Below are 144,179 nucleotides of genomic sequence, written 5' to 3'. Positions count from 1 at the left end.
ACCCCTCATCTCCTAGGCTGATGACTCTTCCTGAATCTTTCAGGCTCAGTTTAGTAATTAAAAAAGTAAGAAATACTTTTTGCTAAATTACAAGTCTCCCTAATAATATCATAAATTCCAAGAATATTAGGACCCATATCTGAATCGTATACCTGAAGGTTAGCATGGATCCTGGTATAAATAGGTGCTCAATTGTTTATTGAATGAATCAAATTTTAGGGCAAAATAAAACATAAATTAGAGTGTCACCATCTTTTCTATCTTAATTAGCTGATTTCTCGTCAGTATGTTTTTCTGTTCTTTCACACCTTAATATTTATAATGATAAAATGACAACCCTGATGCCTCAGTTTCTTTATCTGTGAAATGAAAATAATAATGTACCTATCCCATGGTGTTGTTATAAAGATTAAATGAATTAATATATGAAAAGCATTTGGGACAGTGCTTAGCACATAATAAATGTTATGTATCATCATCATCATTATCACTAGCTGTAGCAGCCTTATTTACGACTGGGTCTTTTTCTAGTGAGAATTTCAGACTCTGGAGTTCTATGGTCCTCATAGGTACTCTTCTGGTTAGAAGTCTGGTCTCTGGCAGGATGGACTCCTCTTTGGTGTTTTAGAAGAAACATCACCCCGTGTGGAAGAACCTGGCCCAAAAAGTTTCCTTGAAAAGCATTGTCTCCCCTCTATGTTTGACTGTTCATCCTCCCTTACCAACCTGCTTCTTTAGAGTCCTCTCCTGAATGTTGATTACCATAGTTTAACTGTGCTGCCTGGTCCCCCCATTTTTCCTTTCATCCTAAAAGCCTATTGTAAGGTCACTGTCTCAGCTGCTTTTAATCAGACTACATCAACTGAAAATAGAGAATGATTGTATAAACTGTCTTTTACACTCCAGACCTGTTTGACACAGAATAGCATGTTTTATACTATGTTGACTATTTAACAGTTATATTAGAACTCCCTATTGTCTATTGCTTGAATAGACCCAAATTAACAGATCCAGATTAATGTTTACTATATGTTATGGTTTGAAATATCTAGTATATTAAACTAGTTAATGTTCTTCCTGTATATACAATGTCTCTCAAGTTCTCTTGGACCAGTGTTGTATTAATAAGTGTAATTAACATAAAACTTTTCTTAGCAACATTAACCTACAGTTGTTTTATGAAGTTGCTAAAATCGCCTTCCCCCCTTTGTCAAAATTGCCCTCCTCACCTCGCATAATGGTTAAAGATGTAAGACTTTTCTATTGGGCTTTCTTACTACAGAAACACAACTTCCTGATGAGATCATATTCCAAATTTGCCAGAAACTGATGTCTGATTCTCTCCTTGCTAGCTCCTGGAATCCAGGGATGGTGACACACCCTCAATTGGCCAACTTCACTTAATTCACTTACCCTTTAATTTGTTTCACATAGAATTATCCTTGCAATGACTATTCGAAGATATGTAAATAAATACTTTAATAAATTATTTTTCAATGCTAATAAAATTTTCATTTTTACCAAAATATGTAACTGCATCTCTTACCTCAGTGGCTCTCAACCTTGACTGGGCAGCATTTTCTGAATCCTTCCTAGGAAGTGAATGGAAATTTTATATTTTTTACATAAGTTTTATAAGACATTCTGATGTTCAGCCATGGGATTCTTCCCATTTCATATTAATTGAAAAATAATTCAACAAACTAGTAATATTATTGGCTTATTATACACTGAAAATAATAATTAAGATAATAAGAGTAAAGAATAGAGCCGAAATCTAAATGATAAAAAGAAATATACCAGCTATATTCCTTTATATCCTAGCACATTATCTTACAATTGGGAACACCTTGTTCTTGGAAAGTCTTGGTCTCTGGTGAGAAATGGTAGAACGGTAATGGAAAACTGCCTGTGGTACTCTTCAAAATAGCTGCTACATGAATAACGTTAGAGTTCTTTGCTCTTCAAATGCCTTTTCCTTTCTCTATTTTTTTTATTTTTATTTTTATTTTTTTGGTGTAAGTATCCTACTTGATGTTGATGAAAGGGGAAACCAATGTATAGTCACATTATGTAAATGAGATTCTTTGAGTTAATTATTAGTAATAATTTGCAATGTGATGAAAGGATGTATAAATTTGAATTTTAATACATTTTTATTTATATACTTTCAAAATAATTTGCAGCTTAAAGGAAAATAGAATATATAACTGCATTTTAGAATCTTTTTTCTTAATCCCAAACATATTGTATACATTTTAAATAATGCTAGACAGAACATATCATATCATGATGCTTCAATTATCCATTTTAATCTTAATAAAAATTCAGAGAATTTGCAAATCAATATTCAGCATGATTAAACAGATTATATTCCCAAGTTGTTTTAGAGCCAAACTTTCAGAAATATCTTAGTAGGGGAAAATATTCTTTCTTGGACAGTTTGTACTCCCAGTTTAAGTAACTGTGACTTGGTCTCTGAGTCATATAATGTACATTAATAATATCTATGTACAATAATGAGAACTTAAAGTGGAATGTGGTCTGCTGATTCCTAATATCTATTCAAATATAAGTTATTAACTCAATTATTCAGGGGCCTATTTCCAGTTTATGAATTATTTATTTTCTTTGTTTTGAAAAAGTTATTATAGCTGTTAGGGCCAAGACAATATTAAACCTCCAGAACTTGATGATAATGCTGATGAGATACTTAAGCATGCAAGGGAGGCACTTATTACAAAGGCAAATAACCTGTAATTGAATGAAGAGCCTAAACAAAATGCTTCAGAATTTCAAAGACTCATTCTATATGGATTACTGAACAATAGCATAAAATGAACTCTTCAAGAATCTCCATGTGGTTTTCGTTTGAAGTGAAATATAACAGATATGATTTTTATAAACATTAGATCTAGCATGGTTTGATATCAAGAACTGTAGCCATAACTTTTATTTGATGCCATTAGCAAACCAAACCAAAGTTCTGGCCATTGTATGGGCTTGGCTGCCCTGCACCCATTAAATTCTAGGATGATTTAAGTTTTTCTAGGAATATTGTTTGTCCCTTCCCATGGATTAACATATGGATTTAACCCACTATACGATAGATGATTTTGAACTTGGCACCAAAATATAAAAATTTGAGAAATTCGGGAGACTCCAAAATGGTGGAGGAGTAGGAGACCTTAGTTTCATCTGGTCCCAGGAATTCAGCTAGATTGCTATCAAATCATTCTGAACACCTGCGAACTCAAGCAGAGATCTAAGAATTGCTGAAACTTTACAAATAGAAAAGCGACCATTTTCTGCAAGGCAGGAGATGCAGAGAAGTGAATCTGAGGCGATATGTCGGAAGATGAACCGTGGGGGGAGGGAGTCTCTGTAAGCTGGCTACCAGCAAGTAATATAGCAGTGGAATACAAAATCATAACTTTAAAAGTCTGCTCCAGTGAGGGACATCCCTGCCTAAAAGGCACTCAGGTGGCGAAGTGGGAGCAGAATCCTAAGTGGGACAGCGTGGTCCATAGATTCTCAGGGTCACAGGAAGACCGGGGGTGCCTGAGTGTGGCAGAGTTCCCAGGCATCAGAACAGGGAAGCCAGCTGCAATCAGGTAGCCCAGGAGTGGGCTCTCAGCTCAGGGTTGCCATATACCATGAACCCTAACATGGTTCAGCAATGGCTCTCTGAGCAAGGGCCCAATAAGAGGCAGAACCGGGGCAAGAACCTCCCTTCCTCCCCTGGTAGGAATGGCTCAGGTGAGCACCACAGGAGTCTGCAGGGTTTGGAGACTCCAAACAGGGTCGCATACCTGAGACAGAAATGCTCAGGTCACAGGCTGGGTGAGCAGAGTGCTGCCGGAGACCAGGGAGATAGGAGTGATTGACTGCTTTACCGTGAGGGCACACTGAGGAGTGGGGCTCTGAGCTTTCAGCTCCAGGGCTGGAGATTCGGAGGCTGCCATTTTCATTCTTATCCTCTAGAGCAGTAGGGAAAGCCTTCAGGGAACAAAATCCACACAGAGCAATCCAGAGCAGATTACTTAGCCCGGCTCCCTGGCAAGGGCAGTGCAATTCTGCCTAGGGCAAAGATACCGGAGAATCAGTGCAACAGGCTCCTCCCCAAGAGGATCAGTAAGGACATCTGGCCAAGACCAAGTTTACTGAGAACACAGAACTGCAAAACTCCAGTGCTAGGGAAAAATAGTATATAGAATCCATGGTTTTTTCCCCATGACTCTTTAGTCTTTCAATTTTAATTTTTTCTCTCTCTCCTTTTTCAACCAATTTCTTGTTTTATCAACTCTTTTTTAAAAATATTTTTCAATTTTCATCTTTACAGTTACATTCTATCCTTTCAATGCATTTAATTTTATTTTTGCACATATATAAGTTTTTCTTCCTTTACAATTTTGGGATCTAGTTTTCTAACAAACAGACCAAAATACATACAGGATCCAGTGTATTGCTCAGTTCTGTTCACTTGTCTGATTATTCTCGATCTCTCTCTCTCTTTTTTTTTTTTTTGGTTTTGGATCTCTTCTGATTTGTTTAGTGTATATTTCTCTGGGGTTGTTGTTGCCATTTTAGTATTTTGTTCTCTCATTCATCTATTCTTCTCTGGACAAAATGACAAGATGGAAAAAACCACCTCAAAAAAGAAAACAAGAGGCAGTACTGACTTCCAGGGACCTAATCAGTATGGATATAAGTAAGATGTTGGACCTACAGTTCAAAATAACAATTATAAAGATACTAGCTGGGCTTGAAAAAAGCATAGAAGACACTAGAGAATCGCTTTCTGGAGAAATAAAAGAACTAAAAATCTAATCAAGTCGAAATAAAAAAGGCTATTAATGAGATGCAATAAAAAATGGAGGCTCTAACTGCTAGGATAAATGAGGCAGAAGAGAGAATTAGTGATATAGAAGACAAAATGATGGAGAATAAAGATGCTTATAAAAAGATAAACTACTGGATCATGATGGGAGAATTGAAGAGATAAGTGATACCATAAAGTGAAATAATATTAGAATGATTGGGATCCCAGAAGAAGAGGAAAAGAGGGTGGGGGCAGAAGGTATATTGGAGCAAATTATAGAGGAGAATTTCCCTAATCTTGGGAAGGAAACAGGCATTCAAGTCCAGGAGACACAGAGAACCCCCTCAAAATCAATAAAAATAGGTCAACACCTCAACATAAAATAGTGGAACTTGCAAATCTCAGAGACAAAGAGAAAATCCTAAAAGCAGCTAGGGAAAAGAGATCTGTAACTTACAAGGGTAGAAACATTAGACTGGCAGCAGACCTATCCACAGAGACCGGGCAGGCCAGAAAGGATTGGCATGATATATTCAGGGTGCTAAATGAGAAAAATATGGAGCCAAGAATATTTTATCCAGCAAGGATGTCATTCAAAATAGAAGAGAAAAAAAGCTTCCAGGACAAACAGAAACTAAAAGAATTTGTGATTCTAAACCAGCCATGCAAGAAATATTATGGGGGATCCTTTAAGTGAAGAGAGAGCCCAAAAGTAACACAGAGCAGAAAGGAATAGAGACAATATAAAGAAACAGTGACTTTACAAGTAATGCAATGGCACTAAGTTCATATCTTTCAATAGTTATTCTGAATGTAAATAAGCTAAATGCCCCAATCAAAAGACACAGTGTATCAGATTGGTTAAAAAAAAAAAAAAAGCAAGACCCATCAATATGCTGTCTGCAAGAGACTCATTTTAGAGCCAAAGACAGTTCCAGATTGAAAGTGAGGGGGTGGAAAACCATTTCTCATGCTAGTGGACATCAAAAGAAAGCTGGGTGGCAATCCTTCTATCAGACGAATTAGATTTTAAACCAAAGGCAGTAATAAGAGATGAGGAAGAACACTATATCATAATTAAAGGATCTATCCAAAACAAGATCTAACAATTGTAAATATTTATGCCCCTAACATGGGAGTTGCCAATTATATAAACCAATTAATAACAAAATTAAAGAAATACATTGATTATAATGCAATATTAGTAGGGGACTTTAATACCCCATGCACTGCAATGGACAGCTCATCTAAGCAGAAGATCAACAAGGAAATGAGGCCTTTGAATGACACACTGGACCAGATGGACTTCACAGATACATTCAGAGCATCCCATCCTAAAGCAACAGAATACACATTCTTTTTGAATGCACATGGAACATGCTCCAGAGTAGATCATATACTGGGTCACAAATCAGGTCTCAACCAGTACCAAAAGATTGGGATCATTCCCTGCATATTTTCAGACCACAACACTTTGAAACTTGAACTCAATCACAAGAGGAAATTTGGAAAGAACTCAAATACACGGAGGCTAAAGAGCATCCTACTAAAGAAAGAATGGGTCAACCAGGAAATTAAAGAAGAATTTAAAAATTCATGGAAACAAATGAAAATGAAAACCCAACTGTTCAAAACCTTTGGGATGCAGCAAAGGCAGTCCTAAGAGGGAAGTATATAGCAATATAAGTCCTTCTCAAGAAATAAGAAAGATCTCAAATACACAACCTAAACTCACACTTAAAGGAGCTGGAGAAAGAAGAGCAAATAAAGCCTTAACCCAGCAGAAGAAGAGAATTAATAAAGATTAGGGTCAATGAAATAGAAACCAAAAGAATAGTAGAACAAATCAATGAAACCAGGAGCTGGTTCTTTGAAAGAATTAATAAGATTGATAAACCCCTGGCCAGACTTATCAAAAAGAAAAGAGAAAGGACCCAAATAAAATTATGAATGAAGGAGGACAGATCACAACCAACACTGAAGAAATACAATTATAAGAACATATTATGAGCAACTATATGTCAACAAATAAGGCAATCTGAAAGGAATGAATGCATTCCTAGAGATGTATAAACTACCAAAACTGATCCAAGAAGAAATAGAAAACCCGAAAAGACCTTTAACCAGCAAGGAAATTGAAGCAGTAACCAACAATCTCCCAACAAACAAGAGTCCAGGCTGGATGTCTTCCCAGGGGAATTCTACCAAACATTTAAAGAGGAGTTAATACCTATTCTTCTGAAGCTGTTTCAAAAAATAGAAATTGAAGGAAAACTTTCAGACTCTCTCTATGAGGTCAGCATTACCTTGATCCCAAAACCAGACTAAGATCCCACCAAAAAGGAGAATTACAGACCAATATCCATGAAGAACATGGATGCAAAAATTCTCATCAAAATACTAGCCAATAGGATCCAACAGTACATTAAAAGGATTATTCACCACGACCAAGTGGAATTTATTCCTGGGCTGCAAGGGTGGTTCAACATCCGCAGATCAATCAATGTGATACAATACATTAATAAAAGAAAGAACAAGAACCATACGATCCTCTCAGTTGTTGCAGAAAAAGCATTTGACAAAGTATAGCATCCTTTCTTGATTAAAACTCTTCACAATGTAGGGATAGAGGGAACATACCTCAATATCATAAAAGCCATATATGAAAAGCCCACAATGAATATCATTCTCAATGGGGAAAAACTGAGAGCTTTCCCCCTAAGGTCAGGAACACAGCAGGGATGTCCACTATCACCACTGTTGTTCAACATAGTACTAGAAGTCCTAGCCTCAGCAATCAGACAACAAAAAGAAATAAAAGGCATACGAATCAGCAAAGAAGAAGTCAAACTCTCACTCTTTGCAGATGACATGATACTCTATGTGGACATTAGAGTTACTGCATGAGTGAAAACAAAACAAAAGTATACATGCCCAGGTTCCTATTCCAGAATTTGGGTCAGTTGGTCTGGGATGGGGCTCAGAATACAGTATCTTTTAATAAGTTCCCTAGATGATACTAATGTCCACCAAAGTTGAGAACCTCTAATATAAGTAACAGATTTTAGATCTAATAAATGGATTTTATTGTATTACATGAAAAATATTTGTTTTTGCTGAAATGTTAATTCCTATAGGTCAGGAAGAAGCTGAAATTTGTAATTTACAAATTTACAATAAAGTCAATTCACTGTTTTTCAAGTGCTAGTGAAAAGGCTCCCCTACACCATCTTCACACATTAATTTTTTAGACAGCTGAGGTTAGAAATACAGACAGCTGTCTCAGACATAACTTTTGTAAGCTATGTGTATTAGTCAATGTTCTCCAGGGAAACAGAATAAATAGGATGTATGTGTGTATAAATTTGTATTTGTAAAATATATATATTATACATAATATTTTTATGTATTTCGGGGCTTTTTAAATGACTAATTACCGATTTAAAACTATGAAATGTGCATTTCTTGGTAAGTTACACAAGTGATTTTCTACTCATTCACATTTCCAATAAAAGCTTAAGGAAACAGACAAAAATACAAAGGACAAAAAAAAAATATGGCAATATCCTCGAAACAAAAAGATTTAGTAACAGGAAAAAGTCTTCACAGTCAGTGTCCATCAACAATTAAAATTATCCAAATAGTACAAATGCTCAATTCAAATTGATGCTATGCACTAAACTATTAATGCTTGTCCCTTGAAGCTGCAAACTAGAAAAGTCACTCACCTATGGAGAAGGAAGAAGGGAGAAGGAAGAAGAGAGACAGAGAAGAAAAGATTTTAAGGAATTGGTTTACAAGATTGTAGAGACTGGCAAGTCCAAAATCTGCAAGGTAGACTAGCAGGCTGGAGACACAGGGAAAAGTTGTGGCTCTAGTTTGAAGACAGACTGGAAACAGAGTTTCCTCTTCATTAGGGACCTCTGCCTTATTTTTCTTAAGCCTTCAACTGGTTGGATGAAGCCTACCCACATTATGGAGGGTAATCAGCTTTACTCAAAGTCTACTCATTTAAATGTTAATCTCATCTAAAAAAAAATATTTTCACAGCAACATTTAGAATAGTATTTGACCTGGCTACCATGACTAGGTAGGTTGACATATAAAATTAACCATTACACTTTACTAACTACAACACAAAAGAAGGATGGAACTACTTGCTTTTTATAAAACAGAATTGCATTCTCTTACTCACAAATTCCCTTCTTGGTTACCTATGTGTTCTAACCAGCCAAAGTAAAGAACTGAAAAAAGAAACCACAGTTTCCTTTATTTCTAGACCTATGCCCCTTTCTTGATATTTTGCTTCCTTTAGGAGATGTTGTATTGAGAGAATCCTCTCAATCCAAGGTCTCTGGCATTAAAGAACTTACTTTTTTTCTTTTCCTCTTCATTTTTCCATTTACTGAATTAACATTCACCTGAAAATGATGGACTTACTTTTTTAAAGGGGCTCAGAAGTTACAAAGAGCTTAAAGAACTACAGTGCTAGAAGGTATAAGATTTGGAAGTTTGTTTATACTAATATGGCAGTTTTAAAAAATGGTTACATTTTTTTTTTTTTTGAAACTCCTCCTATCCAAAGGCAAAATCTATGTCCTCTTTCCTTGAATCTGGGAAGCCTTGTGTCTTGCTTGAGCAAATAGAATGACACTATGTAACTTCAGACAAGGTCATAAAAGGCCTTGCAACTTCTGCCAGGTTTTCTTGGGATGATCACTCTGGGAGAGGCCAGCCTTCATATAAGAAATCTATTGTGCTTGTCTGAAATTGCCACAGTGGAGAGGCCGCACAAAGACATTAATGCAGACAGTCCCCACCGAGGCCAGCAGTCCTAGCTATCACTGCCACAGTGCCAGGCAAATGAATGAAGTCATCTTAGACTCTACAGACCAGCGTACTAGCTGAACATTATGAAGTGACTAAGGAGCAGAAGAGCTGAGTTCTGCCTGAATTCCTCACTCACAGAATCCACATGATGTAATAAAACAGCAATTATTTTAAGTTTCTCAGTTTTGTGACAGTTGGTTACACAGAAATATATTGGGAACAACTAGTAATCAAGATAAAGGACTATAATTAAGAGCTGAGACATTTATCTTTTCTCTTGAGTTAAATATAAGAGCAAACTTAAATGGAGCTGTTTAATACACACTATCAGCTTTCATAAAGCTATATATTCTCTGGATAAGCCAGCACAGGGGTGATGATAACATCATTGTGTTCTGTTGGCTACTTATATCTGCTTTATTAAAGAGAGACACTTTTGGGGCGCCTGGGTGGCTCAGTTGGTTAAGCGACTGCCTTCGGCTCAGGTCATGATCCTGGAGTCCCGGGATCGAGTCCCGCATCGGGCTCCCTGCTCAGCAGGGAGTCTGCTTCTCCCTCTGATCCTTCCCCCTCTCATGTGCTCTCTATCTCTGTCTCATTCTCTCTCAAATAAATAAATAAAATCTTTAAAGAGAGACACTTCAGAGAATACATGTTAAAGGCCATTTGATTTTCTGTCCTACACCTGACCCATCCCCAATTATCCCATATCCACCCAGTTGCACAAGAAATTCAGAGTAACCCTAGACCTCCCCCTTCCCTTCTATCAGCACAGTAAAAAACCTGTTGTGTCTACCTCTAAAATATTCTTCTAACCCATCCTCTTCTCTACATCTCTGCCATCACCACCCCAGGCCACCATCATTTTTTGTTTGGTTTATGGCTATAGCCTCCTAACTGGTTATGTCACTTCCTCTCAGATCTTTTTCACTACTATGTTTAAAACTCTCACTTTATTTTCATTATCTGTAGAATAAAACTCAATATCCTAAACTTACAATGAGTAAATAAGCCATAGATACCTAATGTACAGCGTAATTAATATAGACAATATTATATTCATTATAATCATCAAACTAGCTAAGAAACTAGAACTTAATTATTCCCTAAACTAAAAAGGATAATTATGTAATGTCATAGAGGCACTAATTATCATTTCAGTGGCAAACATACTACAATATAGAAATATATCAAATTAACACGTTGTATAACTTGAATTTACACAATGCTGTATGTCAAATATATTCAATAACACACACACAACAAAAATAAAAAAACTCAATATCCTCACCATGACCCATAAAATGTTTGATCTGGCCCCTATCAACACTGGCAATCTTATATCAAGCAACACTGCTGTTTATATACCATGTTCTAGCCACATGAGCTTTTTCTAAGCTCCTTGAATTTCCCAAACTTTTTCCTGCCACGATGTTTTTATGCTTGTTCTTCCCTTTGACTAACAACACTCTTCTCATGTCTGACTTCTCACTTTCACATTCCCTGATTTTCTCTATTAAAGGGCCCTTTCTATTTCCCTCATAATTCTAATTTCAACATTTATGATCTCACTTATTAATTTTTATGCTATTTTCCCTACTGGCAGATAAGCCCCCCAGGCAGAGCTGGAGTTCTCATTTGTGTTATCACCCATGCCTAGCATTGTCCAGAGGCAGAAGAGATGCTCAGTAAATATTTCTGAATACCTGATTGAATGAGTACTTCAAGTACTTGACACTTTATCTGTAAGTAATAGTAATCTGAATGCCTAGAATTAGCTAAGAGCATAGATTCTATTGCAGAGTGCTGATCTACTTAACTAGAGCACTTTCAATAAATATTTTCAGTTATCAACACAGCTGTCAGACATGTCTTGAGTCACACATCTGTTGAATGTCTGCTTTGCGCCTGATTACAGGACAGCATAATACAATGTATATATGCCTTACCAACCTATGGCACATCTTAGATCACATTAATATTAGTACTCAAATATTGTTATTTCCAACTTCCCATATGCTTATTCAGGAACTCAAATCCCTTGACCCTCTCCCCCACTTCAGCAACAAGGGTCTTCTATGCACTCCAGCATCAGCTAAACCGTAGCTCCCCACTCTGCTACTCCAAGCTCTACCTTTAACAATCACTGCTGGTCTGGTTACCTCATACAAGCTTCTGAACCCATTAAGGAGCTTTTTCTTACCTTTCATCAGCAACATTAATGCTTTCAGCCCTAACAGTTCTGCAATATGTCGTTAGCCTTTGCAATGTTCCAGCCCACTACATTAGAAGAGGATAGGGTTCCATAGCTGGATGGGTTGGGCATCTGTACCAGTAAGAGTAGACACACAATTATACCAAGTAGATTCAAAACTGTAAAAGGCTCAAAACAATAAAAGTGCGTTTCTTGATCATGTGACAGTACTAGGTGGGAGAACAGGTTGGTGGGGCAGCCATCTCCCATATAGTCATTCGGGGACCTAGATATATGAAAGTTCTGCCATCTTCTGCAAGTGGCTTCCAAAGTTCCCTGGGAGAGGTCTGCATTTTAGGTAGCAGGAAGGAAAAGGGAGCATGGAGGAGCACCATGTGGGATTTTATAAACCAGTCTGGGAAGTAACACTACCACTTTCTATCACTCCATGGGATAGAACTCAATCATGGTAATAATACATAATGACAAGAATAGCTGAGAAATGTGGAACCAACATGGGAAATCACTTTCCAATAACAATTCATAAACTTTTGAAGGACAATAGGCTATGCCTGCCACAGCCCAGTGTTTCAGAATATAGTCAACAGCTTTTTAGTCCACACAGAGAGCACTTTATGTCCCTAGGATCTGCACATGCTTCTAGGATAGTTTGGAACTGGTTTCAGGATTGGGAACCACACCATACTCAGACCTAGGATTCACTAATATCTTTAGTCCATGTGGCTAAACCTAAGAACTTCTGCAAGGGTTTAAGGTCCTCCTTGTACCTTGGCTTTTGGAGCTTTCTACTGAACCATAAGTTACATCCATGGGTTTAATATTTTGGACAAAATATAGTTTTCCACTTCCAAGAAACTCATCAACCCTCAAAAGAAAATCACTGGGAGCAAATATAATGTTCTGACAATCATGTTGTTTAAAACTACCCACCAGTCATATCTCATACCTCAAATCTAATCCTTCTGGGATCTTTGTTAGGAATTTGAGATGAGCCTCAACATTGGCAGGAATTTATGTAGGAATAGGGACTAAAGAAAGAATTCTAGATGAGATGTAAAATCTGAGCAAAGACCGATAAGAATTTATTCATTCACTCACTCATTCATTCAGGGATGTAGACATATGAAGAAGGTTCTGGTACCTTTTGCAAGTGGCTTCCAAAGGTCCAGTTTATAAACCAGAAATAATATTCTTTACACAGACTATAAACTACCTTATGGTAGGTGTTATTTGTTATTCTCTTCGTAATTTTCATAGAATTTACTACAAAACCTATTTCACTAAAAATTTAAAAGTCTAGGGACGCCTGGGTGGTTCAGTCAGTTAAGCTTCTGCTATCGTCTCAAGTCATGATCCCAGGGTTCTGGGATCAAGTCCTGCATCTGGCTCCTAGCTCAGTGGGGAGCCTGCTTCTCCCTCTGCCTGCCACTCCCCCTGCTTGTGCTCTCTCTCTGATAATTAAATAAAAATAAAATCTTTAAAAAAAATTTTTAAAGTCTAGCTTACAGTTCAAAAATAATACCTGGAGGCTTTACACTATGATTTCACTGATGATCTTCTCTTAAGATCAGAAAACTAGGACAAATGCAAACAGACGATAGGCATTTTCAAGATAAACTTAGGAAATAACCAAAACTAAGGCTGAAAATAAGGATAATATATTTCAGAATTGTAACCATAGGCAAGAATCCACGGTCATGAAACTCAGTCTTCAGAAAACTGGTTAAGCAATGACATTTGGGAAAATCAGTAAGAGGCAACTCTCCAATCCTCCTCTCTGAGGGAAGCCTGGACAGGCCTGGCCCAGCGGGCTGGAATTTGAGAGGCCTCCTCAGAAGGTAGCAAGGCTCTTGCCTATATCTGTGGTACATGGCGCCAGAATCCAAATACCACTTGTGTTCCAAGAAGAGATGCCAAGGGTCAATTTGCAGAAATGTGTCCAAATGTGCTGTCAAACCAAAGAAGCCTGAGAGTCAAAGCGAAGGCAGCCAAGAATCCAGGCAAGACTACACCAAGAAACAATGGGTCAGAAATGGGAACTGGGAGGTAATGACCAGGATCTAATGATTTGGGCCATCCTTCTTTTAGGTGGGGTATAAAGTGGAACACACCAGTATATTTAAATAGGACAGAGCAGACAGTGAGAAAACTGACTTTAAAAAATTACGATAAAAATTAATTCTGCCAGAAAAGTCTTCTAGGAATGTGAAATAAATGGTAACAAATGTAACTTGATTTGAAAAAAGCCCATAGATCTTGGCTTTTCCTAAGCATGTTCTTTATTGACTCAATTTTCAAAAAGACTTTTGAAATGTAACCACTAAAGTCACTGGTGAAAAATAATCAATTACTAAGAGTAGACTTACATAAAATCTGGGAACCCTAGCAAAACACTAAGTCACGTATCCTCTTTTGAAACAGTTTAATTAGTTGTCACCTAACAAAGCAGAGGCCTAAAGAGTAAAGGTTTGATTATGACAGGGAGAGAATTGAATAGCAGTATTTTTTGAGTGTAACTTTCTTAGATTGGGTTTCCCTGAAATAGACCCAGTTACAAGAATTCATGTGCAAGTGATTTATGAAGCAAGTGCTCCCAGGAAAAGCCAGTAAGGAGTGGGAGAAAGAGGACACAGGGAGGGGAAAAGCCAAACAAGAATGCAATTTCAGCAAAATCCCCGGCCCCTACAGCATAGTAGCAAACTGATTCCACCAAGGATCTCTGGAGTGTAGGCTGTACCTCAAGAGTTATCCTGCCCCAGAGGAGGATCGCTGCCTTTCACACCCCTGTGTTGTACCAGACCAGCATTAGCTAGGAGTCACCCTGAGCAGACGTCAACAGCAGGTACTTCTAGCTCTCTTCACAGGCAAGCAAAAGTAGTCTTCTTTTGAACAGTCACAGGTATAGGCTGTTGGAAACCAAAGTGCAACACACCTGGGTTTGGGACTCCGTGAGGAATAAAAGTCATTTGGGAGGAATCTGGGCACAAGACTGATAATTGTGGTGTTGTTACAGACGATTTCAGTTTATGTATGTGAACTTGATTCCATGAATAATATTTTTACATGACATGATTAAAATATTCTTTTAGAAGGAAAAGCAGTATTTCTTTTCCATATCTGAAGCAACACAAGGATATAAAAAGGGGAGAAAAATTGTATTCCCTCAAGTCACCAATGTTAAAATCGTTAGTTGTTTATTTTAACATCTTTACCCATATTTATGTAAACATATGGCCATGTAAGGTTTTTATTAAAAATGGTAACTGCATATACAATACTTTTTCCTTGCCCACTTAAAAATATTACACAGCCATCCTTTCAGATAAATACACACATATATATATATATATACAATTCATTTTCAAAGAAGAAAAAATATTCAGTATGGATAACAAAAGATGTATTAAATTATTTTCCTCTAAATGATGAACATGAAAGATGATTCTTTTCTATGTCACTGTAAATAATGCTAAATTAAAAACTTGTATACCTATGTCCTTATATGCCAGTGTTTTATTTCTATAGGATAGATACTAAAAAGTGGGATTTCTGGGTCAAAGAGTATGTAGGTTTCTAATTTTAAAAGGTAAAGAGAAATTCAGTTGATAATTTCACTGAGAAAATAGAAGCAATCAGAGATGAGTCTTCACAGACTGCCTCAAATACATTTCCCACTGGCCAGGATCTGCATCATATACCATGTCCTCCCTCCTGTCACAAATGACCCATCCATTCTCCTCTCTAAATCCAATGTCTCTCTCCATATACTATCTCATTCCCTCCTTGCCTACTCAAGGACACTGTTACTCTAGCAATGCTCCCCTCTTTTTCTCTCCCACAATAACTCAATTTTTCCATTTACTTTTCATGTATGTTAGGATAAAACCAATTCTCACTATCTTTACTGTCATAACCTTTGATCTAAGCTATGATTCTTTCCTGGATCATGGCCCTACCTGCCAAAATGGTCTGTTTCTACCTTTGTTCCCTTACAATCTATTCTCAACACAGGAGTCAGAATCATTCTTAAGACATATCAGTGAAGATTCTCTAACAACCCTATTTGAAATTTTTAATCACCTCCAATGTCCCAATCCCTATATTGTCCCCTGCTTTCTTCTATAGCATTTATCACATTTAAATAAAATCTATAATTTACATATCCTAGATTACTTTGGATACTTTGTAAGTTAATGCAAATCACGTTCAATTCTCATCATTGCATTTTCGTCTTTATATTTTCCAAGATGATGAAAAATGTTTAAAAAGTAGAAGGGATTTTTGCAACAGACATCTAATATGCATCACCTACATTTGACCAGTAACATTTTACTGTATTCGTGGTATCATGTTTCCTTCTCTTTCCTCATTCCATCCAGCCATCCAGCCATCTTATTTTTTATACATTTCACAGTAAATTGCAGAAATCAGGTTTAATTTTTATCTCACTGATGTCTGATGATATTGAATGCTTTTTCATTTGCTTATTGTCCTTTCATATATCTTGTTTTATAAAATGTCTATTCAAATATTTTGCCCACTTTTAATTGGGTTGTTATTTGCTTATTGAGTTATAGGGTTTCCTTCTATATCCTAGATACCACTTCTTTGTCAGATGTATACTTTGTGTATATTTTCTCCCCATCTGTGGTTTGCCTGTTCATTTCCTTAATTTTGTATTTTGACAAGCATAAGTTTTAACTTTTGATAAAGTATAATTTATCAATTTTTATAGTTACTGCTTTCTGTAACCTTAGAAATTTTGCTTATACACACGTGGTAAGGAAATTTTCCTATGTTTTATTTTTCCCATGAAAGTTTGATGATTTAAGCTTTTGCATTTTGGTTAATAACACATCTTGAATTAATTTTTGTGTATAGTGAGGTAGGAGTTAAGCTACTTCTTTTTTATTAATTAATACATTTTATTTTTAGAGCAATGTGAAGTTCACAGCAAAACTGAGCAGAAAGTATAGAGAGCTCCTGTCAGTCAGAGTACTGTACATTAGCAGTTACCAATCTCAGGGCAGGACTACAAATATTTCTGTCCACTGGATCTTAGTATCAGAGTCACCAAGGAAAACACAAACAGTCAAGAACTAAATGAAATAATACTTTACTTACATAGAGAAGAGACCGAGCAAAATCAGCTTCAATATTTGGTGTGACCCATGGCCAACAGGTCTCCCCCTGCAGTCAGGGGAGAGGACAATTTGCTCACTTATATCCTTCTCTAGCCATGGTAAAAGGACTCCCTTGTGGAGTCTGCAATACTTGAAGCTGGGGGAATACCTGAGGGCCAGTGACATCCATGCTGAAGCAGAACAAAGGAACACTCATTGCTCCTGAAACAGGAAAAGGCATTTTCAGACAAGGTGGTAAATCCTGCACAGGCTGTGCAATTCTTTATCTGTGGGTAAGTTAGTGTTGCAGGCCCAAGGCTCATTGTTTTATAGCAGAGTAGGGATCAAAAGACTGAATGCATGAGACTGCATTCCTCCATAATTCCCATATAGAGCCTGCCTGTCCCCATGCATGCATAACCTACCTCCACTATCAACATCCTGCACCAGACTGGTATATTTGTTATAACTGACACATTGTCATCAGCCAGAGTTCATAGTTTACATTAGGATTCACTCGTGGTTTGACAAATGTATAATGACATGTTTCCACTATTATGGTTTTGCACATTAGTTTCACTGTCACAAAAATCCTCTGTGCTCTGCCTATTCATTTCTCCCTCCCACTCAAGACTGGTGACCACTAATTATTTTTACTGTCTCCATAGTATTGCCTTTTCTAGAATGTCATATATTTGGAATCATACACGACATATGAATCCATTTTGGATTGGCTTCATTCACTTAGTAATATGCATTTAAGTTTCCTCCATATCTTTCATGGCTTGATATAGCTCATTTAGTTTTAGTGCTGAATAATATTCCACTCTCTGGATGTATTACAGTTTATTCACTCATTCACTAATGAAGTATGTCTTGATTGCTCCACAGTTTTGGCAGTTATGAATAAAGCTGCTATAAGCATCTGTGTGCAGGTTTTTGTGTGAATGTAAGTTTTTAAATTCATTTGAGTAAATACCAAGAGATATGACTGCTGGATCACATGGTAAGCATATGTTCAGTTTTTTTAAGAAACTGCATGTCTTCTAAAGTGGCTATACCATTTTGCACTCCCACCAGCAATGAATAAGAGTTCCTGTTGTTCCACATCCTAGCCAGTATTTAGTGCTTCAGTATCCTGGATTTTGGCCATTCTAATAGGTGTGTAGTAGTATCTTTTTTGTTCTAATTTGGAACTTTCTAGTAACATGATGTTGATCAACTTTTCATATACTCATTTGCCCTCTGTATATCTTCCTTAGTGAAGTGTCAAAGTCACTTGCCCATTTTTAAATTTGATTGTTCATTTTCTTATTGTTGAGTTTTAAAAGTTTTTTGTATATTTTGGATAATGGTCCTTAATCAGATGTGGCTTTTGAAAATGTTTTCTCGGGGCGCCTGGGTGGCTCAGTCATTAAGCGTCTGCCTTCGGCTCAGGTCATGATCCCAGGGCCCTGGGATTGAGCCCCACATCGGGCTCCCTGCTCAGCGGGAAGCCTGTTTCTCCCTCTCCCACTCCCCCTGCTTGTGTTCCTGCTCTCGCTATCTCTCTCTCTGTCAAATAAATAAATAAAATATTAAAAAGAAATATTTTCTCACAGTTTGTACTTGTCTACTTTTGCTCTTGAGACTGTCTTTTGCAGAGCTTAAGTATGTAATTTTCAAGAAGCCCAGCTTATCAATTCTTTTTTTTAATTTTATTTTATTATGTTATGTTAGTTACCATACATTACATCATTAGTTTTTTTTATTATGTTATGTTAATCACCATACATTACATCATTAGTTTTTGATGTAGTGTTCCATGATTCATTGTTTGCATATAACACCCAGTGCTCCATTCAGTACGTGCCCTCTTTAATACCCATCACCAGGCTAACCCATCCCCCCATCCCCCATCAATTCTTTCTTTCATGGATCATGCCTTTGGTGTTGTTTCTAAAAAGTCATTGCCATACCCAAGGTCATCATGGATCATGCCTTTGGTGTTGTTTCTAAAAAGTCATTGCCATACCCAAGGTCATCACGGATCATGCCTTTGGTGTTGTTTCTAAAAAGTCATTGCCATACCCAAGGTCATCTAAGTTTTCTCCAATGTTGTCTTCTAGGAGTTTTATAGTTTTGTGTTTTACATTTAGGTCTATGATCCATTTGCACCTTTGTGAAGGTGCAAAGTCTGTGTCTGGATTAATTTTTTTGCATGTAGATGTCCAGTTGCTCCAGCACCTTTTGTTGAAAAGACTATCTTTGCTCCATGTATTGTCTCTGCTCCTTTGTCAAAGATGAGTTGACAGTATTTATGTGGGTCTACCTTTGGGCTCTCTTCTGTCCCATTGATCTATTTGTGTATCCTCTCCCCAGTACCAGACTGTCTTGATTACTGGTAGCTTTATTGTAAGTCTTGAAGTCAGATAGTGTTAGCCCTCCAATTGTTCTTCTCTTTCATTATTGTGTTGGCTATCTGGGTCTTTTGCCTCTCTAAATAAACTTTAGAACCAGCTTAATATCCACAAAATAACCTGCTGAGATTTTAATTGGGATTGTATGGAATCTACAGACCAGGTCTGGGAAAACTGACATGATAACAATATTTAGCCTTCTTATCCATGAACATGGAATATTTCTCCATTTATTAAGTTCTTTGATTTAATTCATCAGAGATTTCCACATATAGAGCTTGCGCATATTTTATTCATTTTATTCATTTTATAGCTAATATTTCATTTGGAGGATGCTAATATAAAGGTATTTTTCTTTTTTTAAGATTTTATTTCCTTATTTGAGAGAGAGAGCATGATCAGGGAGGAGGAGCAGAGGGAGAAGGAGAAGCAGACTCCCTGATGAGCAGGGAGCCTGACACAGGCTGGATCCCAGGACCCTGAGATCATGACCTGAGCCAAAGGTAGATGAGTAACCGACTGAGCCACCCAGGCACCCCTGTAAATGTGTTGATTTCAGATTCCACTTCTTTATTACTGGTATACAGAAAAGTTAATGACTTTTGTATATTAATCTTGTATCCTGCAATCTTACTACAAATGCTTAAGCTCTATGAGGTGTTTTTTGTTGTTTTTTTAAATTTTTCTACATGGGGAACCTGGGTGGCTCAGTCGGTTAAGCATCTGCCTTCAGTTCAGGTCAGGTTCCCAGGGTCCTGGGATCGAGTCCCGCATTGGACTCCCTGCTCAGTGGGAAGTCTGCTGTTCCCTCTCCCCACCCTCCCTCTGTGCTCGTGTTCTCTCTTTCTATCTCTCTCTCTCTCTCAAATAAATAAAATCTTTAAAATTTTTCTTTTTTCTACATAGACAATTATGTCGTCTGCTAAGAGGATTATTTCTTTCCTCTTATTCTATATACATCTTCTTTTCTTAGGTTATTGTGTTAGCTAGGACTGATAGTACAACGTTGAAAAGCGGTAGGTAAAAGACTTCTTTGCCTTGTTCCTGGCCCTAATGGGAAAGCTTTGAGTTTCTCACCACTAAGTATGATGCTAGCTGAAGGTGTTTTGTAGATGTTACCAAGTTTTAGAAGTTTCCCTTCTATTCCTAGTTTGATGAGAGTTTTTACCATGAATAGATGTTAGATTTTGTCAAGTGCTTTTTCTGCATCTACCTATATGACCATATGATTTTTCTTGTATAGTCTGTTAATGTGATGGATTATATGAATTGATTTTTGAATGTTCAACTAGCCTTGCATACCTGGGATAAATCTCACTTGCTCATGGAATATAATTATTTTTATACATTGTTGGATTTGATTTGCTAATATTTTGTTAAATACATTTGAATCAATGTTCATGGCAAATATTCTTTTCTTGTAATATCTTTGTCTAGTTTGGTATTAGTGTTTGCTGGCCTCATAAAATGAGTTAGGGAGTATTCCCTCTGTTATTGCTTTAATGTTTGGTAGAATTTGCCAGTGAATCCATTTGGGCCTGCTGCTTTCTGTTTTGGGAAGTTATTAATTATTGACTCAGCTTATTTAATAGATATAGGTGTATTCAGATTGTCTGATTACTCCTCTGTGGGTTCTGGCAGATTATGTCTTTCAAGAGATTGATCCATTTCATCTAGGTTACCAGATTTGGGGGGCAGAGAGTTATTCATAGTATTCCTTTATTATCCTTTTATTATCCATCAGATCTGTAGTGAGGACTCCTATTTCTGATATCAATAATTTGTGTTTGTTCTCAGTTTTTAGTTAGTGTGACTAGAGGCATATCAATTTCATTGATCTTTTCAAAGAACTAGCTCTGATTTTATTCATTTTCTCTATTGATTTCCCATTTTCAATTTCATTGATTTTTGCAGTATATTTATTTTTCTTCTTTAAATTTAATCTGCTCTTTTTTTTTTAGCTTCCTAAAGTAAAGCTTAGATCTTAGATTAATTTTAGATCTTTCTTCTTTTGTAATATATGCATTCATGCTATAAATTTTCCTCTAAGCACTGCTTTCACTACATCCCAATTTGGTAAGTTGTATTTTCAATTAATTCAAAATATTTTTAAATTTCTCTTGATATTTCTTTTTTGAACCATGTTTTATTTAGAAGTGTGTTGTTTAATCTCCAAGTATTTGGGGAATTTTTTTTTAAGATTTTATTTATTCATTTGACAGAGAGAGAGAGAGCACAAGCAGAGGGAGCAGCAGACAGAGGGAGAGGGAGAAGCAGACTCCCCGCTGAGCAGGGGCCCCATGCAGGGCTCGATCCCAGGACTCTGAGATCATGACCTGAGCCGAAGGCAGATGCTTAACGATTGAGCCACCCAGGCATCCCATATTTGGGGATTTTTACAGATATTTTTTACAGCTATTTTTTTTTGTTACTGACTTCTACTTTAATTTCACCTTAGCCTGAAAGCAGATGTTGCATGATTTCTACTCTTTTAAATTTGTTAAGGTGTGTTTCATCACCCAGAATGTGATTTATTTTGGTGAATGTTCCATGTGAACTTGAGAAGAGTATTTACTTCACTGTTGTTGGAATGAAATAGTTTTTGATATCAATTATATCTAGTTGAATGATGGTGCTGTTGAGTTCAACTATGTCCTTACTGATCTTCTGTCTGGACCTGCCATTTCTGATAGAGTGTTTTTAAAATCTTCCAAATATAATAGTGTATTCATCTATTTCTCCTTGTAGTTCTATCAGTTTTTGCCTCAAGTAGTTTGATGTTCTATTGTTAGGTACACACACATTCAGAATTATTGTATCTTTCTGGAGTACTGACCCTTTTATCATTATATAATGTCCAACTTTATTCCTGATAACTTTCCTTGCTCTGAAGTCTGCTCCATCAAAAATTAATATAGCTACTCCAGCTTTCTTTTGATTAGTGTTACCATGGTAGAACTTCCTCCATTAATTTACTTTTAATCTATATGAATTTTAATATTTAAAGTGGGTGTCTTATAGACAACATATTGTTGGGTATTGTTTTTTGACCCACTCTGACCATCTGTATTTCAGTTGGTACATTCAAACCATTGACATGTAAGATCTTATTGATATAATAGGATTAATATGTATGATATATATTACTGTTTTTGTTTGTTGCTCTGTTTTTTGTTCCTATTTTTATCTTCCATCCTTTTTTCAGATATTTTGTGGCTTTGAGTATTTTATATGATTCCATTTTCTCTTGTTAGCATATTAATCACATTTATTTATTTTTTTTAGTGTTGTCCTATAGTTCACAATATACGTTACAACTAACCTAAGTCCACTTTCAAATAACATTATACCATTTCCCAGGTAGTGCAAATATCTTCTAATAACAAAATATTCCTAATTCCTCCCTCCTATACTTTGTATCATTGTTGTCATTCATTTCTCCTATAAATAGCACATTAGCATACATACAATCAAATACAACTGGGCTATTATTTCAAACTGTTATCTGTTATATCAATTAAGAATAAGAAAAATAAAAAATTTACCTTCATTTATTCATTCTCTGATGTTATTCCTTTTTTTTTTTTTAACATAGTTCAGAGTTTTTTACCTACATCAGTTACCTTTTCTCTGAAGAGTTTCTTTTAACATTTCTTACAAGGCAGACCTACTGACAGCCAATTTTCTCAGTTTTTCTGTGAAAATGTCTCTTTCTTCTTCACTTTTGAAGGGCAGTTTTTCAGGGTATATAATTTTATGTTGGCAAGTTTTTTTCTCTCAACATTTTAAAATATTTCACTCCATTCTCTTCTTGCTTATATGGTTTCTGAAATATCAGATGTAATTTTTATTTTGTTCCTCTATGGGTATTTTTTCCTCCGGCTTCTTCCAAAATGAATTTTCTTAATCTTTGATTTTCTAAAGTTTAAATATAATATGCCTTAGTATACTTTGAGGCTCCTGAATCTGTGATTTGGCTTCTGACATGAACTGGGGGGAATTAATTATTGCTTCTGTTCCTTTTTCTCTTTTTCCCCTCCTGGTATTCCCTATGTGCATACATTATACCTTGTATAGCTATCCCACTGTACTTAGATATTTTTTTCTGTTTTTTCATTCTTTTTTTCTCTTTGCTTTTTAGTTTTAGAGTTTCTATGGGCACAAGCTCTGTGATTCTTTTCTCAGCCATGTCCAGTCTACTAATGAGTCCATCAAAAGTATTCTTCATTTCTATTATAGTTTTCTTGTTGTTGTTCTCTAGCATTTATTTTTTATTTTGTTAGAATTTCCATCTCTCTACTTATATTACCTGTCCTTGCATATTATCTATCATGTCATAAAATTTCTTAGCATATTAATACAGTTTTTTAAAATTCTGTCTCTGATAAACACAGATTTTGCCTTATCTGACTCTGGTTTTGATGCTTGTTCAGTCTCTTCAAACAATGTTTTTTACCTTTTAACATGCCTTGTAATTTTGTGTTGAAAGGTAGACATGATGTACTTGGTAAAAAGGACTGTGGTAAATAGGCCTTTAATAATTCAATGGTAAGCTTTGGGGAAGAGAAGCATTTTGTAGTCCTATGATTATGTCTGCCTTTTGGTGAATCTACACCCCTGGACTATGAACTTCACCATTACCTCTCAGTATACCGTCCTGCACTTAGGTGGAACAGTATGGCTAGATGGGGGCTAGATTTGGTATTTCCCTTCCTCTATATAGAAAGCTAGGGCCTGCTGAAGTTGGATATTTCCTTTCCCTTAGTTAAATTAGGTTCTGATAAAACCCAGAAGGTTACACTCCTGTAAAATAATTTTTCCTGAGAAAAGACCTTATGAAGAAGAACGGAATGCTCTGGCATATTTAAAGATGGTTCCTATTCCTTCCCCTTGTGAAAGATGGAGAAGATCTTTCTCCAATATTCACTGTGAGGACCTGGTAGAGTTCCTAGAAGCAAAATCCACAGAAGTTTGGGAACCCACCTATGACTGGGTCCCCATAGTTTTTAACTCTCAGAGTTGTCCACACTGAGCTTCCAGCAATTTGTCAATTATAGCTCATATTTCCCTGTCCCAGCACTGGCTCCTATGGAGAGATCTGCTCATGGATTTCTGCTCTAACAAGTTCTGTTTCCTTGTATCTGCCTGTCTGTCTCTCCAATATTTGGGTCAGTGGTTTGATCTATGATCTCATTTCTCTAAAAGATCTAAGAGGGGTGCCTGGATGGCTCAGCTGGTTAAGTGTCCAACCCTTGATTTCAGCTCAGGTCATGATCTCAGGGTCATGAGGGGCTCTGTGCTCAGTGGGGAATCTGCTTCTCTCCCTATGACCCTCCCCCCACTTGCACACTCTCTCTCTAAAAATAAAAAATAAATCTTTAAAAAAAAAAAAAGATCTAAGAAGAGTTGCTGATTTTTCAGTTTTTCCAGCTTTTTGTTGTTAGGACAGTTGTTATAATTTCTAAGCTGCTTAAATGCTGGCCTGGAAATCCTCATTCTCAAGTTTTTTTTTTTTAATTTTTAATCTGGATACCCAGTTATTACATCATTTGTTGAAAATATTTTCCTTTACCACTGTATTGCTTAAGTAACTTTGTTGAAAATCAAATCACCATACAAGTATGGATCTGCTTCTGAGATTTCTCTTCTATTCCGTTGTAACTTTTTTTTTTTTTTGGTTTGTCCCATGCTGTCTTGATGATGCAGAATTACAGTAAGTCTTTAAATCTTCTATTCTTCTTGAAGAGTGCTTTAAATATTTTAGATTTTTAGATTGGTATATACATTTTAGAATCATTTAGATTTTTACAAATTAAATCTGCTAAGACTATGATTAGGATTTCATTGAATCTACAGATTAATTTTGAGAGAATTAACATCTTAAAAATACTGAGTCTTTCAATTTATGAACAAGGTATATCTCTCTATTTATGTAGGTCTTCTTTTTTTTTTCCCAATTGTTCTGTTTTTATTCTTTATTTATTTATTTATGTATTTATTTATTTTTATTGTTATGTTAATCACCATACATTACATCATTAGTTTTTGATGTAGTGTTCCATGATTCATTATTTGCATATAACACCCAGTGCTCCATGCAGAACGTGCCCTCTTATACCCATCACCAGGCTAACCCATCCCCCCACCCCCTCCCCTCTAGAACCCTCGGTTTGTTTTTCAGAGTCCATCATCTCTCATGGTTCATCTCCCCCTCTGATTCCCCCCATTCATTCTTCTCCTCCTGCTATCTTCTTCTTTTTTTTTTTACATATAATGTATTATTTGTTTCAGAGGCACAGATCTGTGATTCAACAGTCTTGCACAATTCACAATGCTCACCATAGCACATACCCTCCCCAATGTCTATCACCCAGCTGCCCCATCCCTCCCACCCCCCACCACTCCAGCAGCCCTCAGTTTATTTCCTGAGATTAAGAATTCCTCATATCAGTGAGGTCATATGATACATGTCTTTCTCTGATTGACTTATTTCGCTCAGCATAACACTCTCCAGTTCTATCCACGTCTTTGCAAATGGCAAGATTTCATTCCTTTTGATGGCTGCATAATATTCCATTGTGTGTGTGTGTGTGTGTGTGTGTGTGTGTGTGTGTGTGTGTGTGTGTATATATATATATATATATATATATATATACCACATCTTCTTTATCCATTCATCTGTTGATGGACATCTTGGCTCTTTCCACAGTTTGGCTATTGTGGACATTGCTGCTATAAACATCGGGGTGCACATACTCCTTCAGATCCCTACATTTGTATCTTTGGGGTAAATACCCAGTAGTGCAATTGCTGGGTCATACGGTAGCTCTATTTTCAACTTTTTGAGGAACCTCCATACTGTTTTCCAGAGTGGCTGCACCAGCTTGCATTCCCACCCACAGTGTAGGAGGGTTCCCCTTTCTCTGCATCCCCGCCAACATCTGTCATTTCCTGACTTGTTAATTTTAGCCATTCTGACTGGTGTGAGGTGGTATCTCATTGAGGTTTTGATTTGGATTTCCCTGATGCCGAGCGATGTTGAGCACTTTTTCATGTGTCTGTTGGCCATTTGGATGTCTTCTTTGCAAAAATGTCTGTTCATGTCTTCTGCCCATTTCTTGATTGGATTAGTTGTTCTTTGGGTGTTGAGTTTGATAAGTTCTTTATAGATTTTGGATACTAGCCCTTTATCTGAGATGTCATTTGCAAATATCCTTCGATTCTGTTGGTTGTCTTTTGGTTTTGTTGACTGTTTCCTTTGCTGTGCAAAAGCTTTTTATGTTGATGAGGCCCCAATAGTTTATTTTTGCCCTTGCTTCCCTTGCCTTTGGCAATGTTTCTAGGAAGAAGTTGCTGCAGCTGAGGTCAAAGAGGTTGCTGCCTGTGTTCTCCTTTAGGATTTTGATGGACTCCTGTCTCACATTTAGGTCTTTCAACCATTTTGAGCCTATTTTTGTGTGTGGTGTAAGGAAATGGTCCAGTTTCATTCTTCTGCATGTGGCTGTCCAATTTTCCCAACACCATTTGTTGAAGAGACTGTCTTTTTGTCATTGGACATTCTTTCCTGCTTTGTCAAAGATTAGTTGACCATAAAGTTGAGGGTCCATTTCTGGGCTCTCTATTCTGTTCCATTGATCTATGTGTCTGTTTTTGTGCGAGGACCATAATGTCTTGATGATTACAGCTCTGTAATAGAGCATGAAGTCCGGAATTGTGATGCCAACAGCTTTGTTTTTCTTTTTCAACATTCCTCTGGCTATCTGGGGTCTTTTCTGGTTCCATAGAAATTTTAGGATTATTTGTTCCATTTCTTTGAAAAAAAGTGGATGGTATTTTGATGGGGATTGCATTGAATGTGTAGATTGCTCTAGGTAGCATTGACATCTTCACAATATTTGTTCTTCCAATCCATGAGCATGGAATGTTTTTCCATTTCTTTGTGTCTTCCTCAATTTCTTGCATGAGTATTTTATAGTTTTCTGAGTACAGATCCTTTGCCTCTTTGGTTAGATTTATTCCTAGGTATCTTATGGTTTTGGGTGCAATTGTAAATGGGATCGACTCCTTAATTTCTCTTTCTTCTGTCTTGTTGTTGGTGTATAGGGATGCCACTGATTTCTGTGCATTGATTTTATATCCTGCCACTTTACTGAATTCCTGTATGAGTTCTAGCAGTTTTGGGGTGGAGTCTTAGGTTTTCCACATGAAGTATCATATCATCTGCAAAGAGTGAGAGTTTGACTTCTTCTTTGCCGATTTGGATGCCTTTTATTTCTTTTTGTTGTCTGATTGCTGTGGCTAGGACTTCTAATACTATGTTGAATAGCAGTGGTGATAGTGGACATCCCTGCTGTGTTCCTGACCTTAGGGGGAAAGCTCTCAGTTTTTCCGCCTGAGAATGATATTCGCTGTGGGTTTTTCATCGATGGCTTTTATGATATTGAGGTATGTACCCTCTATGCCTATACTCTGAAGGGTTTTGATCAAGAAAGGATGCTGTACTTTGTCAAATGCTTTTTCTGCATCTATTGAGAGGATCCTATGGTTCTTGTTCTTTCTTTTATTAATGTATTGTATCACATTGATTGATTTGTGGATGTTGAACCGACCTTTCAGCCCAGGGATAAATTACACTTGGTCATGGTGAATAATCCTTTTAATGTACTGTTGGATCCTGTTGGCTAGTATTTTGGTGAGAATTTTTGCATCCATGTTCATCAAGGATATTGGTCTGTAATTCTCCTTTTTGATGAGGTCTTTGTCTATTTAGGTCTTCTTAGTTCTTCTCAAGAATGTTTTGTTGTTTTCAGTATGGAGATCTCATATATCCACTGTTCAGTTTACCCTTAAGTACTATATGCATTGTGACATGATTGCCAATGAAATTTTTTATACTTTATTTTTCAATTGTTTACTACAAATTTGTAAAGGTACATAGGTACCTTTGTAAAGGTACAAAGGTACATACTTTTTGTAGCTTTTTAGGATTTTCTATATAAATAATCATATTACCTGTGAATTACAGGGGATTTTCTTTCTTTCTGATCTTTATATTTTAAAATGTTTATTTCTTGGGCGCCTGGGTGGCTCAGTTGGTTAAGCGACTGCCTTCGGCTCAGGTCATGATCCTGGAGTCCTGGGATCGAGTTCCGCATCGGGCTCCCTGCTCAGCAGGGAGTCTGCTTCTCCCTCTGACCCTCCTCCCTCTCATGCTCTCTGTCTCTCATTCTCTCTCTCTCAAATAAATAAATAAAATCTTTAAAAAAAAAAAAAATGTTTATTTCTTGTCCTATTCCAAGTACTACTAGGGCTTCCAACCAATGATAAATAAAAGTGGTGACAATAGGTATTTTTGCCTTGTTTCCAATATCTAGGGGAAAATATTCAATATTCTACCAATGTATATGATATTAGCTATCTATTTTTACATATGTCATTTATCAGATTAAGGGAATCTCCTTTTATTCTTTGTTGGGAATTTTTATCATAAATGGGTGAATTTTCTCAAATTTTTTCTCTGCATTTATTGAAATATTTTTCTCCTTTATTCTGTTAATACAGTGACTTACATATTTATTTTAAATGTTTAAAAAGGGCATTGTTAAAGTAAACCCTGCTTAGTCAAGATTTAATATGTTCGATTTACATATTTATTTTATTTTATTTATTTATCCGAGAGAGAGAGAGGGAGATAGCGAGAGAAATAGTGAGAGAGAGCATGAGCTGGGAGGAGAGGGAGAAGCAGGTTTCCCACTGAGCAGTGAGCCTGACATGGGGCTCGATCCCAGGACCCTGGGATCATGACCTGAGCCGAAGGCAGACGCTTAATCAACTGAGCCACCCAGGCACCCCTACATATTTATTTTAAATGTTTTAAAAAAAGGTTGTTTTTTTTTTTAGGGGCACTTGGGTGGCTCAGTCGGTTAAGCTTCTGCCTTCAGCTCAGGTCATGATCCCAGGACCTGGGGTCGAGCCCTGAGTCTGGCTCCCTCTCCCTATGCCTCTCCCCTCTACTCATGCTCTCTCCCTCTCTCTCAAATAAATAAATAAAATCTTTTTGTAAAAAGGCATTTTAAACCCTGTGTAGTCAAGATTTATTGTTTTTTGTGCTAATATTTTGTTATGCTAATATTTTGTTAGTTATTTGTCTATATTCCCAAGAAATATTGGTCTTTAGTTTCCTTTTTTTTTTTTTTTCCAATGTCTTAGACTATTAGTCTCATAAAATAATTTGGGAGCAATTTGTCCTCTTTTTCATGAAATGTTTAGTGTAATATTGGGGTTATTTCTTCATTAGTGTTGCTTAGAATTCATTTGTGAAATCATCTGCGTCTGTAGTTTACTTTGTGGTAAAATTTTCTATAATAATTTGATTTACTTAAGAGACATACAGCTATTGTTGATTGAGTTTGGGAGTCACTGAGCTTCTGTAAGCCTATAAATTTGTGTCTCAGAATTCTAGCCACTATTTCTTCTCTTTTTCCCCTTCCTCCTCCTCCTTTTTTGTCATATTTTCTCCTTTCTCTCCTTTGGGATACCAATTACATATATATCAGAACTTACAATGTGATGCTGTAAGTCCCAGAATCTCTTTTTACATTTTTAAAATCTTTTTCTCTATATACGTCAGATCATTAGCATTAACCTAGTTAAGTTTCACTGATTCTTTCCTTTGGAATTTCCATTTTATTATCAAGTGACTTTTTTGGTAAGGTTGTTGTGGTTTTCAGCTTCAGAATTTCTATTTGTTTCTTCTTTCGAACGCTTTTTTTTATCTCTCTGCTTTGATTTCCCACCTTTTTAATCATTGTGAGTATATTTTCCTTTATCTTAATTTACCTCATTGAGTACAACTCTTTAGAGTCTTCCTATGCTAATTTCAACATTTGGGTCACCCTAGCATTGGGATCTGATGATTGTCCTTTCTCCTGAGAAAGGGTCACATTTTCCTGATTCTTCTGGTAATAATGAAAGCAATTTTCTCTGTTCAAAGAAGTATACTAGAGGAGACATGACCAAAATAGTTAGGGATGAAGTCTAGTTGGTTCAAGAGTAAGACTGATATTAAAAATTAAGTCATTATCCACATGGATGAAAGGGAAGGCCAAGGATTATTTCCTTGGGATAAATTCCTAGAAATCACCTGAGTTAATTTGGGTTATATACTGGATATTATGAATGATATGCTGAGGATTCTGTTATATTCCTGACTCATTACTTTAATTGGATTCAAGTTGGATGCAAATTCTTTAGCAGCTCAAATCCCAGCTCAGTTATTTTCTCTTTAGCTAGGGTCTATTCCACATATGTGAGTTATAGGGCTTAGCCAGATCATTATTTTGAGCTTATACAGAGAATTTGGAGCTCCCATTCTCTGGCCCTCCCCTTTCCAGAATTGCCCCTCACTTTCCATTGGTCAAGATCATCATTTTGTATTTTAGTGTTTCAGACCAAAAAGCTTGTGGTTTTCCATCAGAGTTTCAGTCATCCCACATGGTGCTCACTGTTGTCTGCTCTTCCCTTCATGGATACGAACTCTGCTGCAGTTCCAGAGACCGCATCTACCTATGACAATGGCTGGCTGAAGAAAAGAGGCATCTCCTTATTTATCAGTAAGATTGCCAGAAGCCTTCCCCTATGCCAGAACTATGTCATATGCCTGTCCTAAATCCGATCACCAACAAAGATAATGGTATGTCATGTTTGGTTCAATGAGTTATGTGGCCTTGAAGAGGAAGGTGCATTCACCAAATAAATTAGAGACGGTCATAAAGCAAAAAGCTGGTAATAGTTCTTGGATAGACAGCCAATAGAGTCTGCTACATAAACCTCTCCATTGCAAAATACCAGGAGACAATTTTTCACATAGACTAACACAGGAATGATAGGCCCCAGAATTGTACAATGTGGTGCTGCTAAAATTAATTACTAGGTAATTTTATGAAAATAGTATTGGAAAATTTATAAAGTAAAAATTGATTTATTTTCATCTAACTGCATAGCCACTTAAATGAGAGTGAGATCAGTGTTGGTTAAGAATTCAAGGTATGAACACTCTAAGCATGGATATACAAGGAAAAAGGAGAACATTATAGCTGGGGAAGTATATGGAGTGATATATAATCATATTGAGAAAATATATGGTTAAAGGGATATCCTTAGATAAAAATTTTCTAAAAATGAGCCTCTGGTAAGTTTTCTCAAAAAAAAAAAAAAAAGAAAGTATATTAAAAACAACTAATGCCTGGTAATAATGAAAGCAATCTTCTCTGTTTAAAGCAGTACCCTAGTGAAGACATGACCAAAATAGTTAGGGATGAAGTCTACTTAGTTCAAGAGTAAGACTGATATTAAAAATTAAGTCATCTTTCCACACAGATGAAAGGGAAGGCCAAGGATTATTTCCTTGGGATAAATTCCTAGAAACCACCTGATGAAAGATTATATCATTGTTCTGCTCATTCATGCAATTTTTTGACAATTTCTTTTCAAAATTTCCTACTGACCCAGAACTTCAAATGCTGAACATTCCAGTGTCTTTGGGGACTCTAAAATATTAAAAATATAAATAATCAAACACAGCGGACTCATCAGGGATGCCTATGGTTACTCTTGATTTCTTATCTTGAATCAAGTATCAGGGACTTGACTTCTAACCCCTTCCCATCCTAAAGTACCTTTACTTTTATCAGTCTTCTTACAGTTAAGTTACATAACATTTTTTAAAAATCTATTTAGTCAGAGTTCCTCTTAATTTACATTTGCATTTGCTCACTATATTCCTCACTCTATTACTAACTTTCTAAAGAAAAAAAAAAAACCATTTTATATTGTTTTTGCTGCCAAAGACGGATATAGCGAGAATAATAATGGGAAGTTGGGGTGCACAGCTTCTAAAGGTTCTGTCACTAATTAGCTGGATAATGTTGGGCAAGTAACTTTTCCTTCATGGACCATAGTTGCCTCATGTGCAGCTATAGGAAAAAATGAAAAGAGAGCTTGGTATTAGATAGTCATTTCTGTTCCATTATTCCATGATTCTGGAAAATAACTTGAGTGACAAGATCCCACTTTCAATGTTAAGTATCATCCATTTTTCTATTGCCATGGTGTGGTACTGATAAAATAGCAACCTTTGTTCTGGGTCTCACATGTTAGAGAATTTTTTTTAAAAGATTTTATTTATTTATTTGTGAGAGAGAGAGAGCACAGGGCGTAGTGAGAGGGAGAAGCAGACTCCCTGTTGAGCTGGGAGCCCAATGTGGGACTCAATTCCAGGACTCTGAAGTCATGACCTGAGCCGAAGGCAGACGCTTAACTGACTGAGCCACCCAGGTGCCCTATGTTAGACAATTTTAAAGCCAAAAGCTATTTATGCCTTTTCCTAAATATTAGTCCTAGGCCTCACAACTGTTTGTGTCAGAATCAGAAATATAATCTAGATATCCTAACTTTCAGGTCTCATGCACTTCCCTCTTTTTTCACCTGAAAATGTAATAATTACACACTATGTGAGCCTGACAAATATTCTGAATTGTTCTTTCCTCCCCATGTGAACACTGCAGATGATACTATTAGTGGAGATAATTAAAACACAGGTTATCAAGCATTTGTCATTCCACATCTTATTTGTATCTGGACAACAGTATGAAAGTCGTGAAAGTAAAGGCTGAGAAATTATATATTTTCCTATAAGAAACAGCTCCAGGAAATACATCTTTGTCAGAAAATAAACCCAGAATAACATTCAACAGCACGCAGCATACATCTGCTAAGGCAAAAACTGATTTGAGCTTCAAAATATTGCTCAATTTTAAACACATTACCCTCTCTTTCTATAAATTTTAAGGCCTTTTTAAATGGAAAATCATTAAAAATCTACTGGTTAAAAATTACCTCCCTCCCAAACAAAAGCATGTTACTTTTTATTAGCTTTAATAGTATCCACAGAGTAGTGCTGAAAATAAAACATTATCAGAAAATAGTGATGATTTATGTAAGGGATCTTAAAATGGTGTCTCTTGCAAACTGTGTAGCAGGGGCGGCAACCACTCCCATCTGTCCCATTCTTGTCTAATCTTCAGCCCCTTCCACAGGAACTGCACACACTCTTAGAATTGAGCACAGTGCCTCACCCACTTCTCTCCACCAAAGAGGAAAGTTCCTGGGCTCTGGCTCTGTCTTAACAGCTGTCTTGATGAAAGACAGGGATCTAGATGGAAGCCCCTCCATCCGTATGCCACCGGCCCTCCCACCCTCCCGCCACTGGGCCCCTGTCCGGAACAGCCTCTGGGACAGAATAGCTCACCTTAATCTCCTCCCTTCTCAACTGTAATAATTTACTCAGCTCCTGCCCTTTCCTGATGGGAGTTGAGGGATACATAGCTTTCTCTTTATCCTCCACCAACATAATGCCAACCACAGATTTCCAATTTCCCCTAAGAGCCACTTAATGGGGCGGCTTGGAAAAATTCACTTGGTAATAAAGACAAGTCAAATAGGAAGGAGGAAAAAAAAAAAAGATTCTCTCCAAATGACAGAAGCAAATATTTTAAGACAAAAAAAATTATGTAAATGAAAATGGCTCTCAAAATTTTACACAATTAATTCCTTCCTGAGACATTTGTCTGCTGTCATGTGGATACAGCCTTGTGTATTTTTCAGTAGGCCTAAAAGGGTAACGTTTATCAATAAAATGTTCCTAAGTACCAAAACTAATTATACTTTATATTGCTAAACCTGGAAGTTGCTTTATTTAAAAAAAAAAAATCTGAGGTTTCTATCTTTACCAAATATGTGGCTTCCTTGCTGTCTGTATTTCATTTCCCTTGCTTATTTACCAAAAGATAAACTAGTCACATTTTCCCCCTGGCTTTGCTTAGTTATAATTTTTTTAACCTCACGGACAATTTTATTTTGGACTTTGAGAATGGGCAATCCTGTCCTTAGGTTTACTGTGTTTGTTCTACTTTAAAATTTTATCCAATTTAAAAATGCATTAGTAGAAATTCAACGACAAATTCAAAACACACAAAAAAAGAGTTGAAAATGGCAGCAGAGTTTGTTCCCCCAAATTCTAACTCTTAAGCAATGAGTAAATAGGGATTTTTTTTCCAATGAAACCCCCTTTGTTCTCTAAAAACTGATTGGCATCGTCCTCCAGGACTTTAGTGCACAGACTGGGATCTGGTGTTAAGAATCCGCACAGAAGGAAGCTTCCGAATGCTCACTGGGAATGTCCTCAAGTAGCTCAAAAAAGCTTTTTCTCCACTCATTATGTAGAACCTATGTGCAGCCATCCAGGCCTAGGTTTCTATGCAAAATAGCCAAATCACATTGTATCTTTGCACAAAGCTAGCTCAGGAGTCAGGTCTCTGCCCCAAGTGAAAGTAAGGGAAGAATAACTTGACACATAGAGCTAAGCCTCCATGTCAGGGGAAAGGCTCTCTTTACTGTTACTGTGGTTGTATCAATAATCAAAGGGAAGCGGCAGTTGTGCAGAGCAAGGGTCTGCATTTAGGAAAGGAATAAAGAAGCAGAGGACAGGCTTTTGATATATATTCAGAACCCAGAACTTTCTGGAAGAATAAAATCAGGCACCTGAAAGAGAAAAATACAAAAACATCAATGTAAAAAGGACCACTGTCCTTACTCCTTAGATCCTTCCAACACAGATATCCCCAAACTTTGACACTGACATTTCCGAAGTTCAAAGTACTCCACCTGGGTACCCAGCACTTTTCTATTCACAAGATAGTGGCTGAAGATGTGTCCTGGCTTTGCCACTTGAGCAGGTTACTTCACCTTCTTGGACTTCAACACTATATCTAAGGTCGATACTCCTCTCTGCTTCCCTCTCTTAATTGTCAATGACAAAGAACTCACATGTCTACTCTCGTAGCACTGAAGTTCCTTTGCTAAATCAAGGATTCAAAGTTGCCTTTCAATTACAATGGACTACCTTCCCTGTTGTACTAAGCAATTCTTTTCCTGGGGTTATTTCTGTCAATCTAGAAGCTGACCTCTAACACAGAGAGAACCCAGCACCAATTCATATAAATAACATTAATCTGTTATAAGTAAATATCGAACTAATGCAAAAGCCGTTTATATATTTGGAGGAAGGTAGTCAAAAGGTACAAATATCCTGTTATAAATAGTTGCTAGGGATGTAATGAAAACATGATGACTACAGTTCCCCTGCTATATGATAACAGATCTTAGGAGTTCTCTCACAAGGAGAAATTTATTTTTTCTTCTTTTTGTATCTATACGAGATGATGGATGTTAACTAAACCTATTGTGGTGAGCATTCTACCATATATGTAGATCAAACCATCACGCTGCATACCTTAAACTTATACAGTGAGGTATGTCAATTATTTCTCAATAAAACTAAGGAGGGGGAAGAAAAGAATGAAAACAGGTCATTTTAGCTCTTGGCCATCTTCCTAATTGATGCTTTGGAGTTTAAAAAAATTATTTTTCAATCAATTCCAAATAATCTGACAGGCTTTGTTTTTCAAAATTCAAAAAAAGACTAGATGTCTAACAAGAGGTACTTGAAGTGGTGTGTGTGTGTGTGTGTGTGTGTGTGTGTGTGTTTAAGAAATGGGTAAGGTAAATTCTCACAGGTTTCTAATTGCAGAAAATACAAGATTAAATGACTTCTCGTATACACGTCCCTATTTTTAACCACAGAAAATACAGGTAACACAGTAAAAACAACACTGGCTACATAAATAAATCCAGAAAACATTGCTATCTAGTGCTATAGAGTAGGAAGAATATACCCTAATCCACTATACCCTAATCCAAATGAGCATGACTTTGGTTAAAGGCAAAACATTATTTCTCACAAGTTAGCCAAAAAATTTTTCTAAGTCCTTTCTCCCTCTGCCCACATAATTTAAATATATCAAACCCAAATATCCAAACCCCACTGACAACTGAAACAGGAATGCGAAAGCCAGAACGGTAGAGACAAGGAGAAGCCATTACAGACACTTGAGCAGCAAATCCATTTTAAAATGATGTATTTTTGAACTCTTATCCTGAGGGCAGTCTCTTTATCTCTTAGCTAGGATTCAAGCAACTTCTCGAAATGCTCTCTTAATTTAGGGATAGTCTAGTAGGTTCTCAACCACAAGGACATGCTCTTCTTCAAGTTGGAATAAACTCAGAATTTTCCAAACAACATGCTAAATGCCCTGGAAATTATGCAATGTTCTCCCTCCCTGTCCCACAGCTTCAGCAGGGGCCACTGTTGTTCCTGCAAGTGTATGACATCTTCTAAGTATGTGAAGCTTTCCTGCAATTTGCTAGTTTAGTGCAGGTGTGGTAGCTCATCACTACTAGCCCTGCCATCCTGGGCAGCTTGCTTCATCTTCCCAGGCCACCGCCTCCTCCTCCTCCCCCTCCTCCCCATCCTCCTCCTCCTCCTCTTCCTCCCCATCCTCCTTCTCCTCCTCCTCCTCTTGCTCCCCCTGTTCCTCCTGCTCCTCATGCTTCTGCTCCTCCTCTTTCTTCCCGACACCGCCCCCCAACCTGTGAAGTAAGGGCAGCAGGACTGAGGAAGTTAAAGTCTTTTCCAGCTATAAAGGTTCACAATTTTATCATTGTTGAGGCTGATAATGGGAGAGAATAAAAGACAAAGGCTTGATCTGAGCTCTATAAATCCCAGGTTATATTCATTTCTGTAATAAGTTATTTGTCTGTGAAATTTATGGAATTATCTGGACAGTGATCAATCCACAAAATTATCTGTATATATAGTTTGTCTCGGGAGTTTTTGTACTGTACCCAGCTTTTACACCTAACTGGACAATTCAAGGCTAACTGCATCTCCAGTTTTAAAGAATTGTCTTTAGAGAAGAACTAAAGTAGGCTAGAAAATAATACTCTCTATCTCCCTCCTTCCTTTCTAACTGAACTATAAGTAAAGTTCAATGTAACAAATTCACTCACAAGAAAATTGATGACCTTAAAGATTAGGAAACATCTACATTTTTCAAGTAAACTGAAAAGAAGAAAGGTAATTTTAATATGGAGCTTTTACTACAGCTTTCCACAAATGCATGTTATTTATGAACATAATTTCTACTTTACTGAATTCATTTTCTAAAGTTATTTGTGTGAAAGTATTTTATTGAACATTTAGCAACCAAAATGTTTTACTCTTTGATTATGGACCTCAAAGTCATTCACTAAATTAAAAAAAAAATCTCTGCAATAATCAATCAAAACTCAATACTAAATTATATCTTTCTTGAGGACAAATGCCATGTGTCATTATCTTTTGTATAGTTCAAAGAATATAGCATAGCAAGCAAGCACTAGAAGTTCCACAATGCACTTTGTATTAAATTACACTTCTCTGTTACCTTGTACACAAACAAAACATATTACTACACACTGGTCACTCACTGCAGAAGATGTGCATTCTAGTCACTGTCCTGACTATGACACAGAATTTATCCCAATTGATTCAGATGAAGAGACTTGAACAAAGTTACCAGTTACAGAGGTATAGGTCAGGGAAATAAACAAGCAAGGAAAAATGATGGTAGACCAGCAATAGACAGTAACTATTACCACTCCTTGCTTGAGCTTAAAGGGCAAGGGGAGGGAATAACATAGCAGGGACTCAAATGTGGATCTGGAAGAACATGGCCACTGCCAGAAAAGTTATGGTCAATCAAAGAGGAGGAGGAGAGGAAGAAATACCCAGAGTTCTCTCTCTCCTGGGCTCTGATCTTCTGCAGATCCCAATCTCCCAACAAAACCGACAGCAAGTCATTGTCCAAGGGACACTGGTGATGCACAGGTGTCAGCAGAGAGCTGAGCAGAAAAGGGCAGGAAATGGATCTGGGGACCAATCCAAGAAAAATCCAGCACCATGACTACTGCACTCTCCCAACACAATAATATTTCTAATAGTAATTATTGGATAATTAATCTTCTTTGTTGAAGTCTATTTAACAGAGGCAAAATTTGTCAAGTAGGGAGAATGGGTTTATAGGTCAAATTATACTTGATAATACATTATATTTCAATAGAAGGCACACTGAACAGTATATAGATTAGGGAACTCTTACTGGGAAGTAATTAAAATAAGCTGGAAAGCATAAAATTTGCATCCATCTTTTGAGAGCAGAAGGTAAAGGAGAGCAAGTCAGGTTGAGTTGGCAGAAAGGATGCAGCCCAAATGCCCAGTCTGCAGAAGAAACTGTGAGGGATTATGTCAGGGACACGTAACAGAAAAAAATTGAGTCCTGATCCTGTGTGAAGCCAGAAAATAGAAGTTACAGTTTCCTTCAGCTCTTCTTGTAGACAGTAGGACAACCAGAAAAAAATTTCAGGGGCTCTTTTTTCTCCTCCCAAATCTCTCCATTTGCTTTCTGAGTCCTAAAATAACTTTATTTTGTTCATCATTAATAATGAAGTACCTAAAATCATTCATTCATTCACTCACTCACTCATTCATTCATTCTTTTCACAAGGGATGTTGCTCTGTCTTATTTATTTGTAAAATCCCACAACACGCACATAGTAAGTATCCATAAACATTAGTTAAATAAAAACCAGTTAAGTGAATGGATGAAGAAAGAAATTTACTATAAATGTCTGTTGTAAGACATTGCAACTTTAAAGAAAACATGATAACCTGCCAACTGAATCACAAACATAAAGGACTGATATCAGAGTGCTTAAAATTCTGATCAAGGATACAGGACTAGGAAACCTAGAGGGCTTGAAGTGGAAGGAGGCACAGTTCTACAAAGGGACAGCTGGAAACACAGAAAACAAACAGAACTCTTCATACTTCACAGCTTTGTCAAGGGAAGGTTCTGTTTACCATCAGCGGGGAGGAGACAAATAGCAGCTTTGCGGAAATATGTTTGGTGTGTTTGGTGCCAATAGGCACAGCTGAGTTTCCAAGAATTTTTGTGATTTATTGTATAATTTAAACATTCTTATATAGTTTTTTTTTTTTTTTCCTTCAAAAGATCTTTGTCACTACCTTGGCCATTTTTCATTCTCAACAATAGATCATTAAGTCTGTTTGAAAGCTTGGGAATAGAAAATTTAGTTTAGTTTCAAGCTTTGGAAAAAAAATTATTTAAGCCAATACCTATGCTTTGAAATATCACACTGCTTTATGGAAATTTAATCTTGGAATAGAAAAAGCAGAATCAAATTATAAATCTACTTTTTTAGAAGATGCCATGAATTTCCTGGAGTAGAACTTACAAATTCAGATTATGTAGAAAAAAAAAATCCTTGATTATTCCGAAAACATGTGGCATGCATTGCTTTCTAATTGTATTCATTTCACAAGTTTTGATAACATAGTCCCCTTTGCCAAATATATACATCAATATTTATTCAGCAAATCAACTGGTACCCAATAATTCAACACCAAGCTATTTTATTACTTTTCTCTGGCTAATCTATTGCAGCAAAGATATATTGGTTTTGCATAAGTAAAGCCTCCTAACCCCTTATCATTTCCACCCTGGCATCTCAGACATTAGAGTGATGAGTGGTCAGTGATAAGGAGAAGAGGAGCCGAGAGGGGGGAAAAGAGAAAACAGATAAGGCAGGTGTTACCAACAAAATTAGGACAGCAGCCTATGGTTGTTAAAATTAGGACTCAGCACCTGAGTTCTAAACTCTCTTCTACCACTGAGTGACCTGGGCATCAGTTCATTCAGCTATAAAGTGATCGAGTTGGATTCAGCTATTGCTAAAGTTTCCCCTGGCTCTCAAGTACCGCACTGCTCTCTGTGGTTTAAGACTCCTTTTCCTTTCAATTGAAACCCCCTCTTAAAAAAATAAGATATCACTATTTGATTGGGCCCAAATGTCACTGACCATAAGCATCATCTCTAGCCACATTCTGGGAAGACCAGAAGCCCCAACAATGCCTTAAAACTGACATCTTCCCAGGGTGCCTGGGTGGTTCAGTCGGTGAAGTGTCTGCCTTCGGCTCAGGTCATGATCCCAGGGTCCTGGGATGGAGTCCTGCATCAGGCTCCCCGCTCAGCCAGGACCCCCTTCTCCCTCTCCCTCTGCTCCTCCTCCCCCCAGTTGTGTGCATGCTCTCTCTCTCCACTGAATACATAAAATCTTAAAAAACAAAAAAACAAAAAAAAAACAAAAAACTGGCATCTGAAAGGGAACATGGGCTGGAACACATAGTCACGATGACTACCACTGCAGACTTCAAAAATGAGGCCTGCACATGTCTACTTTGTGGAACAGCCTGGCTGACTTTTGACCTGATGTATTATTATTTGAAGCAGCTTACCGACACTGCCAATTACATCACACATTATAGAACACACATCTTGTAATTGAACCACAGATAGTGCCAAGCAACATAAAGGATCCAGGAAATACATACTTAAAATGTAAACCGCTCAAACAGAAGAGCTACTGAAGGATCTGGAAGTACATAGGCAAACGGCTTCTCTGAGGTCAAATAGTCACCATTTAGGATTCTTCAGGGGCTGCTGCCACGAACTTGCTTTTAAAAGCGTCAGTAGCTTCTTAAGACATCACATTAAACAAAAGACCACATCTATTTCCTCCAATAAAGAGCTAGCCTAATATTACTGGATATGTTTAGGACATAGAAATAAAGCATGCCTTCCAGAGGTTGGAAAAAAAGAAAAACAGCCTTTTAGAATTAGTAGGTACCACTCCAATCTGAAGCTTGTCCTGTCCTTTTCAGTCGTTGCAGAGAAACAATTAATAAAGGAACCCATTAAGACCTGATTATTGCTGCTAAAAAAGGAAGGTAGAATTTCAGTCCTTTGAAGTAACTGAGAATGATTCAGGCCTCATTACAGAGATATAATCTACATTCATACATTTATGTTAGTGATTCAAATCTATTGGGAGAGATTGAATTCCGTTAAATAGTGCATCTTTCCTGTGGAACTTTTCTCAGGCTTTCTCGGGCTAACCTAAGAGGTGACCTAACAATGCAAAGCAGCAGAGTATTTAGGGATTCAACTGTGCTATAAAAGAAAGGCTGTACAGAAAAGAAAAAGAAGAATGAGATATAATCTAAAAAGCTATGTCAGCTTTTCCTTTGGGCTGTTTTGTAAATGCCCTTCCTGTCATCACGCTGTACAGAAGAACGGCGAAAGGACTCTAGTTTTAAACCCTGCACCTGCTGCAACCAGATTTTAATATGGAAGTTTGATGAAGTGTTTTTTTTTTTTTTCCCATTTCAAACAGAATAAAAACACAAAACATCTCACAAAGATCTGAATAGCTTTCTCTACTGGAGCAGAAAGTCGGTAGATGTGGGGGTGAGGGAGGTAGAGGGGAGACTACCTTCAGTGCAGGAGGGGGTGTCTATTGTGAGTTTAAAAAAAAATTAAAAGGATCTCAAGCTGGCATCAATAGTGTTGATGCCCAGTGTAGAGAAACCTCAAAATTATAACTTCCTAATTTTGTAATTTTTCACAGCAGAATCTTTACTGTATGGTTTCATCAAACATTAAAAAAACATGCAGTTTTAATTAGTTGTCAATTCAAACATTTGGATTCTACTGAACAATTGGACTGAAACTTAAGTCCCTTAGAAACACTATACTTTCTCTCAGGCATTTGTTAGCTCAGGTATAAAACTGTGAACTAGAAAATTAAATTAGCACAGTGATTTCATTTTTAAATATCCATGCTTTAATAAAAGAACAAAACTTTGAGCATACGAATGACATATGTTCTTTATTTAACTTTCCAATTAATGGCTACAGAAATCAAAACTGGTTATATAAAAAGCCTACTGTGCTATTCACCACATTGTCAAAATCTTTTCAGTAAGCATTGCAATTGGTTATAAACAAATGCAATTAAAATCCTGATTCTAGCATTACATGGTTCTATTTCAAAGGCTCTGAATGCATAGGAAAATATAAGCGCATGCATGTAAAGTCATTTTTTTCAGGTCACTAAACAACATAATTGGACAATCATTCCTAATGCCCAACTCTAAAGCTAGATTTTTTTATTTCTCTGTATTTTCTCCTGTTCACAATGAAAACTGAGGTCAAATGCACATTACAGGGATTCTGGCTTGTTGTATATACACCAGCTCTTCTGATTAGCTCCCTTGGAATTACAGTTACAGAGGTCAGACTCCCAAGTTCACCTTGAAGTGATTCTCCATCTTAGAATAGCAGTCTAACTATTAAGTTTGGTGAACCATATGAAGTTGCCACTTGGGAAGGTCAAGAAATATAAAATAGTGGCAATTTCATATGCTTCAACATAACACTAATGTCTAACCGCCTTACAGAACATAAATATTTTACACCATTACATCTTCCGTTACTCCTCCCAGTCAAGCCTTCCCTAGTACAGAGCAGTTCTCGTAGTGATCCTCTAGGAACTATCTCTTACTCGGATCGGAACCGATTATCACAGTTACTTGCCTCTCGTGCCTCTTAATTCCTGGCAAGGCTTCCTAGCCAGGGATTTGGTTCTGTCTATACCTGGGTTGTGAGCGTCGCTAGCAATGAGGGTGTTGCGACGTGGTGAGTGTGAGAAAGAGGGAGAACTGGTAGTGGAGCTGTATCGTAAAACAGAGCCCCCTTAACACTAAATGTAAAGATAGAAAAAAGAAGACGCCCCTTTTATGGCAAAGTGCAAAGGAAATCGCATAGAAAACAGCAGAACATTCGGCCAAATCCTATGGGTAAATCTTTGCAATCTCAATAAAGTGCGTTCGCTTTGAAGTGTACGCGTGATTCAGTAAAGGACTCATGCTAGCAATTAGAAATTGGTCTTTTAGGTCCCCCATTTCATTTGCACCAAGAGAGAGGCGACTTTTAAGGGTGACGATAAATCTCCCTGAGCTTAAAAGGCAGAGAGGGCCAAAGTGTGAACTTTTTACTTCGGCAACGGAAGCGAGAAATCAGTGATTCATTAAAGCAGAGACCTCCTTGGAAGCTGGCAGAAGAGGAGGAAAAGAAGCTAATTATGTCTCCCTTTTCTGTGCTCACTCCGACCAGTTTATAATCTGCTGCTTTAGAGGGTTTATCCACAGCATCTTCTGCTTTCTCCCCCAGCCCTCCCCTCCTTCTGGGAGCCAGAGGGGGGTTAAAAACAGTCAGCCAAGCACCAAGCTCCAGGTGGCTCTGAAGTACTTCACTGCCAAAAGAAGGGAGAAAAAAAAAATCCTACGCTGGAAAACAAGTGAGAAGGGGGCTCCCCAGAGGGGACTGGTTCAGGCTGGAGACAGCAAACTTGGGAAAGCCCCAGGAGCCAGCTCGCGCTGGTGGCCGGCGCAGCCAGCACACGGCCACTTTGCAGCAATTCGCCGGAGCTGGAGGCGCGGGGCGGAGGCTGCCTGCGGCCGCGGGGCCACACGGAAGGGACCCGGCAGCCCCCGGCTCCGCGCAGAGGCATCGCGCTCTCCCCTCCTTGCTCCCCTACTCTCCCCCCTCTCTCGGCCCCCTCCCCCTCCCGCTCCCTGGCGTTCCCAGCAGCCGAGGGTTTCAGATGTCCCACCGCCGTTTGACCCCCTCCCCCCGTTCCTCCACCCCTGCAAATGAGGTCTGACCAGCAGAGGCAGAGCCCACCTCTGGCTTAGAATCACTGACATTTAGACTCCAGGCTTCAACCTGTTTACAAGCGGGCTTTCCAAAGGAAGGGGGGGGGGGAGGGAAAGAGGACCAAACAAAACACCAACCGCCATCTCCCCCAAACAAGAAGTGACTTTCTGGAGGCTTCAAATCAACAGGCACCACCAAAAAGAGAAAGCAAGACGGGGAAGGAAACATCGGCGACCGGCAGCTTGCCTCCAGTTCTGACAACTGCAAAGGGACGCGCTTTTAGAACTGGCTAGCGGGCTGGGGCTCTGCGGAGAGGGACCAGAAGGTGCCAAGCCCAGAGAGGCGCAGACATCTCCCCCCAGCCTCCCACCCCAACCTCTGTGGGTTTTGTTCACCGTGCTGTCATCTGTTTTTCAGACCTTTTTCTGCATCTAACATGGTGAAGAAAGGGGTGAAGAAGAGAACAAAGTAACTCCTAGGGGAGTGAAGACCGCTGGTGACCACCACCACCACCACCACCGCCGCCGCCGCCGCCGCCGCCGCCACCAGCTCCTGCCATTGCGGCCACCCACGTCCACCATTCACCGGGAGACTCGAGAGGCGCTCGGCGGCGGGCCCGAGAAAGGAGCGAGGAGAGGCAGCCGGCCCTTCCGAGGAGTTATGGATGTTGGTGCATTCACTTCTGGCCAGATCTGCGCCCCGAGGGAGCTAACCAGCGGCCGCCACCTCCAGCTGTCTCCTTGCCTCGCACCAGGTCTTACCCGTCCAGTATGTTCCTTCTGATGAGACAATCTCCAGTGCCGAGAGTTTCAGTACAATGTGGAAATGGATACTGACACATTGTGCCTCAGCCTTTCCCCACCTGCCTGGCAGCGGCTGCTGCTTCTTGTTGCTGTTCTTGGTGTCTTCCATCCCTGTCACCTGCCCAGCCCTTGGTCAGGGCATGGTGTCACCAGAGGCCACCAACTCCTCTTCCTCCTCCTCCTCGTCCTCGTCCTCCGCGTCCTCTTCCTCCTTCTCCTCTCCTTCTAGTGCGGGGAGGCACGTGCGGAGCTACAATCACCTCCAAGGAGATGTCCGCTGGAGAAAGCTCTTCTCTTTTACCAAGTACTTTCTCAAGATCGAGAAGAACGGGAAGGTCAGCGGTACCAAGAAGGAGAACTGCCCGTACAGTAAGTAACAAATGCGCGCTCCCCTCCTTCCAATTATCCACCCCCCACCCCACAAGGGGGGGAAAATCTGTTCCAGATGTGGCCAGCTAAATATTTACGTCCCCAACCCCTGTAAAATGATTAAGTGGAATACTTTCACACTAAATCACTCCCCCCCATACATTGTGCTGCCGCCCCCCTCCCCTTGACGCAGCTCCCTCCACACCCCCCATTCCTTGCCACCCCATCTGCCCCGTCTCTCTCTCTCCGGCTTGTCATTCCCGGGACCACGCAGGGCGCTGGAGAGTTGTTGCTGCGCCTAGATGCCCCCCTCCGTCTCCATAGCCCTTCCGCACCTCATCTCAAGGTCCCCTTTCCCTCCCTTCTGGAACTGGCTCGAGTAAACACATTTGGTTTCTTTTCGCTGGCAATCTTATTAAGAGTTTTGGGACAGTTTTCTCAAGCTGAAAATAATTATCCGCTGTCAATTATAGGGGCTTTATGGGAGCTTTATTTAAGAAAGAAAAGTCAATTCCGCTGGCTCCCCACCCCCATCTCTTTACCCTATTACCTATCTAGACAGGAGTGCAAACATTTTTCTGGTTTTGATTTTTTTTTTTTCCCTTGGCCCCGCATGTTGGTTTGAGTGATTGCAGTCCATGAAGTTAGCTTTTCAGGCCCGACCGCTGCTATTTGTCTTCTGCCTGCCTTCTCTCTTGGTAACATGATGCTCATGTCTGCATTGTCAATGGCATATGCGCTGCTTTGTGGTGTCCTGTTGTACTCGTTTCTTCTGAAACCTCTCATATTGCAGAGCCATACTACTACAGCACTGTAAACATCTGGGACTGGATTCACACAGACCTCACACAAATTTCATTGTCATTCTTTTATTTTCAAAGTAAAAGTCATGAAGTCTGTTTCCATGGCTATAGTTTGTCCCATTGGATGAGGTTTTCTGCTCAGGATAAATTATGCTCTCTGCCCCGTCCATTTTCCTTTCTCTCTCTCTTTCCTTCTTTAGCTCTTTCTCTTCTTTCTTTCTTGCAGGGGTGTGGGCTGGGTAGGGGGAGGGAGAACTAGAAGAGGAGGGGTGGATATTGTGTCTCTTCTTGAATCAATCCAGCAAAGCCAGATTACTCTGTTGGCTTCCTTTCCTAGTTACTTTCAAGTGGTGAGACTTATTCACCCTCTATTGATTGCTATTTGAAAGGATCCCGAGGCTATGTAATGGCACACTGAAGACAGTAGACAATGACATTTAAACATCTTTAATGACCATTTAGCATTATCTCAATGGTCCTTCCAAGTTACCTTTTAAAGGGACCTTTATGTGTCAGTTGTTTGGGAATTTCTTGCCAACTAACTTAAATACGTAGGTCGGACATTCCAAGATACATTGGCCCAGAAAAGTATCTGGTACTAAGGGGAAAGACAGTTAATCAGAATTTAGCTTTTTTTTTTTTAAATAAAGATCTACAGGAATTAAGACTTAGATTTCTTATTTGGCGATCCACACATATTCAACATTAACTTCTGTTCCTCTTCAGCTGCTGCTTCCATTTACTAAAATTAGCGATATGTTTATAAGTAATAAAAATACTTGTGAAAGTATCTTAAAATATTCCATCTAGTGTTTAACATAGAGATGTTAAATAGTCCATTACCTATTTTTTTCCATTCTGATTCATAGAAAGTGGCTGAAATAATGTCATTTATGATTTTTTTGTTTGAAAGTCATTTGTTACCTGAATTCATTAGATACTGCGTTTAGATGGTATAGTTGTTGATTAAAATTTAATACCTTTGTTCACTTCTAAAACAAAATAGTTGCGCTGTCATCCAGGTAGAATTATGGGGAAGAAGTAAGCTAAACACTTGCTGAGGAGTGAGCTGGGAGTTAAAAAAAAAAAAATGCCCATTGACTGAAACTCTTCTTTGTATTTTTAGTTCATGGAGATAAATATATTTTCAAAGTGTTAACCTTGGGCAAAATTCTGGTTTTTTTTTTTAGACACTAACTTGATTTTGCTGTTGGTATATTTTAAGTGTCTTTATGACATGATATAAGGACCAATCTATACTAGTTTATTCATGCAACTGAAATTAATATTTTCTAAAATAATAATCATGTGTGCTTATTTAATAAAATGATTGCCAAGGATATAAATTGAATTATATTTTTACAGTAAGAATTATCTGCAAAGAGAAGAGTATACAATTTTTATTGCATAAAAACTAGTGTGGAAAATTTCCATTCTAACTGTCCAAAGTACAATAATATCTCTTCCATATGATAAAGTATAGCAATAGCCCTTGTTAAATATCATATCTTATATAGTAATGCAATCATAATCAGTGGTTGAAAATGAAAGGGGGTGGGGCTTACTCTGTTAAATAATGTCAAACCACAAATAATTTAGGCTTTCCAAGAACATCTGTATCAAGACATAGCAAGTGAAAAGTAGAGGTTGAAAAAGCCTTAATTTCACATGTGGCTGGCTAATCAGAACACTGCTACAATTTCCAGCTGGACTGATTCAGCTGAACTACATGGTATCATTAAGATATTGTCTAAATGTTGCATAATTACATGTGAGCAAACTTTTGCCATGCCTACAGGGTAACCAGCCAGCCAGGCCACCAAATGGTAGCCTGTTAAATATTAGGGTTTCTGAAGAGTGTCAGTTCCTTGTCCAAAAACCACTTTTCAGTAACATTTTCCTAAACAAGTTATTAATTATTCTCAATATACAAAGCTGTTCTTTTGAGATTTGCTTATTTGAAGCTTAATTTTCTTTGTTACTTTTGACCCTGGTATTATTGCTGCTAAAATACAGTAACAGCTTATCTAAGAGGTTACATGTTTGGGATGTCCTGGGTAATTAAACAACTGCTTTATTGGCTTTTTGCCAGCAAAATACTAACAAAAGGGAAGTAAAGAAATCACCCATAAGCACTGCAAAATCATTTTTAACTTCTACCTCCAAAGCTGGTTCCCAGAAATTGGATGGTTCTAAAAATGCGATATGGGCTAAAGAAACTCTTCTCAATTTGCTCAATTTGGGTGATTATAACTTTTTTTTTTTTTTTTTTTTTTTTTTAGTGGAAGGGGTTAGTTTTGGGTTTGCTTCTATGCCATTATATGAAAATAGAATAAAGGGAGCAGAGATGAATTATGGTTCTTCTGCTAGAAGTCTGAGAAAACTTGAATAATTTAGAATAGCTGTAGTGTATCTGTCACTAGATGTGCTTAGGCTCATTTAAGTTTGTTTTATCATTATTTATATCTAGAGCTTTGCCCTTGAAACATTACTATTCAGCTCCAGTTCTGGCCCCCTAGAAAGGCTGGATACATCTGTTAGGTACCCTTGCAACTGGGACTGGTAGACTTATTTCTGGATGTGAGTGGACCGTGGGCTTCTCTCATAGTTGTCACTTGTAGAAAACGGGAGTTAGTAAAAAGAAAATGTATCCCTAAACTTGAGAGATCCAAGAATGGCTATCCTCAAAATGGAAAGTCACAGTGCTTATGAGTCTTTGCGGGAAAGGAGTTTGGGAAACAACATAGAGATCAGTATGTACTGCATAGCATGTACCTATTTCTTCAATATATAGATCATTCAACACATAATGGTCCTATAATTTAGATATAACTATTCACATTTTCCAAAGTAAACTGAAAAAAGGAAATTACCCAAGGTCATTCAACTGGAAATTGGCAGAGTCAGGTCAAGACCAAATCTATTTGGTTATATTGTTTCTTTTACCTCCACTACTGGCAACATTGATGCCAATATATTTGAATTAGACACCTCAAAACTCTAAAAAACAAATTATCCAAAATCTTAATCACTTCTTGCTATGAACACCAACAGTTCTTCAGGTTCAAACTGGAACAGTAGTAAATTGAGAGAGGAACAGAAATGAAACATGTTCAAGGTATCCTCACTGCAGGTGGCTACATGGTATCAGACAAGGTCAGTGCATTCTCTAAGTGAAATATCTCTTTTAATATTTTGTTTGGGAATACATTTGCTTATGGAAACACAGAATGCATGTATATGGATCTCACCTCTTTAACAGGGCATTAGAAATACGTGACCATTTAAGAAAAATCCATGAATGTCATTGTATATAGTAACTGTTTACAGCTGAGGGCAAAATGTTTAATTGTTCCCACATGTAATAAAATAATTTGATTGTAAATAACAGTGTGAAATTGGGCTTTTGCAGAAACTTCTGATACATGACTCTAAAAAGGACAAAATCGTAGAGACCTCAAGCTACATATATGTCTGTGTGTGTGTGTGTGTATGTGTGTGTGTATAGAGAGAGAGAGAGAAGCTATATATATATATATATATATATATATATATATATATATATAAAAGAAAGTTTTAAAATGAGTCTGCAAATCAAAAAGATACTTCACCTCATATAAATGACAAATTACTGTCTAGGATTAAAGGTTTGCATTATTACTTTTAAATCAGGACTAGGACTTACTGTAGGAAGTTAAATAATGTGAGAAAGTAATTATGGAGGAAAATAGGGACTTGAATATCATCTCCTAATAAATATACAATGGATTTTTGGAAAGAAAACCTATATACAACTTATGGCTTCCTCTGGTGTCTTATTTAAGTTGTAGTCATTTCTAGAGTTTGGTTGCATAATTTATAACTGGCAGCACTTAATCATGCGCATTGAAGATTTATGAAGGTGGAAGGCACTGTATTTAATGTTTACATGACACTGTCCTGTTACCTTTACTGCATTCCTACCATATGGACCCTCCACTTTGATGGCTTTATCATAAATCCATTTAAAAATACACAGAGTTTCCTTTTCATAAATCTGATTTATAACCTACTAGAAGAAACCCAAGAAAACAGTTGGCAGAAATCACATGCCAACATTAGAGTATGAGAATTCAGAAACGCCAAACTTTAGGTAGGTCTTGGGTATTTTAGGAATCTATTAGGCAAAGGTATGGATCACTCTTTAAAAACAGGTGTTTTCAAAATGATGTTTAAGCACAGAATTTAAAAGAGAAACTGCGTTTTACAGAATGAAGGAAACTCCATTACATGCATATTTTCTTCTATATTTTTACTGTCTGGTTTAGAGCAAAAAGGCTTATTCCAGTTCATTTTTTTTAGTGTTTAATGAACTTATAGTAGAATATGAATGAGCACTTTAAATTCCTGCACAGTTACCTTAATGTGCAGAGGCAAATCCCATTTATTATCCAAACGTCTGACTTTCCACAAGCCAAAATGTTGGAAAAAAGTTGACAGCTCATTTGAAATGGAGCTAATGTTCCTCACATTTATGAGCTGCCTGTGAATATCTACATCTTTCCTAAGCCTTAAATGTCTGTATGCTTATCCAAAATTGTAGTACAAATGAGATTTCTTTATTATGCTTCAGAAGGAAGAGTAATACATGTGTATTAGTTCAAAGTGATTTTAATCTATCTTAACATTAATTCTGTGAACTTTGTAATGAGGAGTAATTCAGATGACGTTTTTAGTATTACTATTCCAACATTTGTTAGCATTAACAGTTGATACTTGCTTAATGTAAGTAAGTAAAATATTAGCATTTCCCTCCCAGAAATTAAAGTTCTCTTTTAATTTTCCAGTAAGATGGGACATAAGATTTATGTTTATGTAATTTTAATACAGCTTTATCACAGTCTAGCATATCTAGAAGATAATGAACCTCATTTTGCCTCAAGTCCTTTATGCAGAAAAATCTTCATTTTTCATGGTATACTGCAATGATTTAAGATCATTTACATTTACCATTTGACCAGTGGTGTTTGTTACTTGGTTTTGCCAATCAAACATACTTACTTTTCATGATTGGCACTCTTTTTTTTTTTTTTTTTTAGTGCCTGTTACCTTTACTTGTGCCAGTCAGTCAGGATGACAAGTGACAACCTAGAAATAGGCCTTTAAAGTTAGTGGGAGAAAATATATCTGCATCTTGGGAAGTCATCAGTGACACTCTGATCAAGAATTAATGAATACAAAATGTCGATGCTTTATAGAATCAGTTTAAAACCAAATATTTAACCAGTACAGAGTTGACACAAATAGAAAGTTTCAAGATATCTAAAAGGGAGCCAGGTCATCCACCAAATAATGGCCTTAAAGGCTCCCTTGCCTTTAAATCAGGTCAGTTGTGTTCTTTCTTTGAACACTGTGTTCTAATTGGAACAATAAATCAAAGAAGACACTCAGAGTAGATTCCCATGTAAGGTGGACAACTGGACAGTGACTTTTTACTGCTGCTAACACGTGCATCCAATTACCATTTGAAAGATTCATAGTGCTGGCAGTAAAGCATTGCCTTATTTTATAGTTCACCTAATAATTCTTCAGCCTAAATCTGTCCACCTTTACCTATATCTAATCTGTCAGTATGTGTGTTATCATTAACGAGGAATTTTCAAATGTTTGGCATGCTTCCTACAGTGAATGATGACACTGAGCGATTAATGAACCATTTAATTAACCATAATAGAAGAGGCAAAGTATTGATTAAGTCAATATATCCCCAACTTCAGGTAACTGTCAACCAAATATAACCCAATAATTGCACCACAACTATCACTTAATTGTGAACGGTGTGGGTTAACTGCAACTTAATTACAAGTAGCAATGGTTAACTGCAAAATTGAGAACTTTTTTTAAAAGGCATTTTCCTGTAATCATTATTTTCTTTCAAGCACCTGGTGTTAACATGCTTTACTGAAAAACATACATGTTAGTTCATCCTTAACCTTTTTTGATGCATTGCCCCTGTTTGAGGATAACCTGACCTATTCATAGAGTCTCTACAATTTAAGGCTCACCAAGTTCTAATAGTTCTGTCTTGAGGCATTTATACAGCTGAACTATTAGACATCTGTGATAGCCCTGCCTCTGAGGCAGTGTGAACCCATGATACTTTTTCAGTCCTTCATTATTTTCCTCCTCTTTTTCTTGTCCCCCCCACCCCACCCCACCCCACATTTTCCCTGGTTTCCAAACCCTTTCCATACCATTTAGGCCAGGGAAAGTCATCCATTATCATTGCTTATAATATGACATATCATGTCATATTATATTTGGAGCCAGCAGTCTCAACCTTTTTGGATGTGCAACATCCAAGACAGATAGCTTATATTCTATGCATGAAAGTCTTCAGCAATGTAAATTCCACATACTCCATCAGGAGTCTCTTCTCAGTTTGAATCTCCAGTGAATTCTCCCTTATCCCAGCACTCAAGTCAATTTCTTATAGCTTTGCCTTTAGTGAAATAGGCAAACCACAGATAAGTACCTTCTGCAAATGAATGCTGTCTGGTTACTAAATCATCATCTTGTATTTTTCCCCAGATTAAATATTCTGTTTCCAATAACTCTCTTTGCAGGTTCATTTTACCTTTCTTTTAACTTGTTTTAGTACATGTAACACTTACTAGCTACTTTGTCAATTTCCTTACTTTTTTTGTCTTTGTCTGGACTCCTATAAGAGAAAGTGAAGATGATTTAGGGAATCAAATAACTATTCCTCTTCTATTTTAGTCATCATTTATCTCTAAGAAGATGAATGCTAACCATAAAGGTCTTTATTATTTCCAACTTCCGTGATTTCCCTTAAATTACAAAGCTTCTCTGTACATCCCTGTCAAATGTTAACTTTTAAAAATAAAACCCATTTTCTCATTAATAATGGCTATCAAAGGGGAAAAAATGTAAAATACACATGCATATATATATATATTCCAGACTGACCAAATATAGAAATGCACATATCTTTGTTGGAAAAATATTAAGACACCTACAGGAGTTAGAATTTGAATTAATAGATACATGTATGCTCATATTTCTTTCAAGGAAGAGTCTTTTTGTACTGATTGCTGAATTAAATTTATTTTTATTACATACAGGATCTGACTATATAAGTTAGATTGCTCTGTTACCATAATAATTAAAAGTCAAGCTTCTTTTTACGATTGATTTCAAATTAAAAAAACACAATTATTTCAAAGTATATAGATATATAGATGTAGATATATTTCCAAAGCCTAAATTGCTTTGATTTATTGATAGAATTATTAAAAGAAAAATGAATATTTTGTAACATGGGGAAAATGGTGACACATGATATTAATTTACAAACTATTTCTCATCTAAAGTGAGCTATATTTACAATGTTATTAATAACAGTAATTACCAATGTAGTAAACCAGATTTCTAGGGATTTTTTGGAACATCTCCGTAGAAGGGTATGATTCTACAAATATGAAAAAAAAAGTGCTAAGCGTGTTGATCAAATTATGGAATAAAAACCTGATAAACAAAACTACAGAAGTGCTCTCAAGCTGAAGCAAGAGAGATGGTAAAGAACATATAATTAGAATGTTCGAAGCCAGAAGAAAAGCAGAAGAAGCCAGAGAGCATTTAGACACAGACTGTGGAAGGAGGAGGACATGCTTTGCTAGAGTGATGGAGACAAGGGTTTTGAACTCCCAGGAAAGAGATCAGGCTAATGAGTAGCGCTGCAAAAGGGTTGACATGACAAGAAAGGTGTGAGGGAAATATAACCCAAGCCCTGGCATTTGACTGCATGTTAAATTAACTGAAATGAGAACCTGTGATCTAAAAGGAATCCTACAGAAGTAATCGCAGCCACGGTATCAAAGTAAGAAAGGCCAAGTCCAGAGTTCCTGCTAAAGAGGCAGTAGGAAAGAGGGATTAAAAGTGTGGGCTTTGATTAAAAGTGATTACAAGTATGGCCCTGGATTGCAAAGACGCTTTGAAGACACAGAAGTGGGTGTAGTTGAGGCTTTGAACTGCCAGACAATAGTGTATGACTTGGGCAAGTTGTTATCAGTAAAACAACAACATTGACAATACCTTCCTCTTTCCTATATGGTAATGATTAAATGAAATTATTCATTCATTCAGCAGAAACTGAGTGCCGCTTTGTGTCAGATACCGTGTGACATGTACATACAGTACTGAAAAACGATGCTGGTTTTGCTCTCACAGAGCTTCACTCTAAAGACAGTGAAAAGAAAGAAGAAAGAAAGGAAGGAAGGAAGGAAGGAAGGAAGGAAGGAAGGAAGGAAGGAAGGAAGGAAGGAAGGAAGGAAGGAAGGAAGAAAGAAAGGAAAGAAAGAAAGAAAGAAAGAAAGAAAGAAAGAAAGAAAGAAAGAAAGAAAGAAAGAAAGAAAAAAACCAAGTAAACAAAGATGTGATGAAAAATTGGGGTAAATGCTATGGAAGAAACAAGTAGTGTCCTCTAAAAGAAAACAACTGGGAACTATTCTAAACCTCACGGCTAAGAGGCATTTGAAGGTGGGAGGTGGAGATGGGAAGAGTATGGGGAGCGATGCCTCCTCCAAGAAGTACAGAATCGGCACACTGAGCCTGGGGTTTGGTGAGAAGTTTGCTGAAGTCAGACTTAATGCATGAATAGCTTAATGGTGCCTGGTGCTTAATAAGGCCTCAGCAAATGGGTATTATGTAAAGAAAATGTAAGGATGATGCTTCCCTTTGTTTTAAGGGAAAGGATCAGGAAAACAACTAGCAGATTATTTGCTGAAGTGGGAAGTAAAAATATTGGAACTGAAGAAAGTGGCAGGAATGAGGAATGCACCTGGCATTTTTAGAAAAAGAAAATATTAGAACATCTGAAATTATTTAAGATTTGCAATTGTAGCATCTGTAATGCTCTAAAGTTTGGGGGAAAAGAGTAAAGGTCTGGTTTAATAGACTAGTAGCAGATATTGGAAAATTGAAGATAATTTGAGGAGAGAGAGAAGAGTTGAAAATAAAGAAGATAAAAAATGTGTTAAAAGGACATATTGTAAAAAAAACAAAGGAAAAGAAACAGGGACAAAACAGGTAACTGTAGAGACTGGAGGAAGGCAGATTACTGCAGAAAAGGCAAAAAGAGAAAAGTGACTCTAGGTGAAATATTTCAAGACAAACTATGCTTCAAGTTATGATACGGTTTTGAACCAGGATTATCACAGATGCTCAGCTCTCAGTAAATTCGGTAGTTAAGGTTCTTGTTTCTCATCCCATGACTGTGACCTTTTTGGCCCATAGCCTCAAAGGGTTTACAATCTAGAGATAGAGACAGGAAATCTTCACAAGGGGTTGGAAGATAACATAAGACATTTATACTAACCACCAAAGAAGCAGGGCAGAAATGAAGTGAACAGCAACCCATGGGATGCATGAATGACATGGGCAGGATCACACTGAGGATAAGGACTCCAGCTAGACACCAATAGAGAGGAGCAAGAATGTCCTAAAAGAGGGCACAGAAGCATGTGGGCACAAAACCTTACGTGAAGTTTCCAGGCAATAACAGGTAGGCAAACGGGGTGGAGCAGAGTTTACAGGCTGGGGCTACCTTATGAAACACAAAGTATAATACACTAGAAAGTGTTGTCATGTGTGTGGGGGGTAATATAAATACCCTTGTATTTGAGGACTTCACTTTTCTGCTAAAATATTACATTAAGAGTTTTCATTTAAAATTAGACTTTTTCATTTGTTTTACTTTTTGAAGTAAAGGAAAAACAAAGAGAAGGCAAAGAAATATTTTACATGGCTATATAAATTATAGTATAATAGACATAACCTAAACATTGAAATTCTAGCTTGATCAGCCAAACAAACCAAAACCCAAAACTGATTTTATATTAGGGACACAAAATAGTTCTTCTGATCTACCCCAAATGTCATCTTCTTTAGCACTCATCATTACTTAAAAATTTTAAATAGTCCCTACTGCAGAAGTTCTTAAAATATACGTAGTGCTGGGAAGGGTTTTGTCATTTCTCAGCAGATTCCCAAAGACAACTACCGAACCCTCAATAGTACTTGCTCCCATTGTGTATTTCTTCTTGTCATTCTTGTTCTAAATTAGCTCAGACTCACCTGGTTTAGGTGATTAGGAAAAGAAACAAAGTAGATACAGCTCCTTTTCTTGCAAAAGAATATACTTAAATATTTTTAAGACAAACGAGGAGTAAGACACAGACAGCAAATATGCAGCTGCCCCCAAGATGAAGACCATGAGCTTTGGAGACCAACTTCTTGATATAGAATCAGGGTTCTAACCCTCAGTAGCTTTGTGGCTTTGGACAAATTACTGGGTTGTGATCTTTGCAACTATTAAGTGAAGATAATAACATCACCCACCTCATCACTGTTGGCAGGATGAGATTATAAATGTGAAATTCTCAATACAGGGCTTGGCGCGTTTTAAGAGCTCAAAATGTTAGCTCTCATTACCCTTTTATGCTATGACTACTGTGTTGTTTTTAATTATGTCATTTTCTGAAAGGATCGCTAAGTCATGGCCTAATGTAAGATTAGACAGAAAATTGATTATCATACTACTTTACTTCATTTTATAGTTTATAAGGCATTTATACTCATGTGTTCATGAGTTGATTCTCAGAAAAATTCTATAAAATGGATAAAATAGTCATTGTTACTCCCATACTATATTTAGAGGAGAAAACTGAGTCTAAAAGTTACGGTGCCAGGCTCAAGTGAGATAGTTAGCATAAGTGGGTCAGGATTCAAACCTAGGCTAGGCTCAGCAAGGGTGACCTTCTGCCTTGGTGTGCTGGGACAGTCTCAGTATGTGCCTCTCGCACTGGCATATTAATAATGGCACCCTGTTCACTCTCGAAGGCTCACATTACAAAATCACCCTTAGCCAGTTTGCCTCTGTGTAAGGCACAAACCTTACACAAGCCAGTCCTCTATTAAATACTTGAATTTCTTCACAATGTCCTTAGAACAAGATCTACATTCCTTAACATGTCCTGTAAGGCCCTCAGGACTTGTTCCCTACTGATTCCCCACCCCATTTCTTACTATACTCCCCATGATAGACATACTGAGTAGATGTTAGTTCCAGAACATGCCTTGTCCCCTCATGTCCAGACCTCACACACACAACGAGGTCTAGCTGGAGTTCTATTTCTCTCCTTGTCCCTAGCACTCCTTCCTGTCAAAATCCTGTTAGATGTCATCTCTAGGAGGCCTTCCCGAACACTCCCCAAACATTTTGTCTCTAGTATTTTAATGCACTCTCACACTTGATGAGTTGACCCATCTAGTTTCCTCATACACAGAAGGCCTGTTGAGGGTAAGGACTGTACATACCACATTGACCTTCACATGTGAGCCCTCCATACAGAGTCTGGTATGCAGTGGGTCCTTCCCATATATTTACTAAGTAAAAAGTGTAGTGGGGTGCCTGAGTGGCTCAGTCGTTAAGCGTCTGCCTTCGGCTCAGGTCATGATCCCAGGGTCCTGGGATCGAGCCCCGCATCAGGCTCCCTGCTCCACGGGAAGCCTGCTTCTCCCTCTCCCACTCCCCCTGCTTGTGTTCCCTCTCTGGCTGTCTTTCTCTCTGTCAAATAAATAAAACCTTAAAAAAAAAAAAAAAAAAAAGTGTTGTTTTTAACTGCATATCCTCAATCCAAATCACTTAGACTCTTTGGTTCAGTCACTTGGTCTGGAAAGCATGATTAATACACCGCCTACCCGAAAAAATATGGTTGAAGTAAATTATCTTTTAAAATTATATTAGGTTCTAAGTTCTACAGTTCTGAGAACTCAGAAAATGTTAGGCCCATCATTACCTAACTGAAAGTTAAGTACTTAAATTCATACAAACTTCTGAATGGATATATTATGTAACCCTTGAAATGGATTCTTTCCCACATTTCTCCAGTTTTCCTAAAGTTACTATTGACTATGGTCAGTGGATATAAATGATGACTTTATTCTCTTTTAAAATTGATGCTGGCTGTGAGATACTTTTTGTTTCGGAGTTATAGTTGGATACTGGAGTAATTTTAGGAATTAAGAAATGAGAAATTCTTGGTAATTCATTTAGAGAAGAAGACTGTACTGCAAAGAGTGGGAGTAAAGCATATGGTTCATAGTCTTGGTCGTGTCAAAACATTTGCTGTGCAGTCTCAGGCATGCCATTTACTTTAATGTGACCTCAGACACCTAATCTATGGAATGAGTGCATTGAACTAAATTATTATTAAAATATTTTTATTCAATACACTCATTGCCTAGATTAAGTACCAGATTCTGCAAGCATACAGATATCAGGAGATAACAACTATGATATGCTGAATAATAGCCACCCAGAGATATTAAGTCCTAATCCCCAGAGCCCGTGAATGCTACTTTTTATGGTAAAATTTTTGCAGGTGTGATTGAGTTAAGGGTTTGTAGATGAAGAGATGATCCTACATTATCCAGATGGGCCTTACATGCTGTCACTTGTTCTTATTATAAAAGAAAAAGGGAGATTAGACACACACAGAAGGCAGTTCAGTGATGGAAACAGAAAAAAGAGAGACTTAAAGATGTGATGCTTTGGTTTTGGAAGGAAATGTGAGCCCAAGGAATGTTGCTGTAGAAGCTGGAAGAGGAGAGAGACACTCCCGCAGAGCCTATGGAAGGAGCTTGGCCATTCCGATACCTTCATCTGAGCCCAGTCAAATGGATATTGGGCTTCTGGCCTCCGCGCTGTGAAAGAATCAATTACTATTGCCTTAAGACACCAACTTTTTAGTAATTTGTTACAGCAGTCAAAGGAAACTAATAACAGATTTTGATACCTCAGAGTGGCGTGCTGCTATAACAAATACCTAAAAGTGTGGAAGTGACTTTGGAATTGGATCATGGATATAGGCGGAAAGAATTCTGAGACACATGACAGAGAAAGCCTAGATTGTCTTAAACAGACTTCTGTAGAAATACAGGCATTAAAAGCGCTCTGGTAAGGGCTCAGAAGGTTGTAAAGAGCACAGTAGAGAAAGCCTACATTATCTTAGAGAATACATATCTCTTCATAAACAGAATATTGGTAGAAATATGAATATGAAAAGTGATTCTGATGACAGCTGGAGGAAATAGCGTGTTACTGGAAACTGGAGGAAAGACAGGCCTTGTCATACAGTGGCAGATGCTTAGCTGCGATGTGTATTATAGTCATGCGGGAAGCAGAACTTGCATGAGGCGAACTTGCAAATGTAACTGTGGGGAATTCCAAGAAATGTGTTGAAGTTACAGCCTGATTTCTTGCTGCTTTTAGTAAAATGTGAGAGGAAAGAGATAGAGTGAAGAAAGAACTGTTAAGCAAACCAGAAGCAGCACTTGATGATTTGGGAAATCCTCAGCCTATCCAGGTGGCAAAAGATTGCTAAATTAGGAGGTACACCAGGAAGTGTGCTCTACAAAAAAGGCTGGGGTGTGGCTGGACAGCCTTAATCTAGTGCTGGAGAGATTAGGCACGTGACTGATAGGTTCCCTCAGCCATCTCAACGGAAGCTAGGAATAGAGATTATAAAAGGAGGATCTGAGGAGGACCCTCCAACTACTGACATGGATGCCTATGACATACACAGGAGACCCACAAAATTTTGAGAATGTTGTATCAGCAGAAACACTGCCGGCTTGGACTAAAAGAGACAGAGTTGGATAAAATGAAGGAAAGCTTTCAGATTCCCACAATCGTACAGGCAGGAAACAGGCTGATAAAACTATTCAGTTACAAACACATGCTAGCTTTAAAAAAAAAAAAAGGAAGGATCACCATGAGGGCAGAGCCTTAGGCACAGAAGGCAGAACCACAGAGGTAGAGGCAGAGACCCTAACCATAGGCCCAGAGGCAAGACCCACAAGCTATGGAGGACTATTCCAAGGCGCTGAAATCTACAGGAATTTGCCCTGCTAGATTCTGAAATTGGTTGAGAATGGTGGCACTTTTCTTCCTTCCACTTTCCCTTTTTTATATAGTGGAAACATCTATAACTGCTATACTATGCCTGTCCCACCACTGTATTTTGGAAAGAGATACTTTATTTTCTAGTTTTACAGATTCAGAGATAGAGAGGAGTTTTGCCCCAGGATGGAGCATACGCAGAGTCTTACCCACACCTGATTTAGATTATGTAGATGATGAGACTTGGGATTTCTTAACTGATGATATTTAAATGAAATTTTGGACTGGAGTTTATGCTGTGTGTAAACTTTGGGGGATGTTGGGATAGGGTGAATGTAGTTTACATAAGAGATGGCTGTGACTTTTGTGGGTCCAGCAGGTGGTATAGTATGCTGAATAATGGTCATCCAAAGATATTGGGTCCTAACCCCTGGAATCTCTGGATGTTATTATATATAGTGTTTTTGCAGCTATGATTAAATCAATGATTTTGAGGTGAGGACATTATCCTAAATTATCCAAGCAGGCCCTAAATACCATCACAAATGTCTTTATAAAATATAGGCAAAGGGAGACTGGACATACACACAGAGGGCAGAGGGTGATTTGATGATGGAAGCAGAGAGAAGATTTGAAGATGTTATACTATTGGCTTTGAAGATGAAGGAAGGGCCACGAGCCAAGCAATGTGGCTCAAGAATCTGGAAGAGACAATGAATGGTTTCTCCCCTAGAGAGCCTTCAGAAGGAATGTGACCCTGCCAACATTTTTATTTCAGCCCAGTGAAACTGATACTGGACTTCTGGTCCCCAGAACTGTTAGAAAATAAATTTCTATTGCTTTAAGCCACCAACTTTGTGGTAATTTGTTATAGCAGCCCCAAGAAACTAATACAGTCACCTATGACCATTTTATGTGGCCCAAATTAAGGATAATTTGACAAAAAGAGTATCTTATCATGGAAAGTACTAAGCATGAATTCAGATGTAAGGGCAAACACTTTCTCTACCTCTTAATTGTGTGACTGAGATAGATGTCTAGATTCTTCATCTGATCACTAAGATTAAAATAATTTCTGTAAAAATATCTAACCCACTATCAAGCTTATAATAGAACCTCAAATTTTAGTTGAATCTGACAATGAGTTTAAACGACCATATATCTGTAAAACGTTGCTTAACAAATAGAGTTTATTTGCACACAATACCCTGATTGCTGGGCACTGCCAGAGCAGAGGAAGGGCTTTGATTGTTTGATGCAGGACTGTGGTCTGATTTTCCACTGGGTTATAAATTCAGTGTGGATTAAAGAGCATCAGTTCTCTTCCTCCTCACTGGTCCAAGAGCCACACTCCTGAAGGTACATGCTAAGCCCACGGGAACCTTTCCAAATTAAAGAGGCCCTTTTAGAGTTAAAGGTGATAGCAGATCTATTTAATAAATGGATGATTAATATAATTAAAATGTAAGTAAGTGGTACTCTCCAAAGTATTTCAATGTCTCAGTATATTGAAGCCACATTTGCTCTCTTTGAAACTATACCCTCATCCTCTATCCTCTGTCGCTGTGGATAAAATTCACATAACATCCTAGTTTAAGCTTTTCACATCACAAAAATGTTTCCATAATGGTGCAACTCTCCTAAAATTTATTGTCATGACTGTTTATGTCACTTAAATTTTTAAAGCCTGGAAAAAAGCATGATTCTAAAACTGGCATTTCCTCTTATAGAAAATTAGTTTCTCTCACAGCAATAGGGGCTATGAAGTTGCAGACAGTAGATACATGTTTTTTTGTCATGTCTTAGGGTAATGGGGCTTTTCTCTAAGCTGAGGCTGACGGTGACATCTCCTAAGTTGGAGTGTGATGGAACTCACTGCTTTTTCTCCTTCACACTCATGGTTAACTGAGTGTTGGGGCTATAGTAATTTGAGAAGAGAGGGAATGGTGGTGATATTGGGAAAGGTGGGTGCAATTAGGCATAGGGCTCTCATGCAAGGGAACTGGATAAAAGATCCGATCCACAATGATCTTGAGCACAATGAGCATGTTGGTGGTGAGGATCAATCTTACCATCCCTGGTGGCATTCAAAGATTTTTACTTGTAGTCTCTGAGACCGAGCAAATGGCATAGGTCCATACAAGTCTACAGGAGGCTTCTGAAACATGCTTAGCAATAGAACGCCGGTTGTGCACTCTGATTTGAGAGGCAGCCCCTACCTATTTCTCTTAATAAAAATAAGATTCCTTCTAATAAGTACATAGAAAGGACATTTGGAGCAAAAAGAGCAAGAGAGGCCAGATTTGAAATAGCTACTAATAATAGGTAATGTTAAGTATTTCTCAAAGTTGGGCCTCTGGACCGTGTGATCAGAATGAACGAGGGTGCTGGCTCAAAATGTGAACAATAAGAGCCCTATTCCAGAAGGACTGCAAGGGGGTAGGGGAGACTGGTAAGAGGTACACACACAGAAATCTGAACTTCAGTAGACACTTCAAGTGATTCTTAATGCCAACAAACCTCTAAGAAACAACCAAATTAAGGATGATACTAAGTTAGGTATGGAGGTGAGGAGATAAAAGGCCAAAGGTGTCTTGAGCTTGGAATAATCTAAAAAAAACCTGGCAGAATGAACTTCATACGCATACTGCATGTTTGCATATTTTCCATTTTTGCACATAATCTGGGAATGGGGAAAGTGCCAGTATATTTTGTAAAGAGGAAGTAATTTTAAAAGTGAGTTAAAACATATGCTGAAGTGTTAATGCTCTTTGGTTGGTGGAAGTTATTGATAAATCTGAGATGAGGTCAGTTTTCAGCTCACTGTGTAAAGGCACGAGTCGCATGCGCCCAATCTGGGGTGAGGGGAGAGACGACGCGACACCTGTGTGAAGCTTCTCCCTGTGTCAGAGCACCCTGCCACTGTTATTTATGAGTAAGAGCTGGGGGTGCTACACCAAATGACAATTGTGTAAACAAACTTTTAGCCATTCAGGGCTCCTCCCACTTGTTTTGTTATTGTTGTTGTTATTTTGAAGCCACAGGAATCTGTGTATAAGCACCCCTAATCCCAAGAGTGTTCGCAGGAACAGAAACCTCCAAGTGATCACTTGAGTTTGCCGCACAGCTTCTAAAGCTAGAATCATGAAGAAAGAATACTGATGAGATTCTAGAGTTTCCCAGAAATGATCTTCCAAACTCCAGCAGCTCTTTAATAGCTTAGGCATTATTGAGAGGAATGCCTCTCTGTTGTGACACTTGCTTTCTTCCAGTTGTGGAAATCATTTGAGCATCAGTTCCCGTTTATGACCCTTTTGTTCAGGTGATTCAGACTGGCAGGCACTACAGAAAAGGCTGTGTGATATGTCCACCTTGAGTGTTCCATGAGTATGCAAATGGTAGGTTCCCTTCTGGTTCAGTGACATTTCTTTATTCCTACAAAAGACATCTTGGACCCGACTTACAGCCCAAATAACTTACAGAATGTCTCCTGCAAAGTCACAGGGAATATGAATCTGGAAATATTAATTAAAAAAACAACAATTAGCACCCCCTCTGATGCATCTTTTTTCCCATGTTTATTTCTTCTTATATATTTTTTTCTTTGTACTGAAAGCTTCAAAGTCATTTAATAAGATCAGCCAGAATATGTTCATCTGAGTTGAGCTATACATAATCACTGACCCTGGCCATAATTTATTAATCTGAGATGATTACTGTACTGACCAACCTCAAGTAGTGTGGTTGGGTTTTTCACAATCCAGAAAGACTTCATGGGGTTTTAAATTATTTGTTATATCCTGCTGTGCTCTATGAGGTACTTGGCCAAAGGTGTTTTTGCCCTAATGTCTTGTGCTCCAAAGAAGGCACCAAATTTTTTCAACTTTTAAAAAAATCTCAAATTGAACACTGCTGATTTTATTCACCAGAAAAATGTCATCCATAAATTGTCATATTATTTTCCCTTTTGATGACAAGGATTATAGAATAAAAGCATCCTGTTCTGGACCTTCCTACCATCCCATGGCCTTATTCCAGTGACTGACACTTTAATTGAATTAAAGTTTTCAACTAGTAATAGTAACATTTTGTCATACAGTAAAACTAGAAAGATACTAGAAAAATAACTTAGAAAAAGTTGTATTCTTAAATTCATTCTTATTTTACCTTAAACATAATAAACATTCAGTGATACCCCTACAATCTCTTAGATTAATTGCATGGAAAATCCTTGTTTTCCTATGTTGATCACTGAAACTGTTTGGAGGCCATTCAGTTTTAATCAACATAGGGGTTCTTCGTGTCCCACTGATTGTTTTATCACTTTGGATTATCAACAAAATCCACTGAACACACAGGTAAAGTTTTATTGAAAAAACAATATAACAACGATTTTATTAGGCAACATTGAATGATTGATGTGAACTGGGGGAACAGTCTTAACTATTGATACCTAGAGCTCCAGAGTTGTAGACACTGTTTCAGTTCTGTTTTTAGAATGGGATAAAAGAATAACAGCTTAATGGCACAGAATGCTTAGTTAGTCCTAAATACTTCACATGTGTACTCATTTCATCTTCAAACAACCCTAGGGTGGGGATACTAGTAGTGTCATCCCAACTTGCAGATGGGGAAATCTAAAGGTGCTAGGAGACTGAGTAATTTCCCTGCAGTCTTAACAGTTGATAAGAGGTGGAGCTAGGACTTGAACCCAGGTAGAGTGGTCCCAGTGCACATGCACGTAATCAGTATGCTACTGCACCCTTCCATAGGATACAACATACAACTGGTCTGATTGGAAATCCTATAGTCAAGCAGAGGCAAACTGTCAGTATAGGACATTAGGAAATTAAACTTTATAGCTAGGGGAGCTTTATGCAGCGTTCTATGCTTTCTTGACTCGACTTTGCCTCCTAAAGACCAAGAAGATCTCTTCTTGCTATCTACCGATTCGTACCTGCAGCTTCAAAAGGCTGGCTCCTGATCACTTTTGTCTTGATATAGAAACAGGGCAAAAAAAAAAAATATATATATATATATGTACTTTTCCAGTAGCATACTTTTTTAAATAATGATAAACTGGAAATGTTTTAAAAAAATAAAGTTTTATAGTATGAATTTATTTTTCTATCAGTTCTTTCAGCCCTAAATTCTGTATGTCATTTACTTACTATCAGAGATGATACCTTTGACATAATCGCCTATGAGGAGAAAATATTTTGTTTTCATGCAGTTTGGAAAATATTTATCTTGAAGCCAAAATGCCCAAAGATATATTCTTTCACTAAGAAAGCAAAATTTTAAGAGCTTACTTTTCCCTTTTTATTTAATGTCCCCGTAGTTTCCAAGTTCAAGACTTGAGGTATTCTCTTTACTAAAGAAAGTCATTCCTATTAAACCCCTCCATCTACATGTAGCCATTTTAAAATCCAAAGGAGAACTTAAAAATGATCCAAATATTGAATCAAATAAAAGATTTATTCCCCTATCTTAGCAAATGTCTTTCCTAATGAATTTCAACCAAACTAACCTAGACTCAGCTTTTGGCATACCTCATGCAAAGGGTAGATGTGCTTTCTGCTTTTGAAGGCAAATTGATATTCACAAATCATATGTCACAAGCCACTAAAAGTGTCAGAATCCCACAGCAGGCCCTTGGTGGCTTGTTAATCTCTCCTGTTTAAAGGAAACAGACTAATTCACTTAAATCTAATGAAAGCCATGCCTGCTCCAGCCCGGTCCCTCAGAGTGTCAGCTTATGCAAGTCCTGCCTTCTTTCTTCACCTCCTTCTTTCCTGGCTCCGACAATTAAACATGAAACTAAGAAGCAATGATTTCCTTAATGTTGCCATGTCTGAGCTATTTCAGATGTCACATATGTACAAAATATTGAATGCTTTTTTTTTTACCACATTGAAAATACATACAAGAAAGTACCCCTGCCCACCTTTCACCATTGTTCTCCACAAAGCTTAAAAGATAAACCAGGATGCTAAATGGAGGGACCAGATGTATATATAACCTTTTGCCCTCATTATTCTAGTTGGCTTCCATTAGGGGGAGGGAGGAAAAAATAAAATAGTACAAAATAGGAAATAATTGACACAGAGGTGTGAGAATGAACTTTTACAGTGGATTGGCTAAAATCTGGAAATACGATCCAAATGATGGAAGAGCTGTTTACAAAAGTACCAAACCATAGGTGATTGGTATAATGTTGATAGAAGGGAGGGAAAGAATTTCTCTTAATTCTGTGCACCCAGAAATTGTCCAACGGTGGTCAATCATGCCCAAGTTATGTTATTTTTCAACATTTCTCATTTTGACTTTTTTTTTTATACCTTGAAAGAAGAGCCAAATATTCTCTGGCTCTTTTTGCCCAAATCCACACAACCCTCACTCTTTTGGCTAATTATGCCTGTAGTTAGCTTCCCCCTTCCAACGTTGGGTATTTTCCTCTTTTAATAGCATTATCTATTGGTGGTTCTCCATGCTGAAACTAACTGCAACACAAGGTAAGGTGAGATTTTTCTATCACGTACCTTAGTGACAAAGGAAGGGATCTGGGACTGGGATGAAAACAGATCTTTACTTTTAACATATGTCCTAATCAAGCTTAAAGTGAAAATCTGGAGTTAGGACATTTAAAGGGAAAAACAATTTTCATTGCAAGCATACTGTACATGTTAGTCATGGCTCAGTGGAGTAGAAATTTTATGGAGCAAGAAGGGGGAGGTGCAAGAAGAAGGTTTTGAGTTTCCTTCCAAATGTATTTTTAAAAAAGCATTACAGAATCAGGATTTATGAAAAAAAAGGAAGACAATAATGAAAAGGAAGCTTTTTCTTTGGCAAATTATCTGAGACCCGAATTGACCACCAGTAAAAGGGCGTGAAGAGACCAAAAGAAGACAATTAATTGAAGGGCTCCTGATGTGGCAATGTCTGGAATCCCACAAGACAACCTGCCAGAGCTGCTGACACTAATCTTGGGGCATAAAGTCTGAGTGGAGGTTCCAGGAAGGGAAGGAGCTTTCAGAGGTCATTTAGGTCACCTCCCCTCTCTCTCCACAAACCACACACTTTGTCATTTTAGATATCTCACACCCACACTGATATTTAAAATTCATCATAATTGGAGAATCTACAGTTCTCACTAATAGCTAATTTTAGTTTTGAATATACTATCTGGACATGTATATGAAAATTTTTAACTTAAGCCTCTGATTCTTTCATCTTAGTTCATTTTGTCTTGGTTTCTTCTAAGAAATAACTGAGTCTAAGTAACCTAATTAAAACCCTTACATTTTCTCTTTATTTCTGTCTTTTTCAATTCTTTTGTTAATGCTTTGCCGTTTTCATTGTACAGGTCATTCATTTCCTTGGTTAAATGTATTCTTAAGTATTTTTTTGGTTTTGATGCTATTGTTAATGGGATTGTTCTATTTATTTCTTTTTCAAATAATTGGTTGTTAGTGTGTAGAAACACAACTGCTTATGTTGATTTTGTATCCTGCAACTTTATTTTTTCCACATAAAAACTATCTATAGAAAACCATCCACAGAGATTATACTGCCGTATTTCTACCTTGACTTCCTTAAATCAAAGGATTCACATAATAGTTGAATTCATTTGGATACTCTATTTGGCTCAGAGGACACTTCACATAGATGATCTTATTTGATTTTCACAACAGCTCTTTTAATTAGGCAGGGTAGGTGATAATATCTTCATTACATGTATGAAAAAAACTAATCATATTGCACTTAAACTAGAATTCTCTTCCTCTGATTCTAATTAATAATCTTTCTGCTGTACTACTCTATTTCTCCTAGATCAGGCTTTCTTAGCCACAGCACTATTGACATTCTGGGTCAGATAATGCTTTGTGGGAGGCTGTCCTGTGCACTGTAGGATGGGTTAGTAGTGCCCATGGTCTCTCTCTCCACTAGATGCCAGTAATACTCCTGCCCCAGTTGTAACAACAAAAAGTTGTCATTGTCACAGGCCATGGGCTGAGAGATTAACAACCAGATCATATCTGGAGAATAACAGTATTCAATTCCTATTAGGAATCCTGAAATTTCCTAAATGTAAGATGTGTATTTTCCTGTTAATATTTCTGGGATTGCTGAGTTGTCACCTTTTTGATCATAAGGGTGTCTATTCACTCACAGAGGACAGAATCTACTACCTTCCCTTTATCCTTCTAAGGCCTTTAGTTTCCCATCATAAGGTAATTTTCCATCTTTCCTTTAGAAAGAGTCACAGTAAGAAATGTTCTTTTTCTTTTTTTTCCTCTTAAAAGTTTGAATTGCAAAAGAAGAAAATGTACCTTAAATAAGCTTGGAAATCTCTCAGCCACCTAAACCCTGGTCTATAGCCAAGATCTGAGCCCTGAAGTCTTCTTTATTTTTTATTTATTTTGTTTTGTTTTTGAAATCTTCTTTATTTTAATAGTATTCTCCAAAGCTGAGAGCTTCTGAAATATATAGGGAATTTTACAATGCGATTCAAATATAAAGAAATCATGTTTATTACCAGTCAAGTTGTTGCCTCGTTACCATGTGATCCAGGGCTATCTTATTTGTGTAGTCGGGGGTACATGAAAGAGTTGGAGAGAAAAATTATGGAGGAAACATTTATCTGGGGAAACCAAGAAAATAACTATTGAGAACAAAAAGAATGAATAAGATTTCCCATAGACCAAAAGTGTATGCAAAATTATGAGTGATTGCAAATAGATATGTAGACAGTGATATTCTACTTTCTAATTTAATAAATTTCCTAATGACATAGAACATATACCGAGTTGCTAAAAATTACTGTCTTCATGTTGTAAAGAGGGCCTCATTAATCAGTCAAGAAAGATATTGTCAGTGACCTTACTGGAAAGTCATATTTAAAGTGGACAAATCCTTCACACTTTATTTTCACTTTTCAACAAGCATAACTTCTTTGGTGCTTCTTGGGTGTCTAAGATAATTCGTGTCAAACCTCATACTCTGAAATTTGCTTGGTTCAGAGTCTCATGGAAAATTTATGGCTGTCAAGCTTTACTTGAAATGTCTTTAAACCTTACAATCTATAGATTTTTTAATTTCTATTGATTCCAAGAATACCTAATGGCTGAATCTTGCTGGTTCCCTAATAATTTTCTTTCTTATGAAAGCTTAAATATTTATTTCATTACTACTATTTATCTAAGTTTCCTGGTAACATTCACAATTAGCTATTAAAAGAGAATTACGTTTAACTGAGATTCAATAGTTATTCCAATGCAAATTTTTACTTAAAGAGCCATATCTTTTCTATTACAAGCTGAAAACTATAGTAATAGTGCATTAAATGATGGGCATTGAGAGATCTGATGCAAGTGAAACAAATTATTTAATTAACATGTCATTTTTAGGTAAATTATCTTTTTCTCTTGTTTCTCCCCAAACTGAACTCCAGGAAAATTGATATTGTTGTGGAATACCAGACAAGTTACAGAGCATACTTACTCAGGAGTATATTCATTATTTAACAAATACTGAGTACCTACTATGTTTTAGACCCTGGGAAATATTTTGGGGACAACAAAATTAGTCATTGCTGTCTTCTACATGGAGCTCACAGTCTAGAACCAGAGACAGACATAGACATAATTATACTATACACTAAGAACAAAAGAACAGAGTAGTGAAGGCACAAAAAGAGAAAAGAGTTAAGCCTGCCTTGGTCTGAGTGTCTTGGACAGGAACACACAGAGATGTGTGATGGCAATTCACGTTTCTCCAGGGAAGAATCTCTTCAGCAGAGAAGATAGGACATACAGACTATGTCCAAGAGGTTAAGGACATTGTGAATAGAGGGAGAGTAGCACATCAAAGGCTAAGAGGAATATAATGCATTTATTCTCTAGCACATAGCATCCATTTTTATTCTAGGATATCTCTACATGGGAGAGAGAATATGACAAAATGGATATAGGACCAGCTGCTGTGAGTGTTAACATTGTCAAATATGAGGAAATATTAGAATAGTTGCTATGCTATATGCTGGGTTATAGGAGCTTTACATATGTGTTGCTTAATTCTATCAAAATAGTATGGAACAGATGTTTTTTTTTTTTCATTTTTCAGAAGAATAAAAAGATAATTTATTGAAGTTGATGAGGACAGTAAATAGCAAATCCCTGATGCCAAGTTAGGTTTGCTTAGATCCAATCATTATGGAATACTGTCCCTCTTCTATGTGTGCTATCTGGCTGAGTAAGATTTTTTAGAGAGTATGGTCTCCTCAGAAGACTTTTAGAAATGGCCGCAGAAGACATAAAGGCACAGAATTTGTTTGGACGAAATAAACATAGATCGTCTTTCTGGTAAAGGGAGCAATTGAGAGAGTGGTTGGAGGTAGTTTTGGGTGTGTGTATTTGAGAGGAAGACTTTTTGCAAATGCAGATATAAGTGAGTGAAAAATAACATCGAGGTGCTCAGGAGATGGAAACTACAAAACTGCTGAGCAGACAAACTGAAATCAGTGAAAATTCAAGTAAACTTACGGAAAATATCAAATGCAGATTTATTAAGTGCAACATAATAATGAGTTTGTAAGGCACAAAGAATCTGTAGAAGCCCAATATTTCTAAGTTTTGCCAGACTATGCAAGACAGACTTCTCTCTCCTCCCTGGCTCAGCTCCTAAACAGAGCTATTATCTGGAGAGATAATTCCAGATGCTCTGACCCCTTCCAAATTCTTACTTGATGATCAGTCATCTGGAGTGGAACTCTTACTCTCCAATGGGTTTTCAGAGTGATGCACCAAGCTCTGCTCTCCTAATTAACACTATGGGTCATCTCCATGCACCCAGTAGTTCTTGGAGACTGTCAGAATTCTCAAATCTATGACACTGCCCCTGGGAAGGAGTGGGATGGGTGGACCCCTTGAGTGGCCTTCAAATGCCTCAGCATTAAAATAGAAGTCTCTCATGAGTGTCTGAAAAATCTCAGCTGTTATTCCTCCAACTTAAAAAATTTTTGAACTCAGAAAGCAATAAACTACAAACTAAGAAGGCCCAGAGAGCTTCTGTGGGACAGCAGAAGCCGTTTTTAGCTGAACTAGCAAACTCTGATTGTCATCATTCCAGTCAAGATTTCAACACTGAAGAATAATCTTGATCCAGTTGCCTCTGCAAGGCGACTCTTTCCATTTAAAATTTTTTATCACTGCTTGTAAGTGCAATACCTTTTAATATAGACATTTCAGGGCACTTTGGTTTGTACTCTATATTGGGTCAATGAGATAACTAGGAAGACATTTCATTCAGAAAAAGAAGTTTGAGTTTGGAAAATTAGGAATTCACCCATGTTTTCATCGCATCAAGCCTCCTTAGAAGATCCAAATCTCAAAATATCATTAAGACAGAATATTTTCTAGATGAAGTTATGCCCTTAATATTCTTTGACAGTCAATTGGCAATGAGGTTGCTAGAGGTGTCTTGCTACTTGTAGTGATAGTGATAATGATTGCCATCATGTGCTGCAAACGTTAAGTACCTACAGGCTTAATACAAAGTGACATAAGATTCCAGGCCCCAAGCTTAAGAGTCTTACAATCTAATTTAGCAGACAAGGTTGGTAGTATAGTTATAAGAATGTATAAAATTTCCTAATTATTGAATACAAATGGAATGGTACGTAAAGTCAATACAGAGGCAGCCATGAAGAAGCTGTGGGTGTAAACCCTTGAGAGATGCTCTTTTAAGGAAGCATGCAATCTAGAAAAGTGGCTGAGAATTCAAGATGGTGGCCATGGCTTAAAATAAAACTATGACTAGTATAGTATGTTTAGGGATCTAGGACCAGATGCTTGTGGCAGAATGAATGGCTGCCATAGGGAAAAGAATGTAAGATATTAGCAGGAAAAGCTATACTGACATACCAAAGCCATCAGAATATCTTAGATGTCAGTCCCAGTAGGAAAGTCCAATTAATACATTAAATGTCTTACCCTTCAAAACTACTTTTCTTGATGAAGTATATTTTAAACAACGAAGTCTGTTTTAATTAAAGATGAGTCTTATGTGGTTAAGATAACGTCATTTTATAGTGGAATAATGAGTTGTAATATTTGGACTTCCAAATCCTCCAAACGTGTCTTGGCAAATGTCATCCCATGAAATCATGATATGTCATTATGAGCCAAAGTGTTGAATGAACACTGGTCAATACAAAGCCTTTTTGTGGTTTCTAAGACTGTGAGGACTTGGGATGATTTTAAGGCCAACTCTAAGGGTCCATAAAAGGATACAGGTACTCCAAAAAAATAATTTATCCCAGGGAAGTAGTATTTTCTAAACAATCACAAGGCTAAATATAGATCCCATATTTTTAAGTTGGAATAAGGTTTTGCAGTCCAGTTGGATTAGACCACAATTACCTAGCCAGCACCAGCTACCTTAACTAAGGGACAAGGTAATCAGCCATTAAAGAGTATCTGCCATATGCAAATGATTTACATGTGCTGTTGTATTAGGTCCCTACTGAAATGTCCAATCAACAACACCCTCCCTCCGATGCAGTCTGCACAATTGGCCCAAAGAAGGTATTTCTAATCCAGACTTCTCTCCCCAGTAAAGTGGAAGGTTTTGTGATTTCCCTGAAAACAAATAATAACAAATGCCAGGTAGAAAAATTAAGGATTACTCTCCCTAGGAGATCCAAAATGTCATGTCAGTGTCTTTGAATATGCATCTGATTTTTGTTATACATCCATTCAATGTATGTCAATATAAGTTTTCCTTACAAAATCCATAAGGTAAAAATGTGCCAATTCAGAGCATACCTAAGAGCAGGAAAAAAACCCTGAGACTTCATTAGCACAAAACTAAATCTAAGCACTCTGCAATGCACTCTGGACAGTTCGAAAGAAGTACAAGATGGTTCCCCCACCTTTATAAGACTTTGAATCTTGCTAGGGGGTTCTCATTGGGGTATAATCAACAGCTGAAAGGCCTGAGCCTTTGTGCATACTGAGGTTTGGAGGCTTGGGCCTGTGTACATTGCATCACACAGAAAGAAAAAATGTACCACCGAGTCTTTCTTGGTGAATCGCATTCTGAAATTTTCTATTTTGGGAAATGAATCCTACTAGTAATGTAATTTCCATTTTTTCTTGACTTTTAAAATAGATATATCAATTTAAGATACAATGTACTAGCTTTTGGTGTTCTCATGGGTAGAGCATGTACCATTAAAACTGATGTGTGGGGATAATATGCACCACATGGTTTCTTACTGTCTGTATGTCTGGCTTTAATCACAGATCTTCATGAAATGTTGCAATCCTGGGGTGAGCTAGCTGTGAGATTCTTCAGGGGTACAGGCTGAGCTGTGGATTATAGGTGAAACTGCATTACAAGGCTACTGAGGTTAATTATGTCTGAAAGTTTCCTGTACAATCCACATCAGTTGACAGTCCGTGCACACTACATAAACAATCTGGAGGGAGTCCTTTATTAGCAGAGCAAGAAAGCAGCTAGCTGTCTGTGTTCTATAATGTCCTTTTGGTTTTTAGAGATTTTGACTCAAATAGCCCTCTGTTTGTTTAATGTATGTTTATTCAAATCTCTACTTATTAAGCCAAATAACGAAGAGCCCAGAGGATCAAAATATTGACTCTACACTCTCAGTCTCAAAGAAGAGTTCTTACTTTAAGATCATGTACCCCAGCACTGCAGTCCAGTGCACCACAGGAAAAGCATCCCAGTGTTGACCCAGAATTTCACAATCTGTGCTGGAGTACTGCTGGGAGCCTTCCTAACCTGCAGAACTTTTATAAAGAAGTTAGCCAACAGCGTAGGTTAAAGGTCTCCTCCCCTGGGTATGTTGTGTCTTATCTATTGGAACTTCTACCATGTACAAGTCTCCTAATTCTCAATGAGTCACAATCCTCTTTTCTGTGACACTCTTTCAATTGTTAAACAACAACAACAACAAAAGGGCAGAAACACGGGGGGGGGGGGGGCCCAATAGTCTAAGCTGGCCTGGAAATGCTTTTGTCTTCCATCAAGTCTCCTGACTTTGCAGTCACTCAGCCTTTGGAGTACACCAGGTCCACGTTTCCTCACACGGGCTCTGCTTCATCATCTTATCATCTGGTGGGTATGGCACATTCTGGAGAAGACAGAGGGAAATGTAGGATTCCTACAGGTCTTCTGGATGACCTCCATAGTAGAAAAGGTCAGGAAGCTTGCAGGTCCTGAAGACCTTGTAAGTAAAAAGGTACTGGACTCATAAAGAGAACCCTATATTCACCAAGATGTGGAGAAAGGAAGAGAATTTTGCCCTCAATCAGCATCTTTGTCATTACACTGCTTAAGCACCTTACAAAGAAAGGCCCAAGAGCACAATGGCTAAGATCAAACACTGGATCCATTCTGTTTGAATCATGGCTTCACCATTTAGCATGTGACTTCAGACACGTTAACTAAACCTCAGATGCCTGTTATTTCTCAGTCAAATAGGATACCAATAGAGTCTCACTTATAGGACTATTCGATGGTTAAATGACTTGATATGTTGTGTCAGCTGGTAAGTGTTCAAATTTCAACTGGAAATGATCAATCCCATCCATTTCTCTGACATCAAGTTCATTGGTAGCCACTTGCATATAAATTTTTAAATCTGGAAACTAATGGGAAAAGAAACACACACAGATTACAAGAGATCTAAATTTTGTATCCCAGTACTAGTGAACTGTGTGGCTGTGCAATTGCTTGATCTTTTTGGGTTCGGGTTTCCTCAACTGTAACATGAGGAGGTTGAAGGAGATTACTTCCATGGCCCCTTTGAGGTCTAACATCTAATTACTCCAACCCTAGAGTTTTGTTGTTGTCAAGCCAAAATAACTCATCATGTTTCCAAATTGCCTTAGAGTGTTTGTTTTTCACCAAACCTTAAGAAATTACAAGTAGTGTTAGTGATCTAAATGGCATCCCTCACCTACACACACACACACACATATATATTTTTTCTTTGTAACAATCCTTCTAAAAGTTTTGGCAGTTGGAGCAGGAAGAAGTGAAACATTAGATTTTTGAAAGCAAAGTATATTGCAGGGAAAGGGTTATAAGGTCACCCGGTTAGTCTGAAGTGTATAATTCTTTTCTCTCTCACCTCATTCTTGGTTCTTCAGAGTAGCTGTTGAGTAATATTGTATCAGTTTGATAAGGCTCCCTTGCCCTTCCTAACAACTAAAACCATCCTGGACACCTTTTCATGGACACTCCCTCCATTAAAGCATCAGAGAACCTTAGAACTGCTTTTAAAAATAGCAGATAAATTCATGATTTTCTTGAGAAATATTTGTCACAAGAAGAATCTGACTAAGAAAGAGTTGACAATGCTGTATAAGATCCTTACACTGAATAACGACATGGAGGATTCTGGCCTCCAGAAACACGTTTAGGAAATGTCCCTGGGACATTGATATTAGAAGAGGAACAGACGCTAACTCCCCTACATTTGGCTGCCAGTAAAGAGCTCGTTTTGTTTACATTATTACTCTCCAAAGAAGACAAGATGAGATTGTCATTCTCCAAATGTTGTCCAGTGTTTTCCAACTCAGTTCCTGAGCTAAAGTAAAAGATTGCCAAAAATCATGTTTACAACATTGAATGCATTGTGTAATAAAGTGTTAGGTAGATCAGCTAATAAAATTAGTTATTTTAGACTTAAATCTAAGTTGAATTTGGGTCTAATTCTCTTCCCCAAAGGGAACAGAGAGAGTTGATTTTCTGATAAACTGAAACATACCCAACTTTTTGTTGATAATACGGGGTGAGATCCCTTATCTAGATATTGCCCATGGGAACCACTCTTTTTCAGTGGGAGAAGTTGGCCAATATCAACTGAATTGCTAATGGTCATCTTTCTAATTGATTTTGATTCTCAAATTTGTTAAGACGAAGTTGGCAAAGAATATTCTTTATTGTCCCTCTTGGCTGACCTATGGACTCTGAGCTGGAATGGAGTTGGTAAAAGTTTAGGAATGGAACTGAAATTACATCCTAAGATTCCCATCATTAATTTCCTAGGGGAGACTGTAACAACTTCACCTCCCACCCTTTCCTGACACTGAGAGTTGTATGATCAGCATTCCCTTGTTAAGGCATTAGTGGATCAGGCCTCTTGGGAAAAGTACTGATGTGCTTTGAATATTTGACCCAAAGTACCATCAGGATAATTCATCTCAATTTATTCTACTTATAAAATGCAGATTAGGAAAACTGAATCATGATGCTTTAAAATAAGTGCACCCTGCTCTTAAAATAGCCATGCGGAGTCATACATAAGAAGTCTTCTCTTCTATGCTGTGTTCTACTTACTGCTTTTTGAGTGTTGCTCAAGTATTCCAGAAAAACATGGGCCATTGGAATCTCCTTGTTTTTATTATACCTTTGTAAACTAACAATTAGTCATCCTTCATTTGGAAGCGCAGAAACCTGAGATGCTGATTAGTTATCTACTTTCTTAGTAAAGGATACCATTTTAGTGTAGATTGTAAATACATAGCAGGATATATTCACACTTTTGGGTCCTCAGCAAGCTTCCCTGTGCTACTCAAGACTATTCATATCAGAGCCTTGTAAGCTGTTTTCTCTTTCTGTTCAGTCTTTTAACATGTCCACAACAAAGACATTATTCCTTGTAGATAGGGAATATACTTTGACTTTTCTATAAATACTCCCTTTAGAAGATCATTTGTAATATTAGATTGGGGCTGCATACATTAGAATGTTCTGGCAGATCCTGAAGAATCCAGGAGCCAATGACTACACTTCCCGAATCAATTGTCTTCTTCCCTACCCAATTTTCCCAATGCCAAATACAAGTGAACTAAGCATTCTTGTCAACCCTGTTTTCCTGTTCATGCCGTTGCAACCGTAGTTCTGCAGTGTATGGATATATAGTTTAGAGACTGGGTAAATGTAAAGAGGATAAAGTCACTGCCTTTTTAAGATCTGAGTTTACATCAACACTGCCTAGCCAGAGAGAAAGCCTAATGAAGGAAAAGGGATCTGGTATTACAACGGTAGTGAATCATAAAACCTAATAAAACCAAGATCCAACCAAAGCCGCATCTGGGAGTGAGGTTTTAAGGAGCAGGCAGGAATGTGCACTAATTATCGGATTGTTAATATGTGACATGTGTTTTGGAGAAGAGATAGTGTGATTCAGGGCAGGCAGTAGCTGACCCAGTAGCCCTGGGTTTTATCTATCACAGATTTAGTATTAAAACACCAACTGCATTAACTTTTCTAATGGAACAAATTCCCATACGTCCCCTGGTACTACCACCGAACATCCTACCACTTTCAGAGATTTTAACATTTATACGAGGACTAGGGTCCATCTGGACACCTTCTCGACAGGATAGGAAGTTTAGATATGTATGTTAGGGGATGTTCAAAAAGTTTTGTCATGACAATGAACAAAACTTGAGGGCTCTCAAGTTCTTCATGAGCAATTAGATGTAAGAGTAAAGTGGTTATCTGACTTAAAGTCAATGTAATTGCCCTTTAATATGAGGTAGTTGGAGAGTCAGGGAAGACATATTATTTTAAATACAACATAGTACATATTATATGTTTAATAAGGACTTCTAATTAAAAATATACCTTCCTCTTAATGAATATGAGAAATGTCATCAATTACAATACTAAGGCAACATATATGCTAGACAAAAACATTTTAGTAACAACTGAGAACATCGACGTTGAACGTGTCACTCACTCTCTCATTTCCATTTAAGAGTTTAACTTGAAAAGGAAATTTAAATGTCATGAGAGCTGCAATTTAAGAATCTTATATATTCTTTGTTAAGAAGTATGTTTGTATTCTTCTAAAAAAAGCGGGAGGGGGGGAGACAACTTTCTAACATTCAAAAGGTAAAGGTAGATCTAACATACTCTAATTCACCTAAACCAAGAAGAAACCCAGAATTACAGCGTCTTATTCACCACCTTACTCTGTGCTTTGCTTTATTACTTAGTTGTATTAGTACCAGTGCAAGAGACAAAAATAGAGGGGAACATCTTCAAATTACTTATGAAATAGATGCATTTGTTACAATTCATTTCATTTCAGAGATGGAAATATATGAGCTAGCTGGATAAACTGGAAGTACTCTTTCAAGCGTAGCTGCTTTCTAATAAGGAAAATAAGAGCTGTTTTTTTATGGTAAATGGCTGAGTTTTCTCTCCCTAATGATGACTTAGTAGACAGCTGGCTTACTCCTAAAGCTAATAGGAAGAGACTGTAAAGCCCCCACAAATTTCCTTACTTCCCAGCTTCTTTTGCTGAAGAACAATTTTCCAGATACATCCAATTTTACTAACAGAATCTTCCTATTTAGAAGGTATCTGAGAAGCTCTTGTGACATCTGGAAACTACCCTCAGGATTTCTTTTCTTTATTATTTCTACCCAATTACCAAAGGATTTGAGGCAATTAAAAAAATACAAATGCAAACCACCACCACTAAAATAAGGAAATAAGAATAGGAATTACATAATAAGGGTTTTTGTTGCAACAGTTTTATTAGAAACTATGCTAGAGGTTGCTATTAAGCGTAACATTTAGCTCTAAGCTTACTGAATGTAAAGAGAAAAAGAGAACAATGAAATAGTTCTCAACAACAATAAAAAAAGTAAAACAAACAACAACAACAGTGAGATCATCTGGACAGTCAAAAATATATCCTTGGCATTGGATTCTTTGGTGGATACTAAAGAAAGAATGACTTACAGAAATGGAAACTAATATTAACTAAGAAGAGTGTATTGACCAGACACTGTTTTAGGTACCTACATGATTTAATTCATAAATATTACAAGATCTCTGTGAAATGAACAGTATTAACTCAATAGGAAAGATGAGCCCACCAAACCTATGTGATTTAATTCAACCTACACATGGTACTATGTCACATTAAGGGAACTTTTTTTTTTAATTCCAAAATGTGTTTTCTAAGTATCTCATCCATTCTTATGACTAACCTAGGATATAATAAGAAGAAGCCTGAAAGTTTATTTTTAATAGTAATAAAACAACTTCTGTTAGCATTTATTGAGCACACACTATACATCAACTCATTTAAACCTCAGAAAATCGCTTGTTAGGTACCTTAATATTTGTATTTTACTGATGAGGAAAAAGAGCCATAGAGAGATCAACTTTCCCCAGGTCCCCATAATTACAGAACCTAGAATTTTCCCAGGGTAATATCTAAATCATGTACTCTTGGTGATCTAAATTAACACAGGTGTGCATCTTAGAATATTTTGATAATCTTGGGGTTTCAACTGCCGATCTCAAAAATCAGTTATCTCAAAGTTCTGACAGGAGATGGGAAGGAGTCAGGCAAACCTTCTGAAATGCACAGTTGATATTTTGTTCCCCAAATGTAAGAGCCTGCTCACACCCAGGCCCAGATAAGGGTCATGCCAACTCTGCATTAGTGTTGCCTTTTGGAGATATGGAAGGTCAGGCATGAGTTCCCTCTGTGGCAGCTTTTGCATTGTATATAGGCAGCTTCTTTACTGAACCCTTGAGTCCTGGCAATGGATTTCAATACACCCTGTATTTGTGCATCAGAAGCTTCAGAAAAGTCCCTCAGGGCCAAAGCCCTCATCCCGTTAACTAGGTCAGTGGCATGGTGTTGTGTTTGTTCATCAGCCCCAATGCTGTGACCAGTGCTGAATAACAGTCACCCACTCACATGTCACTGTATCTCCAAATGTGCTCCTCTTTCATGGAATATGATTCTGATTATTTTCTGCCTTTCTTAGCCTGAGATGGAATCACTAATAATAGAATGATTGATTGATTCTACAAATATCCACTAGCTTCTAAATTTTACCACTGAAGTCAAATTAAACACAGTTCTCAGTTGTTGGAAAATTCACAACTTAGAGTACAAAATAGTAAGTAAGTCATAAATCAATAAATATTTAACTCTAGATTGTGTGTCTGTATGTGAGTGTGTATTTAATTTGATGAAAGGAACATGCCCATTGTGCATCTTTTAGCACAAATTATTAGGTTGAATCATGTACTTTTAACTACATTCCTCTAAAACTTATCTATAAAAATTGCAATTTACATGGTTCAGTCCAGTACCTCCAAATAACAAACTATTAGTAATAACAAAGTAGCATTATTATCATAGTAGAAATGTTAGCATACAAATTAGTCAGTGGTGACCTGGAAGTCTTCTTTCCTTAAGCAGGTCATTCCAGGAGCACCTGCGTGGCATAGTGGGTTAAGCGACTGACTCTTGGTTTTGGCTCAGGTCATGAGATCGAGTCCCACATCAAGCTCCATGCTCAGTGCAGAGTCTGATACTCTTTCTCCCTCTCTCCCTCTGCCCCTCCAACTCATGCACGTGCACTCTCTTTTTCTCTCAAAGAAAGAAAGAAAAACGGTGATTTCAATAATAAGCTGCCCTGAAAGACACCTACTTATGGTTTTCAGAAGGAAAACATACATTGTAGCATGTTTCTCTTTAATTAAGCAAACACAGTGTTTGTGATCATCTGACTCAAGTGTTACTTGTAATTCTCAAATCCTCAGAGATTCTTCTGTTGTCAAATATTTGGAAAACCACGTAACTTTAAAAACAAAGTAGATTATATTAAATAAGATAAATCAGAGAACATGACCTGTCTGTCTTTTATCAAGCGCAGCCCCGAAGCATAAATAATATGAGAATGAATCACTGACTCATTTTATCTGGTATCTAACTGTTCATTTATCTATTGTTGAATGATAAAGCACTTCTTTATGTAACAAAATTGGAAGACACTGTCATGTCTTGAAAGCATGCCTCGTGCAGCTGATTAGTGTATTTTGAGAAAGATAAATAAGAAACTCATATCATGGATTATTATCTTCTCTCAAAAGAGAGAAAATAAGAGTATTTAAAACCCAAGAGAATTTAAATTTTAACATGGGCTAAACTGAATTGGCTTATGTTTATCAATTTAACAATGCCAGAGAAAGCAATCTGACCTGACCTGAGAAGATTAATTTTAACCAATGGATATTTACCTATTTTAAGTACTTTCTAAATTCTTAGCTGCAATAGAATACATACAAGTTTTCATTGGGTATTACTTTCTAAGCTACCTAATGATGCAAATATAAACAATTTTCTCAACATGGAAGTTACTAAAAATCAATATTCCTCTGAAAAAATAACTGCACTGCCATCTAAAGCATGAATCAAAACCAAGAATGACTGTAGTGATTTTATAAGCTCTTTGCTAAAGCCAGATACTCAATTTTTTCCTTGAATGAAACCATGAACCATGAATATAATAAAAGTATTCTTCATTTAAAAAAACTCTTACTGAGGGGCAGCTGGGTGGCTCAGTCGTTAAGCGTCTGCCTTCGGCTCAGGTCATGATCCCAGCGTCCTGGGATTGAGCCCCACATCAGGCTCCCTGCTTGGTGGGAAGCCTGCTTCTCCCTCTCCCACTCCCCCTGCTTGTGTTCCTGCTCTCGCTGTGTCTCTCTCTGTCAAATAAATAAATAAAATCTTTAAAAAAAAAAAAAACTCTTACTGAACATTTTAAACTGAATATATTTCTTGAATTATATGATCTATAATTTAAGAGTATATATAATATATACTCACTTATGCTTTACGTATGTGTATATGTTATCCATATGCTTATGCGCCCATAAATTTTCTCATTGCTAATAGTACTGTATGTCCATTGTTAGAAATATGCAAGATAAAGAGGTATTAAAATAACAATTATTCAAAATTTCACTATCCAGCAGTGACTGCTGTTCTATGGTCAATTTCTTTTTATTCTTTTCTCTGTATCTATGATTACATAATTCTATATTATGTGGATATTCCTAGTGGATATCATGCTGCACGCAGTACATTTTATCTTGGTTATAGTTTTATTTTTCTCATGGATACTTTTTCATATTGTTAAAAATATTTATAAATAGTAGCTTGAGACTCCTGTAAGATTCTGACTTGTAGCTATATCATAATTTACTTAACCACTTACACATAATATATATTTATTATACATACTTAGGAAATACATATATGTCATTACTTAAAATACTCAAAACAATCATATTATTTTAATATTCTTTTTATTCCAATCCTTCAGATAAACAAATGAGACTTAGTTTTCCCACAGCTGATAGATGGCAAAACTAGAATTGCTTGTAAGATTCCAAACCCTGGGGTGCCTGGGTGGCTCAATCGGTTAAACGTCTGCCTTCGGCTCAGGTCATGATCGCAGGGTCCTGGGATCAAGCCCTGCATCAGGCTCCTTGCTCAGCAGGAAGCCTGCTTCTCCCTCTCCCACTCCCCCTGCTTGTGTTCCCTTTCTTGCTGTGTCTCTCTCTGTCAAATAGATAAATAAAATCTTAAAAAAAGAAAAGAAATGAAAAGATTCCAAACCCTATGCTCTCAGAGACTCAACTCACTGTCTTCAAATGATCTCCTAGAAGCCAACCTTTGAGGTCAAAGAGTACTCAAATTTTAAAGTTACTAACCCATATTCCCAAATAGCTTTCTAATGCTTTCTAAAGATATTTAACCAGAGCAAAATTAGAATACCAAACTATTTTCAAAACCAAGTATGAATCAAAATGATATGACATATCCACCTAGACAAAGTCTAACTTAATTCCAAAATAGAGGCTACATTTCAGCAAGGGAAATAACAGGACCTCACCAAAGGTAGTGAGATACAGCACACACTCACACACACGTATGATTTTTCTTAGGGAAGAATTGCCATTTTAAAAAATTAAGGCCATGAAGACATGGTCTATAAACAATGTTAAAAAAGATGAGCTAGCTAAATTACTGTGCATGTGAACTTAATAGAAATCTGGCTGCTGGGGTAAGTAGCAAGAGAAGAGAGAAGCTTGAAGAAATGAAGAGGAGGTGAAACAGAGGAGGCAAAAGATTACTGAGATAAGTGGATAGTGAGAAATTTGCTCATAGTGGAAAGTAGGAGGAGGGCAGAGTGGGACTGAAGTATCCTGGAAAATAAGCACATCTTATTTTAATCTTAAGTTATTTACACTGCTATGACCTGTATCCCCTCCCTAGTTGCAAATGTCAAGGGAAGCCCACTACATACTGATGACTTGAATGAGTTTAGGGGAAAACATTACAGAAAAGGAGCCCAGCTTCACCAGGCAATCAGTGTAGAGCATCAGGAAGAGAGATTCATGGAAAGTGAGATTGAAATTGACACATAAGGTTGAGGGTTTAGTACAAGCAAGAATTTAGAGCGAGAGATGATGAAAAGAAGCAAAACTCACCACTTCCCAGCATCATCCCCAAGCAGGGTTGCCAGATAAACTACAGGACTTCCAGTTAAATAGGAATTTTCTTTATATCTCAGAGGACAGGGCAAACCGTAATATGCATAGGGTCCGAATGATTGTAAAACCCAAATCCCATGTTTAGTACCTGCTATAGTCTGAATGTTTGTGTCCTGTCAAGATTCATATGCTGAAATCTTAAATTCCAAAGCTGATGGTATTAGCAGGTGGGACCTTCTGGGAGGTGATCAGGTCATGAAGGTGGAGCCCTCAGGAATGGGAGTAATGCTCTAACAAAAGAGATTGACAGAGCTCCCTTCCACCATGTGAGAACACAAGAAGTCTGTAACCCAGAAAAGGGCTCTCACCTCCATTCCAGCACCCTAATCTCAGACTTCCAATCTCCAGAACCATGAGCAACAAATTTCTGTTTATAAGCCACCAGGTGTGGTATTTGGTTACAGCAGCTGAGCAGGTCAAGACAGGACCCTGTTTCTGTTCCTAGCTTGGCTTCCATTATGATAGGACTATTCCATTAGCAAGTTTTATTAACATTAGCTTTAATACCTATATTTCATCCTACTGTTGTCATCCTACTATTGGTTTCATAAAAGAAAATTACACTTTTAATAACTTGCTGCTCGCACAACTCTTTAGAATAGCTAAGACCTTTCCTTAAAGAAATTCTGTGAGCCTAGCAGTGCCTTGGTAACTACTTCACTTTGGTTCAGCCAGAAGGCAGGTAGAATCCTTGGGATCTATTAACTATCCTCATATTTGTGAAATATTTTCACTCAGACAGGTTCTATTTACATTTTATACCACATTGTGACAGCCCTAAGAAAAATAACATACTTCAGAATGGCTATATGGAAGACTCCTGTATTTATGTTCTAAATTTAATAAAAATATGGCCCCAACAAAAATAAAATCGTATTACTAGACACTAAAAGTAATTGTTCTATAGAAGAAAAATGGAAGAAAAAAATTGTTCTTCCATAGGAACAATAAAAGTCTTGAACCAGAGACATTGGGTTCCATCCATCAGTACAATGGAATCCTGCTATAAAGGCATGAGTTTAATTAACAATTATTGATGGAGCACTTACTATGTGCTACATCTAGAACTTTTGCTCTGTGATAAGGTTACAAAGTAAGTCACAGTCCCTGAAACCAAGTACCATATATTCATAGAGCAATCAAAGTATGGGTAAGATATAAAAGGTATACCAAAAAAGGAGTGATTCTCAGCAAGAGAAAGATTTGCCATGGGTGAATCATCATACAGAGCATACGTCCAGGTTTTTGAAGGATACATAAAGGTTTATCAAACATGAAAGGGACATATTGTTCAAACCAGCCTGAGATGTGTGAACACTGCAAGTACTTCAGTTTTACTTGAGTGTAAGATAGGAGGTAAGGAAGGCCAGTGAGACAGAAGTCACCATATCATTAAGGGATTCTCAGGCCATACACCAACGTGTTTTAAGCAGTAGTGTGTGACTTGAACACATATGTAACCCAAAATGATCTCTTAGATGGTGACATGAAGGAGAGATTTAAGTGAGGCAGAAGTAGTCCAAGGAGGATAAACCAGACATATTATGACACAGGCCTAACTTCAGCAAGCAGCAGAGGGGATGGATTCATCCATTTATCCATTTTTTTCTTCAAATATTTATTGCACCTGGGTTTGACTCCAAAGTCAACACAGTATCTCCTTATTGAGTAGATCAAAAGGAAAAATTACAAGAATGACTGTATTATAAAGAGTGCCCAAAAGAATAGGAACAAAATCCAGAGAGTGTGATATCTCAGAAGCCAAAGGAGAAAACTGTTTCCAGAAGTATGGAAGAATAGCTACTTCAAATGCCACTGGCGAAAGACTTAGATAGAAGAGAACACTGGAACCTGGCAACATGGGAATTGTTGGTGCCCAATGAAAAGGTGCCAAGTGGAAGCCCAGTCCTATTGAGCTGAGGAAGAGAATAAAAAGTGAAACATATAGACAACTTATGTTTTGCTGAGACAGGGAGGAAAAATATGGAGAGAAACTTGGGAAAAACCAGAGGTCAAATGTAGGTTGTTTTTCTCACATCTGTCAGAATGACTAAAATCAAAAAGATAAGAAACAAAATGTATCGGCAAGGATGTGGAGAAAAATGAGCCCTCGTGCACTGTCGGTAGGAATGCAGACTGGTGCACTGTACCTGTGGACAACAGTACGGAGCTTCCTCAAAAAGTTAAAAATAGAATTACCATATGATCCAGTGATCACACTACTGGGTATTTACCCACAGAATACAAAAACATTAATTTGAAAGGGTATATGCACCCTTATGTTTATTGCAACATTATTTACAACAGCCAAATTATGGAAGCAGCCCAAGTGTCCATCGATAGATGAATGGATAAAGGAGTGGGATACATTTACAATGGAATATTATTTAGCCATAAAAAATATTGAAGTCTTGCCATCTGCTACAACATAGATGGAGCTAGAGAGTATAATGCTAAGAGAAATAAGTTAGAGAAAGACAAATACCATATGATTTCACTCATATGTGGAACTTAAGAAACAAAACAAACAAACAAAGGAAAACTCTCTTAACTATAGAGGGCAAACTGATGGTTACCGGAGGGGAGGTGGGTAGGGGGATGGGGTAAAGATGTATGGGGATTAAAGAATACACTTATCATGATGAGCACTGAGCAATGTGTAGAACTGTTGAATCACTATGTTGTACATCTGAAACCAACTTAACATTTTATGTTAACTACACTGGAATTAAAATTAAAAACTTAATAAAAATTTAAAAAATACTTGAAACCTAGGGGGAAAAAGGTAGGTTGTTTTTAAGATGAGAGATACCCAAACATAATGCAGAGAATAATCCTGCATTTGGGTTGAAACTGATGATAGTAATGGTCATTTGCTTGAGCTAATATGAACATAATTTCAATAATAATGGGAATTTTAATGTATTAATATTCTTATACACAGAAGAATAAAAATTATGGTTGAAATTTGATGTCTTGGGAAATACAATCTTAGTTCAGTTTTATTTTACTTGTTTTTCCCCAATGAATCTTCAAATTGAATCTTCTTGTTTTTTCATTCTTTCATTATTTTTCAATAAAACAAATAATATACTGTCAGTAATTCCCAATCTTTTGGTACTTGAAGACCATTTTTAAGGGTAAGATATTTTGCAGACTCCTACATGGAATCATTATAATTACATAATGATAAAAGCTAGTATGAATGCTTTAAAATACATTTGATAATTTTATCACTACAAAATATTCAGATGCTTGGGAAATGATGCATATTCAGGTTATAGGCCATGTGTAATGTGACCACTGATCACAATAACTGAAATCCTCAAGGCACCCAAGCCCACAGACTGAAGGTCCCCATACAATATGAAAAGAAGGGAGCCAGCAAGTAATTTTAAGTACTACTGTAGCCTGACTCAGGGAAGTTGCTAGGAGTATACAAGTGCTTTTATCCAAATTCAAAAAGTTATTTTTCAAATGAGATCCTTTGAAAGTCCAAACACTTCCTTCCCTTTACTGACCCCTAGAAACCACTGACCCAGTACATACCAAAAACAGAACAATGCTGAAACTGTTATTATTAGCAAATGTTTTACAGAAAATCATCTTGAAGGAAAACTTGTATTCTCTCAATACTAAGTATTGGAAATACAAAATATTTTTATTCCTGGAAGCAGAAGTGGGTCAGGGAGTTGGAAAAAAAAATTAGGAAAACCCTACTTTGGTAAAAAGAAAAATTATTGCCCAATTATAACTTCACTTTAATCTGGCATTTTTACTGTGTCTGATTTACATTTAGGGAGCAAAAACATTCATTGAATCTTTCTAAAATTTTCAAATGGTTTTATAGCAACTTAGTGAAAAGTACAATTGCTCCAAATGCTGTTTTGCTAACAGTTTGTCTTTAATGGAACATGGTACTGTCATCTACTTGAATGTATCCCCACTCAGGGATAAAGTTTATGTAACCCCAAAACTGGACCGTGAGGATGGACTGCATTCAAGTATTTGGGCTGGGAAAGAAGCAAACACCTCACTGTGTTGTGCCCTTCTCATTGTTCTCTACAGATGTCCCTTTGTTCGCTCTCTGCCCAGATTTCCAACAGAAATCTTGTCCTCTTGGCTTGTCCTTTTGGTCCCTGTATCTGGACTCACATCTGTCCAGCTCTCCTGTTCCTTAATCATAGCTTTTCCCTGAACTGTCTGTATGCAGGATTTTTTACTCTTCCAGAGTAAAAAGTGACACCCTTAAGTTTGCAGACAACACTGAACTCTAAGGAGAAACACTCCTCAGCCTAAATTATTGAAATATCTCTAAGTGTGTAACTGATTGTTTTAAAATGTAGATGAACTTTAATGTGGGCAATGTACAAAGAATTTTCATTTCCTTTATTCTAAGGGTCCATTAGCTACCCCCCCACCTGTGTTTCACTAGACTGCTTGACCTAGAGCTGGCAGTCAGTAAATATTTTGAATAATGGATTCTGCTTTCTTCATAAAACCTTCTGTCATTTTCCTAATCCAAAATCCTCATTCCCGTGAACTTCTGTTGAAGTTATTGTTTGTACTATGACCTATATATTTACAGATGGATTTGTGACCATTGTATTGAACATTTATTAACTTTTCACAAATTGTTTTGTCGCTTGACAGGACGTGCCTAACACAGTGTTCAGTGAATTTTTGTGGCTGAACTAAGAGCAAGGTCTAGATGCTAGAGTGTGACTGCTACTTCTTGCCGTAAATGATACATATGGTACTTGACAAGCAGTCATTGATTTGTCTGTGATGCTCATGAAGATCAAATTTAAAACTAAAAGAATATAATTTTATAGAGGAGACAACTAAGGAATAAATAGCAATAGGTGGTACAGACTGAAAATATACATCTACTAGCTTCCAAGTAGGATTAACTTCACACATATCAAAGGAACAATGGAGTTATTAAGGGATACATACCTAGTTTTTAAAGCTTATGTTAGAAAAGACAGGGCTGCCCTCCCAGCTCTGCCTCTATAGTCACCGAATGGTATTTCTGCAAAGCCTACTGGGTTAGAATACAGAAATAAAAATAGCTATTATTTGTTAAACGTTTCCCATGTATCAAATAATTTATTCCTTATACGAACCTTATGAAGTAGGGTTGTTCAGTATCACCTAAAATAATAAAAGGTAGAACTAGGTTCAGGTCTGTCTGATTTTAAATTCTATGGTCAATCCACGGTCCTGTAATTTTTCCCCATCACTTCCGATCAACTGCAGTCATGTTTCTGTTCTTACAACTGGGTCCTACAATAGCAGTGCTGAGCAACTCTGAGAGTTCTCTGATTGATTTAGGTCTTCAGATGATGATGTGAAATATCTTCTAAGACAATCCCCTTATCATGTGGGTGGTCTGTAATGTGGACATTATAGAGTTTTTATTGTTTTGCCCAATGTCTTGTCATTTTACGTCTTCCCTCCCTCCCTCTATCTCTTTCTTTCTCTTCTTCCCTCTCCGTTCCTCTCTATCATCTATCTACCTGAATATGTAAAATAATGAACCATATTATGTTGGTCTTTCACTGTAACCAATAAATCAAATCCATGACCTAATGAGGTAGAACTGAGTGAGAGTTTTACTTTAAATTCTTGTTCCCTTCTAAGAATTCCTTAAAAGCTAAATCTAACCAATTTTTATTTAGCCCAATATTTATTATATACATCAAATTCCAAGAAGACATGCTCAATGATTCTGCATAATATAAATAGGAAAGAAGCAAATTCCATTATAAAACCTTACACTATTGGGCACCTGGGTGGCTCAGTCAGTTAAGCGTCTGCCTTGGGCTCAGGTCATGATCCCAGGACGCTGGGATCAGGCCACTAGGGGCTCCCTGCCCCTGCTCTGTGGGGAGGCTGCTTCTTCCCTTCCCTCTCCTTCTGTGCTCCCCCTGCTTGTGCTCTCTCACCCGTTCTCTCCTTCTCTCTCTCAAATAAATAAATAAAATATTTTTTAACATAAAAAAATAAAACCTTACACTATTATATTTATTAGATTAATACACATTTATTGCCATTTATTTTGCCAACAACTCATGTGCAAACTTTCACTCTGGAACCTAGACATCAGACAGACCTGAGAGATGGTGAAAAATAGAAACAAAGAAAGAATTGATTAGAATAAATTTTTCTCTTATTAGATAGACAGTGATATAAATCAGATCATCACATAAATCCATCCTAATTTAGAGTACTTCTCATGTTAATTTCTAGGATATTTACAGGGAAGTGGATTTTCTTCCTGGGCTGATTCTACCTTTGACTTCACCTTTTTCTTTTTCTTTTGGGGAGAGGAGAGTATATAAAATCCTAATTCTCTTTTCTCCTATTTTTTTTTTAATTTACCCAATGTGGTAGATTCTAAATCTTAGAAAGAGGACTAGCTGTGTATCAAAAACAGCTATCCCATTGGAGCCTAAATTCTCAAAAGGCATTCTCTTTGAGAATTTAATTTTGCTAACACTTTTCAGTCATAAAGTGAGAGATATGGGCTTGCAATCATTTATGTTAATATCCTTAGAATAATGAAAAGTTAAACTATCACACTGGCAAAAGACAATACCTAATGCCATCATTATACAAAAATAATTAACTGTGTTCTGGGATTAACTGTGTCTTAAAGCCTGCATTCGCATGTTCTTAAACTTTTAAACTTTTATTATGTCTCATAATATTTTGTTATTAGGTCAGTGTTGGATGTTTTTTAAAGAGTTAAAGGAAAGTATCAAGAAGCTGAAAAAAGAGGCACTCTATGGGAACAAAGGTAGATTTCAAAGGCTTGCGACTCTCACTCAAGTTTATAGTTCTTAGGCAATCCTTGAAGGGATTGGGAAAGAAGCAAGCCCAAGGAATGGCATTCCTATTCTTTGGGCCACTTTCATGTCACCTTCCAAATTCTGTGTTGATGCATACTCTTGCTTTTTCCCTCCACCCACTACTTCAGCTTCATTTTTACTATTATTTTTTATATATTGCTCTCTTCTTTATTTCCATTCCTCCTTAACTATCTAAAGTAGTAAATGCATATGAAGTGGAAAAGTTCATGGTCATTTTGGCAATAGTGGCAATTGGTAAGTGGGAAAATGTCATGACTATATTCTAAAATTCTTCATTCCTGCTCTTCCAAAAATTCCGATTTCTTACCGTTTTCTGTCCTATTAATCTAAAAGTGAAGAAACAAATGTAAAGTTAAGGGAAATGAACAAGGTTGCACTTACTTTAAAGAGGAATATAAGAATGGAGACCTAAGCTTTCAGAGGCAAGAGATGGGTGTTGATAGGAGCATAAAAAGAATGGGGGCAGATGGCCTGAAGTGGCTGGTAGTCCTTTGTTCAAGATAATAAAAAGCCTGAAGAAAGGGGAGAATTCAGTCAAAAGTGAGAAGGTGAGAAGCTTAAGAGCAAAGAGCAGAAAGCAAAATGTTAAAGATAGGGGTCAAATGGCAAGAAGAAAACTTTAAGATAAGAGGACACCGTTCAAAGAATCTCAATGTGGGAAAAGAATAAATAAGTGGAAATTTCTCAGCATGGGCCTATCTGATCTCTGTTTCACATGTAGTGTGTTGATAGGAGGTTATCACTGCACTTCAGATAATTAGCAAATACACAACATGAAAAGTTCTCTTGCTGGACAGAACATAGCCCATTCATATAAAGAAGGATAATTTCTCTTACAAGATGCCTTATACTAAACTTCTATTTTCATTTTGTGTTTTTTTTTTCTATTTTCCTCAACCTCACATTTCTTTAACATACTGTAAGAACAGAAATATCATTTCTGCATTTAAAAGTTAAACACCAATTAGATTACAGTATGAGTAACATTTTTGAGGGGTGGGTTAATTTATACTTGCTGGTATTACTGAATTCTAAAATGATCTAACTATTCTGATCATCACATTGCAACACTTAGAACCTAAGATGTACAGACTTCAGATGAAAATAAGTAAACAAAATTGTTAAATGTTCTTTGTGCTTGGATTTTAATCTCTGTTTTGAGACAGATTCAATATTTTAGAAGTTTTCAAAAAATACCCTCTTTAAATCATATTCATTGTTTGCTCTGATCACTTATAGAAAGGAAAATGGTAAAAGGGGCTATGTAAAATTAAATATACTTGGTGCTAAATGAACAGAAAATTGGATTCATTGATTTGGCTTTACATGAACTTCTATCCCTACTCTAATTGACATTTGTAACACACTCTTTCAAATCATTATTAAGTAGCTGGTTAGATAATCTCAATCTAAATATAGTTTGCTATTCTAAATTTTCTACCTTATAACATTCCTCAATGAAAAAAAACAATAAAATTTCTCTATTATTTATCTTTGATACTTGAAATCACAAAAAGCTAATGAGAATTATTAGAGTAACTCAGCTGCTGGGCCATTTCTGATGAATAAAGTTACAGATAAACTTTAAATTGTAATTCAAAGCTAGGACAGGCTTTTGTTACAATTTAGCCTCTTCATGATAAATGTTTCTTTGAACTTATTCTGCAATAAGAGAGGGCAAGGGGAAAGCTCTGCTGATCTTTTCAACACATCCAAGCTTAGGAAGCCAAACATGCTGGACAGGTGCTTTTGTAAATCTGAATGGTATCTGCCCCCCATCTTCCATGGAGATATGGCATTTATTGCCTCTCAATGGCGAACAGGAGGTCCCATCACTTCAGGAACTCTAGGAGGTCTACGCAGAGCTTCATAATTTCTATGTCTTTTAGTATCTCTCCACTTTGATTATCAAGTCATCTCTTCCAACAATTTTGCAGTCAGAAAAAAATACATTCAAAGTACTGGCTGTGGAAAATACAGAAGATTAAAAAGGAAAAAGAAAATCACCAATAAGGCTAGCACTCAGAAATAATCAGTTATTTTAGATTATCCTCCTTTCTGATAATTATAAGTAATATATAGGACATGTGCTGAATAGTAGCTTTTAGAGAATTGCCATCATACAGTATCATATTTAGAGCTTACATTACTAGCAAATCCAATGACATTATTTCTAATATTTTTCTAACATATTTTCTATGATTGCCAATGGAAATATAACAATAATATGATAGAATAATAATATATTTAACACTTATGTTTAGTTGGACATTTGGATTGTTTTCCATTGTTGTTATTACATATAATGATTTCAGTGTACTTTTTAATACATATATCTGTTTTTGTCATTCTTAACTTTTTTCTTTGTACAGATTTTTAAAAGTGAAATTATTTGGTTAAAGGGTTTAACAGTTTTAAGATTATTCCAGTAAGTTGCTTAATTGCTTTAAAATGTCCCAATTTACACACCTATCACCAGTTTACCAAACCCATACCAACATTGGCTATCATTGGTTCCTTTTATCTTAGCTAACTTGATAAGCAAAAAATTTTATCTTGCTTTAATTTGAATTACTTTTACTAATTAAGGGGCTAAATATTTTGTATGCCTAAAACCAGTATTTTTCTTTTGAGTTGTATTTTTTATGTCATTTGCCTAATTTTCTGTAGAATTTTAGTTCTCCTTTTTTATTGATTTATGCAAGCTCTTAATGGACTGGGGTTAGTTTCCTTGTCAAATTTGTAGCAGAAATGTTCTCTTTTTAAATGTTTTTGTTTATTATGTATAAATAATATATAGAATCATTAATTTTTTATATTTAAATCTATCATTTTCACTTTGAGAATATGTCCTTGTGTTTTATGTTTTCTCATGCCCCAGGACCAGATTATTTCTCTATATTTTTACATCTGATTACATGATGGTATTGTTTTTCGAAGTTAATCCTTTCATTAACTCAGAGTGTAACATCAATGTGAGGACAGGATCCAATCACTCCCCATTACCTAAATATTTAGGTAATTGCCCAGCATCCTACAGTGAATCTTCTGTTTTTCATGCTATCTGAATCGTAAACTGTGTTTGACATACTAATTATTTATTATTTTTTTACACTAAGTCAAATTCCAATTTATTTAAAAAGCATGTAAAGATAAAGGGTAAAATAAAGGTAAAATGAACCAAAGAGAAAATAATAGTTGAAATTGTAGATGGAGTCAAGAATGAGTTAACACAAATTTTTTACTTTCAAACATTATTATGCAAAGAATGGACTGTAAATAGTGTCCCTTAGGTTTTCAAGCAGCTAGTGAGAATAAACAAGTTTAGTATGTTACAAGATTCAGGATTCACAAGTATAAAAAACTAATGCTCTTAAAAATTACAAATTATCTGCGTGATGAAACCATAATGAAAGACACTGTTATATGGTAATGTTCTTTATTACATTTTTGTAACAAACGGAGCAATATTACAAAAGAAATCTGTTTTTTACTAATATTCTATTTTCAAGCCCATAGTTCTGGCTTTCTGATAAGTTTAACTATAGTTTTAAAAATCCTACTTATGAGAATGGATCCCATATCCCTCAAAATTTTTGATACTGCTACGATTTTTAAAGATATTGTGTAGCCATAAATGCAAAAATATTAAACCTGAGAAGTCCTTGCAGTGCCTCTAATGTATGCAAACAGTTGAGGGCAGAACAAGGGTTAACAATTTGAAGAGTTGGGATAGAAATGATATTTTCATGAGTAAATTGAGAAGGGATAAAAGGTCATGTCATATGTCCAGTAGAAGTCCACACTCTCTCTGCTTGATGGAAATGTTTATATGTAGGATAACTAGTGTCCCAGCTGTCATCCCATCCATTAACCTTTGTGCCACTGTCACATTGTTGAAATTATTATATCTGTATAATGCATTTTATTACCTGATAGAAAATGTTTTCCTCTAAATTACATATTTTTAAAGGTAAAATTTTGCTATTAACTATTCATTTTTCCCAATGAGATACAAGACCCCTTTACCAAGTTAAAACATCGAAATCGTATCAAGTACATAATAAATGAAAAACTGAAATGTTTAGAATATTCACAACTCTTTATATTCATCTTTTTGTATCTCTCAATATTTTATAAGTTTATTCCTATAAATCCTGCATATTTTGCTCATGATTGTTTCTTTTTATTTCTTATGATTTATAAAGGGATTATTTTCAAATAGTGGTTGGCATATAGAAAAACCATTAATTTTAAATATCTCATATTGAACCAACTTAAAGAACAACTAAGGTTTTCAGTAGATTATTTTGGTGTTGTAGTTAGGTAATCCTATTACCCAAAGGTAACGATAGTATGGCTTCCTCTTTTCAATACTTATCCTTCTAATTTCTATTCAATGTTGTATTTCATTGACCTGAACCTCTTGGCTAATTTTTTTTTTTTCATTTATTGTTTTAATTTTAAGTATTCTCCACACCCAACATGGGGCTTGGATCCACAACCCCAAGACCAAGAGTCGCACACTCTACCGACTGAGCCAGCCAGGGACCCCCTTGGTTAATATTAAATACTAGTTGTATTAGAGGCTGTAGTTACCCAATATTAAACTATGTTTGAAATTCTGGATAAATCTCATTTAATCATAATGGCATCTCTCTATAGTGTATTATTGAATCTGATTAATTAGTATTTTTTTAAGATGCAATGGTAGCTTTCACTTTGTGTTATCTTTATCATATCTCAGGGTCAGTGGTATGCTTTTTCTTTTCCAAAATAAAATAGGATCATTAATATAGCATGGGCTTACCTGGTTTAGAAAATTAAATAACATTCACAATTACAACCACTAGATCCTAGATCCATTGTTAGGATTGGAGAAATTGTTTACAATAGTAGTGGTAGTAAAGATGGTATTCTATCTTATCTCAGATAGATTCTTTTCTCACTTTGAGTCAGGTGATTAAGAACATAGGTTCTAAGGATATTTGAAGGTCACCTCTAGTGTTGAGGTCATTATCATTATTAACATTCACTAATTATATTCTGATATTTTTTAATATTAAAAATATAAATAAATTATGAGTCATTAAAGTGGGTCTACATATGTAATATAGCATATTCTATAGTGTGTTTACAGAATTATTTTTTCCATTTTCACAATCTGTACTTTTCAAACATGTATAGTCAACAGGGAGGAAAACAGTAAATTAAAGCTTGTTATATAGGCAACGTCTAAGCATATAGCTTAATTATTATGTGAATTTGTATGCAGGATTTGTTTTCCATGATTACCTCCCATGTATTAAACAATAAATTAATACAAAATAAATAGAACATCGATTTCCATTAATGATGCTCAAGTTATAAATCAACAAATAAATTTAGCATGCCAAAAGTTATATTTGGCATGTAGCTTTGGGATCACAAAATCGGAATGCTTCCTCCCAGGAGAACTCCCAAGAAGACTTTAGTTTAAATTTTCTTTTGATAAGGTATACTTAATATGAAAGTTTTTTTTATTATATACCAAGATATATACTTAGTAGAATACTAGCTGTGAACAGGACTAAGGATACAGTCAAAACTGAAGATTTTGAATTATCAAAATTATCAAAACTTCTTGATACAAAAAAGAGATCTGGAGACTTTCCCAATCTAACAGTGCTTGTTTGAGGGAAAGTGGAGTAGGTCATTTCTTCTCATGAGGATGCATGAGTGTCCCTTGGTGAGCGACTATTGATCATTGTTTTGTTGTGACCCACTTATTCCCACCTATACACGTAAGTCCTTCTAACTGGTGGTTAGAAAAAGACAAGCTATTCTGATCTTTGATCTTTAACTGATCCTCTTGCTGTTATTCACCCTTCCTTATGTTTAAGTTAAATTCTGAGTCTGGCACTATGTGAAAGAGATTAGACTACATAGAATATTAGATCTTCAAAAATCCTGTAACATTACTAGGGGAAAACATTCAAGTGAGAATGAGTAGAAAGAGAGAGAAAAGTTCTGTGCTATAGAAATTTTCTTATTCTCAGTTATTTCCTCTCAGTGTTTATAATTAGTTTCCACTGAGCCTTCCTGAGGTTGGTTTATGACAAGAATATTTATTTGCCAGCTGATTGAACAATATCAGGCATCAGCTTTCTTGTTCTCCTGTTATTACCATCTTGGGTAGAAGCTACTTTGCACAGCAACATTTTTCTAGAGCTAGTAGAAAGAACATTAGGCTAGGGTTGGAAAAACCTGGCTAACCACTATATAAAGCAAGGTAATTCATTCAACTATTGTATACATCCAGTCTGCCCAATCCAAATCACTGACATTCTTCAATATAACCTCTAAAGGCACTTCTATTGGTAAGCATCGAAGGCATTTCTGAGTGTAGTTTTTGTGTGAAGTGACTATATTCCCCTTCGTCATTGGGATGATAATGTGGCAAGCATTTCTTTTCAGTGAATCGAGAGAAAACTTATGTTGGGATTGGGTTTCAAGAAATCTTTGCAGATGATTCCTAGGAATATTCAAAACATGCTTGAGAAAGGGCTAGAAGAAGCAGTATTTTTCAGAGAGATTCTCATTCTAGAGTGCAAGGATGATATTGCAAAATGGGAGAAGACGGAGAGCCCAAAGTTATAGACCAAATGAGACGGCACTTATATCCTCATTCAGAAACATGAAATGGGGCATCACTAAGTTTTAAGACAATGAGGCTTACTGGAAGCAGAATGCTAGGAAGATAAATTTGGAGTAACACTTACCATTAGTGTAAGGAACTGGTGCCCCCCCTTCTTAGCTGTAGGAGCAAAAGAAATGATAATCACCTTTTTGTACCATGTGACCATTTGCTTCTGAAAAGAAAGTGAGGCCCAGAAGAGTTAGCGTAAGAGAATGAAAGCTCAGATGAAGGAATAGAAAGTCAGATCTAAAAACAGATGAGAGGGTCAGGCTCTGCCTTCTCCCCTCCTGCCAGCTCCTCTCTCTTCCCACAGTCAACTCCCCACACATAAAATACAAATGCAGAGGTAGTGGGATCCAGACATACAGCATTTATCATTCAGAATGGCAGCCTCAGTATCATCTCCTTCCAATGCCCTACAGAGGCAGCTGTTGAGGATATGGAAATCAAATCACACAGAGGGAAAGGACTCGCTTCATCTGTTAGTCAACTGGAGGGAACATTTTGAAAACCAGTGAAATGCAACATAATCTAGCAGCTAAGAGCCCACATCTGATGCCTCATTAGAGTTTGGACCTTGACTCTAATCTTTTTCAATTTCAGCTTCCATATGTATATAATGGGGCCATCAAGGTGAGGACCACAGTGTGCTTAGCACAGAGTCAAGTACAAGTGCTTTGGACGTAGATATAATTTTTTGCTGCTAAACTTCTACTCTTCTGTCTGGAAAGCAATCCCACTCTGCAAGAGTTCAGTGCATCTGGACATATGTACTCATTGTTCCATCAACACAGCTTCCTTCTGTAATAAATTACACAAATATGGGGAATATTTTCTGTCTAGACTGATTTTAATGAGTTTTTACATAATTGTAGAATTGGCTTCCAAATTAGGTTCAATTAATTCTAATTTTTTGGTAGGCCTAACTATCTTTTCATTAAAATTTACTGAAATGTAGTAAAATATTTGTGGGACCCTAAGTCATAATGTATATACTGTCATAAGAAGCCTAGACTTAGAAACTTTCCAGTGATAAAGAGCAATGTGGCTTTGCCAAATGAGCCCTTTCAAATCTGGTGGACTCATTTCCCTCTCCTCCTCCTGCTTCTCACCTTCCAATCCTTCTCTCTCCTACCCCTTTCTTCTCCTTCCTTTTCATCTTTTACTAACTACAAACTTACTTCTCAGCACACACTGAATGGGTTTCCTTCCTTACTTGAACCAATTATGTGCCAAAGAACACTCATCATTTAAACTCTTGCTAGTCAAAGTATGGTCCTAAGTAAGACCAGCAGCAATAAAATCACCTGGAAATTTGTAATGCAGAAGCTGAAACACTCCCTTGCACCCCCATCACGTGATTAATTTGAGAAGCGCTATCTTAACCTATTCTGGGGTGAGTTAGGGAAGATATGGTTTCACCCACTAGAGGGCAGTAAGATATGTGTACCACTAAGCGCTACGTTTATTTCCCAAGTACGATTAAAGTTCTTTTAAGAATCACCTGCAATTGCCAAAGGGATAGTATACTTAGTTCCTTTAAAGGAAAAAACCACAAAGTCAAACCGGGTTTCACAGAGAAATTCAACATGTGAGATTAATGAAAGAAGCAGTTCCATGGCACCAGCGTAGTAGAAAATCAGGTGCCAAATCCTAAATTGTATTTTTTGGCTCTTGTTCATAGATCATAGAATTGTAAAGCTGGAAAAGGCTTTGATAATCACCTCGGGGGCAACCTCCTTATTTTACAGATGAGGAAGGAAACTCTGAGGGGTTAACTGGCTCTTCCAAATTCACAGAGCTAACGATCTGCCAAGCCAAACCTGGAACTACCATCAATAGACTCCCTACCAAGAGTAAAAAGGTTTTAACAAAACACTAAGCTTATCTCTGTAGTATTCTGTGGCAAAATGGAGTTCATACTTGTGCTTTACCCACATGGTGGGTTTGACACTGTTAGTTGTTGTTTCTCAAGAGGGAAGACATAAAGGAAAGCATTTGTATTTTTTTTCTTCAGTTATTTATATATTCAACAGCACACCAGGAACAAAACCTAGATGTCTCCAGCTCTAGTCCCAAAGTGTCCACATGTAAATATCAACCAATCACTAAGTATTGAGTAACCGTAATAGTCATGGCACTGTTTCACATTCCTTTTAGCATGATGCTAGCATGATTTCTTCTCTTGGTGGTCTTTGGTTATGTGTGTTATAATAGCTCGGCTGGTAACTGTTTCTAATTCTCAGTGCCATGTGGTTTTTTGCATGCAAAATGGGATCAACAACATTGTGTCAGACCCAAAGATACAGAAGGTGATGAAAACTGAGCTGGTAGATCCTCATTCATCTAAGATGCTGGCAAGGCTTTACAGAGAAAGGAACCCTAATTGCACATACAACACCCTCAGTACAACTTGCTCACATGTCTTCAAAATGACCTTTTAAAGAATGTTTTAAATGTCAGTGCTTTTTTAGAAAACATTGAACAAAACATGGAAATTGCATGAGAAAAATTTCTGAGTCTCTAATTAAAGGCACAAAGCTACATTTTCACTTGCCTCTTCCTTTTTCTCTTATCAGTGCAACTATTTAATAAAAACTAAAATCACGTAAAGTTAGTAGACATAAGCCTTTGGAAGTTGATGGATATAATGCAAGCAGTTCCTTAGAGTCTCAGTTACTGGGCAAAAATCTAAGATTCAAAAAAAAAAATGTGGTGAAACAAAGTCTTAGTGGGGACACACCAGCAAGAAAGAAGCTCCAAGATAAGTCGTACATTTTTAAGGAAAGATCTAATCTTGTTTAATTTCTACTTTGACAAAAAAAAAAAATGTAAATCTAGCTCCCAAATAAGTTTTTCAGAGTCACTTCTCATTCACCCATGTCTCTTTTTACCTTTAGCTATCCTGTATAAACGATGTCATAACCAACAGTAATAATTTTACCAGTCATGACTATTTGTTACCCACAAGATCCTTTTTAATGATCAGAATATGACTGCAAAATATAACCGCTAGGATCGAATAAGTTTGAATAAAAGATCCAAGTAGGGTTTTTCCTATTTTAAACTAAATAGACAATAATCTTAGCAAAAAAAATGGCAATGTCTAATCAACAACTAATCAAGAGCTAAAAATCCCTAAATTATAAGCAATTTAAATTATTTTGATATTTTCCTGATAGATCAGGTTATATACTATTTATATAGGGTCTGTGTTTTCCCTACCATAACAATGGTATGGTTGTTATACCATAAAGAAAAACAGTAGCATTTAATAAACTTTATTTTTAGCATTCACAGAAAAATGCATATGCATTTGGACTTAGGCTATTTCATTTTTCCCCATTATAATTTTTCCCCATTATAATAAAAGAACAGCTCTCAATTATTGTCAGTAATATTAGTGGCATACTCATGTTTATATCTCAAATATGCTTTTAATTTTCTGAAGCAGAGGCAAATTGCTGGTGATATCTTAATGTTTAGAGGTAGTTAATGCCAAAAGGCTTGGACCTGATCTTAGCTGAATATTTCCCAGATGTGTGGTAGGGTGAAAGGTGGAACAACTAACAGAAACCAACTTCCTATTCATGTTAGACCTGCTTAGACGAATTTTAAGTAAGGATTAATTAGACAATGAGACTTTATAAGCAGTCAACTTCACAGCTCCCAGAGATAAAAGCTGAGGACCTGCTCAGTTGTAACATAATCCATATGTTAAGAAAGAGAAGTACCAACTACCACTGTCTCCTTGCACCTTGTTTATAACGCCTTTTTAGTCAACGTTCTTTTGAAAATCCAATACTTTTGGAAATGTTGAAAAGCTATGTACTAAAGGATTAAAGAACTTGCAGTTTTTGAGTAAGTGGCAGCTACTGAAGTAGTAAAAATATATGCAAAACATTTAACTCCGGCAGATGAGCTCATAAATATAAAAGGACAGCTTAAGAATGACAAGAGGAAACTGCTATTAATGTGGCTTATCCTAGGCCAGCTTTGTACTAGCAGATACCCCGGGGACACTAAGGCTCTAAAAACTGTATGTCTCCATGGGAAGCCAGGCTGCCTATTTCAGGAAGAGGAATTTGGCACAAACTCACAGTTGTTTGTCCAGATTCAGTAGAGACTAAAGATGAATTGGAACAAGATCTTGCCAGTTATCCATTCTGAAGGGTTCCTTAGCTTGACAAGATTTTGCCACCTAAAACAGCTGTTCTGTGTTGGAGACTAGATGGTGATTTTGCCAGGACTACTTAGAAGGTCTGAGCCATAGATGTCAAAACAAATGTTTCTGATATTGAGTGTATGCTCCTTTTGTGATATTTTTCACTTAGGTTACCATGTGAATATGAGTGCTGGTTGAGGTTGGAGGTGTTGTCAGGTTAAAAGCTTATCATCAAAATACGCCAACCAATTAGGAAGAGCTCTGCTTCAACAAACATAATAAAAACTAGACTTGGTAAAGTCAAAAGAAATCAGAGATATACTTATCTGCCAAAAGTAAGAGCAAAATCTTCATCTGCAATATCAATTATTCAAATATATCAATAAGTTATTCTGGATAGGAATCTACTTGAAATAATTTTCCTTCTACGGTTTTCTTCTCCTTAAACTTTTTAAAAAGTATTTATTAACATAGGTGAGATTGTCAGGCTATGGTCAGAATTAGGGGAAATATACAGAATCTGTCTGAGAAAGTATCTTGCAAAGAAAATAACTATATATCTATAACTATATATTTTCCCTGCTTCTAATAAATTTGTCCAAAAAAACTGTCAATACTTTGCTTCAATTTGAAAGTCAAAAATACCTCTGACTTTCCATCATAGCTAGCTAGCAAGGGCAATTGAAAAAAGGAAACTATCAGATTCTTTTTTTTTTTAATTTTTTTATTGTTATGTTAATCCCCATACATTACATCATTAGTTTTAGATATAGTGTTCCATGATTCATTGTTTGTGCATAACACCCAATGCTCCATGCAGAACGTGCCCTCCTCAATACCCATCACCAGGCTAACCCATCCTCCCAACCCCCTCCCCTCTAGAACCCTCAGTTTGTTTTTCAGAGTCCATCATCTCTCATGGTTCTTCTCCCCCTCCAATTTCCCCCCTTTCATTCTTCCCCTCCTGCTACATTCTTCTTCTTCTTTTTTTCTTTCTTAACATATATTGCATTATTTGGGAAACTATCAGATTCTAATAAGTAGTACACTCCTCACTCTACAGGGATGCCAGTATTTTTGGAAGAGTTGAATGAAAGTGAAAGAATATAAAATATGAACACAATGGTCAGGTACAGGCATTTAACAGAATCGTGTGCACATCCCTTGAAGTTTGTGAGTGGGAAGACAGCTAAGCAAATGTCTCCGAAGCTCTCTTTTTGGAAATCAAGTTTGTGTAACCAGACAAGACATGTGGCACAAGTCTGTGCAACTAGATCACAGAGCCTGGTACCACAAACATAATTATTAGTGGCTGTTTTTGTTGAATGGCAGGTTAGAGAAACAATAAAAAGAGGAGTTGATGATGATGAAAGAGGAAGGGCGTGAAATGATTGTACTCTGCTAGGAGCTTTTAAGTCTCAACATAAAGACAAGACTCTGTCATCCTCTCTGAACTTAAAGTGTTGACTGAGAAAAGCAAAGAGGGACGAGAATGCTGTTTGTAGGCTAGAGGAATAAAGATAGGATCTCCTACCCTGTCAGAAAGCTGTTAAACACTCAAGGTGAAAACACCCATCAGGGTTTTAGAGTCAACAGTAACTGTTTATATTTGGACATTTGCAGCAGACCTCATTACCTTAACATCCTTGACCAAGCTTCTGAGGCAAAGGACATCCAGGGTGTGGACTGAGATACTAGACTTTATAGTTAGGGGACTTTTTTTTTTTAAGCTTTTCAAATAGGTTCTTATGACTGTGCACCTATGTAAGGAAAGGGAATAAAGTGGTCCTTTTGTTGTGCAGGATAATTCTGTACTCAGGCTTGGGACTTCATTTTATTCTTTCTCTTCCTAGACCATGCAAGTCACAGCGGCTCTTTTTATGCTTGGTAGGCGGCTTTACATAGAAAACATGGAATACTTCTTAAATATTTTCATAGGGTTATATTTGGTAATCAGTCCCTCGAGGTAATGACTCATTACTTTGAGTTGAATATATATACACAAGATAAATGTGAGGGATCAGTCTCTGGGTCAGTTAGAATGGAAGACAAATTGGGGCAGTGGAGGAGGGACACTACATTCCTGTCTGCCCTGGAAGGTGAAAATGAACTGGCTTCGGATTCTACCTGAGTACCCAGGGTTGCATTGACACCCTCAAATTAAGGAATACCTGCCAATAGCTTTCCCTCCTTTCCTCTTTCCAGAGGAAAATAAATTTGCCAAAGTTGAAACAGGTACTTTGCACATGAATTTATTCAGATAAATTAATTAATTTGTTCCATGATTATATACTGGGCATCTGCTGTGGGCAAGGGGCTGGTAGTAACGGCCCATAGGGAGAAAAGAGGAGAGTCATGCTTTCAATAAACTCAGGGCAAATGGAGACTCTTCTTACCTCTAGGCAAATTCACTCTCCTCGTTCTTCACCATAGTTCTCACTCTGCCAAATGATCTAAAATCAGAGTTTTGAAAGAATCTGAAATCTGCATACTGAACATTTCTCCTTGATAAGAAAATAAGCCTAGTTCTTTTATCAAGGCATCAAGAATTAAGTTCAGCTACAGAGTAGCTGTAACCTATCCATAAATAAAAACTGCTTAATAGAGTTCCATTCCTGAGCCCCATTTCCATGCTGCCATAGTTTCATCAAGCTTTGTGAGCTTTTTCAGGGCATGTCTATTCTTATTTATTTAATTTTTTTTTTTTTTTAGTGTTTACTATTGTATTTTAACCAGTTTGTTTATATAAGACAGATGTGCATATTTCTATTCACCTATCTATTTAATACACTGACTAAGAAATGTATACTGTATTATGGGTCCTGAATTCCTGGGTCTGTTTTGGTAAAATATGGAGACTTCAAATATATCGCCTTCAAAAATTAAATTATGACACTAGATTTGAAATCTCTTTGGACATCATTTGCAAAGCTTCTTATATGAAAACAAACAGGGTTTACTTTGAATCTTACCCAAGAATAATCTACACTGAAACATTTCAATGTTTGTACTAAATTATATTATATTACAATCAGAGTTTTCTTTTGGTCATCTAGAATTAGGAGAGGAGAAAACATGTGCAATAGAAATCGAAGAGTGTGAAACTACTGAATGCTACTTGTTTTTTATAGATGTTTCAATTAATTTACTAACCTGACTTGCTAAAAAGCCAACCACTTTACCTAGAATTGTATTTTTCCATTTTAATGGCAATTTGACAAATTATTTTCAAATTTCTAGCTTCCATATTTCCCTATATGATATCTATGCACCAAAATTTTTTTTTATTTTTTTAAAGAATTTATTTATTTATTAGACAGAGAGAGACACAGCGAGAGAGGGAACACAAGCATTTCTCATGTATAATGACAAAGAGCAATAAAGGATATGTGCTGGGCTCTAATATCAATCCTTAGTTGCATCTCACTAAGGAAGGAATAATATTCCCCCCCCCACCCTCCGCCATCCCACATGTAGTTAAGGTAACAGTCTCTGTTCTTAGAACATCTCCTCTTCTCCCATGTTGCCTTTCCAATGTTGTCTATTCTAGAATGTCAGACTTTTACATGGAGTTTTAATCTTTGTTTTTATGCTGTCTCCAAATACCAATTTTAAGTACCAAGAAAACCCTTTACACTCGTTTCTATGAAAGTATTCCTTCCGATATGCTCTGCAAAATACTGACTATATCCTTTACTCTGTGATCTGAAATGACTCTGTGATGCTCTCTTCTATTTCCAGCCTAAGAGATCTGTTTCCTTTGCCAGCTGTGTGTTGTGGCAATGGAAGGGCAGTTCCACGGACTTCGGGTATACAAAATCACTTCAACCTTGGTGTAGGACAAAAGGGGCAATCTTCAGTCCAGAGGGCTATTAGCTTCCCATCTTGATTAAGCCCCCTTTTCAGCAGAAGCCAGAATTCCTCACTGCCAATATCATGAGTCACAGAAATATATAGTTTCATATATAGTAAATGTTTTGGTTTGGCTAGTATATATAAACAGGTGAATTGTCTTTCCACACAGTTAAATAAAATATATATATATATATATATATATACTAATAGTAGTATTTATATTTCTTAGCAAGTATTATAATTACCCACTATTTAAGTAACGATGGAAAGTATCTTTGAAAGAGTTAAGAAGTTAATTATAAATTATTTCATACCATGTTGAAAGCTTAGAAAATTTACAATATATGTGTTCAAAGTGAGCCTGAGTTTGATTCCTAAAACTTGTTCTACATTAAGTATTTTAGACTACTTAGGGCTGTTCATGCTTAGCTAATTTGTGAACACATCAATGCATCAAGTAAGACTGTTTCTTGCCAGAAACCCAACATCAAGATGTGTTCTACTGATCCAGTTTATTCTTTTCATTAAATTAAGGAGAAAAGATAGTCTATATTATATGTAATTACATTAAATAAATTCATAAAAACTTTAGTAAATGTGGTAGACATTTTATAGGAATGTCTTTAGGGTAAGAATCATACTGACATGGTGATCATTTAGTGAAATATGCCACGAAGTAATTTCTCCAACCCTTTCTGTTGGCTTTTAAGTTTTTCTTCCTTTATAAATAAAATGCAGTGGTCAAGCTCAACTAGAATGAATTATTTCTGGGTAATGAACAAGATAAATTAGTCTATAAAACATTAAGTAGATATAAAATTTTTGCCTGGTTGCCAACAGTTTGTAAATGTTTATAGGAGCCTCATGGTATAGTAGAAAGAACATGGACTATTTCAGTCCTAAGTAATCTTCTAGAGGTGCTTGGTAAGTTCCTCAATGTCCCTGGATCTCCTACTATCATCTACTAGAGAAGAGAATCAGAGATGAACCAGAAAATTGTTAGATTTTGCCAAGCTCTTCTCTGACTCTACAATTTACTAGAACCTAAATTTTTCTTAAGCCTTAAATGATCTAAGCTTTTATCACTAAAAAAAAATGAGACCAGGTTTCCTTATTTAGTAATTTTAGTTGATTCTGAGGCTTTGAAGTCTGTGCTTTAAATTAGATGGGTCAGAAGTTTTGATTGAATATACAACACCTCTTAAAATAATCTATAATGACTTAGGGGTTTTTTTGGTGGGGGATGAGGAAGTATTACAACTGACATTCCTGCCAACACCTCCTTATCATAGTAGATCTAATTTAGAAAGTTGGTGGACTTTTACTAGAACGTAACACATTTCTAGTACTATTTTGTATTCTCCATAGATTTTTCCAACAGCAAAAATATTGCAGTGATTGTCCTTTACTTTTACCCGGTTAGTATTTAACACCCTTCCTTTACAGAATGGCAGACTTTCCTTCTCTCTAAGGCTCAAGTGAAAATACACAAGCCACATAAGGATTCCGTCAGGCTTTTTCCCCAAATGTGAAATGCAGGAGGCATAAGATAGGGCCAAAGTTGGGTGTAGCTAGGATGCCCTGGCAAGAAAGTAGGATTTCTAATTTTCTAAAATTTTTCCTGAAGAATTGGTTTTACTAAAAAAAAGGGAGGAAAAAAGGCAAAACTATAAATAGCTTTATGACTTTATATACAAATATATTTTCTGGTACAGAAATAAGTTTACTTTTCAGGAAGAAATATTTTCAGTAACACTCTCAGCCTTACCCATGGCCTTCTTACCATTGAAATTAATTGTACCGGGCTTTTCTGAGGGTATCTTCAGCCTGCTTTTCTAAACTCTTCTGTTTTATGCTATTTCCTACCATTTAACACACTGTAAAATGGGATCCAATGTCAGTTATCCTGGGTCACAGCAAATGACTCAAACATGTAAGAATTCCAGTTTGTTTGTTTTCAGATTGCCGGTGGTTGGGAGTAGGGGTATGATTCCCATTTCTAGGGGCACACAAGCTTTTCTAAATCTTTACTTCATGCAAATTTAGCCATATAATCTTTTCTCGCTTTGCAAGTTAAATTTATATCAGCACTTACTGTGGACAATTCTCAAAAATATTTGTATAGGGCGCCTGGGTGGCTCAGTTGGTTAAGCGACTGCCTTCGGCTCAGGTCATGAACCTGGAGTCCCTGGATCGAGTCCCGCATCGGGCTCCCTGCTCAGCAGGGAGTCTGCTTCTCCCTCTGACCCTCCCCCCTCTCATGTGCTTGCTCTCTCTCATTCTCTCTCTCTCAAATAAATAAATAAAAAATCTTTAAAAAAAAAATATTTGTATATAAACTCTCATCCTTACAAACATTTAATCTATGTCTTGTCTATGACCATGCCGCCTTGAATGCGGCCGATCAAATCTAATCAATGTCTCACTGTGAATATATCCTAAGAACACAGAAGGTAATGTTTGAAAACATGGCACTATTGAAATGTTGATAACTAGTTATTTCCTGAAATAATTCAATAAAGTTAACCGGACAAAAAATCTCCGGAGAGGGGAAAAAAACAGAAAGTAATTGTCACATTTACTAAATCTATTGATCTAGCACAGTTCCATGAAGAGACACATTAAATGACCATCTGCAAATATTTGTTGACTAATGACCAACATGGAAGACTCCAGCATCATATCTCATTTGCAATTAAAAATGCAGTAGAAAATTAATCTTTAACACATTTTAACAATTAATTTACAACTGAGACTATTGTCCCTAAAATTGTGTTGTTAGCTTCTAATACTTTTCATGGTAGGTCACTGACAATGGTCAAATTACAATACTGGTCAATTAAATATAGCCATAAACTTAGAAATGTTTTAGAATTTGCCACTATATTCCTCAATAAGGCCAACCTAATGACTGCATTTATCCTTGAAGCACCAGTTGAAAATGTAAAAGGTCACTGTGGTCTTCAGCAAATTGAGAAAAATACCTATCTTTTTATATAGAGATGGTAAGAATTTTCTGCTAATTTAGGTCCTGTTTCTGTTTGCAATTCTAAATGAATGTCAGGGGTATCTGAAAGAACTTTGGATGATGGAGAAACTAAATCGCTCTGTTGCATTATTCTGAAAGGGCATCTGGAGTCTAAAACAGTACAAGGTAGGCCAGAACTAGATTAATGATTAGCCCACTCTGGTGTCCTCTTTTTAAAGGTGGTGAGATCATTCTAGAACAAGTATATGCCTTTAACTCTGGGTGGAGAATATGGGATGAAGTGAATCCCTACTTATTTGTAGCAATTTCTTTGTCATCAGTGTAACTTCAAAGGGGCCACATGGTCCCTTAATTTTTTTAGAGTGTTGACACTATTAGCCCTATGAGAATGCATGTAAAATACTTAAGGGAGTAACTGAAGGCACTTAAGTTTCAACCAACATTTCCACACTCTTAGTGAGGGGAAGAAAATAAAGATTATGATATTGCAAATCTTTAAAAAAAAAAAAAAAACCTGCCTGCCTATAGACAAAAATGAGGTGTATTTGTACACAAATTCCAAATCCACATAATTATAGTTAGGCAGATGTTGAGTCCCACACCTATCAAAAATACACAAAAGAGGGCGCCTGGGTGGCTCAGTCGTTAAGCGTCTGCCTTCGGCTCAGGTCATGATCCCAGGGTCCTGGGATCGAGTCCCACATCGGGCTCCCTGCTCGGCAGGAAGCCTGCTTCTCCCTCTCCCACTCCCCCTGCTTGTGTTCCTGCTCTCGCTATCTCTCACTCTGTCAAATAAATAAATAAAATCTTTAAAAAAAAAAAAAATACACAAAAGAAAAACCTAGCACTTCTTTCCACATTCTTTAAAATTTTTTCATTAGGGTTAAGCAGCTACCATTATTTGTGTCTATTCCTGTTTGTGGTTCTGCTTCTCTGCACATTTTTCTGTCAGTGCTTTTTCATATCAAAGGTCTTCTCTGTCTCTGAATCATAGTGTATAGAACATTGTGTGGTCCTTGGACCAGCAGAATCAGCATTTCCTGGGAAATGGCTAGAAATTCAAATTCTCTGGCCCCACCCCAGAGCCACTAAATCAAAAATCTCAGCAATCTGTGTTTCAACAAACCTTCCAGATGATTGTGATTCAGGCTCAAGTTTGAGAACCACTGGCATGAAAAACTGGTTAACTCCCCACCATCCTGATTCAGCAGACAGTAAATACCTATTGAATACCTACTGCTCCAGATTCTATGCAATCCTATGAGCTGTAGGCAATTAGCCCCAATTTGCAAATGAGGAAACCAAGACTCAGGAATTATAAATGACCTATTCAAGGTCATACAGCTGGTTAAGTAACAGAGCTGACATGTTAAGCCAAGTTCTTCTGCTCTTCTAGAGCTATTTCCTTCTCATTTACACCTAAGCCCTTCCATTAATTTTGTCACATAAAATATGACTTTGATGTTCCCTTTAAAAATTTGTGTGTGCATATGTGTCTGTGAAGTTATTAGCTGCCTCGTGTGTGTGTGTGTGTGTGTGTGTGCACATGCACGCAGGCATGACTGAGAGACAGACAGACAGATGGTGGGGGGCAGGGTGGAGAGAAATGAAATGAGAAAATAAGTAGATAATACAAAAAATAAAATTAGTATCACAAATGTTGCTGTCCAGTCACTCTCAATATATAGCAATTAGATACATTTTGACATTCTTTCAAGACAGTTAACTTAAAGTCTAGATGCACTTTTTGAAATTGTTGAAGGTCAAACAAATATGCAATCCCAAACAGGTCTGTTTAAGCTAAGAGATACTAACGTAGTTTTGTTAACCCTCAGCTATGTGCTCTCCTTTCCCAGTCGGTCTTCAAAAACCCATTCTCTTCTTCCTTTTTGCATTCACCACTCATGGACTATTTTGCTGGGCACATGCTACCTATGAATTTGGTGGCAGTTTTCTACTTCATAATCTCTCTGAAATTTTTTGAGCTTATGTAATTGTCCAGCAAACAAACAGCACCAGATGCTTGTTAAAGGTGTAAGACAAACTACTGCAGTAAGGGAGAGAAACTACAATATTAATTGAGCTCAACTCCAACTAAGACAAAGGTGATTAAGGTTTTTAAGGGAGAACAAAGAGGGATTACAGGAAAGTGGAAAAGGTGATAAAAAAAAAAGAGAGAGAGAGATGAGAGACTGTGGAAGTGAAATTTACAGAAGGGAGTACGTAGGGAATTACTGAAAATGGTTTGGGAAGGTGGGTTGGGACAATGTATAACTTGCAATTGGACAGGACTGCATTTTCTTTAAGACTCAGCATGGGACCTGAGGTCACCTTTAGGGACACAGCCTAGTGCAAGTGGAAGACAAGCCTAAGTTTGGTCAAGACTCTTGGCATAGTGTTCAGGAAGATCCTTTGTTCTGTGTGAGGGTTCAGCAGTTCACATAATGTGTTGAGGCTTCAAGTAATTTAACTCTGTTACACATTAAAGAGAAATGAAAACATTATTTGAGAATGAAATATTCTTAATTATTATGATGGAAATTATTTAGATATTGAAAACTGCTATGTATTTTTTTCTGGACATGATCTTATAAACCTAGAATTTATTGGATTTCCTAGATGTAAAGTAGTATTTCACTGCCAAAAATCATGAGTGGAATCATGTTTTCAATAAATTCAAGGGTATCAGTGGACTACCAACTGAAATAATAATTGCTGTGTAATTTTTTCCATACCAGTATTTAATATGAAGCAAAATTATACCCTATTAGATCATTTGCAAATTATCACAATTTTAACAACATAGGAAAATTATTATGTTTTATCATAGATATAAAAGATAAAACTAATGTAGCTTGTTCTAGACATAAACCTAAATATTTTTTGTTTCCCCCGAATTTTGCACCACATTTGTGTAGAACGTCACTCTCTAATGTAATGGAGAACCTATCAAAAAGAGATACTAGGATTTCTACACAAAACCTCATATCCTGTACTCAGAAAAAAACACTGCCAAGCCTTGCCCATAATTTTGACTCAATCCTAATCAGATTTCATATTAACTCATCAGCTTATTTTAATGGAGGTACTTAGAAGCTCTTTAGAGTATTCTACTTTCATAGTAGAGAAAGTCATTAGAGATAATGTTGATGTCCATTAGTCATCAAGAAAAACATTACATTCTTATTAGTAATCTCCATATATGAACAAGGAAGTGAATGAACTTGGAGATGAAGGTGCCAAATTATTTTTTAAATAAATAATGTCCAAGGAACTGTAAAACTTTAGTCACCTAGAAAATCAGTCTATATGGAAATTAGTCGCTTTGTGTTGACTAATCAGTATGCTTCTCTAAAGTACTTTTGAAATCTAAAAATCAAGTGTTTGCTATAATATGTAATATGGAGACGTATTCAAAATAGGTAAAATGGTCTTTACCATTTTGCTATATTCAACTTTATTCAACAAAGCCTGATTTAGTGGAAAGAGAATGGGCCTTGGATCCAAATACCAAATCTACCATACCCTAGGTGAATGTATATTCACCAATTTATTTAATTTCTCCAAGGCCCAATTTCAACATGTGTAGAACATAAGGCTTACCTGATATATTTTGTGAGACTCAGATATGAATATTAAAGTATATGATACCTAACAGTCACTCTGTGTCATTCTTGATTTTTGTGCTATTACTGTCTTTAAGTTCAACTCTACCCCAAATGGTGCTTTCCTTAGCCAAGAATGTTGCCTTGAGACCTCACACTCTAGATAGCCTTTCTGATCCATGTTTGAGACCTCTTTTCTCACAATTTTAATAATGAATAGTTGAAGAGACATACATATATTATTTAGAAAATTTAAAGGAGTTTCAGATTTGTAATAATTGCCTTTAGATAACAAATATTTATATTTTGTAATTCACTGACTTTTCCTTTAAAGAATGCTCATTTGGCCATTTCCTTTTACTTTCATTTTCATTTTATTTTGATGTAGAGTTATTATCTCAAGGTTTTACAAATATGACCATACTATATCAAAAGAAAAAAATTCTGGGGTTGCCTGGGTGGCTCAGTTCGTTGAGCAACTGCCTTCGGCTCAAGTCATGATCCCGGGGTCCTGGGATCGAGCCTCATGTCGGGCTCCCTGCTCAGCGGGGAGTCTGCTTCTCCCTCTCCCTCTGTTCCTCTGCCTGCTTGTGCTCTCTCTCTCAAATAAGAAAAATAAAAATCTTAAAAAAAAAAAAAGAATTTAAAAAAAGAAAAAAATTCTATATTTAATGAATACTGAGTTTTCTTTTACTCAGCCAGTTGCTGGACTGATCATTCATTGATTCATTCAATAAAATAATTCATTCAATAAAAATATATTGAGCACATATTATGAATTATGTATGTATGTCCTGTTCTAATAAAAAGAAGAAGAAGATCACTACAATTGCTATGGCTCTTTGAGAAAGATACACACCGAAAGAGGTATGATCTATGGTGATTCTCAAGACCACACTTGGAGCCATTTAGCACCACACTGTAGAGTATGGCCACATAATCTCTAAGGTATATAGTGTAAATGTGATAACAACTCTGGGGAGTTCCATAGGCTTTTTTATATTAGGATATAATATAATATAATATAATATAATATAATATAATAATATAATATAATATGATATAATATAAGTGGGACACTTGACAACAACTCATGAGAAAGAGATTTAGTTTGGAGAAGTTAGGATTTGTGTATTACATTATACTAATCATAATATGTTTCAGCACATTAAAACTATCAAACTATAGAGCATTATAATTTTGAGTAAAATATTTAGAGCAAAATAATAGATGTGAATGATTCTGAATTCATGAGGCTCTGACATTTATGGAGCTGCTTCCAAAGTTCACAACAAAGTTTTTGAAAAGTACATTCCTCACCCAGGACAGCACCACTGCTACTCAATGAAGTACAATCTATACTTTTACTGAGTGGTCCCCACAAAGTACGATTGGTGGGGAGAGCCAACCATAGCTCAAATACAAACTGAATCCTTTTCTCTCCCCCAGGCCTTTCTTCACTCCTTCATTTTCCTCTGCATAGACTATTTCTCTCAACTTTGCAAATTCTCACCTACTAAAATCCTACCCCTGACAGGTTCACCTCAAACATCAACCATCTTCAGGACAATAACTTTACTATTTAAAACCAAGACAAAGTATTTTCTCTCTCATGTACCTCTTAGAATATTTTCTTTGTATTGCAAGTACTTTAATTATATGTGTCCTTATTCTACCCAGTTTTAAAGCTCCTTGAAGGTAAGGACTGTGTCTTGTTTGTTTTTGCATCCTCCATAGTAAGAACTAACACAAATCCTACACATTTGTGCTCAATACATTATTTAATTTACTCAAAGAATCTCTAGGATTTCTTATATATTCATGTTTCATTTATTTAGGAGAGGATAATGGGATTTTGCATTTGTTTTTTACATCTAGCTTTCCCTCTGTCTATATCCATTTTATTAAAGTTTTACTTGCCTTTTACTTTCTCCTGTTGTGTCATGAAAAAACGTTTAAGGAGAAAGTTATCATGATGGCCAATAGTTTGTTTATTCTAATAGCTCAAAAAGAGAAGTATTCTTGGTCCAGGGTGATTGCTAGGGAGAAAATGGGTCAGATGCTTCTCTTCTGGAGAAGGATGAGAAGCATAAACTGGGAAAGAAACTTGTGAATGGCCCTTCTCAGATTAACTACTCAATGATTCATCAAAACATAACTCATGCATTGGCAAGTTAAAAGAAAAGATGATTTACATGAAAATTGTGACTTCTAGGTTATTTCCATTTGGATTTCATCAGTTTGCAAAATCTTCCCCATTACTATGGTGATGATGCATTCTTAGGTAGAATGTGCCCATTAACAGGAGCTGATTTATGTTGCAATCACTTGTAATGTCAATAATCAAACTTTATTATATAGGATTTCAAATATAATTCAAAATAAACCTTAGAGATTGCTATTATTTACTTAAATAAATTTGCCAAATATTGGATCTTTCTAACATGTTTTTTAAAGTCATATAGTTTTAGATAAAATACTTCCTATTTGCCAAAATTCTTAGAGTCCATACAAGATGGTTGATACCTTGAGTCTTACTTAACTCCCTAACCTCTCTTCTCATGACTTCCTGCCTTGTTTCTTGTTCTCTAGTTGATAAGTCAAACATGATTTTCTGAAAACACCACACTGTTTCATCTTAATGCTTTTGTTCATGTGTTCCCACCTTTCCCCTGGATGCTTCTTATTCAACCTTCAAAACCCAATTCAAGTCTCAGCTCCAAATAGTAAGTCTGCCTTGGAGCCCCAGCCAATATGGACTACTTTTATTTTTGCCTCTTTTATCTTCTATCTTAGCTCTTACTATCACTTAATATGTTTTATTGTAATTCTCTGCGTATTTGTCTTTTACTTCCAATACAGCATAGATTTTGCTCACGGAAAGCATAACTTACTTGGCTTTATGTTCCCATTTCCTAAAAGAGTACCCTTCTCCCCACAGGTCTTCCTATGTGTTTGAATTAAACTGTCCAAAAGCTCTTAAATAGATTTAGAATACCACCTGTCATATTCATCTTTTAAGAGACATCAAAACTGATGTGGTTGAAACTTAATGTAAGTAATAGAATTTCACTACAAGAATATGTCTTCAAATTTAGAAAATACCTGACTTACATGAATAAGAAATATAGTTTATGTTCCCTTTCATTAATGATATAATTTTCAGGAGTTAGTTTCTTTAAGTAACAAAACAGTACTTTATAACTTTTGAGATAATTGTAGATTCACAAAAATTGTAAGAAATACAGAGAAATCTGTATGCCTTTCACTTACTTTCCCCTAGGATGTCATCCTTCAATTGGCATTTAATTTTGCATCAAAATATACAAATATAGAATGCTAAGTTATTAGTCCAACAACCATCAAGTAGAATTCTGGTTCTCTTTTTCAAAAAAGACTTTTATAAGCAAACTTAATCATCCTTACCAAAGAACAGAGAACACTGAAGAGGTTCTTCATAAAAAAAATGGACAAGTCTGCTACACTTGAGCCCCTCAGAAAGTTACTTTCACATTAACAGATGTTTATAATAAAGACAGTCATTGTTCATTACCACAAAATTATCAGATTATACTTTACTAACATACACAAAAAATTCTTTTCAGAATTTGAAAAAATCTTAAGTCATCTAGGTCTTCCCACTTTCTATTTCAAAGCATAGCGAACTTTTTCACACTAGTCTTAACTGGTTGCAGAGTGGGAAAATGGTTAATTGATTGATGAATTCTTTGACTATTGAGTTCCTGTTTTGTGCAAAGCAGAAAAATCCAGGGGTTTCCAAGCTAACTATACCATGTGCAATGCACTCTCAGAAATGATTGGTCAAGGATTTAGTAACATTTGTATCACGGTTTTCTTTTTGTCACCTTCAAAAATCCTGCTTTATTCTTTGCTAAAATCATCCTTCAATGTTTTCATTCTAACAATTTTTGGTTACAAAAGCATACATAGGGAACAACTTGCAATTTACTGACAGTGCTTGTTTCTTAGGCAAAGTAAATACCGGCCTAAATATTTTGCCCAAGATTTCAACCTCCTGCGTTGCTCTGTATCTTCTGCTTGTGACATAAAGTACATTAGATTCCCTTCCCTGATACTTAGACATTTTCCTCTGTGGCATGCCTATTAAAGACTGTTATCTTGATGAGTCATTTTGTCAGATGGTTTTCCAACAGGATTCCCTTGGGAGAATGGGAAAAGGTGGGGAGATATGATAGAGAGGTAAATACAGATGGAGAGCACAACAGTCTGAAATCCAGAAGCTTAGGTGTTGGATCCATCATAACTGACCTCTGTCACTTTAGCATCTTATGTGTGAGTTATATAATCTCATATCCTCTGTTTTTCATCTGTAAGTAAGAATAGCAATACCTTCTTAGAGGACTGTTGTGAGAATTAAAGAAATAAACTATAAGAAAGTATTTTTCAATATGCCAATAAATGGATGTATTTGTTTGTACCTCGAAGGCAAGGTAAAATATCGGATGCTTTCCCTGTAGTTACCTACAGACCTTTCAGAGAAAATTACCTTTAGATGCACCAACCAAAACATGTGTATTAGGGAAAAAGTTCTCTTGTCTATCAGTTACAAATTCTCTCAGTTTTCCATTCTTTCTAGGGGGAAAAAAAAAAAGCCTTTAAAAATGCTGATGGATACTGGATATTCTCCCAACCCAGTAATGATTTTGCTATTTTAAAGACAATGTGGATGTTGGGATTAGACTTTCTGTATCACAGAATGTCAACACATTTCCAAAACTGAATTTATCAGTCAAATGTAGCCAAGAGATTTAGTTTATCTAAGTGTCCTACAAAGGAGAAATAGTTTACCACTGTTTTTACAGATTGAGGCAAATCTGACATATTATTGACATATGCTATGGATTTAATTTAATACCATAGTACAGATGTGTGCTCTGATAAGTTTTTGTGAAATCTAGGCTAAGATAGAGTTGTTTCAATATTTATGGGGTTGAAAATGCAGAGTTAGCAAAGGAAGCATTTTAATTAAAACAATATTTTTCTTTATATGCTCAGAGTAAAATATAAGGGAATTCTTTTATTTTTTTTTATTTATTTATTTTTTATTTTAAAGATTTTATTTATTTATTTGACAGAGAGAGACACAGTGAGAGCAGGAACACAAGCAGGGGGAGTGGGAGAGGGAGAAGCAGGCTTCCCGCGGAGCAGGGAGCCCGATGTGGGACTCGATCCCAGGACCCTGGGATCATGACCTGAGCCGAAGGCAGACGCTTAACGACTGAGCCACCCAGGCGCCCTAAGGGAATTCTTTTAAAGACTTACTACTTGTTTCAATATAATTGCTGGGTTTTTAGGCACATCGAAAGAGATTTTTTTTCCAATTTTTAATTTTTTTTAATTTTTATTTTTTTTAAAGATTGATTTATTTGAGAGACAGAGAGAGAGTGGGGGGGGGGAAGGGGCAGAGGGAGAAGGAGAAAGAGAATCTTAAACAGACTCCGCGCTGAGTGGAGAGCCTGACACGGGGCTCAATCTCACCACCCTGAGATCATGACCTGAGCTGAAATCAAGAGCCGTTTGCTTAACTGACTGAGCCACCCGGATGCCCCCAGTTTTTAAAAATCTACTAATTTTAGAATGATCAGAAATTAAAACTCAACAGTTCTGATTTTCTCTTTCTTTCACCTAAATATATGTGACCCTTTAAATTTAGCTTTTTTTTTTATTGTATGTTTTAGGTATCCTAGAGATAACTTCAGTGGAAATCGGAGTTGTTGCCGTCAAAGCCATTAACAGCAACTATTATTTAGCCATGAACAAGAAGGGGAAACTCTATGGCTCAGTAAGTATTCTGCTTTAGTTTTCCAAGTCCGCTGCAGTAAATCATTACCAGGGTTTTGGACTGTTTCCCTCAGACACTGAAGAGCTTTGTTATCATTCTATTGCTAGTAAATAGAGCCACGGTGGGCTGGTCACCAGAGTTTCAAGAGCTGGCAAAGCAGCTCTTGCAACTGTGTAATTTCCTCTGTTGTTCACCCATCAGTCTACCACACAGGCTGTTGCTGGCTTTCGTCAGTCCGTGCTCTGAACTGTTAACAGGTCAGACTCTCACGGAAGCATCTGGTCAGATTGGCACGGGTGCTGCAGACAACTTGGAGAAGAATCATTGAAAACAAAGACCTTAAATTGCGTAGGAAACCATACACTGTGTGTGTTTTAGAGCGGAAGATAAAACAGGGGTTTGGTATTTTGTATTCTGTTAAAATATGAGATGGGGAGGCAGATTAAGAAATTCACCGTTTGTGTGTGCCTTCAATCAGCTTCATAATTTTATTTACCTAGACAACAGTCATTAGTTCACTGATGCAGCTGGTACCCAGCCAATGCTTTGGGTACATACATCTCTGAGTTTCATAGCAAGGATTAAGGAATATCACTTCAAAATGTGTAAATAACCTTATTTTGTTGATTAGCATAAGGACAATTGCACTGCCTGCCCAGAGCCAGCAGCTCCCAAACTTGACCACAATCACTGGGAAGGATTTTTTGATACATTAAAGCTGTGATAAGATCTAAGAATTTGAATTTCTAACAAGGTTCCAGGTGTTCCTGATGCAACACTTTGATAACCCAACTTAAGAACCACTGGTCTGATTATAGAATAGTCTTGTATTTCATTTGTATCAGGTCCACTCATAACTGGGGAGTTGGGCACACACACTGTAGGCCAGTCCCTTTGTCTGGGGTAACTGCCTTTTGCATGGCAGGGGGAGGGACGTGGTTAAAGGAATTTTAAAATTTTCCATTATGTGCAGCTCTGCTCATGAGCCCAGAAGAGAAATGGGCCATTTTTTTATTATTATTTTTTCAAAGATATTATTTATTTATTTGACAGAGAGAGAGACAGCGAGAGAGGGAACACAAGCGGGGGAGTGGGAGAGGGAGAAGCAGGCTTCCCGCGGAGCAGGGAGCCCGATGCGGGGCTCGATCCCAGGACCCTGGGATCACGACCTGAGTGGAAGGCAGATGCTTAACTGAGCCACCCAGGTGCCCCAATAATGGGTCATTTTAAAAAGTGGTACCATTCAGGGGTTCACAGCATAATCACTTTTGAGGCATTTTTTATTTATTTTCTTGAATGAACATGCTTGAATCCCTCCTTAATCTACTATTATCAGAATCACTGGGTAAGAGGACCAGGTTTATATTCTTTGCAGAGATACTAATACACTTAGTCAAAACTAAAACTTTAAAGTCACATCAACACAAATTTAAATTGAGAGAAAAAAAGGTAAACAATTTTAATTGCAATAAAAGATTGAAATAACTTTTAATTGATAAAGTATACCTCTTTAAAAAGGTGGCGTCAGAGAGAAATGGAGAATTCTTAAATGAACAGGGTCATAAAAATATTTAATAACCTTTTTCTTCTATCCCAACACAACTTGCATACTGTGTCTATGCTTCTTACTAAACTCTAAGATGTATGAATAATTTCATTGTTTCATCATTTCTGTATCTAAAGTAGATGCCCATTGCTTTCTATCATAGCACCCCCTTTTAGTTATCTGCAATGAGATTTATCAGAAATTCTCTCATGAATGTGTTTATTCTTGACTGTTTTCCCCCAATAAATTGTGAGCTTAAATTGGACAGGGGCTGCCTTATCCCACACTATACCCTCAGCACTCAGATCCATCCAGAGCATAGCCCCAAGACCTTTTCTTTTTTTTTTTTTTTTTTTTTTTGACTTTCTTAAGTATGACTTGCCTAAATGCTGTAAACACATAGATTCCTAGGTCCCTCCTCCAGAGATTCTGATACATCTGAGCTAAGGTATAAATACTAAAAAAACACCTGAGATTAGGAATCTGCTGCAGGTAAACCTCACTTGGAGACATTGTTCTAAGGGCACATGGGTGGTTCAGTCAATTGAGCAAATGACTCGGTTTCAAGTCAGGTCATAATCTCAGGGTAATGAGTTCGAGCCTGACATCAGGCTCTGCACTCAACGGGAGTCTGCTTGAGACTTCCGCACACGTGTTCTGTTTCTCTCTCAAATAAACAAATCTTTAAAAAAAAAAAAGACATTACTCTATAAATTTATTTTGGAAAGGAAAAAATAAGTATCTGCTGCTACTTTTCTATACACAGCTCTGTTGCAAATATAAAATCATCTCAAATAACCCCAATCCTCCCACAGTCTCTAAACTGCACCCCCTTTATTAGAATGAATATGATTATTCACATAAAAAATCATCACTGCTTTGAAGCCATATAGTTTTAGACAAACTATGTTTGTGATGGTTCTGATAATGTTCAAAATGATGATCTAGTTCACAGAAACCCAGATACTTAAATATACACACATTCAGGAATTGAGAATTTAGTAAAAAAAAATTTTTTAAATCCCAAGGTGAGAAAAACTGCCCAGGAGAGGCCAACTAAAAGATCCCTACAATACTCTTGGTTTGGATTGGAAAACATAGAACCAGAAGAGCAAAATCCCGTATTCCTTAGCTTCTTATCTGCTTTAATGTGGATATAAGAGAAGAGGGACATTTCTTTTTTTTTTTTTTTAAGATTTTATTTATTTGACAGAGAGAGACACAGCGAGAGAGGGAACACAAGCAGCAGGAGTGGGAGAGGGAGAAGCCGGCTTCCCGAGCAGCAGGGAGCCCGATGCGGGGCTCAATCCCAGGACCCTGAGATCATGACCTGAGCCGAAGGCAGATGCTTAACGACTGAGCCACCCAGGAGCCCCTGGAGGGACATTTCTAAAGCCAGAGTTTTGAGATTAGTGGTTACTCTTCATCAGTAACTCCAGAGAAAGATACTGGATTTATGGAATGAAGGAAACATCAATTCTTGTCCCAAAAATCCCCTTAAAACACATGGCCACTTGAAACAAAGCCAAAGGACTATGGCTATAGAGTGGAATTTCCCAGGACCAAAGTCTCAGGTTTCTACAGTAAAGGCAGTGATAGTCACCATGTTTGTAATTTCTTTGATATGATAATTCACAAAGCAAGGCATTCCATGTCCTAGTTTTCAATCATTTCTAGACCTCAGAGTAAATCTATTAAAATTCCAAGTTATGGAAAATTGTATATTATCTACCAAAATAGAGAAATCTAGTATTTGTAAAAAAGGAAAACATCCCCCCACCCTTCCCTGGCCCTCTTGGTTATCTAGAACGATTATGATTTTGTTATAAGATCTGCTTTCTTACCAATGTGGGTGTATTTATTATGGATTTATAGGTAAAGTTTGCAAACTTGATAAGCCCAAGTTTTTTCTGTAATTCTGTTTTCCCCATGAGACCCCTGGTCATTATTCTGAAGAAAAAAAAAAAAGGATTATAACACTATTCTTTATCATTGACTCATCACAAATACTGATAGTGGAACCTTTGCTTCTTGACAATCATTCTAGGCACTTAAGCCATGTCATATTCAAAACACACCAGCTTTTTAAAAGGGCCCTAACATGTGGTTATGATAATCAATTAAAGTGAATCATGAGCCTTCAAACACAGAACCTGTTTTGTGGTTGTGAGTTCTACTCTTCTATTGTTGACACCACGCATTAAGTGCACAACTTAGGTACAAATGGCAACAGCAAACAAAACTCTTGAACTGGAGTTCTCTGGATGGTGGGTGTCAAATGGAAGTAAGTATCATCATCACCAGAATAAAAGATCTTATTTTCCCCTTGCAGAAAGAATTTAACAATGACTGTAAGCTGAAGGAGAGGATAGAGGAAAATGGATACAATACGTACGCATCCTTCAACTGGCAACACAATGGGAGGCAAATGTACGTGGCATTGAATGGAAAAGGAGCTCCCCGGAGAGGACAGAAAACACGAAGAAAAAACACCTCAGCTCATTTTCTTCCAATGGTGGTACACTCATAGAGGAAGGCAAGGTTTGTGGATGCAGGAGAACCAAAGGTTCTTTTGCCAGGACTCGTTGGTATTCTTCACGAAGACAGTAGCTCAAAAGGCAGAGACACACTGTAGATGTCAGATGTCTGCTTGCTTGAACGAAAGGAAGTCTTTGAAGGTTTTGTACTCACTGCTGACATATGATGTTCTTTTAATTAGTTCTGTGTCATGCCTTATAATCGAGATATAGGCAGAGTTACATGGGATGGAAGTTATTCCTAAGCAAACAACATTGTGGCTGGGTTTTTGGAGAAGTTTTTGTTTCTGTTCTTGTTTTTTAACCTCTGAGCTAGAACTTAAAGGACATGGAACAATCTGTTGGATCTTCGGGAAAGTTATTTATGGAATACGAACTCATATCAAAGACTTTCATTGCTCATGCAAGCCTAATGATTCAATGAGCAGTAAGACATGCAAGCATTTACTGGAAAGCACTTGGGTCACATCATATGCACAACCAAAGGAGCTTTGGGCGTGGCATCATGGAAGAGTTGGATAAGAATTAAAAAAATGTAAACATGTTAGTGTTAAACTGTTCTAACAAAACAAATAGTACGGTATGCTTGTGCATTCTGCCTTCATCCCTTTCTATTTCGTTCTAAGTTATTTATTTAATAGGATGTTAAATATCTTTTGGGGTTTTAAAGAGTATCCTCAGCAGCTGCCCTCTGATTTACCTTTTCTTTTTCTTCAGCACACCACATGCATGTTCATGACAAAGTGTTTTTAAAACTTGGCAAACACTTCAAGAATAGGAGAGGAGATAGGGAAGCAGGGTGAGAGCCCCATGTGCTATGAGTTAACTTAATATCACTCCTGCAATAAGAACCATCCACAATAAATATGACAGTGTTGTGGCATGGCTTGATGAGAGATATCTGCCATCGTTTAAAAACATCGATCACTCCTAAGGCTTCCTTTCATAAAAAAATAGACCAGAAGGCCAAATTTTTCTCTTTCAATACACCAATGGGGCTCTAAGAATATACTAAAAGAAGGAAAATTGTTAAATAAATTTTAGTAGCCCAGCCTCATTATTTCCCAACGATTTTTTGCCGTGTGTCACGGTGGTAAGTGATGAAGAGGCTGTCTGCATATGTAAGAACCCTTTATAAGTCCCACAGAGTGCATTTCCCCCAAAGGAATTATCAAGGAATTTGAAGTGTAACTCTCCCAGGGGCTTAAACTGAGCAAATATATCCTCGTATATGTGTAACCATATACTGAAACCTGTTCGAGCTGTATGATCTAGTCTTTACAAAACCAAATAAAACTTATTTTCTGTCAATTTAAAGAGCTTTGGAACATTCCATCATGTAACCATATCAAAATTCATTTTGTTAGAGCAGGTATAGAAAACAATACGTAAGAGTATACCAGTCATCATCACATTGTATTCCAGTAAATAAATACATAAGCCTTATTTGCAGTGTCTGTAGTGATTTTTTTTAAAAAGTGTAGAAAAATATTATTTGTTTTAAATACTTTAAGTGATAACTATAAGATTATATTGATGCTGCAGTTTTATCTTCATATTTCTTGTTTTGAAAAGGTCTGTTTATTTTTATTGTTCGGACACAGTATTTTGGTACAAGGGAAAGATTCACTAAATGTGTCTTTTTACTAAAGTTTAACCTCTAGAAAGGCTGGTGTTTTGTGATCCTCTCTTATAACTTAATTGTGTCAATGCTTAACCAGCGCTTCCAGTTAATCTGTTATTTAAGAATTAGTTTTAAAAGAAACTTTCCCATAAAGTCATCCCATAAAAGATCTTATTTATTTTTCATTCCTTAAAAAAGTTGGGATTTCAAAAGATACATATTTGAGGCAGAGAGTTTGGGCTTATGGCTAAAGTTGCACTTGATGGCACTTGGCTTCCAACTTGCTTCTTATCAAATCAGATTCTAAAAATGTTTAATTTTTGTGGTTGGAATCTGTATGTGAAAATGTAATTGGTAACTGAGTCTGAGACCTATCATGTAATGTATTGCTATCAGAACTAGATTATCTTTGTTCTTTTATTTTAAAATAATAATTGCACCTGACACACGAACACAGACCACCCAAAACCAAAATTAAATGTTTGGTGAGACAAATATAGGATTAGATGACTGCATGAACAGCAAACAGGGCACAAACTGGATTCGTATTTCACATAGCCATTTAGATTACCAAGGAGACTATGTGTAAACAGGCATCATTATCGGACTCCAAACACTAAAACAGCTTCTAGCAAAATATATCAAAGCTTGCAGAAGCCAAAAATAGAAAACATCTCCCTCACCCCCACCCACCCACACCCCAACACCACATACACACACACACACACACACACACACACACACACACACACACACAGAGATAAGGACAAAAACAGTCTGGTAAGGAGAAAGGAGATTCTCCTGCATTTAAAAACGGCATCTTGCTTGATACTGAAATAGAATTCTGGTCCCCTTTGCAGCTGGATTGTGCTACTGAAGAAAAGGCACTTCTAGCCCTGAATAGTGTATGTTAAAAAAAAAAAATCATGATGATTTTGGGAGCTCAACCTCTGCGGGAAGTGTGGCCCCTGGCCACGATGTCAAGGTCTGTCAGCCACAAACGTGTGTCCATCTGAGCGTTGGTTCCGAGGAGACTCCTCATAAAGATATAGAATCCCTCCCTCCTCCTACCTCCCAAAAGGCTGAACAGTGTATAGTATGTTACCTTTAAATAAATCAATAAAAATGCTGGGAAAAGAAAATAAAAATATTGTCCTTGTTTGTTTTATTAGCCTATACCTAACTACACCTGGTAATAAAAAAAGAAGCTCAAGTGCTCTATGCATGGCAGGACGTGGTTAAATACCCCACAGTCCCAAACAACAACAAAAGAAAAAAAAAATCACTCAAACATTTGTAAGTTTTCTTTAATGTTTTACATGTGTGAGTCAGCTATCCTTACTCTAATAACAACCAAATGCTTTAAGATTTTTCCTAAGTTTTCAGGTCCACCTAGTTTACACAGTGGATAAAGAAGGATGAATTGAAAACAAGGATGGCTTGTGAAACAATGAAAGACTTTTGGAGGAAAGCCAGGAGGCTGCAAACTCTGATTTCAAGAGGAGAGAGTAGGCCAATGAATTTGATTTGAAAATTAGAAAGAAAAAGTATATAGTTATGCAAGCTGGGTCCAGGGCCCAAGCAAGGTTTTGGACACTATCCAAATTGATCAGCATTAATGCTGCAAAATTCCAATAATTTGGATGTTGTTAATTCAGGATGTATGATTATTCAGCAAAAATAAAATTTACCTTTTCCTTATTAGTGAAGGCTCTAGCTGATCCAAACTTTGTTTAAATAAAAATATCTGTAGGAAACCAGGAAATACTTACAATACGTGGTACATTAGAAGTAACCCATTTAAGGGGCGCCTGGGTGGCTCAGTTGTTAAGCATCTGCCTTTGGCTCAGGTCACGATCTCAGGGTCCTGGGATCAAGCCCCGCATCGGGCTCCCTGCTCAGCGGGAAGCCTTCTTCTCCCTCTCCCACTCCCCCTGCTTGTGTTCTCTCTTTCTCTCTCTCTGTCAAAAAATAAATAAAATCTTAAAAAAAAAAAAAGAAGTAACCCATTTAATGCAAACAAATGCCATGTTGATTAAGAATTCTTATATATTTCACTCGACAGGACTTTTGCAACTTAAGCAAAGCAGTTAAGAAAAAAAGGGGAGTATTTTGTAAGGATACTGGAAAGAAATGGGCAGGTCTGAATTCCACCAGAACTGGGACATGAAGCGACTAAACTCTGCCTCCTCCCAGCACTCATTTCCTCTTACCTCTGACTGGCTTTATTTGCTGGGCTACTGCTTGCCACCAATTTACATCTTTCCAACTCTAAAACCCAAAACCTCTTTTTCTCAAGATCCCCAAATGGAAACATCCTAGGTGTGACTATTATTGGCCAGGGGTGGATAGCATCCCAACCTCTAGAGCAAACAGTCTGACAAGCCATAGGGACACTGGGATTGGCCAGGTTTCAGTCACATGACCACAGAGCTACAAGGTGCAGATTTCGACAGCCCACACATTTGAAGAAGTGAAGAATAGTGTACCAAGGGAAGGGCAGTGCTGGACAGATCAAAAACAAATATGGTTCTTAGTTACATCTATTTAAATGAGACCACTGCATGGAGCACTGGGTGTTATACGCAAACAATGAATCATGGAACACTACATCAAAAACTAATGATGTAATGTATGGTGATTAACATAACATAATAATAAAAAATAATAAAAATAAATGAGATCACTGACTTAAACATTTATCTTTTTTCAAAACACATATCATCTAATCTTATATTTTTCGCTAATTCTAATTAGCCTTCAGCTAATTTGTTCAAATCAGAGACATCTCAAGATGTTTTTCTTTTATGTATTTTTTATAAGGGAAAGATTGTATTTGTTTTGTTTTGTTTTAAAGCCAAGAGAAGGGCTCTGAATGTAGCCAGGATCACTATAATTCTGCAAACTTTATGGAATAATAATTGAGATGAATGCAAGTTTTCACTAAATCAAAAGGTAATCCTGCTAGATATTAAACTATACCATAACGACGTCAAAAGTATTTCTTTACCTCAAAAGCACGCACCAGTATTTTCAAGTATATCGACATGTAGACAAAATCTGCAACTCAAATGCCATTCATTTTTTTAAAATGTAGAATAAAAAAGAAAGAAAAAGAAAAAAACCTGCTTTATGTCTTTTACTACGTCTTGTATACATTCACAATGAGACAAAAGAAAACTTTGTAACATGCATTTCTCTTTCACTGATTAGAATAAAACACAAAATGCCCTTGCAAGTGAATAATCTACTGAAAATACCTTTACAAACACCATGTATTTATTAGTTAAAATGGAATAATCATGATCAAACTAATGAGATCAAAGGAATTGGTCTCATTCTTAAGTGGCTAATAATGAATATTTCCATGTGGCTGCTGCACGGTATCAGCTAAGGGCAACAATTCTATACCCAAAGACAACAGCCATATGTCAACCATATATGCATGTGGCATGTATTATCTTACACATTTTTATTATCCTCCACAAAAGAGCCTATGTTCATTTTTTAATATAGGCAATTGCATCCTCTAGAGATGAGCACAGCAAATGAAGAATCAAAACATCCCATGTTCCTCATTACAACTGTAAATTGAACATATGCCTTCGTACAACTTAGGCAGTGACCCCAGCTGTAGAATAACCAACTACAGTGAGGTCTTAACCCTCCTGAAGTTTGTTTTTAATTACCTTATACACATTGTAAATGACTAAATAATCTTACAGTTTTCTAAATTAGTTATCATTTCTGTGCTCAATTTAAGCTGCTGACAATGCAAACAAATATTCCCAGGTCTTTCAAGGAGCAGTAAATTAAAATCAGTGTTTCATAGGTATTATAAATCAAAAAAAAAAAAAAAGACTGCTTTTTATGGTTTTCAGGTTAGAGGTCACTTATCAATTCAATTCAACAAAAAAAAATATTTTAACATCTGATATTTAACCACCAGACTTTTCTATACCCATTTTTTTCAGTGACATGATCAATACGTTCAGACATTAATAGTATTTAAGCCAATATCTGTAAAACCAATATAAGAAAAAATCTGGGTTTTGGGGAGCTTTCCAACCGACAAAAGAAAAACACTGAAAAATGACATTGCGAATAAGTTACAAACAATATCTTGTTTTCCTGATAAACTGATATTAAGTGTAAAATGCATTTTATGATGCAAGCTTACCCTCATGCAGGAAACAAATGAAATTTAATAGTATTTTTAATAGTATTTTTAAAGTCAGATCGGACAATTTTCCTTTTCATCTTACCCTGGGAAAGTTCCGCATTCCGTCCTCTAAAATCTCCTAAGAAATAGGCAAATCACCACATATCAACTGCAACATCCCCATTCTTAACTCCAGGTGATATTAAATAGCTATGTGAAATCTATTTTCTTATTAAACTCACAAGAAAAGAGACTTTATTTAGACCCATACCCACCTTCAGCTGCTTCAAACAAGTAAAGACACCATAGTAATGTTAGTAGAGATTGTTGGAGGCCTCTAGTATTGGGTGCCTGGAATTGTTATTTTCACCTTTCTGGTTTTATTTATTTTTTTCATTTCTATTTCTCTCTATGGTTAGAAATATTTGCAGATGTAATTAGTTAAGGCCAATTGAAACCAGAGTGGACCCCTCATCTAGCATGACTTGTGTCCTAATAAAAATCAGAAACTTGGACACAGACATGCACACAGGGAGAACACCCATGAACACAAAGACAGAGATTGCGGTGAGGAATCTACAAGCCACGCAACACCGATGATCACCAGCAAACCACCAAAAGCTCTTCACTCACAGCCCGCAGAAGGAACCAACCCTGCCAGTACCTTCATTTCAGACTTCTAGCCTTCTGTACAGTGAGACTATGAAATTCTTAAATCCACCCAGTTTGTGATACTTTATTATGATAGCCCTGGGAAACTAGTAAAGAGTCTGTAACGTAAGACCCACAGAACTCAGTTAGGATGATGTCTGACACACCTGGGATCATAATGCTTTCATGTGAATACACAGAATTGTTTGACACCAACCTTCATATCAAACAACCTTAACCAACCCCTAAGCCATGTCACTGCAAAGTCTAATGTACAGTTTTGCTCAATAAATCTTTACTTAACCCATAGATTTTTGGAGTATCCCCACAATGTCCTACTTTCCCCCTAAATTTTGTATTTTGCTCAATGGCCCCAAATATGATAGATTCCAAAAACGACACTTGACCAAAGTCTCAAAATGCTAGTTAGATGAAACTGATGTAAGCCAGAAAACTTAGTGAGGAACAGACATACTTTCGGGAGTTCTGTTATTTTTAAATCTTGACCTTCCTTGTTTACAAAAGGAACAACAAAAAACAATCAAGTTAGGACATACAAATACAAATCTACACATGGTAGCCCCCATTAATTCCTGATAATTTATGACAATTTTAGGAATTAACATCTCAATTATTTTATGTGAAATATTTATAATTAGACTATAAAAGAGACAGAACTACAAAATAATGGAATTGGCTAATATATTAAAATGTATACATCTAATGAATATTGCCCACTTCGGAGAACATTAGACCATATTTATATTAATAATATTCTTCATCTTAGAAACCAAATGTTCTCAGTTCCTACCTCCTTTCAAGGGCATGATTTGATGCAAGTCACTTTCTATTCCACCCCATCCATAGCAGGTGACACCAGAGATAGGTACCTGTGCTCACACCGATTTACAATCCTAGCTTCCATCTTTGCAGTCTTAATTTTCCCAGTAGAATTACACAATTAGCTTTTGAGTCCAAATATATCACTGAATTGGTTCCTATGATCCTACAGTGGTGCAACCATAAAATGGGTAGCTAATAAGCGTTCCCCCTTCTCCAAAAACCTTAGTAAATCCATCCGGAACCAACAATGTATAAAACAAGGAAATGTTTGTGTTATGTACCCAAAACTACAAGGATCTTCTGTAAATATAGTCACATTTGCCAAACCGTTTCTCCTAATTTATTCCTCCTCCTTTGATTATTTACCATCTGAACTTCCATCTTCTTATGTACATCTAGTAATCAAGTAAGCAAGAAGCCACCATCAAAACAGACATCTGCTATGGAGAAAAATGACTCCAGGATAACCCAATGCTAAGTCAGGGCTGCACAAAACCACAGGAGCACTCAACATTCACATATCACAGTTCGGTTCCGGGATACAACGTAGCCCCATCACGGGAAACCTTGCTCAAGATTTGTCTCCTGTATCCAATGCAGTATATTAGCTGAAAGGTTGAGCTCTCTCATTCTGCTTTCAGACCCTAACTTTATAATTGATAAGACTGAAGTTCAGTTTCCTTACCAGAGCTCAGTGTGAGGTAACAAATGCAGGTCTCCTGATTCCAAAATCACTTTTCCCTCCATTATACGGACACTTTGCCAAGAAAGAAAGAAAGAAATGAGGACCACACTATTTACAGCCCAATGTTTTGTTTTGTTTCAATGTACTTTGAAGGATAATGAAGGTGTTTCCTTTAGTGACACATCTCTCTTAATGGATGTTTTTTTGAGAGGAATAGCATACACTTCTGAATCAGAGAGAGATCATTTTTTTAAATTGATATTTATTTATTTTGACAGAGAGAGAATGGGCACAAGCAGGGGAGTGGGAGATGGAGAAGCAGTCTCCCCACTGAGCAGGGAGCCCGATGCGGGACTCGATCCCAGGACCCTGGGATCATGACCTGAGCTGAAGGCAGACGCTTAACTGACTGAGCCACCCAGGCGCCCCGAGAGAGATCATTTGTAATCCTAGCTCTTCCACTCTCTGGCAGTGTAAACTTACAAAAGTTAATCCATTTAAGATAAAAATGAATGAACAAAAAACTTGAATAATAATTCCTAACATTTGGAACACTGGTAAGGATTGAATATTCACATTTGTTAACTGTTTTGTATAATGACTGGCAAGCAATAAGTGCTCAATACATGTTGACTTTCTGCCCTCTCACTGGTCAATTGTTAATATTTATAAAACATTTCCTAATGTGCTAAAATAATGACTGGGTCACTTTCAAAATCTCCACACTTACTCAAGAAGATTACGTCATTACACAAATTTCAGGTTTAATTCATGTATTATCTCATTCTTCTCCAGAAAATCTTTTTCTGACCATTGACTAGATCATCAGTGTATATTAAAATCATGCTTCTCTCAGCACTGTTGATTCCTGGGCTCTGGGCCAGCTCATGAGGAGGTACTTTGGTTTTGAAGTATAATTTTCTCACCTGAAAAAAATGGGCTTTCTGAGGCATCAGAATGAAGGAGGCACAGATAATAAAAAAGAACATAAGCATGACATAGCTTTCTTACTTCAGATATGGAGGTGCTAACGTCTATGGAAAGTTTGGTTTGAGAACCAAGAGGGATTGATGTTTTAAAATATTCACTTGGAAGAATAAACACCATGAGCACATTTCCAGTAAAATTATAGATGCTTTAGTATAGTACTGTTTTAACAATATTTCAGCTTTTCTTCCACAACTAATACAAAGCCTCACTTTCCTAGAAAGTGAACGTGATAACTATCCAACCCACAGTGAATAGGGGGTACAAAAAAACACACAAAATATTTTTCATATCTCCACTGTGTAGCCACCTGCTTTCTGTTACATGTTTAATCCTTTTGCAAATAAATTGGGAAATGAGGGAAACTATGCCTATCTATCCTCTTTGTTTCCAAGCAAATTGGTTAGCTTTTAGAATCCTGCATACTTAATGGGTGGTACACCTGCCCAGATCCCCTTTTCAGGACCTAGGCACTCATTCCCTAGGTGCTAAAGGCAAGCTGCCTGCTTCCCCTGGTCCCTGCTGTGGCAGCCAACATCCAAACACAGCTCAATGCCAGGTATGAAAGCCTGTCCCCTTGCTCAGTTGGGAATAAGGGTCATCCCTTATTTGACGGGTCGTCCCTGTGGGATCAGCTGAGACATCTGTTGTGACTTCATCTCAGATGAACTTTTCTTCCCTTTGCCTAGAGCTGTTTACTTCACCTCTCACAGGTGTTCAGTCTAAGAGCACTCCCCCATAAACTTCCTACATGCAAATCTCCATCACAGAGTCTGTTTCCTTTGGAACTAGTTCTAAGACTTCCTGTTAAGTATAGTTTGTTTGTTTTTAAGGTAGGGACTATTTGATAAAACTGTAGCAAAACAACTAGCCCTTCTTCTGAATGATGGCTGCCTCCGTTTTTAACTTAAGTAACATGTGAGTTTAATAAGTCCACTGGAGAAACCTAAGCACACACACACAACACTTCCTAGGAACAAATTGATGAGGAAAGCAGCAATTTTTAGGACTAGCTTGGACAGAGCCAACAGCATAAGTGATTAAGAATGGGTTTGCCAATATAGTTCCAGGATATGAACTAGAGGCCCATGGGCACTAAGCTAAGTGCCAAAATCATGCAGAGGCAAAATGGCAATTGTCTAAAAATCCTTCCTTTTTTATTTTATGAAAGAACCAGCAGAGAGAATCTATGATAGATGCAGTTCCGTTGTGGAAAACCTAAAGGTTAGAAAAGTATACTCAGACATTTTTAAAGGAATATTCCTAAATGTTTCCTTACAGGAAAAAAAAAAAGTCAGTATAAAATGAGAGATGTGTAAGTATATGAACTTCACTATAAGAGAGTTCATTTCAGTTTACCATGAGTCCAGAAAGCAAAGGATACTATTTTCAAAACTAAGAAAAGTTCCAGATCAGCCCCTCCAAACAGTTTCTAAGTATTTGTATTTTTGTAAAGAAAATCACTGATAACATTTTGCTATTATTTTTTCCCCAATGTGCTATGTTGAAATTCCATTACAGAGAGCCTCAAACATCATTATCCAGGACAATTCCCTATTATTATGTTGGAAATGGAACTTAATTTTAGGTTTTCAATTCCAAGTCCTAAGTGGGAACTAAATGTCACAGAACAAAATGTCACGCAATGAGATTGGATACTCAAATATGTGACAGTAACCAGATGTTTCCCTAACAATTACCACATAGCAAAAGCCAGTCAAAGAAATGAGGTACAATGCTTCTCACAAGTCAGCGGGCTTCCACATTGTTATGTGGCATGCTGGTATTTGCCAGTTTATATTCTGATGAGCACACCCTGGATGCCTCTGAAGAAATACAGAATATAAAATATGGGTTATTTCTGTGAAAGACTTTTTTAAAGAAATTACTCAAAGAAGTCTCAAACAGGGCAAATCATAGTATCGACAATAAAATCCAGGTTCTCATTAAAATATGAAGCAAACAGAAATAGGTTCCTAATCATTCAACTAAAATCCTTCTCACCATCATCCCTGCCCTAATGCTCTCCCATTAACTACTTTGCCATTTGTGAGGCATGAGGAAAAGCAAAAAGAAATGGGATTTAGGAGACAGATGTTCAGCTCAGAGATGAAGAAGCAAAATTAGAGTGGACTGAAGAACATGCTGCCCTCCACCTTGGACACTATTTATGTCCAGATCCTGAGTCTCAGTCCTTGGACTGGCCTCAACATTAATATAAAATTGCAAGTTTCAGGGAGCAAGTGATTTGTTTTAGGACTGATATCCCTCTAGCCTCTTGATATACAGTTTCAATGCTGTGGGAAAGTGGTGGCCAGTAGTGAAACCAAAGATGAAAAGCAGAAACATTCTTCAAGTCCAATGGAGATAGATACTCAAACCTCCATGAGACAAGGGTAAATATTAGTTTAAGGGACTTACTAGTTTAATGGATTTGAGAAAATATTTCAATAACCCAAGTCAGAAATAGGATATAGGGAATACAAAGCATTTGATGTAAAAACAAACTTAGATTAAAACAAATCTTAGAGATAGTCATATGGTATAACAATTTTACCCGAGAAAACATAAAATATATTTAATTCACCTTATATGTGCAATGTTTCTTTTCTGGAGGCTCTCAAGGATTATGTAAACTAGTATATTTGTATTAATATGTATGAGTTTAACATAGGACAGGATAACAATTTTGGAAGTGTTTAAGTTCTAAAATGTATCCTTAAAAACTTTTTCAAAAACCTCACTCTTCATTATATCTAAGATATTCCTGGGCAGCTAAAACACAATATAGTATATATTGGGTGTTTTTTTTTTTTTAATTCTGAGTTTGTTAGCAAACCTTAAAATATAAAAGTATATAGTGTCCCTCTTTGTCTACTTTCACAAAAATAATCTTTGATGAAATTTGCATTTGTCTTCAGCAGTCTTGGTATGCAAAACGCAAGAAACAGGTGACTCCATCAATTTGGAGAGAAAAAGGCCAAGATTTTTCTATGATTTCACACTAATTTTAACTTGGTACATTTGTTTTAACTGCTGAATGGCATTCCATTTTATGAAAATAACATTATTCATTTATTCATCTATCCTCAAACCGATGCACATATAAGGTTGTTTCTAAATTTTTATAACCACTGATGCAGTGAAACATCTCATACACGTCCCTTGCTGTCCAAGGTCAAAAGGCCTCTTCAGTGTGTAATTAGAGATGGACTCTAGGGTTTTATCACCTTTGAACTTTCCCACATATTGTCAAGTTGCTCTCCAAAAGAAAAACTTTTCATTTTAACATGGTTCGTGTTTTCATGTCATTTTCAAGAGCTTCTTCCCCATCTTAATGTTATAAAGCTTTTCTTATAATTTTTTCTAAAGGTTTTGAAGATTTCTTTCATATTTAGATTTTCAATTCATGTGAACTTTTATTTGTTATAGTGTAGGATATGGATAAAATTTTATATGGACAGCAATTGGTATCCCTATTTATTTTCAGGTCCACCCTTGTCATATATATATATATATATGACATATATATATCAGAATATATATACATTCCTAAATGTTTCCTTACACTATATACATATATATATATATATATATATATATATATATATATATAGTGACCATATATATTTTTTCATCCAAACCAAAAAGCTTTCGAAATTAAAGGGGGAATTGTTAACTAATAATGCTCAGACAACATGCATAAGCAAAAACTGTCCCAGGCAAACTGGGACATACAGTTATTTTACTCATAAACCAAATTCAAATATGTGTGTGGGTCTATTTTTTGACTACTTGGTTTCCTCTGTTAAAGCTTATCTATTCCTCCAGCTGTAACATACAATTTTAGTGATGAGTTTATAATGCCAGATAGTTTCAGGCCAGTTTTAACAAAATGTTAAGAAAGACATGATCTTACAGTATAAAACTATTTCATATAAAGTTCAGATGGGGCGGGGGGCGCCTGGGTGGCTCAGTTCGTTAAGCCTCTGCCTTCAGCTCAGGTCATGCTCTTGGGATCCTGAGATCAAGCCCCGAATTGGGCTCCCTGATCAGCGGGGAGTCTACTTCTCACTCTGCCCCTCCCTCTGCTTATGTGTGCTCTTTCTCTCTCTCTATCTCAAATAAATAAATAAAATCTTAAAAAAAATAAAGTTCAGACTGGGAATGGTTATTTTCAGCACATAACACTGAGAAAGATTAATATGTAGAATATATCAAGAACCCCTACAAATTTCTATGAAAATAAAGAAACCACTTCATATCCATCAAGTTAGGAAAAATTGGAAATTCTGGTAACACTAAGTGTTGGAGAAGATTTGGTGAAATGGATAATCTTACATACTGCTGGTGTCTTGTCAAACAGAGAGGAAAAAAGGAGAACAATCTACTTACCTTCTTCATCGGAAATGTTCCAAAATGTTTCATGGCCCTTTTTATTTTACGTGAGTTTTCAAATCAACTCATCTTGTTCCTCTGAAAACTGGTTTCATCTGAGTGGTTTTTCTGCTCTCAACTGGCCACATCAGTTTATTGCTGAGGAGAGTACCAGTGAATTTAAATTATTGACAATGTTGCTTTATTGCACCAAGGGATACATGTGCTTTACTACACTGAGGAATACAGATAAGGCACCATGACAGTCGTGGTGGAAAGATGCTGGGGGGGGAACTGTGATGTGAGTGACAGAGTTCAGGTGCCTCAAGCTGTCCTTTAGGATCATGGTGGTCATTATTTTTGAAACCCTTAAACTTATATTTTGAGATACTTAAGATTTCACATGCAGTTGTAAAAAATAATAGAGCAAGAGCCTGTGACTCTTTGAGCTAATTTCCCCCAATGGTAACATCTTGCAAAACTGTAATACAATATCACAACCAGGATACTGGGATGAAGAGAGTCAACATATAGGACATTCTCATTACCACAAGCCTCCCTTATAATGTTGTTTATAGCCACACCCACTTCCTTCTCACCCCCCTGCCCTTAACATCTGGCAACCATTAATCTGTTTTCTATTTCTGTGGTTTTGTCATTTCAAGAATGTGATATAATGAAATCATATAGCATGTAACCTTTTGGAAGCAAGGAAAAGCAAGAGAGGGGGTAGGGAAGGAGAAGAGAAATAGGAAGAATCATTTTGGGATTTTGACTGAACTGTTAAAAATGCATAGCCTAATTAGGGGGAATTTTTTTTTCATCAATCGTCTCCTTCTCTTGTTTCAACAGGTTTCTACCTCTTCTCCTGCATTTAGGTTTCCTCCTTTGTAATTGCATCCCTGCCAACTGTTCTGACAAATTTGTGAAGGGAACAGTCTGATATTCTAAACTCATGCAGCAGAGCCCTTCCAGGTGTACTCCTAAATCTAAATGGTGGAATAATGACTATTTCAATGAATGTGGTTACTATTTCTTTCACTTGCCAGCTTGTGATCCAGACTCAGTAACAGAATTTCTTTCTTGCTCAAACTCTGAACATGCCTTTTACCATTTCCTCCACACTCACTCATCTCCACCACATTGTTCTCACTGCTTCTCAAATACATAGGCATGAGGGCACTTCAGGACCTTTGTGCTTGCTGGTCCTCCTTTGTGGGACTCTTCGTCCAGAGTACCTATACGGCTAACTCGCTCATTTCAATCAGGTCTCTGCTTAAATGTTACTTTTCAGAAAGCCATTCCTAACTATTCTACATAAAATATTTTTGTACATGGATTCACTTTTATGCATGGCACTTAATACAATCTAACATATTGTATATTTGCATGTTTATTCTCCACTGGCATTTAAAGTCCATAAGAAAAAAATTCCTTTTGTTCACAGTTATATCCCCAAAACTTAGAATAGCTCCTGGCATATAGTTGGCAAGCAAACATTCGTTGGGCAAATGAACAAATAAATGATAAAAGGAATTTTCACCCCCTTCGGATGCTTGTATATCCCTAGTGATGGGGCCCAGGGAGATCTTACTCCTGCGTATTTTTAAGGTAGGAATTCAGAGAAAAAGTTTGGGAAAAAATCACAGAATTAACAGCAAAACAAAGAAGAGAACCCAAGCTTCAGGATCCAAAGCTTAAATTCAAGCTCTCCATGAATTCTGACACTTCTCTACTTTTACATTATTATCTAAATGTTATTATCTGAAATTCTTGCATCTGTTCAGCCCACTAGAAATTTCACAGACAGAACTTTTTTAACATAAAATTTATAGCAGGAGTTGGCTTCCTCAAATCAGGTCTAAATTACCCCAAGAACAGCCTTTCCCCATAGTATTTTGGCATTTCCCCTCCTGGCTCCAGTCAGATCCCAGAAGCCAAAAGGTGTTCCAAAGTGAAAAGTAACAGGAAGGAAAAATTAACCAAACTCTTGAAGCTCCAAAACTAGTGGTTTCAAGTTGCATTTGCATTTTTGTATGGATCAGTCATGAGAGATGAAGGGGAAGGGTTATTATTCAGTCTGAGCATTCAGGTTTGAGATAATTTTTTTTTGTTACGTTTACTTGGAGTTTCTTCGTTTAAATCTCCCTGGTGTCTTGCTGACAATTCATTTTTAACAAGGTCCTCCTTCATGTATATTTAGATAATTTTCTTAACGGGAGCCAGAACACATTTAACATAATCAGGACGGACCTAATTAAATGGAGGACTGATGTCGATCTTTCCAAAATACATAGAAAAGTTGTAAGATTTCTTTTTAATTGAGCATGAAATATGCATCAGATCTGTTGTCACCTATGTAGAATTACAGATTCAATAAGTATATGTGATAGTGTATACATACATATACAACAGTTTTCAAAGATACAGGAAAATAAAAAATAAACACTTTTAGAAAAGATTTTACGTGCAGTTGTTACGCAGGTCAGCCTAAAACCAAACTTACCAAGTTTGAGAAAGAACTACCTTCCATTCCTTCCGGTAGTATAAAAGTACATTCACTATACAATGATGAAAATCATTACCATGTCTTGCCTCATCTCATTATTGAACCCCTCCATGCCCAAGGTAAAGTAACAACAAATTTTTTCATAAACTATTTCACAGGTTTATTAAAGAACTGGCCTGAACAATCTCAGTGTGGTTGAGACAATATGGGTATTGGATCTGACATAACCTGCATTCAAATTTTGGCTTAGTCATTTAGCTGAACTTAAAGGAGGTTTTCTTATGATAAAATAGGGATTGTAATTCTCCCCTGGAAGGTTATTATAAAGATCTGAAACAATGCACACAAAGCTCCTAGCATAGCTTCTGGCTTCCAGAAAATGCTCAAGAAATGCAAAACCAACTGACTTGACCCCTAAATTTTTCAAGCCTGGCTTCAAAGTAATGACAAAAATTCATTTAAAAAAATGAAATTCACAATTCCATGACTGATCACTCTCATTTTTCTGAGGTTTTCCCTCTCACCTCTTTTCATATGGCTATTTCTTCTCCTGTGTTGGAATTACAGCTAAATATAATTTTATAGTTTTTTTTTAAAGCCTATGATTTAAGAAGTAGGAGAAGAAGAAACGAAGAAACACAGGAAAAGAATATCCCTTTGGGGGAATTACTGTTGTTTGATGGTCTCAAAGTCTGGTTGGCCAAGTATCTTCACATTTATATTCACACTCAGTTGGAATTTTCTTTTTCTTTCTAAGCAAATGACCACTGCGATCTAATACCACGGTCCTCAACCTGGGATAGTGGAGAGGAAAATCATATGTATGCATCAACTGTGAAAAAGTTTGTGAATTCTTCATCTCTTTATGTTGCATTAACAATCACTAGATGAATTCATAGGATCTCAAAAGTGGAATGTACAAAATTATCTGTGTGATGCGTGAAAAACTGTTAAGATATTTCAAGTGAAAAAGTAAACAAAAACTAAACTTTCATAAAATCCAACAAATGCACGGACACTGTTGACCTTGGAGTCCTTTTGTCTGATGGCTGTGATCACTCACTAGGTGAGATGCCTTGAGCGAAGAGCAAGGCAGACAGTGAGACCCTCCAGACTTGTTTGCTTTCAGCATGTTAGCATATAGTGGAATTTACATGTGGCCAACTAAGCAGATTTATTAGGTTATATTAGCCAGTTGTAATTCAACTAGCCCTAACAAGATGAGCTGGACAACGGACTTTAAAAGATTTCCATAAATATTCAGAATAAAGATAACCTTACTCATAGAAGCACAAGCAAACAATAATAGAAGTACTTCTATTCCTAGACCAAGCTTTAGCTTTATCACAAGGTTCAAAACAGTAACTGTGCAACCCAACCTGACACGGAAAGATGGCATACAGTTGTTGAAAATAAAAAGTCCATTTCTCCAAAGTAAAATATAAAGTCTATTTTTCCAAAGTAATATTTCATCAATGAGTTTGAAAATAAAGCTTTGTTAAAAAGTACACTCATTGAGTGGTGAGAGTAATTTGGAAACAGAGGCTTGGACATGTTTCTATCGTTACATGATTTTATATTGAAAATTAGACACATTTATTACTTCAAAAACTCAAGTATTTTTGCGTGTGCACACACATGGGCACACATGCACAGACACACATGCACTGTGAACCATTTTTCCTAATTCCATTTTCATAGCTTTGCCCCTAAAACAATCCTCTTCCTTATAGTTGGTTAAGAATTTGAAAATACAGAGCAAAGTGTTCTTCCTTCCTTTAACCTCATTCTAGGACTTTAAGGGTTTTATAATAAAGTGAATTTTAGTCAAAATATACAATTCCATAAAAAGAGTGTAATTGTACATATTCTAGGTGCTTTACTAAAGGCTGTGAGGTTGTAAAAAGTTAAGGACTTAAAATCTCTGAGATGGTAGCAATATAAAGGGAATCATGGACAAGTAGATAAATAATCTTGTACAAAATATAACGTGATAATATAGTAATATATTACAGAAAAGACTGAGTAAATTCTGGATTGTGGAGAAAAGGTATTCAAATTTGGCTATTCAAAACAGGGTAAGATTTAAACAGGTGATATTAGGTAAAGAGAAAGAGGAGAAGCAGAAAGCCAAATAAATAGTACCATCAAAGGCAGAAGAAGGATACTAAGGGAAGAGGGTACTGGGATAATCAATGCCTGGTTTTTCATTAATAGTTTTATCACATATGGATGTACTCCTAAGCAACTTACTGTTTAGTTTAACTTACTTTTGAACCTTATATGAAAGAAACCAAACTGTATGTATTTTGTAAATTTTTCCCAAATGTGGGTTTGAGACTCATCCATATTGAAAAATTGGCTACAGTTAATTCATATTTATTTTTGTAGTTTTATTTTATTTTATTTTTTAAAGATTTTATTTATTTATTTGACAGAGAGAGAGAGAGAGACAGCGAGAGAGGGAACACAAGCAGGGGGAGTGGGAGAGGGAGAAGCAGGCTCTGCACTGAGCAGGGAGCCTGATGCAGGACTCGATCCCAGGACCCTGGGATCATGACCTGAACCAAAGGCAGATGCTTAACCATCTGAGCCACCCAGGCGCCCCTATTTTTGTAGTTTTATAAAGATATCAGTAATTAATTATTCTAGTATTAAAGAATCTAGGTTTTGTTTGCTTATTTTGTTTTGTAGTTTTTGCTGCTATAACACATTGTCTAGTATACATGCCTACCTAGGAGCAGGATTGATGGTATGTGTGCATTTATTACCTTACCAGGTAATATGAAATGGTTGTTCACAGTAATGGTAATCGTTACACTTGCATGATGTTCCCATTCCAACACATCCTCACCAACACATTGTATTTTTAGAACTTTAAAAAAAATTTTTAGTGACCTGGTAGTGTGAAATGGTAACACTGTTACCATTAATACTCATGAAAGTAAAAGTTAGTTAATAAAGATGAGTATTTCATAGGTTTGTAGGTCAATCTTGGCATAAGGTATGTCTTCAGTAACTGTTTCTTAAATAAATGAATAAAGAATAATCAAATAGCATTATGTGAATTCTATCAAATCATGAATAGTATTACAAGATCGTACTATTTTTCTGAAGGTACCAAGAATTTTGAAAACCAAACCCATGTTATTTGGAAAGTGTTGCTATATATCTTTTAGGGTTGTAGCTGATTCTTTAGAAACAAAGTAGAATGGTATGCTTCTTATTTAACTCCAATTTTTCTTATCATTTGAGCTGAATCTATAAGAATATTTGCTTCTAATTAGAGTAATGCTCCCATAACATTAGCTTGCTCTTAAATTTCTCGAATTGTTTGATAGGCAATTTAAAATTAGATTTACTAATCATTATTTAACAGCTCTGTAGTTACAGATCACAGAAATATTTAAAAATCATGACCACAGATCAGTTGTAATTGTCTGCTCTACATCCACTATAGAAGCACCCCTAATGTTTTGTTAAATTAAACATAGGTTCCAGCCATGGTGAACTTATTTCAGGTTTATGAATGTGCCATGACCTTTGTGCCTCCAGGTCTTTAAATATGCAGTTCTGTTATTAATTCCTCCACCAGTTTCTGGGTCCATGATTTCTTGGACTCTACATATCAAAAAATCATCTTTTCTCATATAGACATTAACCCATTATGGCAGATACTTACAATCATTTCCTCCTTCCCCTTTTCACACAATCATATTCCACTTTATCACTCTTCCTCATTATTCTTTGAACAGATAAAAATCATGTAGAAAGCTATTATTTAAAAGTAATATTTTGAAACAAATAATACATTATATGTTAAAAAAATAGTAGGAAGGGAAAAATGAAGGGGGGGAAATCAGAGTGGGAGACGAACCATGAGAGACTATGGACACTGAGAAACAAACTGAGGGTTCTAGAGGGGAGGGGGATGGGGGGATGGGTTAGCCTGGTGATGGGTATTAAAGAGGGCATGTATTGTATGGAGCATAGGGTGTTATACGCAAACAATGAATCATGGAACACTACATCAAAAACTAATGACGTAATGTATGGTGATTAACGTAACATAATAAAATTTAAAAATAAAATAAAAAATAAAAAAACAAAAAAATCTGCAGATTAAAAAAAAGTAATATTTTCAGATAATCTTTTTATGTTTAACAACATCCACAGAGTCAAGAAGCCAATGGATATTTTTCTTATTAAAGACATATGTTAAAATAAAATTAATGGTGTAGTCAACAGACTCTTTTGTTTGTTCTTTACACCTTTAACATTTGTGAACAGTTATATTTTTGCCAGCATAAATTTTCTATATATTTTTAGGATGACTATTTTCATAAATATATATTAACTATTTGAGATAATCCCATTTGGGTTTTTCCACTTAATAGTTTGAATAAAGAAGAAAATGTTTAATTCACCATTCCAATAAGGGTAGTAAAAAATAAATAATTTCCAGGAAAGAAATAAAAGAATCAAGTCAATAGAATTATGCAGACACAAAATTAAGTATTTTTACTTACCCAAGTATGATCGTATCAGGAAGTTTCCTGAAACCAAAGCAACTTTCTTGGTGAGCCCTTCCCCTCCATAAAATGCAGAATATAAGATTATTTCTTAGAACTTCCCATTTTGTTTTGGTTTTCTATTTGCTTCCCCTTGAAAGAGTGCACCATTTCCCAGGTTTTAGACATTTTTATTCATCTATGTCTGTAGAGTTTAATAATAGAAACATACTATTTTGGAAGGGTATGTATATAGTATTTTCAACTTTATGCTCTACACATTTTTCTAGACATAAAAGATCAGTTCTGCACACGAGAGGCAGAAATGTTTCAAATTCTATCCTCCTACTCCCAACATTCAAATTCTTCCCCTAGGCTATAAGGAAGGCTGGAAAAGCTCCAGGTACTTCATCGCCTGCTTCCTTTTGCAGGGAATGTTTCCCGTTACTTTGAGGAATTATTGGGTTTGCCTTCTCTAAGACACTAGTCATTCTATACAAGGAGTTGAACTAGCATTTCAGTTCTGTTGCAAGAACATCAAGCTTTACCCTCACCCTCCAGAGTTCCTTCCCTAATGAATAACTTAGGTATTTTAAAAACACAGTATGTTATCCCATGAGTAAAGGGATATTATAAGGAAATAGAGACTAGAGATCTAGCTCTCCCTTGCCTGGAGGACTTAATGTGATGTGCTGATGTGTTGCATTGAAGGTTCTTCAAACTGGCCATCCTTATATCCTCTTCCCAAAATACTAACCCATTTGATATCTTCCTTATGTTTAATTTCGTGAAACAGTTCTTTTTAAGTCTGATTCTAGTCATTTTTTCAAATTCTTGAATGTTTTGTATTTCACTCCAAATTACTGAAAACTACCAATTAAAGCTAGATATGGAATTAGTTATTGATTTTATTTAATATTTGATAATATGAGTATAGATACTGAAGAAGAAACAATATTCTTTGTACTTTCTCATATTATGTCAATACATCTTGTTAAAGAAAGTGTTTTGTTACTTCACCCTGTGATCTCCCTTTGTGTGTCAATTAAAGCAATTTACACACACACACCTGCATAAGGAAGCAAATCCTACGAGTTGGACCAAATCTAATCTTCTGCATGTTCTATAATAATTCCCACTGAAGTAATTTAATTAATTTTAAATACTTCTTGGATTTTTAAGATTTTATTTTATAATGCTGGTGTTTTTTCCAAATTCTGTAAAGAATTTTACTAATTTTATTATTTCAAGTTACCAAGTAACTTTGATAGTTAGCATATAACTTTGTGTTTTTATGTTTGTACTGGACATTCTTACCATAGATGAGTAGTCTATAAAATGAATTCAGAAATCCAGCTATAAGCCATCCCATCATAACTTGGGCCTGTGAATCCCAGGGGAAAACATAATTCAGCTGCATCTCAATAGCTTGCAGAATAATTAGGACCCATAGGTTTGGAATATCATCTAATCAATTCCATTCACTATTGAGAATTCAAAAATGTTATTTTTCTTGTAACCTCTCTCACACTGTGATATGAGGTGAATACAAGACAGTCCACCTTTGACCAAAATTAAGACAACCCACTATTTGGGGGCAAGTGTCAGGTGAGCACCTACTGTGGATTTGACGGTAAGTATTTTTGTCTTATGATTAACCGCTTCTCTTTTAAGAGGTTCTCCAACCATTTCTATTTAGGAATATGCTTAAATAACCCATTTCTATTTCCCAAAATTGATCTAAGGGGCACAAAGAGTGGTAGGACTGAGAGCAGCAAATGGAGAACCTGCCATCTCATCCCAGTCACTAGTTTCTGTTTGGTTTTGCTTTTTAGACATTTGTTCCTAGCAAGGGTAATGCTGTGAAGGAAGTATATGACAATTTTCTATTTTAATGGAATTAGTGGTCTTGCTGGGAACAAAAGAAATGGAGACAAGATTTATACATGTGAAACAGAATTTTAAAAGTGAATCGGGTTCTCACCCCAATGTTGGTACCCCAACTAGAATACACGTGGCGTGGCAACAAGGACCTTGGCTGTCTTACTTAGCTCTATCCTCAAGGCCTGAGACAGCGCCTGGTACACAGTAACAACCAACTCTGTGATCTGGACTGTCACTGACCATCACCTTGACTGTGAAGATGGCAGCATGTGGGGAAAAAAAGAAAAAGAGTTCATTTGACCTAGAGCGCTTGCAGAGGCTCCTGGGAGCAAGCAGGATCTGAAGAATCAAGTGCGTCTTTGACTCTTACAGAGCCATTAACTGGGAACTAATGAACATCTGTAGCAACTGATAAGGAACTCTCCTGAACCACACTCCCCTGACTTCCAAATCCTACACCACATTTGAAAACCATTTCTTCTTCTACCAGCACGACTACTATTTAGTGCTACCACTAATAGTTAGGTAACTTTTAACATATTTATTTT

The 144,179-nt window shown here is 36.7% G+C and overlaps 1 protein-coding gene across 1 annotated transcript; it reads left to right on the top strand.

Annotated features, from left to right (window-relative positions):
- Nucleotides 1–44,055: 44,055 nt before the first annotated feature.
- FGF10 (fibroblast growth factor 10) lies at nt 44,056–123,961 on the top strand. Its single transcript, XM_036111771.2, has 3 exons — nt 44,056–45,136; nt 117,212–117,315; nt 121,194–123,961. The coding sequence occupies exons 1-3, from the start codon at nt 44,782–44,784 to the stop codon at nt 121,389–121,391; spliced, it is 657 nt and encodes a 218-aa protein (XP_035967664.1). The 5' UTR covers nt 44,056–44,781; the 3' UTR covers nt 121,392–123,961.
- The last annotated feature ends 20,218 nt before the right edge of the window (nt 123,962–144,179 follow it).

Source organism: Halichoerus grypus, chromosome 2 (genome assembly GCF_964656455.1).
Source record: "Halichoerus grypus chromosome 2, mHalGry1.hap1.1, whole genome shotgun sequence".
NCBI classification, from domain to species: Eukaryota; Metazoa; Chordata; class Mammalia; order Carnivora; family Phocidae; genus Halichoerus; species Halichoerus grypus.
This window is presented reverse-complemented; position numbering and strand designations above follow the sequence as displayed.

Excerpts from the sequence above, each read along its gene's own strand:
- FGF10 (XM_036111771.2), top strand. The coding sequence starts at position 44,782 with ATGTGGAAATGGATACTGACACATTGTGCCTCAGCCTTTCCCCACCTG. Across the intron at positions 45,137-117,211 it reads GAAGGAGAACTGCCCGTACA|GTATCCTAGAGATAACTTCA; the intron begins GTAAGTAACAAA and ends TGTATGTTTTAG. Across the intron at positions 117,316-121,193 it reads AGGGGAAACTCTATGGCTCA|AAAGAATTTAACAATGACTG; the intron begins GTAAGTATTCTG and ends TTCCCCTTGCAG.